Here is a 144,179-nt window from a genome sequence, read left to right as displayed (position 1 = left end):
ACCGAACCGGGGGGTGTTCGGCTCATCCCTAATTAGGACATTGAGTAGAGGGCGCAATGCTCTCCTGTGTTGCAGCATGATGGCCGAGAGATCATGAAAAACCTGGACAGGATGGCCATCATGCTGTAGCTGCCCGTGATTGCGCACCTGACGCAGAATGTCCTCTTTTTGTGTAAAGCTGACCAGGCAGCACACCACATCCCTGGGGGGTCTGTGTCCCATCCCCTAGGTCTTAGAGCTCTGTGACAGCGCTCCATTTCAACCGGAGCGTTGGGAGGCCTGCCCAACAAGTTATTGCAGAGAGCCCATATTACCTGTTGCAATTGAGGACCTTCCACCGATTCTGGGATTCCTCTGAATCACAGGTTCCTCCTCCTTCCTCTGTTGTCTAAATCTTCAATATGTCGGTGCATATCTATCAAGTGCTGGTTATGGATGCTGGAAACCTGTTGGACTTGTTCTATTGCTGCACTGTGTGTCATGGCTGTTGCTTCCACGTGGTCTAGGTGGGATGCTACTGCCTTAATGTCTGTTCTGATATCCGCAATTTCCGCTGCCAGTGTATTCTTTATGTCCATGGCCTTCGCATGTAAGTCTGCCAGGCTAAGAAATGGGGGAGTTTGGGTGCCTGGGGCTGCCACGCTCGGCTGTTCCATCGGCTCTACTTGCCTTGCCTGGCCTCCTGTAGCACTGCTGTGTAGGTGCCTGGAGGCCTGTATGTCAGCTTGCTGTGATCGGAACAGCTCTGGGATGGTACGGCTGAGCTGTGTCGCTGGCTCCGCTTGTGTGCGGGTAAGTGAGGAACTTCTGGATGCCATCCCCACCATTTTCAGCTCTGTCTGTCCATCGATGATAGCTAGATTGCCGCCCTGAACCCAGGAGCGCTCTGTCTAAGCATCTTATTCCGCCGCTAGGCCATGCCCCATTATCAGAGAATTTATGAGCAACCTTAGTTTTTTTGATTTTTGGCAGCCCTGCACTGAGATTGGAACCTGGAGGGAAAATGGGAGGAACCAAGTGTGCAAACTGCACAGGCACTGGGGTTGATTTACTAGAACTGGAGAGTGCAAAATCTGGTACAGCTGTGCATGGTAGCCAATCACCTTCTAACTTCAGCTTTTTCAATTAAGCTTTGACAAAAATAAAATAAAAAATGGAAGCTGATTGGTTTCTATGCAGAGCTGCACCAGATTTTACACGCCCTAGTTTTAGTAAATCAACCCCATTGTGTGCTATCATATGTCAAAAGCTGAACTCTTGCATTGCATACTTACATTGGTCCAGCTTAGCACAATGCACTGTATATCTCATACCTGATGGGCCATTGGAGAAGTAGTTGGCACTGCTATAGGCAGTGGCGGATGGTGCTCCATTTTCTAGGGGGTCACACACAAAACCCCAACCAACAGCCCCCCTCCACTCGCCCGTGATGGGGCCTATAGCCTGAGGGACAGATTGGATAGGATAGAAAGAGAGACAGAGATATATGCAGATAGATATAGACAGATAGATAGACAGACAGATAGATAGACAGACAGATAGATAGACAGACAGATAGATAGATAGATAGATAGATAGATAGATAGATAGATAGATAGATGCAGATGGATAGATAGATAGATATGAAGTTAGATAGATGCAGATAGATAGATGCTGATAGATAGATAGATAGATAGATAGATAGATAGATAGATAGATAGATAGATAGATAGAAGTATATGCAGATAAATAAAGATAGATAGATAGATAGATAGATATATGCAGATAAATAGATAGACACATATAGATAGATATATATGCAGATAGATAGATAGATAGATAGATAGATATAGATATATATGCAGTTATACAGATATGTAATTAGATGAATAGATAGATATAGATATAGATATATATGCAGATAAATAGATAGATAGATATAGATAGATAGGTATATATGCAGATAGATTGATATATATGTAGATAGATAGATAGATAGATAGATAGATAGATATGCAGTTAGATAGACAGATATATAGATATATATTAGGGGTGCGCATCTTCACTGACCTCGCGATTCGATTCGATTACTATTATCCTGTCCACGATTCGATTCGATTCCGCGATGCATCACGATTACTGCGCACGGTTTTCATCCAAAAAATTCAAGCAGTTCTTAAAAAAAACACTCCCTGCATGTAGCAAAGTGTAAATTACAGCAGACAACTTAAAGAGGAGCTCCAGACTGCCACCAAAATACTACAAGAGAGGGTCAGAAACTGCAGACATGATACAGGAGATGGTCACAGACTGCAGACATGATACAGGAGAGGGTCAGAGACTGCGGACATGATACAAGAGAGGGTCACAGACTGCGGACATGATACAAGAGAGGGTCACAGACTGTGGACAATGTCCCCATAATGTCCCCCCAAGCGATAATGTATGCCATTTCATTAATTATGGTTTATGTATGTCTTATTGTCTTAGTGATTGATTTACATTACAACTTCATTGATACCTCCTTTATTTTTATTTTTTTGTATGATTTATGGTTTCGCTCATCATTGACCCCACACATGCAGCATTGCATGTGTGAGATCTGTGATGAGGGAAACCATAAATCATACAAAAAAAAAGGGTATTAATGAAGTTGTGATGTGAATCACTAAGATAATAAGACATACATAAACCATAATTAACGAAATGGCATTGTCACTTGTTAGATCCACCATCAAGTTTGTTTCTTTTAAAGTAACTTACTTGTGCATACATACAGTAACTAACGATTGCTGCAGGAGCCAGAGAGGAGACTACCTGCCTCCAATGGGCAAAAAATAATGCCAGTGGAGTGGCAGAACCTGGGGGTGCTCAGGAAAGTAGCACTGGATCAGTGTCGGAGGGGGGGGGGACTGCGGTGTCCACCAGCCCCCAGCCTCACAGCACAGAATGTCAGGGGATGGAACATGTAGCCTTGATGCTATCCTGGGGAGAGCGGCAGCACAGGCAGTCAGGCACCACTGCAGTTGGCCGGGGAGAGTGGAGGAAACCTCTTGTGGCTCGACTTCCGGGTTCCGGGAGCTACTATCACCTGACCAGCCGCGTCACACCTCACATAGGCTCCAGCGAACACAGCGATTCCCGAAGTGGCTGGGGATGACCTCAGCGGTGGGAGGGCACGGCTCTGTGGAGAGGCAGGGCACAGCGTTTTCAGCTCCGTTCGGAGTGACAGGCCAACGCGCATAAAGATGATGTCATTGTCATCCCAAAATTGTTTTTTAGCGGTTGCAGCATCGATGCCGAATTGCGATGCATCAATGCTGCGATTAAATTCAACACCCCTAATATATATATGCAGTTAGATGGGTAGATAGATAGATAGATAGATAGATAGATAGATAGATAGATAGATACAGTGCCTTGCGAATGTATTCGGCCCCCTTGAACTTTTCAACCTTTTGCCACATTTCAGGCTTCAAACATAAAGATATAAAATTTTAATTTTTTGTGAAGAATCACCAACAAGTGGGACACAATTGTGAAGTGGAACGAAATCTATTGGATATTTTAAACTTTTTTAGCAAATAAAAAACTGAAAAGTGGTGCGTGCAAAATTATTCGGCCCCTTTACTTTCAGTGCAGCAAACTTACTCCAGAAGTTCAGCGAGGATCTCTGAATGATCCAATGTTGTCCTAAATGACTGATGGTGATAAATAAAATCCACCTGTTTGTAATCAAGTCTCTGTATAAATGCACCTGCTCTGTGATAGTCTCAGGGTTCTGTTGAAAGCGCAGAGAGCCTCATGAAGACCAAGAAACACACCAGGCAGGTCCGTAATACTGTTGTGGAGAAGTTTAAAGCCAGATTTGGATACAAAAAGATTTCCCAAGCTTTAAACATTCCAAGGAGCACTGTGCAAGCGATCATTTTGAAATGGAAGGAGTATCAGACCACTGTAAATCTACCAAGACCTGGCCGTCCCTCTAAACTTTCAGCTCAGACAAGGAGAAGACTGATCAGAGATGCAGCCAAGAGGCCCATGATCACTCTGGATGAACTGACGAGAACTACAGCTGAGGTGGGAGAGTCTGTCCATAGGACAACAATCAGTCATACACTGCACAAATCTGGCCTTTATGGAAGAGTGGCAAGAAGAAAGCCATTTCTCAAAGATATCCATAAAAAGTGTTGTCTAAAGTTTGCCACAAGCCACCTGGGAGACACACCAAACATGTGGAAGAAGGTGCTCTGGTCAGATGAAACCAAAATCGAACTTTTTGCCCACAATGCAAAACGATATGTTTGGCGTAAAAGCAACACAGCTCATCACCCTCAACACACCATCCCCACTGTCAAACATGGTGGTGGCAGCATCATGGTTTGGGCCTGCTTTTCTTCAGCAGGGACAGGGAAGATGGTTAAAATTGAGGGGAAGATGGATGCAGCCAAATACAGGACCATTCTGGATGAAAACCTGTTGGAGTCTGCAAAAGACCTGAAACTGGGACGGAGATTTATCTTCCAACAAGACAATGATCCCAAACATACAGCAAAATCTACAAAGGAATGGTTCACAAATAAATGTATCCAGGTGTTAGAATGGCCAAGTCAAAGTCCAGACCTGAATCCAATCGAGAATCTGTGGAAAGAGCTGAAAACTGCTGTTCACAAACGCTCTCCATCCAACCTCACTGAGCTCGAGCTGTTTTGCAAGGAAGAATGGGCAAGAATTTCAGTCTCTCGATGTGCAAAACTGATAGAGACATACCCCAAGCGACTTGCAGCTGTAATCGCAGCAAAAGGTGGCTCTACAAAGTATTAACGCAAGGGGGCCGAATAATTTTGCATGCCCCACTTTTCATTTTTTTATTAGTTAAAAAAGTTTCAAAAATCCAATAGATTTCGTTCCACTTCACAATTGTGTCCCACTTGTTGTTGATTCTGCACAAAAAATAAAAAATTTATATCTTTATGTTTGAAGCCTGAAATGTGGCAAAAGGTTGAAAAGTTCAAGGGGGCCGAATACTTTCGCAAGGCACTGTACCTGCTAGCACCTGCCTTTTGCCCATCCGCCCAGCCCACCCAAGTGTAGTATTGATCGATCACTGTCACTTACAAAACACTAAACACATAACTGCAGCGATCGCAGAGTCAGGTCTGATCCCTGCGATCGCTAACAGTTTTTTTTGGTATCGTTTTATATTTAAATCCGGAAGGCAGTGCTTGGTTTTCGGGGTCCTGTACGTGGCTAGGCTCCCAAAAAGTCCCCGACATGTGGTATCCCCGTACTCGGGAGAAGCAGCAGAATTTATTTTGGGGTGTAATTTGACTTATGTCTATAGCATGTGTGAGCAATATATCGTTTAGTGACAACTTTGTGTAAAAAAAATTTATAAATTGTAATATTCCTGCAACTTGTGGCAAAATATAAAATATTTCATGGACTCAACATGCCTCTCAGTAAATAGCTTGGGGTGTCTACTTTCCAAAATGGGGTTTGTGCTATTTTGGCATTTTATGGCCTTCGAAACTGTGATAGGTAGTGAGGAGTGAAATCAAAAATTTGCACCCTTAGAAACCCTGAAGGCAGTGATTGGTTTTCGGGGTGCCGTGCGCAGCTAGACTCCCAAAAAGTACCACATATGTGGTATCCTCGTACTCAGGAGAAACAGCAGAATATATTTTGGGGTGCAATTCCACATATAACTATGGCATGTGTGAGCAATATATCATTTAGTGACAACTTTTTGTAAACTTTTTTTTTTTTTTTTGTGTCATTATTCAATCACTTGGGACAAAAAAAAATATTCAATGGGCTCAACATGCCCCTCAGCAATTTCCTTGGGGTGTCTACTTTCCAAAATGGGGTCATTTGGGGGGGTTTTGTGTTCTTTTGGCATTTTATGGCCTTTGAAACTGTGATAGGTAGTGAGGAGTGAAATCTAAAATTTGCACCCTTAGAAATCCTGAAGGCAGTGATTGGTTTTCGGGGTGCCGTACGCGGCTAGACTCCCAATAAATCCCACATATGTGGTATCCCCGTACTCAGGAGAAGCAGCAGAATATATTTTGGGGTGCAATTTCACATATAACTATGGCATGTGTGAGCAATATATCATTTAGTAACAACTTTTTGTAAACTTTTTTTTTCTGTCATTATTCAATCACTTGGGACAAAAAAAAATATTCAATGGGCTCAACATGCCCCTCAGCAATTTCCTTGGGGTGTCTACTTTCCAAAATGGGGTCATTTGGGGGGGTTTGTACTGCCCTGCCATTTTAGCACCTCAAGAAATGAGATAGGCAGTCATAAATTAAAAGCTGTGTAAATTCCAGAAAATATACTCTAGTTTGTAGACGCTATAACTTTTGCGCAAACCAATAAATATACGCTTATTGAAATTTTTTTTACTAAAGACATGTGGCTGAATAAATTTTGCCCCAAATGTATTACTAAAATTGAGTTTATTCGATTTTTCTTATAACAAAAAGTAGGAAATATCTTTTTTTCTCAAAATTTTCGGTCTTTTTCCATTTATATCGCAAAAAATAAAAATCGCAGAGGCAATCAAATACCATCAAAAGAAAGCTCTATTTGTGGGAAGAAAAGGACGCAAATTTCCTTTGGGTACAACATTGCATGACCGCGCAATTACCAGTTAAAGCAGTGCAGTGCAAAACTGTAAAAAGGTCCTTAGGCTGAAAATTGGTCCGGGGCTGAAGTGGTTAAAGTATTTTTTTTTTTAGTTTCGGTTAGGGTGGAGAGGTGATAGAACACCTATTAGGTTTTTATTGCTGTCTGTGCCACCATTGGAGAGATTCATCCTCTCTATTTGTCCTGTTTACCATAATCAATGAAATCTAAGAAAATTCCAAAGTCGGGATTGTTCTCAGAAAAGTAATAGCAGGGAAATCTAATGGCTAAAAAAAAACTATCAGGGGTTCTAACCCTTCCTTACTCTATCCAAAATGAAAAAAAAGTGTTAACTATAGTTACACTTTTAAGCACCCTTGCTCAACCTTTCCAATGCAGAGGAACCCTTGACATATATTTCCAGTCTCAGGAAACCCTACTTCAAATTACTATGTCTACAACTCATGGTACATTATTGTGATGGTCACTGGGAAAAATGACCCCCTTATAGATAGCTAAAAAGATCAATGATGTCAGTGGGAACTTGCCAGTGGGAAGATATCTCTAATAATAATAATAAAAAAAAGTAAAGTATAGTGGTCTAGTGGGGGCAACACTTCACATTTGATGGACCTGTCCTCAAGTCAGGCACTTCTGGATAGGGGTCCATTCCTTTGTTTATTCTGTCATGATGGTCAATATTACTAAAGATACTTGGATAGCATTGTTAAATGAACCAACTGAAAATATCCCTAGACAAATACAAACTTTAATTAATTTTATCTTTTTAGTGGCCAAAATCGTAATAGCCACTGCGTGGAAAAGTCCGGTGGTAGATATTGCTTTGCTGAAGCACAAGCTGAACTGGATTATGTTCCCTGAAAAGATGGTGAGTGTCTTAAGGGATAAACAATTGCTATTTGAAAACATTTGGAACCCCTGGCTCTCTTATTTACAGGTCCTAGAGGTGGTCTCCTTGGCGAGATAACGTTGGACTCCTAAATCTTTGGACAGACATTCCTTGTGTCCCTTCTTTAACTTCTTTTCTCTTCCCGCTTTTACTCTTTTGAGATTTTCTTTCTAAGTTGAATATGATAATGTTGGGTTTTGTACCCTGACTCCTGATCCTATCAAAGGTTTATCTCAGTATGGAACCTGTCATATCTTCAAATTTAGAAAAGAGAAATTTTGGGAGGAAAAAAAGGGGTCAAAACATGGAACACCATAGCCATGAATTACCTCAGTATCCCCCAGTAAAGTGACGGACTATCTTGATACCAAGTTATATAAAAACGTATACATTTTTTATTAAATACAATTAAAAAAATTATTTAAAGAAAAAAAACAAAACATATACATAAAGGGTTTCAATTAATACATAGTATGATTATAACATAGATATGCGTGTTACGGCGATATTATGTGTCCAATTCAGTCTTTATTTTCTACTAGTTTTGCGACTTTTCTGTCGCTTCTTCAGGAGACCTTGTTTGTCTAAAATTGAACATACCATGTCAGAGAATTTATTATTATACATCAATTAACATAATTCAAAAAACATTTGGTGTATTGCTTTACAAAAAATGTGTTGGAGAGTAGGCAGCTCACCACTATGGACACATCAAGTCGCAGAAAGCACTTGGAGTTAGGGCAGTCCCCGCCAACCAGGCTTTGACCACCCTTGGGGCGGACACGGGAGGTATTAAGAGTCAGCTAGAAAATAATCAAAAATGAAGGATATTTCATTAGTAAGTTACCGAAAAGGTAATTAAATGTGTAATTTCTTTTTTAGCTGGAAAAATATCCAGTATGCATGTGCGGAGAGATAGTATTTGTATCCCAATATCCAGTACCCAAGGTCAACATACCGGTACATCCAAAAGTTTTTCAAGCAACGCTGCATAGGTGAAGGTACCCCGGATCAGCAGGAATGGAGATGGAATAAGGGTAGTAAGATACAAGGGGGAATCCTGTCCTCCGATCGGTTCAAGATGAAACCAAAACATACAAATATTTCCTTAAGTGAAAATAAATTATATCTGGGCCCTTACGAAATAGAAAAATGTTCCTCCCTCTCCTGATATTTTTTTTTTTCCCCCTCCCTCATTTTCTCCCTCCCCCTCCCCTTTTTCTTTCACACTCCCTTTTTTCCCTCCCCTTCTTCCTTTTACTTCCCTTCCCTCTTTTGTCCTTTATTCTGCTGGTCTAAATGGAAGGTTTTATTCCCCAATTTCAATGTTATTGCTGCGATTTCCCTATGATACGAGTTATGACTCCAATATATGGACAACCGTCCAGTTTGTCATAACTACTTTGCTACATTTTGATTATAATTTAACTTAGTCCTAACTTGTCTACATATCTTCTTTCAGACAAGTTCGTCAATATGGTGAGAACAACAACAATATTTAAAACATTTGTCAATTGATCAAATTAAATGTCTATTTTTGTCTATTATTTTCTTTTATCTCTTGTATTTGACTTTTGTCTTGTATAATTGAGTAATCAGCACATAGGACTGTGGAACACTTGCGCAGACGATGGAGTGTGGGAGGAAACTCCTAGGGGCGGGCACGCGCCTCTCCAGCGGCCCTGGACGGCTCCCACTTGTGGGAGGTGCCGGGTCCGTGAGCAATGAGTCACGAAATGGTTTCCATAGTGACTCGAAGCTGGTGCGCGTCGTGACGAATGCGCATTTGGAGCGGCGGACCCTGTGACGTCAGAGTCTGGCGCCCGCGCCGATCCTCTGACGCCGCAGGGTTGGAGGTAAAAGGTGCGCCATAACGGCGTCCCAATTGAGCGGCAGAACGAAGGACCAGCGGCTTCCCCGCCGGAATCGTCCATTCAACAACACTTACGAAATATGCATAGGAGAGATCCGGAACGAAGGGAGTAGATCAACCGGTAACGTCCTTTACTTAATTTCTCTGGCCATTTTTTTCTTATATAGTCTGACTCAAATCACTTCTATATAGTGATATGCAACATTACCTATATATATATTTCTGTCAGGATTAACTTGGGTGACATTAACGCAGTCTCAATCTTGAACCGATCGGAGGACAGGATTCCCCCTTGTATCTTACTACCCTTATTCCATCTCCATTCCTGCTGATCCGGGGTACCTTCACCTATGCAGCGTTGCTTGAAAAACTTTTGGATGTACCAGTATGTTGACCTTGGGTACTGGATATTGGGATACAAATACTATCTCTCCGCACATGCATACTGGATATTTTTCCAGCTAAAAAAGAAATTACACATTTAATTACCTTTTCGGTAACTTACTAATGAAATATCCTTCATTTTTGATTATTTTCTAGCTGACTCTTAATACCTCCCGTGTCCGCCCCAAGGGTGGTCAAAGCCTGGTTGGCGGGGACTGCCCTAACTCCAAGTGCTTTCTGCGACTTGATGTGTCCATAGTGGTGAGCTGCCTACTCTCCAACACATTTTTTGTAAAGCAATACACCAAATGTTTTTTGAATTATGTTAATTGATGTATAATAATAAATTCTCTGACATGGTATGTTCAATTTTAGACAAACAAGGTCTCCTGAAGAAGCGACAGAAAAGTTGCGAAACTAGTAGAAAATAAAGACCGAATTGGACACATAATATCGCCGTGCAAACAAATAAATACATTTAAACACTCTATGCTGTATATGATAATTGAAGCTAGAATGTCCAAACAAATATATGAAAAAAATATAAAAAAATGGGAAAACAACGTGAAAACAAGTGAAAAGTTCTCCAAATTTTCCAAATTTTCTGTGTATGATACGATGAAGTGAAAACAGTCCTACACCTTCTCCAAGGAATGATCGTACAATCACCGCGTGAACCCTCCACCACAAAAAATGGGGGCTTACCAGATTTAATGGATCCTACTCAAAATTATATTTGGAGGATCATATAGGCTTGTAGATATACATAGGCTTTTTTGGTGTTGTCCTTTTCTGGAAGACTTTCAAGTGTGGCTATTTCCTCTACAGTATGTCTCCATCCACATAAATCATCATAGGTAGTGGGATAGATATAAAAGAAGAAAGCAGGGACCACAATAGTGTAACTCCGTTTTTCGTTTCAAATAATTTAATAAAAAATCATCAAACTCACGTGTACAAAGAACATAAGCGCTTTTTCAATAAAATCTCAGGCTGCAGTGAAGTCCCGACGCGTTTCGTCTTAAGCAGACATCATCTGGGGTACAACTTCAAGGCAGCCCTCCAGTTTATATAGCCAGACCCCCAATCAGGCCTAGATTTCGTCCATCAGTGTCACCACACATCACTTCCGGTATCCAATATGGCCGCCGGCGTGCGTTCCACGCCTCTTTATAATAATGGGAAGGGTCTAGTCAGATAACTGGTACGTCCCATACTCGTATATGTATTGGACGAATCACTTCCGTGTATCTCAACAACGAAAGCGAACGTCCTAACGTACGCCATCAACGTCCAAATGGAACGCAGGCGTAAACACTAGAATGTTCAGCCGATCTTTTAACCTCAGCGGAAGAAAAATAAACGTGACCCCCGCGTATCTCACGAACGGAAGTGGGCAGCCTGGAACGCACCATCTTTATCCAATGGAGTGCGGACGTATGTCAACATCCCGGCGCCATAACGTCACTTCCCTGTCCCCGTACTCAAAAAGTAAGTAAATAGACGTGTAAAAAAACACCATCTCCAGGGTGAAATGCAGATCGGTACAAGGTAGAACAAATCTCCTATATATATTAAATGAGGAAAATATAGAGTATATACTCTGAGCTGAGGGATATATCTAATAGAAAGAATTGATAAAAAATATATAAATAAAAAACATTAAATATTCGGACGCTGCATCCAATAGGAACACAGTGCCTATAATCGCATATTAGCTTTTCTAGCCATATTTCACAGGAATAGTAAATTAAGAAGGCAAATTTCGAAAATGTTTTTTCAGTAATTATTATAATCTACCTAGAGATATTAACTGAAAAATGAATAGGAAAATAAATATGACCGAATCTAATCGGGGCGATTATTACATCGTGACACCCTATATAGATAATGACCTACGCAACATCAATCCAAAAAGATTTTTAATCTAATTTAAAAATTTAAAAAAATTTAAAAAATATAAAACTTATAAAAATCAAATGTAGTCATAAGTTTTGAGATATATATAAAAAGACTTAACCAAAAGAATATATATATATACTCAAGAATGGCACTCTATTGATATTATGGCCCAATCGAAAAGAGACCGAAAGTCATATGTGTTGACATATTAGGTGGACCAAACCCAAATCGCCTTTAACCATCTACTAATACTCACAAAGTACATTTTCCCCACATATTCCTACAATGTATAACCAAAAGAGAGGAAAAGAGAAGAATAAAATAAAATAAAGATATAGATGTAAGAGATGGACAGACCTCAACTATCATCAATAGATACATCCATATCACACACCCAAGCCAAACGGGGAGTGGGACCCAACGCCATGTGTCAACCGTCGTTGATGAATGCATTGATGTCCCACTCCACGTTTAGACCAAACGGGAAATAGGATTTGATGGTGTATATCCAATAGGTCTCTAACCTGGATACACCCCTGGTCATGGCGCCCCCCCTCCAGGGTGGCGTGTACTTATCAATAATCAAAAACTCTGTTCCGGTAGGATCACTGTTGTGACACTGCTTGTAGTGTCTAGGAACAGTGTGTTTTGAATCTTTACTCTTGATAAGAGATATATGTTCGCCTACCCTAAATTGCAAATGTCCTGATTGTCCTTCCTACATATTGCTTGCCACATGGGCAGGTGATTAAATATACCACATACTTGGTATCACAAGTGCAAAAAGGCTTAATAATATGTGTCTTGTTAGTAGTTGTAGATGTAAATTCAGTAGCCTTACGTCTCCCCAAGATATTATATCTACATACACTGCACTTTTTACAGGGGTAAAAACCCGTCATGTTGTGGAAAAAGGATGGACGATTAGGTGGATCTAGGATATTGGGGGCTATACTACTCTGTAGGGATGGGACTCCCCTAAAAAGTATTTTAGCTTGTTCGGGTAGCTTGGGGCCTAACACAGAATCATTTTTTAATATACTCCAATGTTTGTTTATAATAGATTTGATCTGTCTATGCTGTGATGAAAACGTTGTTAACATAGACCATCTATAAGTATCATCAGGTACATTTTGAGTTTTCTCAACAATGAGGTCCTCTCTATTAGTTTCCGCAACTTTACATATTTCCCTATCCAAAATTGCACTATCATACCCCTTATCTTCAAATTTCTGTCTAAGATTTTTGGCTTGTATTCTGAATGTGTCTAGATCTGTACAGTTCCTCCGAAGACGTAGAAACTGGCTTCGTGGGACCGAATTGAGCCAAGCTCTATGGTGGCAGCTATCTAGGGGAATGAAGCTATTCCGATCTGTTTCTTTGAAATGTGTTTTAAATACAAATTTATTGTTTGCTATTTCAATTTCTAGATCCAAAAAATTGATCTTAGAGGTACTCATCTCAAGTGATAATGAAATACCCCTATCATTGTGGTTCAAGATATCAAAAAATTCTCTTAGCGATTCAGGTGTGCCATTCCATAGGAGGAGGATGTCGTCTATATATCTTGCCCACAAAACCAACGAAGGGCTTTGGTGGGCATAGACGACATTCTCCTCCGACTTTGCCATAAATAAATTGGCAAGACTGGGGGCAAATTTAGCCCCCATTGCAACACCTCTCTGCTGTGAGTAGTAATTCCCATTGAACCAAAAATAGTTATGCTCGGTTGCAAACTCGAGCAGTTCAATGAGATAGTCACGTTGAAATGACGCTAGAGAATCTTCTTGATCCAAAAAATAGAGGACAGCTTCTATACCCCTTCTGTGTGGAATACAAGTGTATAAAGAGGCCACATCTACTGTGGCGATAATGCATTCTTCCTGGGGAATTATGTTTTCCAATCTCCTGATTGTTGCTCCTGTATCCTTAAGATACGAAGGAGTTTTTTTCACTAAAGGTTGCAGGTAAAAATCTATATACCGACCTATACGTGAGGTAATAGAATTGATACCACTCACTATAGGCCTGCCGGGAGGGTTAATCGCATCTTTATGAATCTTTGGCAGATAATATATAGTAGGAATTCTTGGGGCAATAGGGATCAAAAACAATTTTTCTTTCTTATTCAAAATTTTCGAGTCGTATCCCTTCTCGACAAGACTCTTAAGTTGTCTTTTATAAAGACTTGTGGGATTGTTAGGAAGTAATTTATATGTCCCCGGTTCTTCTAGTATCCTGCACATTTCAGCTTTATACTGTTCTTTGTCCAGAATAACAATCCCACCCCCTTTGTCAGCAGGGCGCACGACTACCTCCTTTTGTTCACATAAAGAGTTAAGGCCGGTCTCTGAGAGGGTGGACCTATTCGCATGTTTAATAGGAAGTTTCTCCAGGTCATCTAATACAAGGTCTTTAAAAAATTTTACCGCCGGAGCTTTAGGTACAGGGGGTACAAATAAAGACGGGTTAGATAACCCTGAATGTACAGTGCCAAACGTGGCTGCTGTATACCCTGTTCTAAATGGATTAGTTGTCAGATATCTTTGAACATTAATTTTCCTAACAAATTTATGTACGTCTATGAAGGTATTAAATTTATTAAGACGTTTGGGGGGTGCATATTTTAATCCCTTATCCAATACAGATAGCTCTGCTTGAGAAAAAGTTTTTTTACTTAGATTAAAAACACCCTTTCCTATCAAACTCGCCTTCTTTTTCCTCCGTTGTAATCGTTTCCCCCCTCTGCACCCTCTCTTAGATCCTGGCCTCTTTTTTTGATATATGGATCCTCGCAAAAATCCTGATTTCTAAAATTACTATTGGGTGGATTGTATGTAGATGGTGCATAGGCGTTATTTCTAATTTCATTGTCTCTCTGATCCCTTAATGGAGAAAACCTGTTGTATGTAGAAATTGGAGCTACATTATGATTTTGAGACCCCACATAATACGAATTCGGGGGGACACGTCTAGGTGACGGAGAGTAATATGATGTCTCATTATAATCTCTAAGATAGTAATCATCGCGGTTGAAGGGACGTCCTCGGTTGGACCCCCTTCCACCTCTTTTCCCCCGATGATTACCTCTCCCCCTCTGTGGTTTATTGGGAGTATGAGGATTAAAATGTTGTACTGTGTACTGAGAGGGTGGTAAACCCTCGTCAGGGTGTCTCTGTACAGCGTCACTATAGGGCATAGGGGGTCTGACTTCCCTAGGCCCCATAGTAGAACCAACATCTTGAGGTCCACTTGGGGGTTGTGTATCCATCGTAGATGTGGTTTGTAATGATTTTTTCCAACTGAACACATTTCCTGTCTTATAATCGTTAATGTCTCTAGAATATTTTTTCTGTTTTTTGTACTTCTGTTCCCTGTCTTCCTTCTCTAAATGATTCAATAAGTTAGCTGAAAGAGAGTTATATTCTGGGGTATTTTTAAAACCTCCAAGTTTGTCTCTAAGTTCCTTAATTTCTTTATCTAAAAGTCCCAACCTATTATTCTTTCTAGTAATCAAGAAGCCTAGAAGGTTGATTCCAGCTTCATTGAAATACTTGAACCAGGACTCGAGGTCTTGCTCGCCTTGTTGAGGGTATATATCCCATCTCAGGCTTCTGGGGACCATGTGTTCCGCAGTGTATTGTTGCAGGAACGCTAGATCCCACTGTAGGTGGAGCTCTGATGTCATGATATTTTTTAGTCTCATAAACATCCCTCCAATCTCCGTATTACTGCCCGTGGCTACAAACACACCATCGGTATTAACCTTATGTGAAGCCCGATATTCAAAAATATCCATTTAAATAATGGGGAAAAGAAGTGCTTCTATATGAAAAGAAAGCAAAAGAATTGCAGCAATGTGAAAACCAACCTATTAATCGAATTTTTTCAAAAAGAACCAAAAACACTGCGCTATTCAAATGTGTAGACGGTATACAAACAGCAGCTAACACAACATCTAGGTGTACAAATGTGGCATAATAAATTTTGTGAAAAACAGTGTAGCGCTTATTTGTTTTTACCACATTACAATGTGACCAATATAATCAGTGCATACATTAGACTGTGCAAACAAATAAATACATTTAAACACTCTATGCTGTATATGATAATTGAAGCTAGAATGTCCAAACAAATATATGAAAAAATATAAAAAAATGGGAAAACAACGTGAAAACAAGTGAAAAGTTCTCCAAATTTTCCAAATTTTCTGTGTATGATACGATGAAGTGAAAACAGTCCTACACCTTCTCCAAGGAATGATCGTACAATCACAGCGTGAACCCTCCACCACAAAAAATGGGGGCTTACCAGATTTAATGGATCCTACTCAAAATTATATTTGGAGGATCATATAGGCTTGTAGATATACATAGGCTTTTTTGGTGTTGTCCTTTTCTGGAAGACTTTCAAGTGTGGCTATTTCCTCTACAGTATGTCTCCATCCACATAAATCATCATAGGTAGTGGGATAGATATAAAAGAAGAAAGCAGGGACCACAATAGTGTAACTCCGTTTTTCGTTTCAAATAATTTAATAAAAAATCATCAAACTCACGTGTACAAAGAACATAAGCGCTTTTTCAATAAAATCTCAGGCTGCAGTGAAGTCCCGACGCGTTTCGTCTTAAGCAGACATCATCTGGGGTACAACTTCAAGGCAGCCCTCCAGTTTATATAGCCAGACCCCCAATCAGGCCTAGATTTCGTCCATCAGTGTCACCACACATCACTTCCGGTATCCAATATGGCCGCCGGCGTGCGTTCCACGCCTCTTTATAATAATGGGAAGGGTCTAGTCAGATAACTGGTACGTCCCATACTCTTATATGTATTGGACGAATCACTTCCGTGTATCTCAACAACGAAAGCGAACGTCCTAACGTACGCCATCAACGTCCAAATGGAACGCAGGCGTAAACACTAGAATGTTCAGCCGATCTTTTAACCTCAGCGGAAGAAAAATAAACGTGACCCCCGCGTATCTCACGAACGGAAGTGGGCAGCCTGGAACGCACCATCTTTATCCAATGGAGTCGGGACTTCACTGCAGCCTGAGATTTTATTGAAAAAGCGCTTATGTTCTTTGTACACGTGAGTTTGATGATTTTTTATTAAATTATTTGAAACGAAAAACGGAGTTACACTATTGTGGTCCCTGCTTTCTTCTTTTATATCTATCCCACTACCTATGATGATTTATGTGGATGGAGACATACTGTAGAGGAAATAGCCACACTTGAAAGTCTTCCAGAAAAGGACAACACCAAAAAAGCCTATGTATATCTACAAGCCTATATGATCCTCCAAATATAATTTTGAGTAGGATCCATTAAATCTGGTAAGCCCCCATTTTTTGTGGTGGAGGGTTCACGCGGTGATTGTACGATCATTCCTTGGAGAAGGTGTAGGACTGTTTTCACTTCATCGTATCATACACAGAAAATTTGGAAAATTTGGAGAACTTTTCACTTGTTTTCATGTTGTTTTCCCATTTTTTTATATTTTTTCATATATTTGTTTGGACATTCTAGCTTCAATTTTCATATACAGCATAGAGTGTTTAAATGTATTTATTTGTTTGCACAGTCTAATGTATGCACTGATTATATTGGTCACATTGTAATGTGGTAAAAACAAATAAGCGCTACACTGTTTTTCACAAAATTTATTATGCCACATTTGTACACCTAGATGTTGTGTTAGCTGCTGTTTGTATACCGTCTACACATTTGAATAGCGCAGTGTTTTTGGTTCTTTTTGAAAAAATTCGATTAATAGGTTGGTTTTCACATTGCTGCAATTCTTTTGCTTTCTTTTCATATAGAAGCACTTCTTTTCCCCATTATTTAAATGGATATTTTTGAATATCGGGCTTCACATAAGGTTAATACCGATGGTGTGTTTGTAGGGGCAGTAATACGGAGATTGGAGGGATGTTTATGAGACAAAAAAATATCATGACATCAGAGCTCCACCTACAGTGGGATCTAGTGTTCCTGCAACAATACACTGCGGAACACATGGTCCCCAGAAGCCTGAGATGGGATATATACCCTCAACAAGGCGAGCAAGACCTCGAGTCCTGGTTCAAGTATTTCAATGAAGCTGGAATCAACCTTCTAGGCTTCTTGATTACTAGAAAGAATAATAGGTTGGGACTTTTAGATAAAGAAATTAAGGAACTTAGAGACAAACTTGGAGGTTTTAAAAATACCCCAGAATATAACTCTCTTTCAGCTAACTTATTGAATCATTTAGAGAAGGAAGACAGGGAACAGAAGTACAAAAAACAGAAAAAATATTCTAGAGACATTAACGATTATAAGACAGGAAATGTGTTCAGTTGGAAAAAATCATTACAAACCACATCTACGATGGATACACAACCCCCAAGTGGACCTCAAGATGTTGGTTCTACTATGGGGCCTAGGGAAGTCAGACCCCCTATGCCCTATAGTGACGCTGTACAGAGACACCCTGACGAGGGTTTACCACCCTCTCAGTACACAGTACAACATTTTAATCCTCATACTCCCAATAAACCACAGAGGGGGAGAGGTAATCATCGGGGGAAAAGAGGTGGAAGGGGGTCCAACCGAGGACGTCCCTTCAACCGCGATGATTACTACATACAATCCACCCAATAGTAATTTTAGAAATCAGAAATCAGGATTTTTGCGAGGATCCATATACCAAAAAAAGAGGCCAGGATCTAAGAGAGGGTGCAGAGGGGGGAAAACGATTACAACGGAGGAAAAAGAAGGCGAGTTTGATAGGAAAGGGTGTTTTTAATCTAAGTAAAAAAACTTTTTCTCAAGCAGAGCTATCTGTATTGGATAAGGGATTAAAATATGCACCCCCAAACGTCTTAATAAATGTAATACCTTCATAGACGTACATAAATTTATTAGGAAAATTAATGTTCAAAGATATCTGACAACTAATCCATTTAGAACAGGGTATACAGCAGCCACGTTTGGCACTGTACATTCAGGGTTATCTAACCCGTCTTTATTTGTACCCCCTGTACCTATAGCTCCGGCGGTAAAAATTTTTAAAGACCTTGTATTAGATGACCTGGAGAAACTTCCTATTAAACATGCGAATAGGTCCACCCTCTCACAGACCGGCCTTAACTCTTTATGTGAACAAAAGGAGGTAGTCGTGCGCCCTGCTGACAAAGGGGGTGGGATTGTTATTCTGGACAAAGAACAGTATAAAGCTGAAATGTGCAGGATACTAGAAGAACCGGGGACATATAAATTACTTCCTAACAATCCCACAAGTCTTTATAAAAGACAACTTAAGAGTCTTGTCGAGAAGGGATACGACTCGAAAATTTTGAATAAGAAAGAAAAATCGTTTTTGATCCCTATTGCCCCAAGAATTCCTACTATATATTATCTGCCAAAGATTCATAAAGATGCGATTAACCCTCCCGGCAGGCCTATAGTGAGTGGTATCAATTCTATTACCTCACGTATAGGTCGGTATATAGATTTTTACCTGCAACCTTTAGTGAAAAAAACTCCTTCGTATCTTAAGGATACAGGAGCAACAATCAGGAGATTGGAAAACATAATTCCCCAGGAAGAATGCATTATCGCCACAGCAGATGTGGCCTCTTTATACACTTGTATTCCACACAGAAGGGGTATAGAAGCTGTCCGCTATTTTTTGGATCAAGAAGATTCTCTAGCGTCATTTCAACGTGACTATCTCATTGAACTGCTCGAGTTTGCAACCGAGCATAACTATTTTTGGTTCAATGGGAATTACTACTCACAGCAGAGAGGTGTTGCAATGGGGGCTAAATTTGCCCCCAGTCTTGCCAATTTATTTATGGCAAAGTGGGAGGAGGATGTCGTCTATGCCCACCAAAGCCCTTCGTTGGTTTTGTGGGCAAGATATATAGACGACATCCTCCTCCTATGGAATGGCACACCTGAATCGCTAAGAGAATTTTTTGATATCTTGAACCACAATGATAGGGGTATTTCATTATCACTTGAGATGAGTACCTCTAAGATCAATTTTTTGGATCTAGAAATTGAAATAGCAAACAATAAATTTGTATTTAAAACACATTTCAAAGAAACAGATCGGAATAGCTTCATTCCCCTAGATAGCTGCCACCATAGAGCTTGGCTCAATTCGGTCCCACGAAGCCAGTTTCTACGTCTTCGGAGGAACTGTACAGATCTAGACACATTCAGAATACAAGCCAAAAATCTTAGACAGAAATTTGAAGATAAGGGGTATGATAGTGCAATTTTGGATAGGGAAATATGTAAAGTTGCGGAAACTAATAGAGAGGACCTCATTGTTGAGAAAACTCAAAATGTACCTGATGATACTTATAGATGGTCTATGTTAACAACGTTTTCATCACAGCATAGACAGATCAAATCTATTATAAACAAACATTGGAGTATATTAAAAAATGATTCTGTGTTAGGCCCCAAGCTACCCGAACAAGCTAAAATACTTTTTAGGGGAGTTCCATCCCTACAGAGTAGTATAGCCCCCAATATCCTAGATCCACCTAATCGTCCATCCTTTTTCCACAACATGACGGGTTTTTACCCCTGTAAAAAGTGCAGTGTATGTAGATATAATATCTTGGGGAGACGTAAGGCTACTGAATTTACATCTACAACTACTAACAAGACACATATTATTAAGCCTTTTTGCACTTGTGATACCAAGTATGTGGTATATTTAATCACCTGCCCATGTGGCAAGCAATATGTAGGAAGGACAATCAGGACATTTGCAATTTAGGGTAGGCGAACATATATCTCTTATCAAGAGTAAAGATTCAAAACACACTGTTCCTAGACACTACAAGCAGTGTCACAACAGTGATCCTACCGGAACAGAGTTTTTGATTATTGATAAGTACACGCCACCCTGGAGGGGGGGCGCCATGACCAGGGGCGTATCCAGGTTAGAGACCTATTGGATATACACCATCAAATCCTATTTCCCGTTTGGTCTAAACATGGAGTGGGACATCAATGCATTCATCAACGACGGTTGACACATGGCGTTGGGTCCCACTCCCCGTTTGGCTTGGGTGTGTGATATGGATGTATCTATTGATGATAGTTGAGGTCTGTCCATCTCTTACATCTATATCTTTATTTTATTTTATTCTTCTCTTTTCCTCTCTTTTGGTTATACATTGTAGGAATATGTGGGGAAAATGTACTTTGTGAGTATTAGTAGATGGTTAAAGGCGATTTGGGTTTGGTCCACCTAATATGTCAACACATATGACTTTCGGTCTCTTTTCGATTGGGCCATAATATCAATAGAGCGCCATTCTTGAGTATATATATATATTCTTTTGGTTAAGTCTTTTTATATATATCTCAAAACTTATGACTGCATTTGATTTTTATAAGTTTTATATTTTTTAAATTTTTTTCAATTTTTAAATTAGATTAAAAATCTTTTTGGATTGATGTTGCGTAGGTCATTATCTATATAGGGTGTCACGATGTAATAATCGCCCCGATTAGATTCGGTCATATTTATTTTCCTATTCATTTTTCAGTTAATATCTCTAGGTAGATTATAATAATTACTGAAAAAACATTTTCGAAATTTGCCTTCTTAATTTACTATTCCTATGAAATATGGCTAGAAAAGCTAATATGTGATTATAGGCACTGTGTTCCTATTGGATGCAGCGTCCGAATATTTAATGTTTTTTATTTATATATTTTTTATCAATTCTTTCTATTAGATATATCCCTCAGCTCAGAGTATATACTCTATATTTTCCTCATTTAATATATATAGAAGATTTGTTCTACCTTGTACCGATCTGCATTTCACCCTGGAGATGGTGTTTTTTTACACGTCTATTTACTTATTTTTTGAGTACGGGGACACGGAAGTGACGTTATGGCGCCGGGATGTTGACATACGTCCGCACTCCATTGGATAAAGATGGTGCGTTCCAGGCTGCCCACTTCCGTTCGTGAGATACGCGGGGGTCACGTTTATTTTTCTTCCGCTGAGGTTAAAAGATCGGCTGAACATTCTAGTGTTTACGCCTACGTTCCATTTGGACGTTGATGGCGTACGTTAGGACGTTCGCTTTCGTTGTTGAGATACACGGAAGTGATTCGTCCAATACATATAAGAGTATGGGACGTACCAGTTATCTGACTAGACCCTTCCCATTATTATAAAGAGGCGTGGAATGCACGCCGGCGGCCATATTGGATACCGGAAGTGATGTGTGGTGACACTGATGGACGAAATCTAGGCCTGATTGGGGGTCTGGCTATATAAACTGGAGGGCTGCCTTGAAGTTGTACCCTAGATGATGTCTGCTTAAGACTAAACGCGTCGGGACTTCACTGCAGCCTGGGATTTTATTGAAAAAGCACTTATGTTCTTTGTACACGTGAGTTTGATGATTTTTTATTAAATTATTTGAAACGAAAAACGGAGTTACACTATTGTGGTCCCTGCTTTCTTCTTTTATATCTATCCCACTACCTATGATGATTTATGTGGATGGAGACATACTGTAGAGGAAATAGCCACACTTGAAAGTCTTCCAGAAAAGGACAACACCAAAAAAGCCTATGTATATCTACAAGCCTATATGATCCTCCAAATATAATTTTGAGTAGGATCCATTAAATCTGGTAAGCCCCCATTTTTTGTGGTGGAGGGTTCACGCGGTGATTGTACGATCATTCCTTGGAGAAGGTGTAGGACTGTTTTCACTTCATCGTATCATACACAGAAAATTTGGAAAATTTGGAGAACTTTTCACTTGTTTTCACGTTGTTTTCCCATTTTTTTTTATATTTTTTCATATATTTGTTTGGACATTCTAGCTTCAATTATCATATACAGCATAGAGTGTTTAAATGTATTTATTTGTTTGCACAGTCTAATGTATGCACTGATTACATTGGTCACATTGTAATGTGGTAAAAACAAATAAGCGCTACACTGTTTTTCACAAAATTTATTATGCCACATTTGTACACCTAGATGTTGTGTTAGCTGCTGTTTGTATACCGTCTACACATTTGAATAGCGCAGTGTTTTTGGTTCTATTTGACATAATATCGCCGTAACACGCATATCTATGTTATAATCATACTATGTATTAATTGAAACCCTTTATGTATATGTTTTGTTTTTTTTCTTTAAATAATTTTTTAAATTGTATTTAATAATAAATTTATAAGTTTTTATATAACTTAGTATCAAGATAGTCCGTCACTTTACTGGGGGATACTGAGGTAATTCATGGCTATGGTGTTCCATGTTTTGACCCCTTTTTTTCCTCCCAAAATTTCTCTTTTCTGTATTTAATGTATAAGGATGAGGATACCACATATCTGGATATACTCCTCTTATAATACTTAAGGCACAACAATACAATCACTATTGTGGGGTGGATAATACACCCAGGACCTTTTTTGGTCCGATTTTTGCCCGGTAAATCTTTTTTACGTTTTTTTTTAGTGCCTTTGACATGTTTTATGATACTATGATAATTGGCATCTAATGAGCTAGAAATTTCTATGTATATTTATTCTCACCAAAGGTGATATTCTTTGACTTTTTTCGCAGCCGCGGTTGAAATTGGGAGTTCAGGCCTGAATCCATAAAACCAGCAAAGTGATGGACATGCTTGGCTCAGACTGGCCTGAATTTATGTTATCTATTAAAACAGGTTGTTTAACGAACTACAAAATTGAGAATGAAACTAAAATGTTCTTGGAAAGGATGTTTGGTCTACTCAAAAAGAAGTCACATCTGCATTGGCATACGCAGTATTTCGAACAATATATTAGGGAAGAAATTTGCCCATTAGGTCTTCGAATTCAAGTTTTTCCTACTATCAAGGACCCTTCCCTTGAGTTCAAAAAGGACTGGGAAAATACTTTAACTAAATGTAGTGTGGAATTAATGACTAAATTGACGCTACAATACCATGCAGATATGACCTCTTTAGATGGTGAGATCGAACGACTTAACGAACAATTCCCTAAGATCATGGAATCACCCATGCTCAAGGAAAAATGGAAAGATGTCAGGGAACGTATAGAAGTTTTAAATAAAGAGATCATTGTCAAAAAACAAGGCAAATTTGTTCAGGACAAGCTTGCCTTTTCTGAGGGTTATGCCTACAAATGGGGCAACAAATTGGTAAGAAGAACATTTTCACGGATTCGAGCACCTAAAGAAACAACTACAGCTATAGACTGTACTGAATCTGATTCCTCAATCTCATCTTTCTCCTCACAGGTCACTTCACTGAGCACGAATCCACGCGCACCGGGTCCCCAACGAAAGAGGTCACTTACTGGTGGAGACCATCCAATGAAGGACTCCAAAAATGGCAAGAAAACGGGTAAAACCGTTAAAACACCTTTACCAGCGCACTCGGACTCACACGGCCCTAGCACCAATACACAAATATCGACTTTACACAATATCATTCCGAAAATATTACACACCAATACGCAGGCTTCACTCCCAAATTCTGGTGGTTTTTTTCCACTGGCCACACCCGACTCACATCGACGAGGGAGTCTAGACGCATATATACAAAAAACCCCTCTACCTCATTAAGTGAAAGTCATTCACAGATTAAATCTCAGATAAACACTGATAATCTGAATATTGTAAACCTCACTTCATATCCTTTGACCCAGGATGAGAAATCAGTCCTTCAATTGGGACTTGGCTTCAGTCCCTCTGAATCTATAAACATCTATGAGACTATCAAAGATTTATACCTATTTGCCTGAAATTTAACCTATAAATTCATGTATGATAAGGACAGACGAAACTTAAATTTGGAAAAAGAACTAGCTGAAAGAACAAAGCATTACTCTATGCAAGAATTTAGAGCTCTACGAGATCTTATGTTATTATATGACGAGGGACAGGTAGAAGATGAGTCAACTCTGGAGACTTCATCAATCCCTGCACCCACATCTCAATCCCTATCAGAACATATTCAGTCACAGAGAAATACATTCAAACTTGGGTCACGAGCATTCCCTGACCTTATGACATGCCCCACAATTTGGGCCTTTCTGACTGGAGCAATAAAATCTCTAAAAAAACAGAAATGGCCTGATACTCAAATTAATTTAAATTCCAAGCAGAAACAAGCGCTACGAAAGCTGCAGAAAAAAACTGATATCATTATCAAAAAATCAGACAAAGGGGGTAATTTAGTCTTAATGACTCACCATAAATACCAGTCAATGTGCCTAAAGATTTTATGTAATCGGGCCTGGTATATTCCCATAGATTATTCAAAGGTTGAGATATTTACAGCCGAGTTCAGGGCCCTGGTTGTAAAGGCACATGGGCAAGGTCTGATAGATGCCGAAACCCTGAAATACATAAATACAGCTAAACCTCGCACTCCTACATTTTACGCGCTCCCAAAAATACATAAAAATAGAGATAATCCTCCGGGACGTCCCATAGTTTCGGGAATGGGCTCGTTGACCGAGAATGCAAGTAGGCTAGTTGATTCCTATTTGATACCTCATGTGACAAGTCTACCCTCATATATAAAAGACACTACTGATCTTCTACGACATCTTGAGGGGGTGCAGATCCCTCCGGACGCCCTCCTCGTGGCATTGGATGTGGAGGCATTATACTCCAGCATCCCCCACGAGCAGGGCGTCCGGATGGTAAGCACCTTCCTCAAGAAACAAGACCACACCACCTGGCCGCTCAATGAGTTTATATTGCACCTCTTAGACTTCATCCTTAACAAAAACGTCTTCACATTCATGGACCAAATCTATTTACAAATTCAGGGCGTTGCGATGGGGACGGCCTGCGCACCATCCTACGCAAACCTATATTTGGGAGGATGGGAACGATCAGTGTTTGCCGATGAATCCCTACAACTTTACCTTGATTGCATCCTTTGCTGGCATAGGTTCATCGACGACCTCCTAATTATTTGGACTGGCACTACCCAGGCCTTGGAGGATTTCGTCAGAATACTAAATATTAATACATTCAATCTAACGTTCACATATACATATCACTTAAGCAATATTGCCTTTCTGGACCTCAACATCAGTAAGGATGATTCTGGCAAACTAATTACTGATCTATACCGAAAACCGTCAGCTGGCAATACCCTACTACATGCCGCAAGCTCGCATCCCCGCCCCCTTATACGCAGCATACCCTATGCTCAATATTTACGATTGAGAAGAAACTGCACTACAGATCAGGATTTCTTTTTCCAAGCCAAGGGTCTACAAGAAGGCCTCTTAAATAGAGGATATACACGATCTAACTTAAGAAAAGCATTTAACAAAGCGCATGGGCGCACACAAGAATCCTTATTGTATGGTCCCCCCAGACCACCCCATCCCTCCACAGTTAAGATCATCACCAAATACTCTACGCATCACAATATTCTTAGAAACATTTTATCGCAACATTGGCATCTACTAACGGACCATCATACTTTAAGTAAATATTTTAGACAGACTCCTGAGTTGGTTTTCAAAAGGGCTGCAACCCTTGGGGACAAACTCACTAAAAGCCACTATCAAATGACCATACAAAATCGGCAGGGCCCCCGAGGCACCCACCCTTGTGGTGGCTGCCCACGCTGTCCCTGGATTTTAGAGGGAACAACATTTAACCTCCCAAATGGGGAAATTCTTACCCCATCCTTCCACGCTAGTTGCAATACGAGAGGCGTTGTCTACCCGATGGTCTGTGCCTGCGGGGCATTCTACGTGGGCAAGACCATCAGGGAGCTGCGCCAAGGTATAGGGGAACACCTCTATTACTCATCGGGTGGCAAACTCACTGCGGTGGGCCGCCACATCGGTATTCATCATCGATATCAGCCACAAGTGGTTACGTTTTTTGTTCTCGAGGTGATCCACGAGGACACTCGTGGTGGGGACTGGGATAGGGAAATCTTAAAAAGAGAAACCCTATGGATAGAACGTTTAGATGCTTTAATCCCTCCTGGATTGAATGAAACCAAAACATACAAATATTTCCTTAAGTGAAAATAAATTATATCTGGGCCCTTACGAAATAGAAAAATGTTCCTCCCTCTCCTGATATTTTTTTTTTTCCCCTCCCTCATTTTCTCCCTCCCCCTCCCCTTTTTCTTTCACACTCCCTTTTTTTCCCTCCCCTTCTTCCTTTTTCTTCCCTTCCCTCTTTTTTCCTTTATTCTGCTGGTCTAAATGGAAGGTTTGATTCCCCAATTTCAATGTTATTGCTGCGATTTCCCTATGATACGAGTTATGTCTCCAATATATGGACAACCGTCCAGTTTGTCATAACTACTTTGCTACATTTTGATTATAATTTAACTTAGTCCTAACTTGTCTACATATCTTCTTTCAGACAAGTTCGTCAATATGGTGAGAACAACAACAATATTTAAAACATTTGCCAATTGATCAACTTAAATGTCTATTTTTGTCTATTATTTTCTTTTATCTCTTGTATTTGACTTTTGTCTTGTATAATTGAGTAATCAGCACATAGGACTGTGGAACACTTGCGCAGACGATGGAGTGTGGGAGGAAACTCCTAGGGGCGGGCACGCGCCTCTCCAGCGGCCCTGGATGGCTCCCACTTGTGGGAGGTGCCGGGTCCGTGAGCAATGAGTCACGAAATGGTTTCCATAGTGACTCGAAGCTGGTGCGCGTCGTCACGTCGTGACGCATGCGCATTTGGAGCGGCGGACCCTGTGACGTCAGAGTCTGGCGCCCGCGCCGATCCTCTGACGCCGCAGGGTTGGAGGTAAAAGGTGCGCCATAACGGCGTCCCAATTGAGAGGCAGAACGAAGGACCAGCGGCTTCCCCGCCGGAATCGTCCATTCAACAACACTTACGAAATATGCATAGGAGAGATCCGGAACGAAGGGAGTAGATCAACCGGTAACGTCCTTTACTCAATTTCTCTGGCCATTTTTTTCTTATATAGTCTGACTCAAATCACTTCTATATAGTGATATACAACATTACCTATATATATATTTCTGTCAGGATTAACTTGGGTGACATTAACGCAGTCTCCATCTTGAACCGATCGGAGGACAGGATTCCCCCTTGTATCTTACTACCCTTATTCCATCTCCATTCCTGCTGATCCGGGGTACCTTCACCTATGCAGCGTTGCTTGAAAAACTTTTGGATGTACCGGTATGTTGACCTTGGGTACTGGATATTGGGATACAAATACTATCTCTCCGCACATGCATACTGGATATTTTTCCAGCTAAAAAAGAAATTACACATTTAATTACCTTTTCGGTAACTTACTAATGAAATATCCTTCATTTTTGATTATTTTCTAGCTGACTCTTAATACCTCCCGTGTCCGCCCCAAGGGTGGTCAAAGCCTGGTTGGCGGGGACTGCCCTAACTCCAAGTGCTTTCTGCGACTTGATGTGTCCATAGTGGTGAGCTGCCTACTCTCCAATACATTTTTTGTAAAGCAATACACCAAATGTTTTTTGAATTATGTTAATTGATGTATAATAATAAATTCTCTGACATGGTATGTTCAATTTTAGACAAACAAGGTCTCCTGAAGAAGCGACAGAAAAGTCGCGAAACTAGTAGAAAATAAAGACCGAATTGGACACATAATATCGCCGTAACACGCATATCTATGTTATAATCATACTATGTATTAATTGAAACCCTTTATGTATATGTTTTGTTTTTTTTCTTTAAATAATTTTTTAAATTGTATTTAATAATAAATTTATACGTTTTTATATAACTTGGTATCAAGATAGTCCGTCACTTTACTGAGGGATACTTAGGTAATTCATGGCTATGGTGTTCCATGTTTTGACCCCTTTTTTTCCTCCCAAAATTTCTCTTTTCTGTATTTAATGTATAAGGATGAGGATACCGCATATCTGGATATACTCCTCTTATAATACTTAAGGCACAACAATACAATCAATATCTTCAAATTTATATTGTTGACATTTTTGATGGGTTCACTTTGGGTTTATACCCTTGAGCTAGTCCATTACATTTAGTAGCCTAAAGGTAGCGAATATTACCTGCTTGAAACATGGGACTATAACCATGTTCTTTGACTTGATACTGCTGTATGCCTTTACTGTTCTTGATAGCCTCAGTAATGTAAAAATGCCTACTAAATTGTATTACTCTTTTATGTAAAACTAATAAAATTATTGAAACAGAAAAGCGAAAAATATATCCCCATTACATATATGACATATGTTTTAAAGCCTAGTATACACGGGCTGAATGTTGGGCAACATTTGCCGGTTCAATAAAAATGTTTGGTTGGTTGGTTTGGACAGCCATACTGGAAACCCAGCAGCCAACAGAGCCCCAATTATCCCCCTGTCCGAACACAATAGAACGGCAGGGGAGATCGCTGTACTAACATCGATCTTTAGTTCAGCAGCTTCACCTGAAGCGGTCAGTTTTTTTCATTCAACCCACTGTGTTGGACAAGTGGTGTTTACTAGGCTTTACGAGGGACTAGACCATTGTGATATGCACGTACAGTACATTGTATTATGCTTGGAGTGATTGGGAGGTTTACAGTAAATAATGGATATATTTGTATATACACAGTCTCTAAAAATCTGGCAAAATGCCCAGAGAAAATAGGTATATTTTACTACATGTAATGGGGTGGATTTACTAAACGAATGGGGTTGATTTAATAAAGTTATTCCAAACTGTCTCGCCTATGTTGCTTGCCAGTTCCACCAACATTTGCCATAACAGTTCTATGGCTATACTCTTTTCTATTTGTACTTACAGAGAAGCCAGACATAAATGATTTGAATCTTGGCTGGCTCAGCAGGGACCAGCCGAGATTCGAACCACTTATGGGCAGGATGATTGTGCCCATCAATCGACTTGGGTACAACCATAATGTCAAATTTTTCATGCAAATATTGCCAGTGGTTATAGCTGCTAGCAATAATTACTGTGAGTTCTTCCAGTAGCAATGGCTCCCCCCCCCCCCCCCCCACATCAGGAGAACACAATAGCTGCGGGGGAGAGATTCCCCTATCAACACTGACTGTGTTGATGGGGAAATCGAGCAAAAGAAAATTGCACAATCTATGACCGGATTAGACCTTTGAAACAGAAAATTGAAAGGTCCTAGGTTATAAAAGGAGTATACCGTATATACTCGAGTATAGGCCGACCCGAGTATAAGCCGAGGCCCCCAATTTACCCCCAAAAAACTGGGAAACGTATTGACTCGTGTATAAGCCGAGGGTGAGACATCCCTGTGTCCCGTCCATCCCTGTGTCCATTCCTGTGTCCCGTCCGTCCCTGTGTCCATCCCTGTGTCCCGTCCGTCCCTGTGTCCATCCCTGTGTCCCGTCCGTCCCTGTGTCCCATCCGTCCCTGTGTCCCGTCCGTCCCTGTGTCCCGTCCGTCGCTGTGTCCCTGTGTCCCGTCCGTCGCTGTGTCCCTGTGTCCCGTCCGTCGCTGTGCTGTGCTGTCCGTCCATCCCTGCCTACCTGTGCCAATCTGCAGCCTCTGTGTGCCACGCTCTCCTCCTGGCAGACGGCGGCCATTCCTCTGTTCAAAAGCCGCGCCCCCCTATCTGTGATAGGCGGAACACTCAATTGCCCAGCAGTCAGTGTTCCGCCTATCACGGACATCCTCTCATCCTCGTCCATAGTATGAGAATGAGCGGATGTCCGTGATAGGCGGAACACTGACTGCTGGGAAATTGAGTGTTCCGCCTATCACAGAGAGGGAGGCGCGGCTTTTGAATAGTAGAATGGCCGCCGTCTGTCTGCTCGACACGCTGATCGAGCAGGCAGACGGCGATGACTCGAGTATAAGCCGAGGGGGGCACTTTCAGCCTCAAAAAAGAGGCTGAAAATCTCGGCTTATACTCGAGTATATACGGTATGTTGATCTGAACACAAATTATGCTAAAATTATTCATTTCTGCACACCCCCCCCCCCAAAGCATTCCACTAACAACCCCCCTCCACATCTGACGCCGTGCCTGGCCATCTTCCATCTTTGCACTGTACAGTGCCTTGAAAAAGTATTCATACCCCTTTAAAGTTTCCACATTTTGTCATGTTACAACCAAAAACATAAATGTATTTTATTGGGATTTTATGTGATAGACCAATACAAAGCGGCACATAATTGTGACGTGGAAGGAAAATGATAAATAGTTTTCACATTTTTTTTTTACAAATAAATATCTGAAAAGTGTGGCGTGCATTTGTATTCAGCCCCCTGTTTCAATACTTTGTAGAACCACCTTTCGGTGCAATTACAGCTACAAGTATTTTTGGGGATGTCTCTACCAGCTTTGCACATCTAGAGAGTGAATGTTTTTCCCATTCTTCTTTGCAAAATAGCTCAATCTGTCAGATTGGATGGAGAGTGTCTGTGAACAGCAATTTTCAAGTCTTGCCACAGATTCTCGATTGGATTTGACAGGGCCATTCTTAGCCCACGTACACACGGTCGGAGATTTTGCCAACCAAATCCTTCGGATTTTGCCCGTCGGATTTAGTCCGACGGATTGTGTCTGAAACTGTTGCATACACACGGTCGGGCCAAGTTGGCGAAAAATCCGATCTTTCGTTACGATGGGACTACATTCAGGCTAGTAGCCAATAGCTTTGATGTAGGAATTTGATCTGAGCATGCGTGGCACTTGGTCCGATGAAAATGCGCTACACATGATCGGATTAGGTCCGTCCGGCCCAGTTGGTCGGGAAATCTTTCCAACATGTTGGAAAATTGGGTCGGACAGAGATTCGGACAGAATCAGTCCGATGCATACCACACACAGTCGGATTATCTGATGACACGGTCCGATAAGACTCATTCCGACAGATTCTCCGACCGTGTGTGCAAGGGCTAACACATGACTATGCTTTGATCTAAACCATATCATTATAGCTCTGGCTGTATGTTCATGGTCGTTGTCCTGCTGGAAGGTTAACCTCCACCCCAGTATCAAGTCTTTTCAGGCTCTAACAGGTTTTCTTCTAAGATTGTTCTGTATTTGGCTCCATCCATCTTCCCATCAACTCTGACCAGCTTTCCTGTCTCTGCTGAAGGAAAGCATCCCCAAAACATCATGCTGCCACCACCATGTTTCACGGTGGGAATGGTGTTTTCAGGGTGATAAGCAATGTTAGTTTTCTGCCCCACATAGCGTTTTGCTTTTAGGCAAAAAAGTAAAATTTTGGTCTCATCTGACCAGAGCACCTTCTTCCATATGTTTGCTGTGTCTCCCACACATGGGTTCTCGCAAATTACAAAAGAGACTTGTTATGGGTTTCTTTCTTTTTTGCCAATCTTCCATAAAGGCCAGATTTGTGGAGTGCATGACTAATAGTTGTCTGTGGACAGATTCACCTACCTGAGCTGTGGATCTCTGCAGCTCCTCCAGAGTTACCATGAGCCTCTTCCTGGCTGCTTCTCCAATTAATGCTCTCCTTGCCCGGCCTGTCAGTTCAGGTGGACGGCCATGTCTTGGTAGGTTTGCAGTTGTGCCATACTCTTTCCATTTTCAGATGATGGATGGAACAGTGCTTCGTGAGATGTTCAAAGCTTTGGTTATTTTTTTAAAACCTAACCCTGCTTTAAACTTCTCCACAACTTTATCCCTGCCTTGTCAGGTGTGTTACTTGGCCTTCATGATGCTGTTTGTTCACTAGGGTTCTCCAACAAACCACGGAGGGCTTTACAGAGCAGTTATATTTATATTGAGATTAAACACAGGTGGACCCTATTTACTAATGTACTTAGGTGACGTCTGAAGGCAATTGGTTCCACTAGATTTTAGTTAGGGGGATCAGATTAAAGGGGGCTGAATACAAATGCACGCCACACTTTTCAGATAAATATTTGTAAAAAAAAAAAGTGAAAACCATTTGTCATTTTCCTTCCACTTCCAAATTATGTGCCACTTTGTGTTGGTTTATCACATAAAACCCCAATAAAATACATTTCCGTTTTTTGGTTGTAACATGACAAAATGTGGAAAATTTCAAGGGGTATGAATACTTTTTCAGGGCACTGTACATACACAGCCTGAGCACAGGCAGCAAGATCTTCTCCTAAAAACACATAGCTGAAAGCTGGTTCTCTTTCACACAGTTACGTGCACTGCACTGTGTGTAGCTGTTTAGTTCAGCCACACTGCCATTCTGAATTTCACAGGTCATAAGTGCAACATAGCCACCAGCTACACACAGTACAGATTGTAGCTGTGTGAAAGAGAATCAGATTTCAGCTCTGTGTTGTGTGTGTATAAGAGCTGGGGAGGAGATCTTGCTCCCTGTGCTTGGGCTGTGTATGTACAGTGAAGTGCAGGAATGGGAGCTATGCTAAGCTGTCACCTGTCCTCTGTCCTTCCAGAGGTGACCCCTGTCTTCTCTCCTTCCAGCAGTGACCCCTGTCTTCTCTCCTTCCAGAGGTGACCCAGGTCTTCTTTCCTTCCAGCGGTGACCCCTGTCTTCTCTCCTTCCAGCGGTGACCCTTGTCTTCTCTCCTTCCAGCGGTGACTCCTGTCTTCTCTCCTTCCAGCAGTGACCCCTGTCTTCTCTCCTTCCAGCGGTGACTCCTGTCTTTAATTAAGTACAGCTATCTGCCCGTGTTTTCTACTGTTTGTAGATGCATAGTTTGTAAAATAAACAACAATATTCCATAGATTTTTGCTCTTCTAACTCCCTGGTTCAGTAAAATCTGGACAGCAGCTAGTCATTTCACACAATGCCAATCCATCAAACAATAACCTCTCCCTGTTCAGAAATGTTGTAACTGTAAACGTGTATACACATATTGTTGTTGCAGCTTATAAAAAAAAAAAAGAAATCATCACCAAGGGCTGATTTAAAAAAATCTGAAAAGTCTGGGATGAATTTATAAAGGCTAACAGCATATGATATAGGGCGTATGCAAATGAAGCAATTACATGGTGAATGCACGTGTACCACAGGCCATCCTTGGCTGATGTTTAGATTAACGGACAAATATTCCAGCATTTCTAGTAGCATTTTATGAATTACAAATATTGCAAATGCTACATCATAGCAGCACTATATAAAATCCTGATTTTTAGTGAATCATTGATGAACAGGTGAATGTTTGTTATAAATTAGATGACTGATCTGTCGTTGATCTAGGGTGAATTTTGGATGGCACTGGATACATGGCTGTACACCTCCTTTACTTCAACAACAAATTAGAGTAATACTGATTTTTGAAAAATCGGAAAGTTTTATCCATACACCAACTTCAGAAAAAAGTTGAATATCTCATTAAGTTTTGACCAAGTTTTTTGGTACTGGACTGGGATAATTGCTAACAACCCTTTGGTCATAGAGGTTCCCCTCTGAGTTTTATAAATAATGCATCTTGCATTCCATCTGACATTGATGTGCTGCAGTAAAGGAGGCCAAACAGAATATCTACCTGCAAAAAACAAGCTTTTTAATGTCTTATCAGACATGAGACTAAATATTCCATGTATATCCTATAACATTCTCTGTGATTTAAACTTACTGGAGTCATTACAACAGGTTAGAACTTTAAAAAAATAATCTTTATGTGTTATAATATCAATACTGTGCTCTACACACATTATTGTGTTATAATAATATATAATTAATAATAAAAATACATGTCAAATGCATAAATAAATTAAAATATATATATAAATTGTATTAACATTTCCCGATAACTTATTCCTTTACAAATGCTGCAATTACCCTGTTGATCCTGTAAAATCCGGTAAACTCCTAAATTCCTGTAGTGAGCTTAAAACGCTGCTTCTAAAGTTACCTCTTGAAAAAAAAAAAAAAAAGCAAAAAAATGTTATAAGATAAAATATAAAAATAAAAATGCTGAAATCACTAAATACTGATACCCAGGTTACCATTTTTAAGTTTAAGGGGTTGTAAAGGCTGAAGGTTTTTTACCTGAATGCATTCTCTACGATCCAGCGATGTGCACAAGAGTAGCAGCTCTCATCCTCCTTATTGGCTCAGAGGCAGCAACAGGAGCCATTGGATCTCACTGTTGTCAATCACAGCCAGTAAGGAAGGAGTGAGTGCGAGCCTGTCAGAATGCCCCCATAGCAAGTGCAGCCGATTAAAGTGGCTGTAAACCCTTAAAATCCACTTTTTACTACAGGTAAGCCTATAATAAGGCTTATCTTTAGCTACCCTGGATATCTCCTAAACCTGCACGGTTTAGGAGATATCCCCTGTATCAGCACCGACATCATTGGCACATGCGCACTGAAGCAATGGCTTGTTCGTGCAGTTGCTTCAGATAGTGTGCCATTACCGGCGGCTCCCACGCGCATGTGCAGGAGTGATATCATCACGGCTTCAGCCAATCACAGCGCTGAAGCCCGCAATACCCATAAGTAACTCCAGGAGCGATGTCGCTGGCTGGAGCAGTGTACATGGACTGCTGCAGGGGCTTTGATCTAAGGTGAGAATTTCATAACGAGCTAGTATGCTATGCATACTAGCTCATTATGCCTTTGTCTTGCAGGGTTTTTTTATTTTTTAGTGGGTTTATAACCACTTTGAAGCTGTTTACATGCTGCAATGATTTGCTTTACAGTTGTGGCAAAAATAAAACCACATTAATACTGCATTCAAAGCCACTTAGGTGTATGGGGCTGCGCTGCAAATGCCCTACAACCACGTGCAATGCACATGATTGCAGTGCAGAGGTTAAGCCTTTTTGGGGTTAAAACTGGATATTTTGCCTCCTCATCCCCAGTCAAACATCCTTTGAAAAGCAATCTATGGTGGCGGCAAGGGCTGCTCCATGTGATAACAAGCCTATAAGGAGGAGGGTGAATCTCCCCAGAGGGGGACATAGACAACAACACACACCTGACATTTTCTAACACTTGTGTATACTATCCAAATCGCAAATGGTGTTTTGCTTTTAGATACACTTGAATGTACTGCCAACCCCTTTTTTTACTTTTCAAAAGGACAATGAAGGATTATTGTTAGCACTTATGTATTATTTTATTGTTTTCTGGGTTACTATTTGAGAGCTGCCCCTCGCTTTTCACCAGTGTCACAGGAAATTAGGGGAAATCTACCAGGGACACCTTTAAAAATTAACAATATGTCTAGAGTTGTACTTTAACTGCTTGCTGCCCACCCACCATCAAACAACGGAGGGACGGTGCGGCTCATATGACGTTGTCCCAGAACGCCCGCTCTTGCGCGCCCGTGGGGATAAGCAGTGTGACGATCATGGCCTCACCATGTTGCTAGGACATGGCGCAGTTTCAATCTCTGTACGAAGCCTTGGCTCTTTGACCATGTGATCGACTGTGTCCAATCACAGCCAGTCACATGTAATCACGGAAATGCCGGTAATCGCTTCTCATCGCCTCACACTGACAGAGAGCTGATCAGTGGCATTTCCTCGCAGAGCACATCAAGACATGTAATCAGGGCACTGATCATCAGTGCCCTGATTACAATAAAGCGCCATCAGTGCCCACCAGTGCCAGCAATCAGTGTCCATTAATGATGCCAGTCAGTGCTGGCTATCAGTGCTGTCCATTGATGCCCATCAGTGCTGCCTATCCATGCTGCCTATCAAAGCCCACCAGTCCCGCCTATCAGTGCCCACCAGAGCCACCTATCAGTGTCCATAAGTATGGCATATTAGTGCCACCTAATAAGTGCCCATAAGTGCGGCCACATCAGTGCCCATAAGTGGCACCTCATCAGTGCAGCCTATCAGTGCCGCCTCATCAGCGCAAATCAGTGAAGGAGAAAAATTACTTATTTACATTTACATTATTAAATTATTAGATTTACCGACAGAAACTAAGAAAAACTTCATTTTTTCCCCCAAAATTTTGGCGTTTTTCATTTTCTAAAAAATAAAAAACTTTAATTAACCACTTGCTTACTGGGCACCTAAACCCCCCTCCTTCCCTGACCAATTTTCAGCTTTTAGCGCTGATGCACTTTGAATGACAAATGCGCGGTCATACAACACCATATCTAAATTACATTTTTATCATTTTTTTCCCACAAATAGAGCTTTCTTTTTGGTGGTATTTGATCACCGATTTAAAAAAAATACAAAACCGTTTTATAATTTGTTAATAAATTTTGCAAACAGGTAATTTTCTTCTTCATTGATGTATGCTGATGAAGTTACACGGATGGGCACTGATTGGCTGCACTGATGGGCACTGATAAGGCAGGAATGATGGGCCCTAATAAGTGGCACAGGTGGGCACTGATGAGGTGGCACTGGTGGGCACTGATAGGCTCCACTGATGGGCACTAATAAGGTGGCACTGATGGGCACTAATAAGTGGCACTGGTGGGCACTGATGAGGTGGCACTGAAGGGCATTTGATAGTTGGCATTAAAGGGCCCTAATAGGTGGCACTGATAGCTGGCATTGATGGGCACTGATGGGTGGCAGTGATGGACACTGATGGGTTGCAGTGGTGAGCACTGATCGACACTGGTAGGTGACACTGATAGGCAGCACTGCTAGGTGGCACTGATTGGCACCACTAGTGGGCATTGTTAGGTGGCACTTGTGGGCACTAATAGGTGGCACTGATTGCTGGCACTTACTACTGTGGGCACGGATTAGTGGCAATGTGGGCACTGATTTTTTGCACTGGCAGGTGGCACTGGCAGGTGCTACTTGTGGACACATATGAGGCAGCTTCACCTCTTCCTCTTCGGGGCTGACGTCCCTTCAAACAGAAGCCGGCAATCAGCTTTTTTCTTCTCACACTGTCAAAAAAAAAACGATTACCGATCCTTGGTTTACATCATGTAATCAGCTGTCATTGGTAGACAGCTGATCACGTAGTAAAGGGCTGGGGTCGGCCTCTTACTTGGATCTGTGATCACCCGAGTCTCATTGACATCATCAGGGGGGTGTGGCTAGCTTTGAAAGGGGAGACCGTCAGTAGACGAACTCCCAGCAAAGCAGATCCGCACTGTAGTCATCATTCGGCTATAGTGCAGATCTGAACAAGTTAAATACCACCAACAAAAAGCTCTATGTGTGTGAAGATTATAAAAATTTAACAAGGTTACAGTGTAGCAGGACTACACAATTGTCATTCAAAGTGTGACAGCTCTGGAAGCTGAAAATTGGCCTGGGCAGGAAGGGGTAAAAGTGCCCTGTAGGCAAGTAGTTAAACAGACAGCTCTGTATCCCATATGCTGTATACAGTGGGTATAGAATATATGTCTGACCATTACACCTCTTTTTGATGTGGCCTCAGAACCTTTAAGGTGGTCAGATGAGACTAAAATTTAATTATTTGGCCTCAACACCAAACGATATGTCTGGTGGAAATCCGATACAGTTCACCATCCAAATAACACCAGCATGGAGGTGGTAGTATCCTGTTATGGGAGTGTTTCTCTGCAGCAGGGACTGGAGCACTTGTCAGGATAGAAGAAAATGGATGGAGCAAAATGCCATCAAATTCTTGAGGAAAATCTGCTGCCCTCTGCCAGACAGTTGTCAATGGGAAGAAGATTTAACTTCCAACATGACAGTGACCCAAAACACATAGCAAAAATGACCACACAGTGGATGAAGAAGATTGGATGAAGAAGAAAAAAAGCGACTGTTCTTGCATGGCTTAGTCCAGGGGTGCCCAACCTCTGGTCTGCGGGCCACATGTAGCCGTGTTGGCCCTCCGATGTGGTCTGCCATGTCTTGCTTTGAGATGGCGGGTCGGCAAGCCCAGATTGCGGCTTCCCGATGCGTCATCTCTGAGCATTAGTGTGAAGAGCAGAGCCGATGCTTCCTGTATAGCACTGGCTCCTTCACAGGTGGAGTGCTACCAAATGTACTCGCCTGTGACAGGAAGCATCGGCTCTGCTCTCTATTGCAGCTGCATGCTTCTGTCACAATTATGCTCGGGGATGGCGGGTCGGGACACAGGAACCCACGATCTGGGACAGTAGCCACCAGTATCAGTACCAGCCACCAGTATTAGTACCAGCCAGCAGTACCAGTACCAGCCAGCAGTTCCAGTACCAACCAACAGTACCAGTACCAACAGTACCAGTACCAACCAGAAGTGCCAGTAGTACCAGTCATCAGTATCCGCCAGAAGTAACCACCAGCAGTACCAGTACCCACCATCCGTACCAGTCATCAGTACCAGCCAGCAGTATAAACCAGCTGTACCAGCCAGAAGTACCCGCCAGCAGTACCAGTACCCACCATCCGTACCAGTCATCAGTAGCAGCCAGTAGTATAAACCAGCAGTACCAGTACCAGCCAGCAGTACCCGTCAGCAGTACCAGTACCAGCCAGCAGTATCAGTACCAGCCCGCAGTACCAGTACCCGCCAGCATACTAGTCATCAGTACCAGCAGTACCAGTATCCACCAGCAGTACTAGCCAGCAGTACCCACCAGAAGTACCAGCCAGTAGTACCAGTACCCACCAGCAGTACCAGTCAACAGTAACAGTACCAGCCAGCAGTACTAGTACCAGCCAACAGCACCCACCAGCAGTACCAGCACCTGTCAGCAGTACCCTCCAGCTGCAAGAATCCTGAGGAAGAAGTGAAGATTGAGGTCAGTTGAGGAGCAGGTAAACTGCTGTGCATCAGTGTGAAAGCAGCCTTAGGCCCCTTTCACATGATCTGTCCGATCGGGTCCATCTGTCTGTTTTTCAGGTAGATTCAAACGTACACTCCATTCACCTCTATAGAACAGCAGATGTAAACAGACTCATGTCCGTTTACACCCACCTATCTGCAATCCGATCTCCTTAATAAAAAACAGAAGGGGATCTGTCCCCTTCTGTCTAAGCGAATCGGAGGGCCCTTAGGGTAGAGCGGGTGCATCCGTGTCTTCTCTTCATATGCAGAGTTGACACAAACCTGCCATCCCCCCTTTACACTCATTGTGGCCCGCGACTGATTACCAAGTCAATAAAGTGGCCCTCACTCCTCAAAAGGTTGGGCACCCCTGGCTTAGTGAGAGCCCAGACGTAAACCCCATTGAAAAATGGAATGACTCGAAGACTGCAGGCCACAAACAGTCACCATCAAATTTAACTGAACGTGATCAGTTCTGCAAAGAACAGTGGGCAAATATTGCAAAGTCTAGATGTGCAAAGTTAGTAGAGACATATCCCAACAGACTAAAGGCTGTAATTAAAGCAAAAGGTGGTTCAACAAAATACTGACATAAGGGGTGATCCTTTTTCCAACTCAGTGAATCATTTTTTTTTTCCTGACATGTGGATGCTAGAAATTGCACTAGCAAATACAGCTGGATAAAACAAAAACTGTGTCTGTCTTCATTTAAGGCTAAATGTGATTATTTAAAGTGGGGGGGGGGTGATTCTTTTCTACACCCACTGTATGTACCTGAGGATATTCTGCAGAGAAAGAAATGCAGTGATATTGTAAGTAATTCTTGTGTGCCTATCACTTTAAAACATTTAGATGATTTGGTTTAATTTAAGTAATTGAATGGATCAGCTCCTCCTCTCCCCTGTACTTTGGATGAACCTATTTCACTGTTCTTCGCCCTAACAGGAATATTGTCCTCAAAATCATCTTTTCCATTCCAGCAAGAACATGCCCTTAGTCTCTTTAGTCGTGTACATTTATTGAACAATTTCCTGCTTTCATAAGGACATTGCTAATGATGCAGGCAGTAAGTGGTTCATCAATCTACATTTTCTGAGCAACCAGCGCTGCTGTAGTTTTCTCATTGTATGTCTGTGAAGAGGCGGTATTCAAGGAGACCTCTCTCCTGTATCTATCTGTGTGCCTCTTTCTGTAATACAGCTCTTCAGCAGTCTCCTACACTTAAGGGTCGTAGTGTTGGTGAAGTGGCAATTACCAAATATGCTTAGAGATAATTAGACTTCCTGTGCTTCATTCTAAATTTCCAAATTAGTAGATTTGTATATTTATTCTGTGGTGCTGTCAGGGCTTTAATAATATAAAAATTATATATATATATATATATATATATATATATATATATATATAGTCCCATGTCTCTTGAGGCCTAATGGTGACCCCCACAGTTAGGGACAGCTGACATGCTGTGTAGAGTGGGTTACAAGGCATGGTGGGTGTAATGCAAGATGAAATGGTGGGCACCAGACACTTTCTGAATGCAAAGAGATATATTGTCTCTTGAACAGAACTGGGGGAGAGACGATTAAGACTTTAGACCCAATAGCAACTGGATCCCCTGAGCTCTTCCACTTTTAGCACTCAGTATCTTCCTCAAGCATCACACACGCTGCTTCCCTGCTGGGTCCCTGGCTTGGCACTCACAGATACTCTTCAAGCATCACCCCTCATGACCCACTAAGTCCCTGGCTTGGCACCCACTGATGCTCTGCAAGCATCACCTCTGCTGTCCTGATGGGTCCCTGGCTTGGCACTCACTGAAGTTTTCCCACTTCTTCACCGTCCCTTGCTGATGAGAAGACTGCTCAGGTACTTGCTTCGGCTTACTCACAGTGGCCTCCGGTAACAAGGTGGATGGTCCCTTAGTGGAAACAGCTTCCCCTTCTACCTCTGACCGCAGCTGGTTCTGCATCCAGCTGAACTGCTACTTCTGGTTGGACTACAAATCAGCAGTCCCAACCTTACACTGTTCTCCTGCTCTTGGAAAGGCCCTCAGGCAGCCTAGCAGCCAAATGTCCCCGGGATAGGCCTCAGGCTTCCGGCCTAGCAGCCTGAGGCAGCATAACACACCCCGATCACCTGACTCCACCCAAATAAGTAGGCTCTCCCAGCAGGTCAAGGGACCAAAGAAAATCCATGCCCATTGGCTGAGACACCCCATCCATTCATGTCTGAGCTTGAAAAGCCCCTGTCTTATCTAATGTCACTAGCATAGTGCCACCCAGTGACAGAATAGAAAGGGTGCAACAAGTCCAGATTTAGGGAGGAATCAACTGATCTCCTAACATTTTGCCTGGCAACTATCGCCAGGCAACTAAATTGATAGTGGTCATTGCTAAAAATGCAGCCTTTAATTGAGTGGGATGTGTGTAAAAAAAAAAGAGTATAAAGAGATGATCGCTTCTGACCCCTCCCATCCTTGAGAAAACCCTTGTGATAGGGTGAAATATGTCAGTAATGACACCATAGGAATGAGGCCTTATACATCATGGATGACGTACTGCGTCATGCCAGCGCAAACGCACGACACACTTTGAGGCCAGTGGGAGCCATCTTTAGCCTATGCATCCAAACCATGTTCCTGCATTGGGATAATGCCATACTGACATCAGCAGACTACTCAGGGAAGCTTGCAGAATTTCTGTGACATGGTGGAGTGCTTCAGCTGATTAGACTGCCGCGGTGTGAGGGACTTCATCCCGGCGGCGGAGTTCAGTGGACACACTTGGGACACCTGTCAGTGACCAGATATTCCTAATATCTGCAGTTGGGTGAGCGGACCTGATAGAGACATACCCCAAGCGACTTGCAGCTGTAATCGCAGCAAAAGGTGGCTCTACAAAGTATTAACGCAAGGGGGCTGAATAATTTTGCACGCCCCACTTTTCATTTTTTTATTAGTTAAAAAAGTTTCAAAAATCCAATAGATTTCGTTCCACTTCACAATTGTGTCCCACTTGTTGGTGATTCTTCACAAAAAAAATAAAAATGTTATATCTTTATGTTTGAAGCCTGAAATGTGGCAAAGGGTTGAAAAGTTCAAGGGGGCCGAATACTTTTGCAAGGCACTGTATCATCAAGCCAAAAAACAGTAATTCAGCTTATCCCAGTGTTGGGTTTGCTGTGGGGTTTTCTCTTCATATGTGTGGACTCTACAATCTATATCCTGGTATCCCCTGGGGTTAGTCTATGGTGATATGCACTAGGATCTACAGTATCTCACAAAAGTGAGTACGCCCCTCACATTTTTGTAAATATTTTATTATCTTTTCATGTGACAACACTGAAGAAATTACATTTTGCTACAATGTAAAGTAGTGAGTGTACAGCTTGTATAACAGTGTACATTTTCTGTTTACTCAAAGTATCTCAACTGCTGGCAACAAAAGTGAATACACCCCTAAGTGAAAATGTCCAAATTGGGCCCAATTAGCCATGTTCCCTCCCTGCTGTCATGTGACTCATTACTGTTACAAGGTCTCAGGTGTGAATGGGGAGCAGGTGTGTTAAATTTGATGTTATCGCTCTCACTCTCTCATACTGGTCACTTGAAGTTCAACATGGCACCTCATGGCAAAAAACTCTGAGGATCTGAAAAAAAGAATTGTTGCTCTACATAAAGATGGTGTTAGAAACCATGAAATCAGGCTGAGACAGAAGTACAATTAAATCACACTTGTTTAATAATAAAAGTAAAAAGAACAAATTTCGTCAAAACATAGCCAAAGTTCAATAACCGGAATGGATAGTCAGCCAAGCCAGAAGTCAGGGATCAATGTAGTGGAACAGCAAGCAGGATCTGGAGCCAGAAGGGATGTCAGCAAAGCAAGTCTTGAACAGGATCACAGGAGATAGTTTCAGTGAAGGCAGAGCTCCTCTGGACTGGATGGATTAAGTAGACAGGGCTGATGAGCAGGATCAACTTCAGCTGGGTAACTGTGGAGAGAGATGGGAGATGGCAATTAGCCGACAGCTGAGTGGCCAGCTCAGAGAGGGAAGGGCTGAGCCCAGCCCTGACAGTACCTCCTCCTCAAGGACCACTCCCCCTTGATTTTCCCACCAGGCTTGATGGGAAAACATATGGAAATCACGGAGGTGGACAGTGGCATTTATGTCTGAGGATGAGACTCAAGAGCATTCCTCCGGACCGTACCCTTTCCAATGCACCAGGTACTGTATGCGCCCACGGAAACCTACTGGAATCAACAATGGACTGTACTTCATACTCCTCATGGTTCTCAACCTGTACAGGGTGAGGACGTGGCACCGAGGTGATAAAGTGGTTGCAGACCAAAGGTTTTAATAAGGAGACATGAAATACATTCGAAATACACATATTAGAAGGAAGGTCTAATGCGTAAGCCACTGGGTTAATCCTGCAAAAATATGGAAAGGCCCAATAAACCAAGGTAATAAATCAAGGTGCGAACTTCAGTGAGGGAACACGAAGTCGGAAGTTGCAAGATGACAGCCAGACCCTTTCCCCAACCTAGTAGGAAGGTTCAAGCAGGCGTCTGCGGTCAGCATGGAGTCTGTACCTTGCCTCCTGGACTTATGCCCAAGTAGAATCAAGTTTACCAATACCCAAAGCCGTGCTTAGGTCAACAATCGCAGTGGTTGCCTCCCCAAAAATAAAACTCCCCTAGAGGAGCTCTAGATATAAAAAACTGTACAAAAAGTGGGGTCAGTGGCACTACCTATGATATGGGTATATATATTAGTTCCCACCGAGCTTACCATATATGTATACCCTAGGATTTTCATGCAACACACCTATATATACTCTTTTTATTTTTTGTGACGAATCACCAACAAGTGGGACACAATTGTGAAGTGGAACGAAATCTATTGGATTTTTGAAACTTTTTTAACTAATAAAAAAATTAAAAACAGCTCGAGCTCAGTGAGGTTGGATGGAGAGCGTTTGTGAACAGCAGTTTTCAGCTCTTTCCACAGATTCTCGATTGGATTCAGGTCTGGACTTTGACTTGGCCATTCTAACACCTGGATACGTTTATTTGTGAACCATTCCTTTGTAGATTTTGCTGTATGTTTGGGATCATTGTCTTGTTGGAAGATAAATCTCCGTCCCAGTTTCAGGTCTTTTGCAGACTCCAACAGGTTTTCATCCAGAATGGTCCTGTATTTGGCTGCATCGATCTTCCCCTCAATTTTAACCATCTTCCCTGTCCCTGCTGAAGAAAAGCAGGCCCAAACCATGATGCTGCCACCACCATGTTTGACAGTGGGGATGGTGTGTTGAAGGTGATGAGCTGTGTTGCTTTTACGCCAAACATATAGTTTTGCATTGTGGGCAAAAAGTTCGATTTTGGTTTCATCTGACCAGAGCACCTTCTTCCACATGTTTGGTGTGTCTCCCAGGTGGCTTGTGGCAAACTTTAGACGAAACTTTTTATGGATATCTTTGAGAAATGGCTTTCTTCTTGGCACTCTTCCATAAAGGCCAGATTTGTGCAGTGTACGACTGATTGTTGTCCTATGAACAGACTCTCCCACCTCAGCTGTAGTTCTCTGCAGTTCATCCAGAGTGATCATGGGCCTCTTGGCTGCATCTCTGATCAGTCTTCTCCTTGTCTGAGCTGAAAGTTTAGAGGGACGGCCAGGTCTTGGTAGATTTGCAGTGGTCTGATACTCCTTTCATTTCAAAATGATCGCTTGCACAGTGCTCCTTGGGATGTTTAAAGCTTGGGAAATCTTTTTGTATCCAAATCCGGCTTTAAACTTCTCCACAACAGTATTACGGACCTGCCTGGTGTGTTCCTTGGTCTTCATGATGCTCTCTGCGCTTTCAACAGAACCCTGAGACTATCACAGAGCAGGTGCATTTATACAGAGACTTGATTACACACAGGTGGATTCTATTTATCACCATCAGTCATTTAGGACAACATTGGATCATTCAGAGATCCTCGCTGAACTTCTGGAGTGAGTTTGCTGCACTGAGGCCGCGTACACACGCGGGGACTGTTCGCCCAACTTTGTCCGCTGAACAGTGTTTCGGCAAACAGTCCGCTCGTGTGTGGGCTTTCAGCGGACAGTTTCAGCGAACAGTCCGCTGAACAAGGTTTTTCAGAAATTCCGAAAAACTGTCCGCTGAAACTTTGTTTCAGCGAACAGTCCCCTCGTGTGTAGGCTTGTTCGTCAAACTAAGTTCCGCGCATGCTCAGAAAGGATTTACACGCCGAAAGTTATAATGCAGTGTATAGGACGTCGTATTTTTCGTCCCGTCGTACGTGCCGTTCACGTCATCGCGCACGGTTTCAGCAAACTGTTCGTTCGTCGTGTGTGGCCATGTCCGTCCATGCTAATTTTGAGCGGACTGTTTGCCGAAACTGTTTGACGGACAAAGTTGGGCGAACAGTCCCCGCGTGTGTACGCGGCCTGAAAGTAAAGGGGCCGAATAATTTTGCACGCACCACTTTTCAGTTTTTTATTTGCTAAAAAAGTTTAAATTATCCAATAGATTTCGTTCCACTTCACAATTGTGTCCCACTTGGTGATTTTTCACAAAAAATTTAAATTTTATATCTTTATGTTTGAAGCCTGAAATGTGGCAAAAGGTTGAAAAGTTCAAGGGGGCCGAATACTTTCGCAAGGCACTGTATATAGGTGTGCTGCATGAAAATCCTAGGGTATACATATATGGTATTATTATTATTATTATACGCGATTTATATAGCGCCAACAGTTTACGCAGCGCTTAACAATGTATAGGGGGGAAAACACAATTACAGTACAATACAAAAGGTACAGGAGGGCCCTGCTCGTAGAGCTTACATTCTAAAGGGAGGGGGTGGTGGTACAAAAGGTAAAAGCTGCAGAGAATGATTTGATGGGGGTGGCTCAGTCACAGTTAGGTGGGTGTGGGATAGGCTTCCCTGAACAAATGAGTTTTCAGGGAACTCCTAAAGGTGGACAGGGTAGGGGCTGATCGGACAGACTGAGGCAGAGAGTTCCAGAGGATGGGAGAGGCTCTGGAGAAGTCTTGAAGGCAAGCATGAGAGGAGGTAACAAGGGAGATAGAAAGCAGGAGGTCCTGGGAGGAGCGGAGGGGACGATTTGGGCAATATCTGCAGATGAGGTTGGTGATGTAGATGGGGGGGGATGTTGTAGATGGCTTTTTATTTTATGGTTAGCATTTTGAATTTTACACGGTGGGGTAGGGGAAGCCAGTGAAGGGATTGGCAAAGAGGGGCAGCAGTCACGGAATGATTAGTGAGATGTATTAGTCTAGCAGCAGCATTCATTATAGACTGAAGGGGGATAGCCTGATTAAGGGTAGGCCTTTAAGGAGAGAGTTTCAGTAGTCAAGGTGGGAAATAATCAAGGAGTGAACGAGTTGCTTTGTGGTGTCATTAGTCAGGAAGGGTCAAATTCTGGAGATGTTGCAGAGGTGAAGGCGGCAGGATTTAGCCAGTGATTGGATATGGGGGCTGAAGGAGAGGTCAGAGTCAAGGATTACACCCAGGACATTGGCATGTGTGGAGGGACCAATGGTTGTGTTGTTGATATTATGCTCGGTGGACACTAAAATATATGCCCATATCATAGTTAGCGCCACTGACCCCACTTTTTGTACAACCATGTAGAATGAAGACCACGGAGATGCTCCTCTAATGCAGGAATTCAAGGCACTGTTGTGAGCAAACTCTGCCCATGGTAATAGGTCTGACCAATTGTTATGATGGTCAGAAATATAGCAACTGAGGAATTGCTCCAAGGACTGATTGGCTCATTCTGTGGCCCCATTAGATTGTGAATGATATGCAGAGGAGAAAGCAAGCTGAACTCCCAACTGTGCACAAAAGGCTCACCAGAACCGGGACACAAACTGACTACCCCTGTCTGAGACAATCACCTTGGGTAGCCCATGTAAGTGAAAGATCTCCTGAGCAAAAATGGAAGCCAGTTCCTTAGACGTGGGCAACTTCTTAATACAATGAGAACTGGTCAACTACCATAAGGATAACTGTGTTGCCCAGGGAGTTGGGTAACACCACAATGAAATCCATAGACAGGTGGGTCCAGAGCCTCTGTCCATTGGGTATGGGTTGTAGGAGGCCCACTGGAAGGTGTCGTGGAGTCTGAGCACACATGGAACAGGCAGCTACGAAGGTGGTTACATCAGCACATAGATTAAACCACCAGAATTGTTGGTGAAATGGACCAAAAGAGTTGATTCTTCCCAGGGTGGCCAGCAGCCTTGGGAGAATGGTAAGTCTGGAGCATGGCAGTACGGAGACTCTCTGGGACAAAGCAGCGGTTACAAGGTTACTCAGGAGGAGCATGGACCTGAGCAGCAAGAATTTTGTCACCCAAAGTAGAATTGAGACTGGTGCGAAACGTAGCCAAATTACGATCAGGAGGGATCATAGGAACCGATTCCAACTTGGAAGTGGAGGAAAATTGTTGACAAGGCATCAGCCCTTACATTCTTAGTACCGGGTAAGAATTAGACAATGTAATTGAAACAAGAAAAGAGCCCATCACACCCTTCTGGGAGAGAGGCGTTTAGTCTCAGACAAGAATGTGAGATTCTTATGGTCAGTAAGAATGAGAATCGGCACAGTGGTACCTTCGAGGAGATGTCTCCATTCTTTCAGGGCTAAAATGTTTGCCAACAGCTCTTTGTCACCAATCTCGTAATTGTACTCCACAGGTGACAATTTCTTGGAAAAGTAGCCACAAGTTTGCAAAGCACTCTCAGAGGTAGGACATTCAGACAGAAAGGTGTCAACACCAGTCTTAGAAGCATCAACCACAAGGTAAAAATATGACATAGGATCAGGGTGTGCCAACAGAGGGGCAGCATTGAGACTCTCAAAGGCCTTAACGGACTCCGGAGACCAACTCTGTGGGTTACCGCCCTTCCTAGTCATATAAGTCAGGGGCTTGACCAGAGATGAGAAGTTACGAATAAACTTCCAATAATAGTTGGCAAAGCCCAGGCCAAGGCTCTCTCAGAAAGCAAAGATATTGCGAAACCTACTTTGCTTCTGTCCATGGGAAACGCCTGGTGCAGCATCTTAAAGTGTATCTCAACCTGGTTGAGAAACCCTCTGCATTGGAATGGATTGCCCCCAAATCGATGGGGAATCAGAGCCAAACCAGACATAACTCTTATAGAGGTAATACTCGAGGCAGGTGCCTGCACAGAGACTGGCACAGCAACAGGGACAGCCTGCAACACAGGTTGTACCGGAGCAGCCACAGTGTAAGCCAGGTAAGCCATGCAACTCAGGAGCATTTGTAACGCCATGGCAAACTGATCCATGCAGTGATCTTGCTCATCCAATCTGGAAAAGATATTACCAACAAGTGGATTGACTGTATCTTCTGAATTCATGAAATCAGACCGAGACAGAAGTACAGTTAAATCACACTTGGTTATAATAAAAGTTAATAGAACAAATGTAGTCAAAACATACCCAGAGTTCAGGAACCGGAATGGATAGTCAGACAAGCCAAACGTCAGGGAGCCAGAGATGAGCGTAGTAAAACAGCAAGCAGGATCTGGAGCCAGAAGGGATGTCAGCCAAGCAAATCTTTTAACCCTCGTGATAGGGTGTAACATGTCAGTAACAACACCACCGAAGTGAGGCCTTATACATCATGGATGACGTACTGCGTCAGGGATGTCTCTCTGGGTGAGTTTATCAAGGGAGACAAAATTAGCTTTGATCAGCTGTTCCTAATAGTAACCCGGAAGCGATGACATGACATCACTTTTGGTTTACTCTAAACCATCAGTGCCATTTTTTTTAAGATTGAAAACATTCAGAAACACTGATCTTGGTGTTTTTTAATGCTTTTAAGTGCAGAGGAGGAATCTGGGGTCTTACAGACCCCAGATCTCTTCATAAAGAGGACCTGCCACATGCCTATTTCTGTCACAAGGATGTATACATTCGTTGTGACAGCAATAAAAGTGATCAAATAAAAAAAATTACAGCAGAAGTGTAAAAAAATAAAATAAAATAAATTAATATAAAAAAAGTGCCCCCCCTCCGTCCTCCCGTGCTTGTGCGCAAAGGTGAACACAGGCTTTGGTCCCGTGTGCACACAAACAACAATCATCCCATATATGTGAGGTATCACCGTGAATGTCAGATCATGGGCAGAAATTCTAGCACCAGACCCCCTCTTTAAATATAAAGTGTTAACCTGTAAAGGCTTTTAAAGCATCACCTAGTAGAAGTCTTCCCTAAGGCCCTGTTCACACTTGAGTAGCACTCCTGCATCACATTTTTTACACTTTTTTTTGCATTTTTCAGTGCGCTTTTGGAGTAGCACTACATTAAATGGGGCCCCTTCACTCTAAAAATGCGCATAAGAAGCTCATGTTCCAAATTTTGGTACTGGGCCAAGCCTGGCTTGCGTTGCACATTTTTTGTGCAAAAAACACGAGTGCTACCCATGTTTGGGTGCCATTAAAAAATAATACGAGTAGAAATTGAAGCGCCACACCACTGCTTAGAGGTCTGGATACAACTTTATTCCATTAGCGATCAGGCGTGCAATTAAAAAAGTAGCCAACATGTTTCAGAGGTTTGTCTGTGCTTTGAATTCACACTGGAAAAAGGGTCCAGTAGGTCCAGTTCACTTCTGGCTTGTTCATTTGTTGCCAGTCAAGCCCTGATGAAAACACTTTGGCTACTTTTTGAATTGCAACCCTGATCTTTAATGGAATAAAGTTGTATCTGGACCTCTTAGCAGTGGTATGGCGCTTCAACTCTTTTTACATCACACTACAAGCCAGAGAAGCTGTGGAGATCCTCTGGGGTGTAGAAGCCACCTGTCCAGGAACCAGATTATTTACACCATCAGTATTAACTCAAGATAACAATACCAGTAAAACAAACCTACGAGTCCAGCGCTATCTTTACACTTTCTTCAACATTAAGAAATAATGGCATTGCACAATGGCATTGCAACATTACCACGTTTTTCATGCGTTTGCAGAAACAGGCGCAGGAGTGCTCGTTTCTGCCCATGTTTTGGCTATGCCAGGCCTGATGCCTTAGCTATCACTTCAAAATATGCAGGGCTTTCAGATATGGGGGAACATATGACTTCCTCCCATGATGCAGTGCATTGATCTAGTGGTTAGGGGTGGGCTTATTTTCTCTGAATGGACAAGGTGACAGGGTATTTTTAAACATAACCTGTAAACAGGTGGAGATGAGCTTAGAGCACAACCTGTTGGCTGGAAATGTATATATAATATACATAGACAATAGCTCACATTTACCTGACTAAAAACAGTAAAATATGTTTAAACCCTTTATTTATTTATTTATTTTTTTCAAATATAAAAGTTTATTAAACCCCAGTTCGGGGAAAGAAACCCAGCAATACAGTGATTCTGAGGATACTATACACCTTACAGACATCTGTGTACACAGCAGTGTTGAAAACCATCAGACATCAACCTGTAACAGATACAACTGTCATACCCATAGTAACCAGAGCTGTGCATGTATGGTTATCGATCGCCGGCATCTCCCCCCGATTTTTCCACTTTTCTCTTAATTCTATATTGGCATGGGTAAAAGTAAGCAAGATGACAGGGATAGAAGGGTGGGGAGGGGAATCGGGGCAAAAGGTAAGGGAAAGCGGAATGTGGAACAGAAAGGATGGAAAGGGGGAGGGGGGGTGCGATGGGTGGGGTGCAGCAGCGGCAGCCAGGGCGATGGTGGGTTCATCCTGACCGTCCCGGGGTCGGATCGGCATGCATGTTCAAGTTGCCATTCAGGGATTTAAGAGAGAGGTGCCCTCCGCCGAGTAGATAAAAATATTCCAGCTGGCCCAAGTTGCCAAGTACTTCTCACGTTTGTGTTGCGCCATGAGAACCAAGTCTTATAATTTACGTATTTCTTCCACTTTACGAAGCCAGTCTGCCACTGTCGGTGGACACTGCTGCTTCCAGCAGGTTGGGATACACGCTTTAGCCGCATTTAAAAGATGTCGAGTCAACTATTTTTTGTATCTTTTCATCGGGATCGTCGATAAATGAAGGAGAAAAAAGGCTGCTTCGTCCGGGATCTCAAAATTTGTAAACATCTGTGTGATACGTCGAACCTCCTTCCAAAAATTTACCAGGTTAGGACAAGACCAAAAGATGTGTAACATTGAGCCTTCCCCCTCTCCGCAGCGCCAACAGCGATCAGAGGTGTCGGGAAAACATCTATGTAATCTGGATGGAGTGAGGTACCAGCGGGACATGATTTTGTAGTTGTTTTCCTGTGTTTTAGTGCAGATGGAAGATTTGACCGTGCAGTCTACAATTGTTTGCTGTTGCGACTCCGAGAATTTACAATCAAGTTCCCTTTCCCATTTCTCTAGATAAGGCAGCGTTGGTCGTGTGGGAGATGTGGAAAGTAGGGCGTACATTCTGGAAAGGGATTTTGTGACCGTATCAGTACCCGAGCAGAGGTCCTCAAAGGGCCGCAATTGTCCGACAAAGTTACTGGGATGTGGTAATGAGTGCAGGAAATGGTGCAATTGTGCCGACGACCAAAAGGGGAGTCAAAATTCACCTGTGGGGGCTGTCAATTCCGTTATTGATGGCCATCGTCCATTTTGTATAAATTTGGCGACATGGTCGCATTTTGACCTCCTCAGGTTGTCAAACCCTGTGGGGGCGAAGCCAGGTGCAAAGTCCGGGTTGCCTAAAATTGAGTAGAGAGGGGAGTCGTCAGATGTGAGGGAGAATTGTGTAGACGCCCGCTTACTCTGGAGTATCGTGACTTCTAAGAGGGGGTGAGCTTTTAGCTCTTTGGGTAGAGAGTCAAAGCACCACAGAGCACCTTTCAGTGCTACCGCCGTTTGGGCTTGTTCCACTTGTACCCATAGCTTCGCCGCTGCGTTGCGCCTCCAGTCTAAGATGCGGCCCAAATGTACGGCCAAGTAGTACTTTTGAACATCTGGCAGCGCTAGACCACCATGTTGCTTTGGTAGTGAGATGAGAGTTCTTTTTATGCGTGGTGGCTTATTGGCCCAAACAAATCTAGTAAACAAAGCATGCACTTGTTTAAAAAAGGAGGGTGGGATATGAATGGGAAGCGCCTGGAGTAAGTATAGGAATTTAGGCAATATGCACATTTTGAGGAGGTTACACTTGCCACCCAAGAGTGTAAGCCAGTCCTCCATCTTTCCAGAATGGTCCGGACCTTAAGCAGGGCTGGTGGGAAGTTCATCTCAAAGGTGTGTTTGATGTCGGCAGGGATCTGGGTATCTAAGTATGGAAGTGCTACACTAGTCCACTTAAAGTGAAAACTCAGTTGCAGGGACTGTTCGACGAGTGATCAAGGCCAGCCCCATGGCTGTTGATTTGGAGAAATTAATCTTCAAGTTCGATAGTGCGCCATACATATCAAATTCTTTAAGAAGGTTTGGCAGGGAGATTTGTGGGTTTGTCAGAGTGAATAGCAGGTCATCCGCATATGCTGTGATCTTACCCTCAATGCCGTCTACTGTAATTCCCTGAACGTCTGGATTCCGTCATATGGTGCACAAGAAGGGCTTCAGGGAGAGTGCAAAGAGGAGGGGTGACAGGGGTCACCCCTGTCTGGTGCCATTAAAAATGAGGAAGGGAGACGAGAGGAGACCGTTCGCTTTTACTTCCCACACCGTTCCTCGCTAGGACCTTCCCACATTTATCCCCTGACTCATACGTGATCTGCCGGCATCTCTGGATGGCTGCCTTAGCTCTATAGTGCAGTAGGACTGATATTTGCCTACGTCCCCGATCTAGGTCTGACTCGAGTGGCTGTGATGGAGCATGTTTGCGGCGGGCCTCTAAAGAGGACAGGGCAGAAAGAAGTTTGACTAGCTGTTCCGAGCGCTCCCTCTTCACCCGAGCTCCATGTCTGATAAGCAGCCCTCTGATCACTGTTTTGTGGGCTTCCCACAAGCAGCCAGGATCACAGTCCGGAGTGTCGTTTTCCTGGAAGTAAAGTGGCAAAGCCGCTGCCACTTCTGCTAGAATTTCTGGGGTTTGGAGGAGGCTCTTGTTCAAGCGCCAAAACTGCGAGCGGGGCGTAGATTGCTCTGAAAGTGCGTATTTGAAAGTGACAGGGGCGTGATCTGACCATGTGATAGTCCCTATTGAGGTGCCTAGCACCGAATGTAGTTGAATGTGTGGTATCAGGAAGTAATCTATTCTGGAGTAAAGTTTGTGTGTGTGGGAATAAAAAGTGTAATCGCGTTCTCTCGAGTGCATTAGACGCCATACATCTATTAGTTGCGCCTTGTGGAGAGAAGTAGCAACTCGTTTTCCATGTGATGAAGGGAGAGAGGAGCGTCCTGAGGATGTGTCCGAGGATGGGATGAGGGGGACATTAAAATCTCCCTCTAAGATCACTTGGCCGGATGTGAATGTGGTCAGTTTGTCCATTACTCGCTCGATAAAATAGCACTTCTGGTCATTAGGGGCATAAACTGAGGCAAGTGTAATAGGTGTCTTGCCCACCGTTCCCTTCACAAACATGTAACGGCCCTCCGGATCTCCCATCACTGCCTGGCACTGCCAATGTATCCTGCCCGAAAGCAAAATGGACACTCCCTTGGTCTTTGCTTCCGGATTGGTGGAGTGGTAAACCAACGGGTAGTATCTGTTTTTAAGGAGGGGGTATTTGTCATGTTTGAAATGAGTTTCCTGGATAAAGGCAACATCAATGTGATCTTTTCTAAGGTCATGCAACAACATTTGTCGCTTTTCCGTCGTGTTCAGGCCCTTGGCGTTAAGAGTCAAAACTTTTAATGTGTCCATCGCCCTGGCTGCCAAAGGAGTAGGAAGGGGAGAAATGTGGGGGGGGGGGGGGACGAGGGAGAGAGGGGAATAGGGGTGGAGAAGACGGGGGGTAGAGATGTAATTAAGGTGTAGTCTACCTAAAGGTAGGCTGACTGGTCACGTTGCTTAGTGGGGTGGGAGTTTTCGTGGAGGTCTCAACTATAGGACCTATTCGCTAAGGGTGTAAGTGTATACTTGTACAAAACCCCCTTAAATCCGGGGGTTGTGCCGGCCTAAGTGGGGGTGGATCTGACTAAAGCTGACCAAGAAAGGAAGTCACAGCCAACCCCCCCACCCGACCATATATCTAGAGCAATAGAAGCGCTGTCCAATACCTGCAACAAAATGTGTCAAACATGGCTAAGATAGCAGCAATACAGTGATCAAGCAGGATTAAACCAAACAAAAAAGAAAAAAACTAAAACAAAAAAAAAGGCATCATATAGAACTGTAGCCTAATTTTCAGGCAAACCAAAACTGTGGCAGAGGCCACACACGGACAGAGAAAAGAAAAAAAAATTGAAGAAAGAGCAGTCCCCCCGCCCCCCTAAACCAGCCACATTCATGTCCTGTTTGATCATCAGTCGCCCCATAAGAGGTTACAAACTGGAGAAAAGGGGATATGTGCAGCATCTGGCATTCAGTTCCTTCATAGGGCTGGTGGGAGACCCATGTATATCCCCCGAAGGGTCCCGGGGTCACCCACAGAGCAATCTCATCTCCCCCACACATCACACAGTGTCCCGGACAGGGGTGCTCTTCCCCCCCGAGAGGGCACAGTACAATCTCTAGAATCCCCTCTCCAGTCCCGAGCTGCACCAGTGGAAGCACCGGGGCCCCCATCCCATCACCACTTCTAGGGCCAGAATAGTCAGTAGCGCCCAGCGCCATACCGCACAGTATGGGGGGTGGCAAGGCGGCATGGACGATCGGACAGTAATCACTTAGGGCCTTTCCCACACACAGAGCAGGATCGGGGGTACCCCATCAGCCGGGGCGTCCGAACTGCTCCTGCCTAGGCTGCGGGTCCGTACGGCACCTAACAGTCAGTCAAGACCAGGAGACAGGCGCCCCACGAGGGGGGAGGGTGAGAAGGTGAGAAGGTGCTCAGAGAGATACCCGACCCAAGAGTGTGGGTTCGGTGCAAAATGTCCCCCAACCCCCATGTTCTCCTGCAGGGGAGAGCCCCCCCCCAGCCCCATCAGGAACACACCACCTCCCGATTGTGGTGTGCGAGAAAGTTGAAGTCCTCTGCAGAAGCGGTTCCATGCGGCACAATCCCCGTCCAAGGCCGGGACAGGCCAGTGGGCGATTTGGTTAAATTGCCGAGGGATGAGGCTCTGTCGCAGTTAGGTCTCTTTCCAGATAGGAGAGCGGCCGTCTGTGTTCTCCCGGCAGCTGTGCATCAGGGGCAAATCAGTACGAGCATGGCAAAGGACGGCTTGGCTGGTCGTTCAGCGGGGGTGGTCAGGTGCGCGTCTATGCCTCACGACCTTCTCCCAGTGATTCTTCCCAGGAGCGTCTCCTGCCCCGTGGCAGCCTGGGGGGCAGGCTCCCTCTGGAAATTGTGGCGTGTCGACAGCCCTGAGGCCTCGGGAGATAGTCCAGCCAATTCGGCAGTGAGATTGGCGCAGTGCCCAGGAAGGTGAAGAGGGCTGGCAATGACTCTGGGGAGCGGAGCACGAAAGGAGCGTTGGTCCTTTTTAAAAGTGACCGATAGGGGAAACCCCCATTGGTATGTAATATTTTGTCGCCTTGCTAAGTCCAGGAGGGATTTCAGGAGCGCGCGCCTCTGTAGAGTAGCCCTCGAGATGTCCAGAAGAATGGTAAGTGGGGCTCCGTCAAACTCCAGGTCTCGCATGTCCCAGGCCTTACGAGCTATAATGTCTTTATGGGTGTAGTGATGTAAACAGCAGATTTAGTCCCGCGGGTGAAGCAGGTCATCCGATCTGGGGCCCAACGCCCGGTGGACTCGATCGAACTCCAGTCGGCCCTGCAGTTGATCTCCAGCCACCCTGCGGAAGATGTCCGCCACAGTATCCGCCAGGTCCGCCGGGCTCGTCGCTTCTGGGAGGCCCCCGGAGCCGCAGGTTGTTCCTGCGGCTCCTGTCCTCCATCTCCTCCATGTGAAGCTGTAGTTCCACTGCCCTTCCTGCTTGCGATTCTCGATGTGCCTCCAGAGCCGCCACTCTACTGTCTAGGGTCATCAGGGACGTTTCTCCCACCGTGAGTCTGCAGGAGAGGGACTGTACTTCTTGCTTGACCGCCAGCAGTTCCTTATGGTGTGCCGCCTCCACCCGGCCCATCAAGTCCTCAATGTCCGCTTTCGTAGGCAGGGCTTTAAGAATAGATTTCAGTTCATCATCCGCTGGGTAGGGCAGCGTGGCATGTGCCGATCCTTCCGGGCCTGCGGACAGAGCAGTCGGGAGGCTGGGGAAGATCTCCGAGCCCTGTGATCCTGCCGAGGAGGGCGGTCTGGAGTCGCAGTCTGGGTCTGCCATGTGCGAGGCATGGGCCTCCGCCATCTTGGGATCAGGGGAGCCCGACTGACGCCGCTGAAACAAGCGTTGTATCTCTCCGGACCGAGTGGTTTTAGGGTTCGGCGTATGGGTCCCTCTGTGCCTTCTAGATGAGCGCTTCTTGCTAGAGAGCATTGTTTGGGCAAAGGAGCAATAATTGCCGGATGGGGTAGGATTTGGCCGGGAGCTCAGTTCACACACAACCTTCCTCAGCCATGTCCAGGCCACGCCCCCAAACCCTTTATTTTTTCCTAAACCGAATAAAGAAAGTACAGGGTTTGGACAAAAATATGGAAACACTACATGATTTGCAGGTGTGACAGTGACATCTTGTTTCGTGTTGAAAGCGGAAGTGATGTAACATACTTTTGCTTCTGCTGTGTGATGAGACACTTAGCTAACAGGTGAGAAGCCTCACTTTTGCATTCAATGCATGCACTGCTAATATTATGGAATTATGTCAGAGCTTACTGAGTTTCAAAGAGGGCAAATTATTGGTGCTCACTTAGCTGGTGCCTCTGTGGTTAAAGTTGCTTATTTTATTTTTGGTGTCGCGAAGTATAGTATCAAAGGTCATGACGGCATATACAGTTTCTTGGGAAAATGTCATCTGAAAAGCATAAGCGCAGTCACCATGGTCAATTGACCAAAAGAGACAAAAGGGCATTGCGCAAGATTGTGACTCAGATTTTTGCATGAAGAGTGGTATCAGAATCCATTATCCACCACCCAATACTAATTTGTCAATTCCCAGGAGAATTCAGGCTGTCTTGGATTGCAAAGGCGGTCCAACACCATATTAGGTAACAATTTTGTTCTTTTACCATACTTGTTTCCATAAATATATCGAACCCCTATGTATACAAAAATATTGTTTATTATCTTAAAGTACAACATAAATGTGAACTATAGTAATTGGAAGCTATGCTGTTGTTTCTGAGAGCTACAAGGTTGATTCTGATTAGCTGGTATGAGTTTCTGAACTTAAAAGAGAAGTCCACAAAAGAGGTCAGCCATATACAGTGGTGTGAAAAAGTGTTTGCCCCCTTCCTCATTTCCTGTTCCTTTGCATGTTTGTCACACTTAAGTGTTTCGGAACATCAAACCAATTTAAACAATAGTCAAGGACAACACAAGTAAACACAAAATGCAATTTGTAAATGAAGGTGTTTATTATTAAAGGTGAAAAAAAAATCCAAACCATCATGGCCCTGTGTGAAAAAGTGATTGCCCCCTAAACCTAATAACTGGTTGGGCCACCCTTAGCAGCAACAACTGCAAGCAAGCGTTTGCGATAACGTGCAATGAGGCTTTTACAGCGTCCTGGAGGAATTTTGGCCCACTCATCTTTGCAGAATTGTCCTAATTCAGTTACATTAGAGGGTTTTCGAGCATGAACGGCCTTTTTAAGGTCATACCACAACATCTCAATAGGATTCAGGTCAGGACTTTGGCTAGGCCACTCCAAAGTCTTCATTTTGTTTTTCTTCAGCCATTCGGTGGTGGACTTGCTGGTGTGTTTAGGATCATTGTCCTGCTGCAGAACCCAAGTTTGTTTCAGCTTGAGTACACGAACAGATGGTCGGACATTCTCCTTCAGGATCTCTTGGTAGACAGCAGAATTCATAGTTCCTTTTATCACGGCAAGTCTTCCAGGTCCTGAAGCAGCAAAACAGCCCCAGACCATCACACTACCACCACCATATTGTACTGTTGGTATAATGTTCTTTTTATGAAATGCAGTGTTCCTTCTACGCCAGATATACTTGGACACACACCTTCCAAAGAGTTCCACTTTTGTCTCATCGGTCCACAGAATGTTGTCCCAAAAGTCTTGGGGATCATCAAGATGTGTTGTGGAGAAATTGAGACGAGCTTTGATGTTCTTTTTGCTCAGCAGTGGTTTTCTCCTTGGAACTCTGCCATGCAGGCCATTTTTGCCCAGTCTTTTCCTGATGGTGGAGGCATGAACGCTGACCTTAACTGAGGCAAGTGAGGCCTGCAGTTCCTTGGACGTTGTTGTGGGGTCTTTTGTGACCACTTGGATGAGTCGTCGCTGCGCTCTTGGGGTAATTTTGGGCGGTCAGCCACTCCTGGGAAGGTTCACCACTGTTCCATGTCTTCGCCATTTGTGGATAATGGCTCTCACTGTGGTTCGCTGGATTCCCAAAGCTTTGGAAATGGCTTTATAACCCTTTCCAGACTGATAGATCTCAATTACTTTCTTTCTCAATTGTTCCTGAATTTCTTTGGGTCTCGGCATGATGTGTAGCTTTTAAGGATCTTCTGGTGGACCTTACTGTGTCAAGCAGCTCCTATTTAAGTGATGCCTTGATTGTGAACAGGTGTGGCAATAATCAGGCCTGGGTGTGGCTAGAGAAATTGAACTCAGGTGTGGACAACCACAGTTATAGTATGTTTTAACAAGGGGGGCAATCACTTTTTCACACAGGGCCATGATGGTTTGGATTTTTTTTCACCTTTAATAATAAACACCTTCATTTACAAATTGCATTTTGTGTTTACTTGTGTTGTCCTTGACTATTGTTTAAATTGGTTTGATGTTCCGAAACACTTAAGTGTGACAAACATGCAAAGGAACAGGAAATGAGGAAGGGGGCAAACACTTTTTCACACCACTGTATAAGGTGCAACATGAAACATATAACAGCCTGCAGCCCCCACCCCTAAACTGCCACCTCCTTTTTACAGAATATAAGAGTTCTTAGCCACCTCCTGTCATTATTTGAATTCAGCGTGACTTTGTATGGTTCCATCCATTCAGCTACATCATTCTTTCATTCACAGGAATCTATGAATAAATCTTCAGGCTGCAAAAAAATGAAATTTTTTTAAAATTTTATTATTATAGAGACATTTATTATTTTTATTTTTTTAAGGTGGAGTTAGCCTTTATTCATAAGAACTTATTCAGTAATGTTGTAAGTTTTTTTTTTTTTTGTAGTACACAGACTTGTTACTGCTCAAGCAGAATTTACAGTATGTCTGCAGTTATCATCAAGAACACGACACTCGGTATTCAATTTATTTTACAATAATTTAGATAAATTTAGATAAACCCTGAAAGCCAAACCCTAATTTCAAAGATATTGCAAAGACTTGATACAATTTACTTTTTGAGGAAAATGTAGTATAAATCATTGCTAGAATGAAAGTTGAAATATTGTATCCAATAACTTCAAAACCTAGTTTAACAAACAATTTAATTTCCCTGGAGTAGCTGGAAGACAAAGCTCCCAAATGTATGGCAAGTTGAAATATTTAACTTCTTTAACCATCATTTAGAAAAAAAGCTACAAAGGGAAATACATGTGATATATTAGGATATATCAAAACACTCCTATGTCAGCCCCAGGGATTTCACAATTAGCAACCTGTCTCTAGTTGTAGTGAGGTATGATGTGCCTTACAATGTGACTTTATCTGTTTGTTGTATGAAAAAATATTTAAAGCAGAATTAAACCTCTACAAAAATGTTTGTTTAAATGGGCCCCAGGAGCTTTTAACCCTAATGTTCTAGTATAAACAGCATATTAGCACATTATTGCAGACTTATTTAGCAACCGGTCTCTTCCAGCATTGTCAGTCATCACGAGTGCTGCCATCTGCTCCCAGTCTTCCTTCCAGATTTTGCCTCTACGGCAACTTGGTTGGCCAAGCCATGATGATCTCACCTCCAGACATGCAGCAGGGAGTCATATCATGATGGCACAGTGCCTGTAAATGTACCCTGAACCTCTGCATGGCTTAGTGTATACAAACGCTGACAGGCAGGGATAAAGGTTTTGACAGAGGAGCTGGATTAAGAATTGCTCACATTAGGACTTGTGAGCACCGCACAGTTTGTTAAATTGGCTTAACAGACAAGTCTTTTTTTTTGTATAACCAGTAGGCTGAACAAAATGTATAGATTCATGTAAACAAGGTGGCTGGAGGATACCCCCCTGCAGAGGCATTGTATTCTGACACCGACACCTGCCACTGCCAGAATACAATGATCAGCAGCTGTAGCTTGTCCTTTCGACACGGCCACACACTGATTCAAATTCGCCCAGTCCCTGCTGAAGTGAAGCTAAACTTTGATCAGTCTATGGCCAGCTTAAATGCAGCCTGCCTGATTACACATCCCTTGGGGGGGGTGAATGACAGGATGGGCTCACAGGTAATTGGCAGAATGCTGTTGAGTGTAGTTCTGCTTGGGAAGAATTGGGGGCGCTAGATTGAGGAAGCTGGGGGCAGCCCATAGAAACATAGAAAGTTGACAGCAGAAAAAGACTTAGTAGTCTATTGAGTCTGCCCATTTTATTATTTGTTTATTATTTATTTTGTTTTTTTGGGTGTTTTTTTTCATTGACCTTGTTATCTGACTATAGATCTATGTTTATCCCAAGCATGTTTGAAACCATATACTGTTGACTGTCTCACTAACTCTGTTGGTAGTTTATTCCAATCATCAACTACCCTTTCAGTAAAATAATACTTTCTAAGATACTTTTTGCAATCTTGGAACCCCCAATAAGAGGATACCTGGAGAACACCCAATGAACACCCAATAAGAGGATAATGCGATAATATGCGACCGGTCTAAACTACTTGACATGTTCACCAATGCCAGGAGCCTGGCGAACAAGATGGGTGAACTAAAGATACTGTTGTATGAGGAGGATTTGGATTTTGTGGGAATTTCAGAGACCTGGTTCAACAGCTCTCATGATTGGCTGGCAACCATTCAAGGGTATACCCTTTATCGCAAGGATAGAGAGGGTAAAAAAGGGGGAGGGGTATGCCTATATATTAAGAATAATGTACAACTGAATGTGAGAGATGACATCACTAAGGGAGCTAGGGAGCAGGTGGAATCCTTATGGGTAGAGCTCCAAAGGGATGAAGTTAAGGGGAAAATAATACTGGGAGTATGCTATAGGCCCCTCAACCTGAGAGAGGAGGGGGAGATGGATCTCCTATCACAATTTGGATTAGCAGCAAGGATTGGAAGTGTCATCATAATGGGGGATTTTAACTATCCAGACATAGACTGGGCGGAGGGAACCGCACATTTATCTAAGGCTCGCCAGTTCCTAAACATCTTGCAGGACAATTTTATGGGTCAGATGGTAGACGCAACAACTAGAAATAAAGCATTACTGGATCTACTGATTACCAACAATAAAGACCTGATCATGGATGTGGTAATATGGGGCAATTAAGTAACAGCGATCACAGGTCAATTGGCTTCAGTATAAATCACACAAATAGGAAACATAAGGGCAATACAAAGACACTGAAATTCAAGAGAGCCAACTTCCCTAAACTACAAGCCTTGCTAGAAGGCATAAATTGGGATAAAATCTTAGGAACAAAGAACACGGAAGAGAGATGGGTTTGCTTTAAGAGCATATTAAATAAGGGCATTAGCCAATGCATCCCATTGGGTAATAAATTTAAAAGAGCGAACAAAAGTCCTGGATGGCTTAACTCCAATGTAAAAATGCATATAAAAGCCTTTCTGACTGCCACTTTCCATGGCCACCTCCTGGTTGCCACTTTCCAAAGCCTCCTCCTGGCTGAGATTTTCCACGCCCTCCTCCTGGCTGAGACTTTCCTGTGTATGAAAATGGGAGGTTTTTGGTCATCAATTACACATAAGATGAACGGCTGCCGCGGCAGTAAGTAAAAAAATAAATAAAAAATAAAAATAAAGTACACAATACATGTCACTGCTATCTGTCCCCACTGCCATCTGTCCCCACTGCCATCTGTCCCCATTGCCACCTGTTATCGGTGCCACCTGTCTCTAGTGCCACCTGTCATCAGTGCCATCTGTCTCCAGTGCCACCTGCCAGTGTCATCTGTACCCAGTGCGACCTGTCAGTGCCATCTCTCCCCAGTGCCACGTATAAGTGCCATCTGTCATCAGTGCTACGTATAAGTGCCATCTGTCATCAGTGCCACGTGTCATCAGTGCCACATCGTGCCATCTGTCATCACTGCCATATCAGTGTCACGTGTCATCAGTGTCACATATTAGTGCCATCTGTCATCAGTGCCACCTGTCAGTGTCACGTGCCATATGTTATCAGTGTCACGTGTCATCCGTGCTACATATTAGTGCCATCTGTCATCAGTGCCACGTATTAGTGCCACTTGTCATCAGTGCCATGTATAGGTGCCACATGTCATCAGTGTCATGTGCCATATGTTATCAGTGTCACGTGTCACCAGTGCCACATATTAGTGCCATCTGTGATCAGTGTCACGTGTCATCAGTGCCACATATTAGTGCCATCTGTCATCAGTGTCACGTGTCATCAGTGCCATGTATCAGTGCCATCTGTCATCAGTGTCACATGTCATTGTCCTGGTGCTCCAGGGCCTTCAAAAGTGTAATAGGTAGTCAACAAGTTAGATGTGTAATTTATGCTCCTAGAACACGTGATGGCACTCCCTGCATGTTGGGCTAGGCTGTGAAAAATTCCCACACATGTGGTATTGTAATACCCAGGAGGAGTAGCAGAATTTATTCTGGGGTGTCATTTGTGGTATACACATGCCATGTGAGAGAAATAACCTATTACAATGACAATTTTGTGGGAAAAAAATATCTTCATTTTGCAAAGAATTGTGGGAAAAAATTACATAAAAAACCTTACCATGCATCTTACTAAATACCTTGGAATATCTACTTAAAAAAAGGGGGTCATTTGGGGGGTATTTGTACTTTCCTGGCTTGTTCGGGTCGCAAGAAATGAGATAGACCACCAGTACATCAGGTGTGATCAATTTTTTATGATTTGCACCACAGCTTGTGGACTCTCTAACTTTCACACAGACCAAATAATATCCACTAATTTGGGTTATTTATAGCAAAGATATGTAGCAGTATAAATTGTGGCCAAGATTTCTGAAGAAAAATTTATAATTTGCAAAATTGTATCACAGAAACAAAGAAATTTTTCAAAATTTTCGGTCTTTTTTTATTTATAGCTCAAAAAATAAAAAACCCAGAAGTGATCAAATACCGCCAAAAGAAATCTCTATTTGTATGAAAAAAAGGACAAGAAATTCATTTGGGTACAGTGTTGCATGACTGAGTAATTGTCATTCAAAGTGTGAGAGCACCGAAAGCTGAAAATTGGTCTGGTCACGAGGGGGGTTTAAGTGCCCAATTGTCAAGTGGTTAACAAATAGAAAACACTATACTTCTGACCCCAGCATTTTTCATTCTTGTCCCAATAATTTTTGGCTACTACTGTCTATTGATATGTAAACCACTTTGTTAATTCTGAAATTAGTGCTTGGTAATATAGGGGGACAGCAAAGCCAACAGATGGTGAAAAACGGGGTCCTTCATCCAGAGATAATTCCTGAATTCATCAGGATTATTCTCTTGGATTTTCCACAACAAAGGCATGTGCGAGAATTGGTCACACTGGAGCAACCAATTCTTGGTCCATGAACTCCTCCTCGCCATGTTCGTGGACTGGGCTTGGGTCAAAGTAAGAACCCCAACACCAAACCCCCCTGCATAGCAGGAACTCTATGATGAGTACGAACCCGCAACATGGCTTCAAAACGGTCAGCTAGTCAGAACGAACTAACAGAACGCACTGAAAAGCAGAAAGGCTTGAGAAGAGCGAGATGAAAATCAGAAACGAGCGGACAAGAACGCACTGAAAAAACTGATACGAACAAACTGAAGAGGAGTAACAAACTGAAAAGCATGAGGCTGAAAATCGCCTCTCACCAAACCTCTACTAACACGAGATTAGCAGAAGGAGCCAAAGGGTGGCATCCTATGCATTAAGGTGGAAAAACACCTGGAAGTGACTGACTCCCCAGCCCCTCCATTTTACCTACCTGAGCCCCATATTTCCCTCGGCGGGGATGTGCTCTTCCCCTCTGCATCGGGTTCCGGCTCTTGATTGGACAGATAGCAGCGCAGCCATTGGCTCCCGCTTCTGTCAATCAAATCCAATGACATCTGTCTATGGACACCGAAAAAAGCAAGCAAAGCAAGTCCAGAAGATAGGCCAAGGTCGGTAAAAGCCAGGCAATGTGGTACCAAGTCAGCAGGCAGCTCAGATCCAGTAAACAAGCCACGGAAAGGATACCAGGTAACAGAACTAGAGCACAAGCAGAGGCAAAGTCCAAAGGCAAGCTGGGTCATACACAAGCAAACAGGAACAGAATATCAGGTTTTGGGAAATCAGGAACAAGCTGAAGATCATCCAGCGACTGTTCACAGTGATAGAGCAGTTTAAATAGGCCGCTGGGCGCCAAGTGCTAATTGGTATGTGCATGTGTGTGTGCCTGTGTTCGCATGCTCGCACAGATTCACGCACATGCACAAATCTGTGTGCAATGAACTGGCACTGCAGAAATTACATTGGTCTTTCGCATATAAATATTAGCACGTGTGCAATGTGTTGGAGATCCAGTTTACCTTACACATGCATATGCATTCAGCCCCCTTTACTCTGGTAACCCTAAATAAAATCGAGTGGATCCAAATGCGTTCAGAAGTCACCTAATTAGTAAATAGAGACTACCTGTGTGTAATTTAATCTCAGTATAAATAAAGCTGTTCTGTGAAGCCCGCCGAGGTTTGTTTGAGAACCTAAATTAACAAACAGCATCATGAAGGCCAAGAGACACACCAGATAGATCACAGATAAAGTTGTGGAGAAGTTTAAAACAGGGGTAGGTTATAAAAAATATCCCAGGCATTGAACATCTCTTGGAGCACTACTCAATCCATCATCTGAAAATGGAAAGAGTGTGGCACAACTGTAAACCTACCAAGACATGGCCATCCACCTAAACTGACAGGCTGGGCAAGATGAGCATTAATCAGAGAAACAGCCAAGAGGCCCATGGTAACTCTGTAGGAGCTGCAGAGATTCACAGCTCAGGTGGGAGAAGAAAACCATTGTTGAAAGAAATCCATAAGAAGTCCCATTTGCAGTTTGCGAGAAGCCATGTGGGGGACACAGCAAACATGTGGAAGAAGGTGATCTGGTCAGATGAGACCAAAATTTTACTTTTTGGCCTAAAAGCAAAACACTATGTGTGGCAGAAAACTAACACTGCACATCACCCTGAACACACCATCCCCACCGTGAAACATGGTGGTGGCAGCATCATGTTGTGGGGATGCTTTTCTTCAGCAGGGACAGGAAAGCTGATCAGAGTTGATGGAAAGATGAATGGAGTCAGAGTCTGCAAAAGACTTGAGATTGGGATGGAGGTTCACCTTCCAGCAGGACAACAGCCCTAAACATTCAGCCATAGCTACAATGGAATGGTTTAGATCAAAGCATATTCATGTGTTAGAATGGCCCAGTCAAAGTCCAGACCTAAATCCAATTGAGAATCTGTGGCAAGAAAATTGCTGTTCACAGATGCTCTCCATCCAATCTGAATGAATGAATGACTTGTATAGTGCTGCAAATGCGAACTGAATCACCTCAAGGCACTTAGATCCGACCTGCGTTGATCCTTCTTAAAAGAGGTGGGCCATGAGTTTTTTCCTGAAGGCCCGGTGGTTTCCTTCCAAGCGGATGTTGGTGGGTAGAGTGTTCCATAGCCGTGGTCCTTGGACTGCAAATCTTCGTTCTATCCTTGATTTGTACTGGGACTTGGGGATGATGAGGAGGTTTTGGTTGGTTGAACGAAGGTTGTGATTGGGAGAGTAGGGTTTTATTTTTTCGCATAAGCATTGAGGAGCGTTTCCTTGTGAGCATTTGTGGGTCAGGCAGAGGGTCTTGAATGTGATCCGATCCTTTACGGTTAGCCAGTGTAGGGTCCTCAGGGAGGGGGAAATGGATTCCCAGGTTTTTTTTCCCGTGACTAGTTTTGCTGCCGTGTTTTGGACGACTTGTAGGCATGCAATCTGGAATTTAGGTAGTCCTATGTAGAGGGAGTTTGCGTAGTCGAGTCGAGAGTTGATGATTGTTCCTACTACTTTACTTTCTCCTCTTCTGGAATGAAGGGGATGAGTCTATGTAGCAGGCGTAGGAGATGGTAAGATCCGCTGACTACTGATCCTATCTGTGCATCCATTGACATTTCTGAATTGAAGATGACTCCGAGACTTTTGGCTTTTGTGCTTAGGTAGATGGTCTGTCCAAGGATGGTGGGTGGAGTCCATGGGGTCGTAAAATTTAGTATTTCGGTTTGCGTTTAGGAGAAGAAGTTCTGTTTTCGATCCATTGAGTTTGAGGGAGCTCATGGACATCTAGTCATCTATTGATGTGAGACACTTGTCTAATTCCTGATATTGGTCTTTTTGTCTGGTGATCCTAAAGTAGAGTTGAGTATCATCCGTGTAAGAGTGGAAGCATAGGTCTGATTTGCTGATGATTTTGAGGAGTGGATGGATGTAAATGTTGAAGAGAATGGGTGACAAAGGTGATCCTTGAGGGACTCCATAGTCAACTGTGCAAGATTCAGAGGTGAAGGCTCCAAGTTTCACTGTCTGTGACCAATTTCCTAAGAAGGAAAGCGAACCATAGTAGGTCTGAATTTGTGACTCCTGCTACTTCTTTGAGGCAAATGAGAAGAGTGTTGTGATCCAGTGTGTCGAAGGCTGCACTGAGGTCCAGGAGTACCAGGAGACATGATTCTCCGTCATCTGCTGCTTCCAAGGCATCGTCCCATATTTTGAGGAGTGCTGTTTCTGTGCCATGGCCCGGGCGGAAGCCTGATTGCAGTGGGTCCAGGAGGTCCATATGGAGTTGTAGCTGTTGTACTGCTGCTTTCTCCATAATCTTGGAGATGGTGTTCAGGCTTGTTATCGGTCTTCAGTGGTTAGGGTCTTTGGGGTCCAGGTTGGGTTTCTCCAGTAGGGTTTTGACTATGCCTTGTTTGAGGGAGTTCGGAACAATTCCTTCTTTGAATGACTGATTTATGAGTAGCGTTAAGGTAGGCGCCAGGATGTCGGAACATTTTTTCATGTTTTGTGGGGATGATATCATTGGGTGATGTGCTGTCTTGGAGGCTTCTGATGATGTTTTTGGTGGTATCTGTGACGATCGGGGTCAGTGAAAAATGTGGTGGTTGTGTGATGTTTGAATCGATTTCCTCTTTTTGGATAGGGTTGATTGTTTTTTTCTGTTGAATTTTTTCCCGAATGTTGTTGATTTTGTCGATAAAAAAAACGATAGCTCCTTGCAAAATTCTTGAGTTTCGTTTGTTGGGGGCTCTAGGCAGGTATGGTTCATAGTCTGGGCGACTAGTTTGAATAGTTCACGAGGGCAGTTTAGGGCTTTTGTGATGGTGTTTGAGAAGCGTTCTTTTTTTTTCTTTGAAGATTGCTTTGTGATATTTCATTGTGAGTGCATTGTAGTTTGTGAGGTTTTCCTTTGTAGAGTTTCTTCTCCAGGCTCTTTCAGCTTTTCTACGTTCCTGCTTCAGTAGAGTAAGCCCCTGTACACACTGTCGGACATTCTGCCAACCAAATGCGTTGGATTTTGTCCGACGGATTGTGTCCGAAACTGTTGCATACACACGGTCGGACCAAGTTGTCGGAAAATCCGATCATTCAGAACGTGATTATTTCGTTACGACGGCACTACGTTCAGGCTAGTAGCCAATAGTTTTGGTGTAGGAATTTGATTTGAGCATGTGTGGCACTTTGTCCGATCGGAATTCTCTACACATGATCGGAGTATGTCCGATCAGATCAATTTGTCGGAAAATATTTTCAACAAGTTGGAAAATTGGGTCTGACGGATATTCTGACGGAATCAGTCTGATGCATACCACACACAGTCGGATTATCCGACAACACGGTCCGATAGGACACATTCCGACGGATTCTCCGTTTGTATAAGGGCTTACAGTGCCATTGAACCATACAGAAGTTTTGTTGCGGATGAGTGTTCTACGTTTCGCAGTGACTGCGTCTGCTGTTTGTTGTAATGCTTTGTTTAAGGAGTGTTTTTTCTGTCGAGTGGTTTAAATTTAGGATTGCTATTTTGTTTAATAATGTGGTTTTGAAGAGTTCCGAGTGTTTTTTTTTCTGAGATCTGGTCCAGCGTGTTGTTAAGTGGTTCGGTTTCTGGAGGGTGGTGTTAGGGGTGATTTTGAATTTGATAGTGTGATGGTCAGTCCATGGCAGTGGTAAGTTGTTGAGTATGTTGATGTCGATATTTTGTTTGAAGATCAGGTCCAGAGTGTGCCCTGAACCATGCGTAGGAGCATTTATCAGTTGCTGATAGGGGTGCAACAGATCAAAAAACTCACGGATCGGATCGTTCCTCAGATCAGAGTCACAGATCGGATCATAGCAAATAATAATTTAATTTGCAAAAACCTGTGAAAATTCCACCACCATATAGTCCCCATGGTAATATCCACAATCTCCTCCACTGTAATATTGGCTGAGTATGGCTGGGTACAGCTGAGCATGGCTGAGTATGGCTGGGTACGGCTGAGCATGGCTGGGTATGGCAGAGTATGGCTGGGTATGGCAGAGTATTGCAGAGTATGGCAGAGTATGGCTGAGTATTGGCAGGGTATGGCAGAGTATTGACAGGGTATGGCAGAGTATTGGCGGATATTGCAGAGTATTGCTGGGTATTGCAGAGTATTGGTAGGGTATTGCAGAGTATTGCATGGTGTTGCAGAGTATTGGCAGGGTATTGCTGGGTATTGCAGAGTATTGGCAGGGTATTGCTGGGTATTGCAGAGTATTGGCAGAGTATTGCATGGTATTGCAGAGTATTGGCAGGGTATTGCTGGGTATTGCAGAGTATTGGCAGGGTATTTCTGGGTATTGCAGGGTATTGGCAGGGTATGGAGGGATGGCTGCTTCCATCCGATCTCTCCCCTCCACTGTACAGATTAATACAGAGAGGGGAGAGAGGAACCGGCGTCATGACATGACACGGGTTTGTTTACAAGTGATCACTTCGTCGGAGTGATCACATTGTAAACGGCCTAGGTGTAGAAAGATGGCCGCCGCTTCGGAGCTAGGCCGAAGCCGTGGCCTTTCCTAAGGCCGAGACTGCGGAGCGCTCCGCGGATCACGGCATGTGCCGATCCGAGCAGGGTGACCCGTTCGGATCACGGATCGGTGACGATCCGTTGCACCCCTGGTTGCTGAAGACCTAGTTCTTCCAGTTGGTTAATGCAGGCAGAGGCGATGGGATCTTCGGAGTTGTTTGCCCAGAGATTGAAGTCCCCAAGTACCAGAACGTTTTTGGTTTTCAGGGTGTGTATTGAAATGAATTCTGTGAAGGGTATCAGAAGATTTGTCTTTGGTCCTGGTGGTCTGTAGCATAGCAGTATGTGAATGGTGTCTTGGGGTGTTGTTTTCAGCTGTAGAGAAAGTGTCTCCATAAAAGGCACTGGGTTCTGTAGCGTAGGTTTGCCGAGCGCAAGGTGAGATTTGAAGATCACTGCTGGGCCTCCTCCTTTTTTTCCTATTCTATGTTCTGTTAGGATCCTGTATTTTTCAGGGACCAATTCAGTTAGGATGGTGTTGCAGTTGGGTGTTAGCCAGCTTTCCGTGATGAAGAGGCAATCTATGTTGTTTTGGGTGATGAAGTTGTGGACTTCTTGTTGGTGCTTGACTGCCGATCTGGTGTTAATTCAGGACGCATGTTAAGTGTTGTGGTTGAATTGGGGTCTTCCTTTGATTGGTGGTTGATTGTGGGTTGATCCTTAGTAATTGCTCTTTTTGTAGTATTTTTTGAATGCCCGTTGGTAATGTAGAGGTGGTGTTTCTTAGCCTGTGAAGGGTGTGCGCTGAGTATTTGAAGTTGCACATGCTGATAAAAAATAAAACAATTTGACGGTGATGATGTTGATGTGGCAATGATGTGGTTGCTGAGGAGATGATGGTCCTGCAAGATGTGGCTGACAAAGGGGGTGGTGATCCCGATGGTCCAGATGCAGGTGCGATTGTTCAGGTGGTGGAGAAGGAGCTAAACCCTGCTGACCTGCCCTCCCTCCCCATTGATCCAGAGGAAGACGAAAAACCCCTGGCTGAGCTGGCCAATTACTGCAGCTGAGGAAAAAAATTCCTTCTTGACCCCCGGAGGCGATCAGCGGACCCTGGATCAACTGCTAGTGTGTGGTGCCCTGAGGTACTTACCTGTCCGTGGGGTGTGCTTATTTGTCCTGGGGTGGTCCAGGTATGGGGGGAAGGGGGGTCGAGATGGGCGCCAGGGCTAGGCCTGAGCCATGGTTAGTCTGGCGCTTGAATCTCCTGATGCCTTTACCGGTGTGATCCGGTGCTGACGGTGGAGGTGTTCCGGGGATGGAAATGGCCTGCTGACCCGCTGCACCGGATGGCGGGGGGAGCTGTGGAGGTTGGTCGGCGAGAGCCTGGAGCAAGGCCGCGCCACGGTCTGTCCTATGTGATGAGTAGGCTAAAGAGGAAGCGAAAGACCAGCCGGCTGCTGTGGATGATATCCAGATGGCTGCTGCTGAGTAGGGGCTGGGAAGGATGTGAGGATCACGGTTCCTCTATGCTGGGGGGTACTGTATGGCAGGTGATGTGCTGTGGCCGTGTCTGGGTATACCAAGATGGCCGACGGCTAGGCCGGACCACGGGCTGTCCAGATGAGCGGCTGCTCCCGATTCGGCTATGGTTCGTCGAGGCTGTGGTTAGATCGAGTTTTGAGGGAGAACGCGGATCTGCCGAGCTCCAGATGGAGGGGAGAGAAGAGGCGTCTGGCAGGCACGGGCCGGAACTAGGCCAGAGTCATTGTCTGTCCTATGCGGCTGGCAAGCTGTGAGGCGCGGCGCCTGGATGGTGTCCACGGACGGCACGATGGAGAGCTGTGAACTAGCTAAGGTGAGTGGGTTGGTCCCGTTCCCGATCCTAGTACCGTTGCTGGGGGTCCGAGGATGAGTCTTGGATGGCTGGGAGGCTGTGGTACCGTAGCTGGGGGTCCAGGGATGAGTCCTGGATGGCTGGGAGGCTGTGTGTCTGGATAACCGAAGCTTCTTGAAAACATGTCTGCACTTGGTCAAGGTTTTGCTTGCCAAGTGACAGAGCTTGAGCTATTTTGCAAAGAAGAATGGGCAAAAATTTCACTCTCTAGATGTGCAAAGCTAGTAGAGACATCCCCAAAGAGACTTGCAACTGTAATTGCAGTGAAAGATGGTTCTACAAAGTATTGACTCAGGGGGCTGAATACAAATGCACGCCACACTTTTCACATATTTATTTATAAAAAAATGTTGAAAACCATTTATCATTTTCCTTCCACTTCACAATTATGTACCACTTTATCTTGGTCTATCACATAAAATCCCAATAAAATGCATTTACGTTTTTGGTTGTAACATGACAAAATGTGGAAAATTTCAAAGGGTATAAATACTTTTTTAAGGCACTGTAACTATAGAACTGTAACTATACAAATGTATCTATAGAAAAAAAAATTATGATCCTCAAAAGCTTATAAGCAGAACAGTATGTGTTCACTGACCTTTAAGGCACAGCTAGGCAATGACAAACTGACTTTTTTTTTGTACCGAATATATGAAAAGACATCTTAAACAGCAGCCAATGAAGCATTGAGAGGAATGAAATTGAATGGCCAGAGTAACCTCATTCTCCTCCCAAATGTTCTATTATGATGAAAAATGGGCATTTATCTGCACAGCATCCAGGGGAGATGGGACAAAATGGACAGAAAAAAACATCAAGATTTTGTATTTTAAAACAAGCAGAAAGAGAACACACAATGTTTACCAGTTTTTGGGCTGGGAATGAGGGGGGCTCAGATTAACCACTTGCTTACTGGGCACTTAAACCCCCCTCAGTCCCAGACCAATTTTCAGCTTTCAGCGCTGATGCACTTTGAATGACAATTGCGCGGGCATACAACACTGTACCCAAATGAAATTGTTATAATTTTTTTCCTACAAATAGAGCTTTCTTTTGGTGGTATTTAATCACAGCTGGGAGTTTTATTTTTTGCTAAACAAACAAAAAAAGATGCAAAAAAAAAAAAATCATGTTTAATAGTTTGTTATAAAATTTTGCAAACAGGTCATTTTTCTCCTTCATTGGAGTGCGCTGATGAGGCGGCACTGATAGGCTGCACTGGTGGGCACTGATAGGCTGCACTGGTGGGCACTGATAGGCTGCACTGGTGGGCACTGATAGGCTGCACTGGTGGGCACTGATAGGCATAGTTAAGGCGGCACTAATAGGCACAGATAAGGCGGCACCGATGGGCACAGATAAGGCGGCACTGATGGGCAAAGACGGGCACAGATAAGATGGCACGGATGGGTGGCACAGATGGGTGGCACGGATGGGTGGCACTAAGGGGCACTGATAGGTACCACTGATAGATGGGACTGCTGGGCACTGATAGGTGGCACTGATAGGTGGCTCTGATAGGTGGCACTGCTGGGCACTGATGGGCGGCACTGCTGGGCACGGATATGTGGCACTGGGGTGCAGCACCTTTGTTTAGGCAGACTGTGGGCACTGCTGGGTGGCACTGTGGGCACTGCTGGGTGGCACTGCTGGGTGGCACTGTGGGCACTGCTGGGTGGCACTGACAGGGGGGACACATTTTTTATTTAGGCAGGCAAAGCAGGGGGCAGGTGGGCACTGGCAGGGGGCAGGTGGGCACTGGCAGGGCTGGCCATGATCGGGACTGATGTCCCGATCACGGCCGCCGGTGATCGGCTTTTTTTTTTTTTCCTCGCGCTGTTAGCGTGAGGAGGAATAATAGCCGGTTACCAGCTCCATTATATCACATGATCAGCTGTCATTGGCTGACAGCTGATCACGTGATAAGGGGTCGGGATCGACCCCTTGCACGGATCGGTAATCAGGCGAGTCTCGTAGACTCGCCGATCACAGAGCGTGCCGCGCGCGCCCCTCAGGGGGCGCGCAGGCCGCTTGTGCACGGGACTACGTCAATAGACGTAGTCCCGGAAAAGGAGATCCGCGCTGTAGCCGTCATTCGGCTATAGCGCGGGTCTCAAGTGGTTAAAAGTAAAATTCCAAAACCAATAAAATCAAACAAGATAAAATAAAAGGCAAAGATTAAAGTGGTTGTAAAGGCTGAAGGATTGTTACCTTCAAGTATTCTATGATTAAAGGTAAAAATATCTTCTGTGTGCAGCAACCCTCCCCAGGCCCCCCCATCTGGATACAGTGATGTGCGCAAGAGCTTCGGCTCTCCCATGTCTCTCCCTCCTCATTGGCTGAGACAGCAGCGGTAGCCATTGGCTCCTGCTATTGTCAATTACAGCTAGTGAGCCAATGAGGAGAGAGTATGGATGGGGCTGAGTCACACTCTGTGTATAAATGGACACACAGAGCAGTGGGTCACTAGGCAGGAGGGAGGGGCCAGGAGCGCCAGCAGATGACTCGAGAAGAAGAGCGGCTGGGCTGCTCTGTGTAAAACCATTGCACAGAGCAGGTAAACATGACATATTTGTTATTTTTATACAAAAAAGAATCTGCCTTTAATATCACTTTAAAATAACATTACACCCTCAGTATTTTTTTACCTTAAAAACATTCTCTACTTAAAGTGGTTGTAAAGATAGAAGTTATATTACCTTAATGCATTCACTGTATTAAGATAAAAAACCTTCTGTGTGCAGTTTCCCCCCATCCACCTTACACTTACCCAAGACCAATCTCGACCCAGCGCTGTGCTTTATCAGTCCCAATGTCCAATAGTCTACAAAGATGTTATATGCTCTCACCATAAAGTTTTGTTGTGAACACACCACGTGTGTAGTGTCTTTATTTCATCAAATCCACGCTTTCCACAGAACATGTGTTGTATCTAAAAGACCAAATAAACTAAAAGAAAATCAATCATGTAGTGTGGTATAAAAATTTCAGTAGCACTAAAGTGACACTGATCCCAGCACTCAAATGGAAAAAATCTAATCAATGCACTTCAAGCTGCTATTATATGATTAAAAGAAATAATAAAATTATGCAAAAGATAAAACAAAGAAGAAAACGATCCCAGCATTAATAGCGCTAAGCAATATACCTGAAGATAAGCAGTGCAATTTAAATACAGGATAGATGAATCATACACAAAACATAAGTCCATGTGTGAAAATATTCATAAACAGACTTTAATGATCTTAAATGTTGAATGTTGAAATTTAATGTTGAAAAGTTGCTTTATGAGCCATCAGAACCAAGAGAAATCCTTCAGAGCCTGAATACCATCACCGAAAAAAACACCTTGTATACCAAACAGTTGGTAATGCACTCACCGAAAAACGGCAATAAATGAGCCTTATATCTCCATACGTGATTCAATAGATTCCTAAGCTGGAATCTGATCCTTCATAGGTCAGCACAGGTGAAAAAACACTAAAGCCTGGTGTTTCCTAAGCCCACGTACACACGGTCGGAGATTTTGCCAACCAAATCCGTCGGATTTTGTCCGTCGGATCTTGTCCGAAACTGTTGCATACACACGGTCGGACAAAGTTGGCGAAAAATCCGATCTTTCAGAACGTGATGACGTAATTTCGTTACGATGGGACTACATTCAGGCCAGTAGCCAATAGCTTTGATGTAGGAATTTGATCTGGCACTTGGTCCGATCAAAATGCTCTACACATGATCGGATTAGGTCCGACCGGCCCAGTTGGTCCGGAAATATTTCCAGCATGTTGGAAAATTGGGTCCGACGGAGATTCGGACGGAAACAGTCTGATGCATACCACACACAGTCGGATTATCCGACGACACGGTCCGATAGGACACATTCCGACGGATTCTCCAACCGTGTGTACAAGGCTTTAGACTGAGGGAAGGACTCCCATGCTTGGATTATAGAGGTTCAACATGCAAAAAACAAGGGGAACTTGCATAGTGTAATACTGTTTTATTTGGGATTAACCCCACACACCATATAAAATATGCTTACAAGCAAAAGGAGTAAAATCAGCAATACAAGTATTCAGCCTGTACAGCACAGCGCTTGTCACTCTCACCACTCCTGATGTTACTGGCCACGATGAGACCCTAGATGACCGGCGCTGACACTGACAGACAGGGGAGCTGTGTGGTCACGCACTAACCCATTTCGTTATCACGTCCTCTTCATTATATGTGCCAAGAGTCAGTCAGATTAACCCTTTAAACAACCTAATAGGAAACGCCAATCCCGGATATCATCACAGACAGCAACTGACTGCATCGCTCTGCGACTCACAAACACTAGCAAGTCAGCAAAAGTGTACCAAAGTAACACACACTCACAGCATGCCATACTCCGCAAGATAAACACGACCTATACCACACCGAATCCTACAGAGAAAGTATGCGACGCCGATAGCCCCAATAAAACCTAGGAAATTTATTTTGTTAAAAAGGCAATTCAAAATAAAAAATAAAAATGTAAAATATAAAAAAATTATAAAAAAAAATGTATAAAAGATCTTACTCATATACAAATAACCTATCAGAACAGATAGGTTATTTGTATTTGAGTAAGATCTTTTACATACATTATATGGTGATCTTTTCTTATCATCATTTGTTTGCGTCTTTTTTATTTGTAGACTAGAATAGAATAAAATAGAAGCCTATTCTGATTCCAACAACAATTCCTTTATTTTTTCCATCAGCTCATCCCCCACAGTAATTACCTTTTGTATCACCTGCCCCCCTTTCAGATCGTAAGCTCTAATGAGCAGGGTCCTCTGGTTCCTCCTGTATTGAATTATATTGTAACTGTACTGTCTAGCCGCGTATTTTAAAGCGCTGCATAAAATGTTGCCACTAGATAAATCCTGTATATTGATAATTTTAAAATCAAATCTGATCCATGGAGGCCCCTCCTAACAACGTATAGGACTTAAAGGATCTGCTACTGATTAATGCTACTCAATATTAGGTGGACGGTCATACAGTTATGGATGATTGATGTATCTATACAGTATACATAGGATGCAGGTGAATCTGTTGTTCGTGCAGAAGAATGCATGTAGAACACTGAAAGGCACAAAACCTGTCTGAATAGAAATACTTTATAAGTATATCATATCTTAAACTATGACAATTTTTTACTGTAACAAAAAATGATAATTTATTTAATTTTATTACACAAATAGACTTTGAACAATCTGTCACCCAAAAGAAGATCTTTGGTAGACAACAGTTCACCAATAACCTAAAGTAGCCATTCAATGTCTAGGTTAAGGTAGCAATAGGAAGTGGTTAAGATAGCAAATCTGTTACACACAAGGTTCCCATCCATTGCTTACCTAGCCCAGCTCAGAGAGGCACCTCTGCAACTCAGAAATGTGTGTCCTCAGAAACTAGCATTTCACTGAGGATGGCAGCCCCAAGCATTGAGTGGCTGTTCTTGATGGTTAAATAAGTGTCTGTAAGTATTTGCAGGGTCTATGCACAGAGAAATTAGTCTTGGCAATGGTTTCCTGAATCTATAATGTAATTTCTACCATCTGTTTTGCCACCAGGACTAGACTTTGATACTTGTGGGCTGTAGGCAAGCAGACAAAAATGGCTAGCTTAAAATATAGCTACCGTATACTTTTAATACAGTTTTCTTTTAAATGTCCTCTCCCTTTTAGTTTTATACTTACATGTCCTTGAAAACTTTCCTGACCTACTGTGGCCCACTGAGTCCCCTAAAGCCTCTTCATTGAAAATCTCCTGCCCAAGCTCTACTTTTTTGCCACAGGCCCAGAATAATCTCTACTCATTCCTAAAGAATGACTATCCGTTGGAAGAAATGATGGAATAAAGGCAGTTTCCAGGCATGCAAGGATGAAGCAAAACCCAACTGTTGGACCTCTGTTGAAGAAGCTGTGTGATAGCCAGAGGAGCACACATCAAATATCTTAAAAAACTGCTATCCTTTAACAGTAGAAGTCTCAACTGTGAAAATATTCTCTTTTTTGGTCAGCAAATACAATCCATTATTCTATTACCTTGCTGATTAGCAGTTTATTTCACTTCTGAATATTCAAGCAATAAAACATTAGAATGTATCCAGCTGTACAAAAAAGTTACTGACCTTACATAATGAAAGTCATAAACTGCAGAAATTATTTTATAATTGTTATGCAGTTTATTGTGGAATACAATGTGATTTAAATGTCAAAGATAAACCCGATAAGTGTTTCAAATTACTGAAGCATGTTCATAAGCAGATCGGGTCAAAGCTAAATCTGTACTATTTCCTACTTATTACAATTTCAAACACAATACAATGTCAATGCTCTTGTAACTCTAAAGCCGCATACACTCGATCGGACTTTCTGTCGGGAAATGTTGGATGTGAGCTTATTGACCGACTGTGTGTATGCTCCATCGAACATTTGTTGTCGGACTTTCTGCCAACAAATGTTGGCTAGCAGGTTCTCAAATTTTCCACCAACAAAACTTTGTTGTCTGACTTTCTGATCGTGTGTACACAAGTCCGTCGCACAAAAGTTCATGCATGCTTGAAATCAAGTATGAGCCAGAAGCGATTGGTCTTGTAAAACTAGCGTTCGTAGTGGAGATATCACATCCGTGATGCGGCAAATTATGATATCTCTCAATGCATCGCATTCTCTTCTTCTTTATAATGCTATAATAATGAAGTTGCTTTGCTGCTGTTATTCACTGACAAACTTATTTTTTTATTATTTCTAGTGATTTCCAGAATAATATTTTTTTTGGTTGTTTTTTTTTTTTTCTCTTGATCACCAGAATAAACATTTTTTCTAGTGATCTCCATAAATTTAATTTTTTTTTCACGTGATCTCCATAATAATTTTTTTTTTCTAGTGATCTCCATAATATTTTTTTTTTGTTTTTGTATGTCAAGTTACCACAACATCATTATTATCTTGTATTTTTTAACCTCAAAGATACAACTATGTTAGGGTCCCTTGTTAATTTGACATTGTATTTTTGAAATGTACCTGCCTACTCACAAACAAACTGTCTTTTTTGAAGTAAAACACACAGCCAAGTATTTGTCCAAACAAAAATTTAGAATTTAACCGCTTCCCACCCGCCCTATAGCCGAATGACGGCCTTAGAGCGGGCGGCTTCCTTCGCCTGGCCGTCCCTGGAGCGCGCATCGCGGAAGTATTGTATTTGCCGTGTCTCCCGGAGACAGGCAAATACAGATCGCCGTGAACGGCCAATCAAAGCGGCCGTTCACAGCGCGATCGCAGCTGCCAATGGGAGATGATCTCATATGTAAACATATGAGATCATCTCCCATTGCCGTGTCTCTCCCTCCTCACACAGAGACATCGTGTGAGGAGGGAGAGCGATCTAAGTGTCAGCCCCAGTGCAGCCCCAGTGCCAGTCTCAGCCCCATTCCCTGTCTCAGCCCCAGTGCCAGTCTCAGCCCCAGTGCCAGTCTCAGCCCCAGTGCCTGTGTCAGCCCAGTGCCTGTGTCAGCCCCAGTGCCAGTGTCAGCCCCAGTGCCATCTGTCAGCCCCAGTGCCAGTGCCATCTGTCAGACCAGTGCCATCTGTCAGCCCAGTGCCATCTGCCAGTAGTGCCAGTGCCACCAGTGCCACCTGCCAGCGCCTGCCGTCAGCCCCAGTGGCGTCAGCCCCAGTGCCGTCAGCCCGTGCCGCCAGCGCCAGTGCCGCCCTTCAGCCCCAGTGCCGCCCATCAGCCCCAGTGCCGCCCGTCAGCCCCAGTGCCGTCCGTCAGCCCCAGTGCCGTCAGTGCCGTCAGCCCCAGTGCCGTCAGTGCCGTCAGCCCCAGTGCCGTCAGTGGCATCAGCCCCAGTGCCGCCAGTGCCGTCAGCCCCAGTGCCACCTGCCAGTGCCACCTGCCAGCACCAGTGCCACCTGCCAGTGCCACCTGCCAGTGCCATCCATCAGCCCCAGTGCCGTCAGCCCCAGTGCCGTCAGCCCCAGTGCCGTCAGTGCCGCCAGTGCCACCTGCCAGTGCCACCTGCCAGTGCCAGTGCCACCTGCCAGCGCCAGTGCCACCTGCCAGCACCAGTGCCATCCGTCAGTGCCATCCGTCAGCCCCAGTGCCGCCAGTGCCACCTGCCAGTGCCACCACCAGTGCCGCCAGTGCCAGTGCCGCCAGTGCCACTTGCTAGTGCCACCTGCCACCTGCCAGTGCCACCTGCCAGCGCCAGTGCCCCCTGCCAGCGCCAGCCGTCATCCCCAGTGCCGTCAGCCCCAGTGCCGCCAGCCCCAGTGCCAGTGCCACGTGCCAGTGCCACCTGCCAGTGCCACCTGCCAGCGCCAGTGCCACCTGCCAGTGCCACCTGCCAGCGCCAGTGCCACCTGCCAGTGCCACCTGCCAGCGCCAGTGCCACCTGCCAGCACTAGTGCCATCCGTCAGCCCCAGTGCCATCTGTCAGCCTCAGTGCCGCCAGCCCCAGTGCCACCTGCCAGCGCCACCTGCCAGCGCCATCTGCCAGCCGCAGTGCCATCTGCCAGCCCCATTTGCCAGAGCAATTAGCCAGAGCAAATAGCCAGCACCATCTGCCAGTGCCAGCCCCAGTGCCAGCCCCAGCCCCATCTGCCAGCGACATCTGCCAACCCCATCTGCCAGCCCCATCTGCCAGCCCCATCTGCCAGCCCCATCTGCCAGCCCCATCTGTCAGCCCCATCTGTCAGCCCCATCTGCCAGCCCCATCTGCCTCCAGTGCCATCTGCCTCCAGTGCCATCTGCCTCCAGTGCCATCTGTCAGTGCCACGTGTCGTCAGTGCCACGTGGGGTCACTTTGTGGGCATTTCCATTGTCCTGGTGCTCCAGGGCCTTCAAAACTGTAATAGGTGGTTGAGAAATAAGATGTGTAATTTATGCTCCTAGAACGCCTGATGGTGCTATTTCAATATTGGGCCTCTGTATGTGGTCAGGCTGTGTAAAAGTCTCACACATTTGGTATCGTTATACTCAGGAGGAGTAGTAGAACGTATTTTGGGGTGTCATTTTTGCTATGTACATGCTATGTGTTGGAAATATCTTATAAATGGACAACTTTGCGTAAAAAAAATGCGTTTTCATTTTTTTCCACATTTTCCCAAAACTTCCGGAAAAAAATGAACCATTCAAACGACTCATTATGCCTCATAGATTATACGTTGGGGTGTTAGCTTTCCAAAATGGGGTCACTTTGTGGGCATTTCCATTGTTCTGGTGCTCCAGGGCCTTCAAAACTGTAATAGGTGGTTGAGAAATAAGATGTGTAATTTATGCTCCTAGAACGCCTGATGGTGCTATTTCAATATTGGGCCTCTGTATGTGGTCAGGCTGTGTAAAAGTCTCACACATTTGGTATCGTAATACTCAGAAGGAGTAGCAGAACGTATTTTGGGGTGTCATTTGTGGTATACACATGCCATGTGAGAGAAATAACCTATTACATTGAAAATTTTGTGAGAAAAAAAAAAAAAAAAATCTTCATTTTGCAAAGAATTGTGGGAAAAAGATGACAACATCAAAAACCTCACCATGCATCTTAGTAAATACCTTGAAATATCTACTTTCAAAAAAGGGGTCATTTGGGGGGTATTTGTACTTTCCTGACTTGTTCGGGTCGCAAGAAATGAGATAGGCCACCAGTACATCAGGTGTGATCAATTTTGTGCGATTCGCACCACAGCTTGTAGACTCTCTAACTTTCACAAAGACCAAATAATATCCACTAATTTGGGTTATTTTTACCAAAGACATGTAGCAGTATAAATTGTGGCCAAAATTTATGAAAAGAAAATTATAATTTGCAAAATTTGATCACAGAAACAAAGAAATATGCGTTTTTTTTCAAAATTTTCGGTCTTTTTTCATTTATAGCGCAAAAAATAAAAACCCCAGAGGTGATCAAATACCACCAAAAGAAAGCTCTATTTGTGGGAAAAAAAGGACACAAAATTCATTTGGGTACAGTGTTGCATGACTGAGTAATTGTCATTCAAAGTGTGAGAGCACCAAAAGCTGAAAATTGGTCTGGTCAGGAAGGGTGTTTAAGTGTCCAGTAAGCAAGTGGTTAATAGGGAGCACAGGGTCATAACACAATAAAGAGGATGGCAACACTGGAGAAACAGTTTGAATTGGTGAAACCTTTGTACCCCAGGGCAGACATCAATTATTTGAATGTCAAAATTGGTAACCTGAGGAGTCCATTTAATAGGAAGCACAATATGGTCCAGGGCTCCGAGAGATCGGGAGCAGCAGAAGGTGACATATATGGCCCAAGGCTGTGGTCTTACAACAGCCTGCGTTTTTTGTCAGATCATACCAAACCCAGGCCATTACTCTCAACACTTCCTTCCACGCTTCCTTCTATGCTGCTGTGGTGGGTGGGGTGGCTGTGGTGTTGGTGGTGTTGTTGGAGGTGGTGGAGGAGCATGCTCCAACTCACAGAGGTATGTTTGAGGTGCGAGTTCGCCCCCTTGTCCCCTTGTTTAGGGACTTGAGAATAATCTCTTTGCATATAGTGCGTTGTGCCTCCTCCATGCATTCAAATTTGCTGGTAGTTACGCATTCAAATACCTAGTGTACACCAGGGGTCGTGGTAATTGCCACAGTAGCCTATTTTAGGAAAGCAGCCGCAGACTCCTGCAGATTCCTTGCCTTCCTGGTCCTTTTGGTTAGAAGGCAGAGGGGAGAAACCTGGGAATCGGTCGGGCTGCTTGCCACGGCCTCCTCCTGGATGAGAGTTTCCTGTGTATGAAAATGGTACATAGTTTTAGATTTTTGGTCATCAATCATACACAATTTTGAGCTCATGACTGTTGCAAGTTGAATGTTAACAAATATAAAAGACTATCATTCTGACCCCAGCATTTTTCATTCTTGTCCCAGTCATTTTTGGCTACTACTGTCTATTGATATGTAAACCACTTTGTTAAGTCAGAAATTTGTGATCAATAACATCTAGTTAATATCATTCAATTTTTTACAAGCAATATCTTCAACAATGCTATACCAGGGTCAAGCTGGCTCCTCCACATCTTTTTCCAGGGTGGGAGGCCCAGGTTAGACCTTAGGAGCATCATCTGATGTGGAAGGAAGTGTTCATAACGATGGCACGGGTTCCGTCTGGTCAGACAAAAAACACAGACTGTTGTAGTACCACAGCCTGGGGACATATACATCATCTGCTGCTGCTCCGGATCTCAGGGAGTCCTGGACCTTCTTGCGCTCCCTATTATATTTGCTCCTCAGGCTACCAATTTTGGCCTTCAAATAGTTGATGTCTGCCGTGGGATACGCAGACTTCACCAATTCCAACAGTTTATCCAGCACTGCCTTCCTCTTTTGCTTGTTCAAATAGTCTCTGCATTGGACTTTCCAGAGACATGGCAGCTCCCTGTACTTGTCTATGAAGTTGGGCAGGAAGTCAGGGGCTGTAAATTTGTCAACCATTTTATCTGCAAGAAACAACACAATACAAACCCTAATGTCAGACTCTCCTAATCTTGTCCCAATATAGGCCGATCTATAAGCATCGATCTATAAGCAGTATAGGCCACTAACCACTGATGCGCCAAGTTAAAATTGTACCTTTGTTTGAACAATTGGCGCTAATGATCCTCTGTCCTCCACTCACGGATCGTACGTATGTCGCCCGCGGGTTATGCTTTATATACACTGCGCATATGTGAAACTCCACTCCTGTCCTGTCCTTCTTTCTAGTGTATTCCCTGCCCCTTCTCTTTCGAACAGTGGGAGCAGGGCCGGTGATAGCACTAGGCTGACTAGGCAGCCTCCTAGGGTGCACTACCACCTAGGGCGCCCAGCCGCCGGTGACCCTCTTCCCTCTCTCTGCAGCCAGTAACTAAGTCAGTCTCAACACAGTAGGCAGCTGCTCCCGAGTCCTCTGTACAGTGTCAGAGGCGCAGTGGCAGCGGATAACTGTGTCTGTGTCCGGACAGAATAGAGAAAGGAAAGGAAAGATCCACTGCGCCTCTGATCATCACAGTGCCAGACTGCTAGTGACCTGTCTGTCTGTGTTTCACCGTCACCACCAGTCTCTGATCATATTCCACTACAGCCAGCTCTGCCTCTGTTTCTGCCCAGTTCCCATACGCTGCACACTCCCCCCCATATGCTGCACACGCTGCACGCTCCCGCTACATCTCCACCTCTTCCCCTCCGCCTTTCCAGCGATGTCCAGGGCTCGGTGCTTTTAGCCTCCGCTGTGTGGGCACTCTACAGGATCAGAGCTATCTCCCGCCGTCACAACACTACCAACAACCCCTCTGCTGGTAAGCGACTTCATCCCCAGCCCAGCCTGCCTTTAGTATGTGTCTTCAGACAACTGTACAGCCCCTGCGGTAGTGAGAACAGGAAAGAAGAGAGAGCTGGGACAAAACCCCTCCTCCTTCCCCCGGGTAGTCTAAGATCTATGCTGTTTCTCCTCAGCTCTGTTCTCCTCCCAATGAGGCTGTGGTCACCTGTAGTGGAGCCTGGAGAACAGGCACATGTCCCGCATGATGCTGCAGCCCAGTCAGAAGAAGGTAGCTGAAAAACATGTCACCAGGCAAACCATGTGTATTGTACAGGGTCTGAGTCAGGAAACAGGACACCAGGGGTGGCCGGGGAACTGCATATACAAAATCCTGACAGTTTGTGTAGTGGGACTGAGCAGCAGACTATAGCTATGTGAAGGATGTCCTGTCACTGCTTCAGAGCCCCGACAGGCATGCAGATGCACACAGGTTGGGTAAGACACAACCAGAGTGATGGTAGTATTGCTCATAGCATCATGTAATACTGACTGAACTTCACTCTACACATGTGTCAAATATAGTATTAATGCCCTGCAATGGTTGACAGACCTATGCTGCTGGATGCCCCCTGTTCTAATATTGAAGGATTTATGTGCTCTTTACACTGCTTGCAACTTTGCATTGTCCGTTTTGCTGCCAAACACAGACAGATCATGAATCTACTGAATCCACTTAAAATTCCTTCCAGAAATTATAAATAAAATTGTACATCTCAGTGATTGTAAGGTTAGGTCGGTAGTCTATACAGATGTGACTCCCCCAGCCTACATACAATAAGTGTGTTTTTTAGTGGCTCATTGTGTGTTAAAACAACAGTGTCTTGAGTGACAGTGTAGAATATTTGATATTTAATATTTATTCTTTTTAGTCATTGTGACACATTACCAATGTGACACATTGTTTTTTAGATGGATTTTAATAAATGTATTATATTTTTATATTGTGGTCCATTCATGCTACATCTCACAAGGTAACTTATTTTATTAGCAGCAGCTATTCTTTATTGCTGCTACTTTTTTTTGTATTTTGGAGGGGGAAATCCTCCCGTCGTACGTGTTGTACGTCACCGCGTTATAAACGATCGGAATTTGGTGTGATCATGTGTAGGCAAGACAGCTTTTTCCGACGAGAATTTTGATCATGTGTATGCGGCATAATTATACCTGTCACATCTGTGTAGCGATGGCTGTCTTGGATCTGGAAGTGCCAGCGATGACAGGAGACTGCACTGCACAATCAGAAATCTGAACTGGGGGGGGGGGGGGGGGGGAGGGGGGGAGGCAAAATGAGGTTTTGCCTAGGGTGTCAATTATCCTAACACCAGCCCCGAGTGGGAGTGTCCTGGAGACGTCTCCCCTTCGCCAAGTACTGCAAGGTGGTGACGATCCTTTGCTCGGGTGTGATGGCTTGCCACATGCAGGTGTCCTGCTTTTGTAATATAAGGAGTCAGAAAAGCCAAGAGACGGTGAAAGACATGGTCCGTCATCCGGAGATAATTCCTGAAATCATCAGGATTTTTCTCCTGGAGCTCCCGCAACAAAGGCATATAACAGAATTGGTCATGATTAACCACTTACAGACCGGACCATTTTGCTGGTCAAAGACCAGACCACTTTTTGCGATTCGGTACTGTGTCGTTTTAACTGAGAATTGTGCGGTCGTGCGACGTGGCTCCCAAACAAAATTGTTTTCCCACAAATAGAGCTTTCTTTTGGTGGTATTTGATCACCCCTGTGGTTTTTATTTTTTGCGCTATAAACAAAAATAGAGCGACAATATTGAAAAAAACGCATTATTTTTTACTTTTTGTTTTAATAAATTTCCCCCAAAAATATATAAAAAAACATTTTTTTCCCTCAGTTTAGGCCGATATGTATTCTTCTACATATTTTTGGTAAATAAAATCGCAATAAGCGATTATTGATTGGTTTGCGCAAAAGTTATAGCATTTACAAAATAGGGATAGTTTTATAGCATTTTTATTAATAATTTTTTTTTTTTTTTTTACTAGTAATGGCGGCGATCAGCGATTTTTATTGTGACTGCGACATTGTGGGGGACCCATCGGACATTTTTGACACATTTTTGGGACCATTGTCATTTATACAGTAATCATAAGTGGGTGGCAGTGTAGGGGTTAAGTGTTCCTAGGGGTGTGTTACTAACTGTGGGGGGGTTGGGCTTTCATTTAGTGAACACTGATTTCTGCTCCAATCACATGGAGCAGAGATCAGCGTCACTAGTTGCTAGGCAGAATGGAGAAATGCTGTTTACACGGCATTTCCTCCATTCAGCTGTCCCGTGAGACGATCGCGGGGATGCCCGCGGCGATCGAGTCCGCGGGTCCCGCGACCGGACTCACGGGGGTCCCGACCAGCGCGGGAGCGCAGCGCCGGCGTCGCGCTCCCGATGGCAGGGCGCATTGAAGATTGGACGTACCTGTACGCCAATATGCCTGCCCGTGCCATTCTGTCGACGTACATCGTCGTGCACTGGTCAGGAACCGGTTAAGTAACAAATTCGTGGTCCAAGAACTCCTCCTTCCCCTGTTCATGGGCAAGACATGGGTTAAAGCAATAACTCCAACACCAAGCCCAGCAACAGCACAAACTATACGATGAGTACCTAACCGCAACATGGTTAATAAACGAATGGCTGCTCAGAACAAACTGACAGAACGCACGGAAAATCAGAAAGAACCTGACAAGAACGAGCTGAAAATCAGAAATGACCAGATAAGAACGCACTGAAAATCAGAAGCGAACTATAAATAGAACTCACTGAAAGACAGAAGCAAACTGACAAGCACGCATGGAAGAGCAAATATGAACCGACAAACACAACCTGAAAATCAGAAACGAACTGAAAAGCATAGGGCTGAAAAAGGTGAATCGTCTCTCACCAAACTTCTACTAGCACAAGATAAACACAAGATTAGCAGAAGGAGCCCAAAGAGTGGCGCACTGGCTATTGAACTTCCTTTATATCAACCCTCATATATCTTGTACATCACTACATTCGTAATTGTTGGCCAACATTTGTGTGACCGTGTGTATGCAAGACAAACAAAAACCCCTGTGTGTATGGGGCATAAGTGTCAATTTAACATAAAACATATTTAGTTACTAACTACATACTGTATGCACATGGTATATAATGACTGTACTGCCCATTACAACCAATCCGATGTAAACATTTTAATATCTGTGTTAATATAATAAACTTGACCATTTATAAATGAGCAACTAGAATGAGAAAACAATCATATAAACTTCATTTTATTCCAACTGTTAAGATATCAGCCTCACAGGAAGTGAATTGTTTTCAATGAGTCGGCTGAACTACTGTGCTGCCTGAATATGTAATGCGCAAATATGGCTGCCTCCATGCACATACATATATATGCAAATTTACATATTTGCAAACTATACATAGAAGCAAGGCTTGCTTCCAAAAGTACCAATACCTGGTTTAATGATCATGGTATCACTGTGCTTGATTGGCCAGCACACTCGTCTGACCTAAACCCCATAGAGAATCTGTATGGTATTGTCAAGAAGATATTGTGAAGATAATGGTGCGTACACATGATCAGACTTTCCGGCATACTTGGTCCAGCAGACAACCCGCCGCACTTTGCAGGTCCGCTGGACTTTCCAAACGAGTGGACTTGCACACACACACGACCACACACGAACGGACTTTCCAGCGGACTAGGTCCGACGGACTTCCCGCTGGACTTTTGGTGGAGGTCCGACGGACTTTCTAAATGAACGCTCTTGCCCACACATGGACTAAAGTCCGTTCATTTTGAACGTGACTTCAGGTACGACGGGACTAGAGAAGGAAGTCAATGTCGCTGATTTCATCAGCGAGATTCACACCGTGCGAGCCCCCATCGCCTGGTATGGGTTTTAAGGGTAACCCCCTACGCCGAAAAAACGGCATGGGGGTCCCCCCAAAGTCCATGCCAGACCCTTATCCAAGCACGCAGCCTGGCCGATCAGGAAAGGGGGTGGGGACGAGTGAGCGCCCCCCCCCTCCTGAACCGTACTAGGCTGCATGCCCTCAACATGGGGGTGTGGGTGCTTTGGGGAAGGGGGCGCCCTGCGCTCCCCCAGCCCAAAGCACCTTGTCCCCATGTTGATGAGGACAAGGGCCTCTTCTTGACAACCCTGGCCACTGGTTCTGGATCTGGGGTCTGCGAGCGGGGGGCTTATCGGAATCTGGGAGCCCCATTTAATAAGGGGGCCCCCAGATCCCGGCCCCCAACCCTATGTGAATGAGTATGGGGTACATCGTACCCCTACCTATTCACCTGGGGGAAAAGTGTAAATAAAAAAACACACTACACGGGTTTTAAAAGTAATTTATTAGGCAGCTCCGAGGGTCTTCTCCCGACTCCAGGGGTCTTCTCCCAACTTCTCTGCGCTTTCCGATTCTTCTCCCCGGCTTTCTCCTTTCTCGTCACCTTTGCCATCATCTTCTTCTTTTTCTGCTTTCTTCTGTTCTTCCGATGTTGACACAACGCTCTCTCCCGCTGTAATGCCATGGACACGGTGCTTGGCGACTTATATAGGCATAAGGGGTGGGGTCACCAGGTGATGTCACAAGGTGACCCCCCCCCCCCCCCCGTGACGTCACAGTCCCGGGGCATGCTGAGACTGTGACAACAGAGTTTTAAATCTAGGTCTGCCGGACTTTGGGGAAGAAAAAGTCTGCTGGAGCCCGCAAACAATCGAAATGTCCGACGGACTCTGGTCCGCCGGAAAGTCCGATCGAGTGTACGGGGCATAGGGGACACCAGACCCAACAATGCAGGCAAGCTGGGCTTCCATAACACCTCAGCAGTGCCACAGGCTGATCGCCTCCATGCCATGCCGCACTGATGCAGTAATTCATGCAAAAGGAGCCCCGACCAAGTATTGAGTGCATACGTAACTGTACATGGACATACTTTTCAGTAAGCCAACATGTCTGTATTGTTGGTCTTATGTAATATTCAAATTTTCTGAGATACTGAATTTGGGATTTTCACTAGCTGTAAGCCATAATCATCAAAATTAAAAGAAATGTTTGAAATATGTGAGTTTCACTTTTTGAATAGAATTACTGAAATAAATTAACTTTTTGATGATATTCTAATTTGAGATGTACCTGTATATACAATACCCCTCACATTTTTGTAAATATTTTATTATATCTTTTTATGTGACAACACTAAAGAAATGACACTTTGCTACAATGTAAAGTAGTGAGTGTACAGCTTGTATAACAGTGTAAATTTGCTGTCCCCTCAAAATAACTCAACACACAGCCATTAATGTCTAAGCCTCTGGCAACAATATTGAGTACACCCCTAAGTGAAAATGTCCAAATTGGGCCCAATTAGCCATTTTCCCTCCCATGTGACTCATTAGTGTTACATTAGTGTTACAAGGTCTCAGGTGTGAATGGGGAGCAGGTGTGTTAAATTTTGTGTTATCACTCTCACTCTCATACTGGTCACTGGAAGTTCAATATGGCACCTCATGGCAAAGAACTCTCTGAGGATCTGAAAAAGTGGTTACTCTACATAAAGATGGCCTAGGCTACAAGACCCTGAAACTGAGCTGCAGCACGATGGCCAAGACCATACAGCAGTTTAACAGGACAGGTTCCACTCAGAACAGGCCTCGCCATGGTCGACCAAAGAAGTTGAGTGCACATGCTCAGCATCATATCCGCAGGTTGTCTCTGGGAAATAGACGTATGAGTGCTGCCAGCATTGCTGCAGAGATTGAAGGGGTGGGGGGTCAGCTTGTCAGTGCTCAGACCATACGCCACACGCTGCATCAAATTGTTCAGCATGGCTGTCATCCCAGAATGAAGCCTTTTCTAAAGATGATGCACCTTAAAGCCCGCAAACAGTTTGCAGAAGACAAGCAGACTAAGGACATGGATTATTTGAACCATGTTCTGTGGTCTGATGGGACCAAGATAAACTTTTTTGGTTCAGATGGTGTCAAGTGTGTGTGGTGGCAACCAGGTGAGGAGTACAAAGACAACTGTGTCTTGCCTACAGTCAAGCATGGTGGTGGGAGTGTCATGGTCTGGGGCTGCTTGAGTGCTGCAGTTCTAAGGAGCTACAGTTCTAAGACTACCACTGCCTTGGTAAAGAAGCTGAGGGTAAGGGTGATGGACTGGCCAAGCATGCCTCCAGACCTAAACCCTATTGAGCATCTGTGGGGCATCCTCCAGCAGAAGATGGAGGAGCACAAGGTCTCTAACATCCACCAGCTCGTGATGTTGTCATGGAGGAGTGGAAGAGGACTCCAGTGGCAACCTGTGAAGCTCTGGTGAACTCCATGTCCAAGATGGTTAAGGCAGTGCTGGTAGTGGCCACACAACATTTTGACACTTTGAGCCCAATTTGGACATTTTTACTTAGGAGTGTACTCATTTTTGTTGCCAGCAGTTTAGACATGAATGGCTGTGTGTTGAGATATTTTGAGGGGACAGCAAATTTACACTGTAATACAAGCTGTACACTCACTACTTTACATTGTAGCAAACTGTAAGTGTACAACAAAGTGTAGCAGCGATAAGCCCTTCGCTGCTTATTGGAGCCGACGGCACCGATGATCGGATGTTGTTTCTTCCTGTATATGGAGACGAGTGAGGGGAAGATGGACCCCACCTGTCTCCATACCATTGCAGGGCGGAAGCGACGTCAAAACGTCACTTCCACCCATAGCTCTTAAAGGGACATTTTTTTTTTTTTTATTGCATTTTAGTGTAAATATGAGATCCTGATCTATGAGTCTTTTTGACCCCAGATCTCATATTTAAGAGGTCCTGTCATGCTTTTTTTTTCTATTACTAGTAATGTTAACATTCCTTGTAATAGGAATAAAAGTGAAACCATTTTTTGTTTTTCAAGAACAGTTTAAAAATATAATGTAAAATAAATAATATATATATTTTTTAAATGCGCTCTGCCTGCCGAGCTCGCATGCAGAAGCGAACGCATATGTGAGTAGCGCCTGCATATGAAAATGGTGTAACCCTAGACCTCCTCTGTAACTCAAAACTTGCAACCTGTAGAATTTTTATAAAGATCGCCTATGGAGATTTTTAAGGGTAAAAGTTTGTCGCCATCCCACGAGCAGGCACAATTTTGAAGCGTGACATTGTGCGAATCAATTTACTCAGCATAACATTATCTTTCACAATATAAAAAAAAATTGGGCTAACTTTACTGTTGTCCTGTATTATGTTTGGGGTTCTAAGTAATTTTCTAGCAAAAAAAACTGTTGTAAACAACAAATCTCAAAAAGAGGCTTGGTCCTTAAAGCGGTAGTAAACTCGCTGACTTTTTTTTTTCTACACTTGTAAGGGAAAAGACATAATGAGCTAGTATGCACCGCATACTCGCTCATTATGAAATACTTACCTTAGAACGAGACGTCGGGTATCTCACCCGGTCCACTCCAAGGGAGCTGATATTTGTCGTCACTCCCGTGCATGTGTGTGGGAGACTTCTCTCCGGCAAGGTCCGGCGTCTGCCGGACTTTCAGCCGAGAATCCCTGCAGCACATGCACCGCTGAAGTCAGCGGCTCATTGCAAGGGGAATATTCTTTTTACCTAGAGGTAAGCGTTATTATAGGCTTACCTGTAGGTAAAAGTAAAAAAAAAATGACTATACAACCACTTTAAGTGGTTAAAATTTCAGCTCCCTCTATACATTTTATATAAGGTTAAGATCTGGAGACTGACTAGACCACTCCACGACCTTAACATGCTTCTTCTTGAGCCACTCCTTTGTTGCCTTGGCGGTATGTGTTATGTTATTGTTATGCTAGAAGACCCATCCATGATCCATCTTCAGTGTTCTGGCTGTGGAAAGAAGGTTCTCCTCCAAGGTTTTACAATAGATGGCCCCGTCCATTGGCCCCTCAATGCGGTAAAGTCGGCCTGTACCTTTAGCAGAGGAAACAGCCCCAAAGCATAATGTTTTCTCCTCCTGTGCTTGACTGTAGGGATGGTGTTCTCCAAACACTGTGAGCCAAGATAATGTCAAGAGCTCAATTTTGGTCTCATCTGACCACAGCACTTTCAATTCTTCTCTGAAACATTTAGATGTTCATGGCAAACTTCAGATGGACCTGTACATGTGCCTTTGTGAAGATGGGAGACCTTCTGGGTGTTGCAGGATGTCATTCTATGGTGGCATATTGTGTTACCAATGGTTTGTTTGGTGACTGTGGTCCCAACTGCCTTGAGATTATTCACACGCTCCACCTGTGTAGTTCTCGACTGATCCCTCACTTTTCTCATGATCATCCTTACCCCATGAGGTGAAACCATGCATGGAGTTTCACGCTGAGGGCGATTGATGGTTATTTTGTATTTCTTCCATTTGCAAATCATCGCTCTAACAATTGTTTTCTTCTTACCAAGCTTCTTTCTCATGGTGTTGTAGCCCATGTCAGCCTTGTGCAGGTCTACAATCCTGTCCCTGATTTCCTTTGATAGCTCTTTGGTCTTGCCCATGATGGTGGGTTTGAATGGAAGAAAGAGATTCTGTAGACAGGTGTCTTTTATATATTTAAGTTGTCGTTAAGAGCCCCTTCTTAAATTGACAGGACTAATCTGTGCACATACTAAAACCAGTCTGTGGAAGCCAGAATTATTGTTGTTTGGTAGGGAATCAAACATCTATTTTACTCACTGAACTGTAACATTTATAGCATGTGTTTTTTTCTGGATTTTTGGTTGATATTCTGTCTCTAAAATGTAAAATACACCTGTGATAATAACTATAGACCCTTTATTTTTTTGTAAGTGGGTAAACTTACACAATCTTCAGGGGACCAAATAATTATTTTCCCCACTCTCTATTTTAAAATTGATCAGTCCTGATGTGCTGACTACCATTTTTGGAGGCCCTGGAGCACACAGACAGTGGAAACATCCATAAAATTACCACTTTTTGGAAAGCCTTTTGAAGACTTTTTTGCCACAAGTTTTTGGAAAATTAGAAATTAAAATGAAAGTTATTTTTTTACACAATGTTTTCAATTTACTAAGATATTTTTCACATACACCATGGGCATGCTAGAATTACAAAACACATTATGCTACTCCACCTGAGTATGACAAGACTTTTACAGTGCCTGGACTGATTATGTACTAGACATTGGGGGTTATTTACGAAAGGCAAATCCACTTTGCATTGCAAGTGCACTTGGAAGTGCAGTCGCTCTAAATCTAAGGGGTAGATCTGAAATGAGGGGGAGCTCTGCTGATTTTATCATCCAATCATGTGCAAGCTAAAATGCTGTTCTTTATTTTCCTTGCATGTCCTCCTCGGATCTACAGCGATCTTTCAAGTGCACTTGCAGTGCAAAGTGGATTTTCCTTTAGTAAATAACCTCCATTGTGCATTGTGTACCACACAAATCAACCAATAGTATCAAAACCAATCTACCGTAATAGTCACCTCTTTAGTTTAGTGTAGCGTCACCTATAGCAGTCCCTGTTCCAATAAGTCTTGCAAACCTAGCCTACAGGTATGCGGTTGCCCTCAGGAATGCCATATTTGCTGGCCAGGCAGTGCAGGAGGCTAAAGAAAGGAAGAAAGAAAGAGTTCCTGTGGTTCCAGGAGTGCAGCTGTCCACAGGGGATGGCTGGCACTATTGTTTTGCGGGAGCAAGCCAGTCAGACACACTGATGGGTCAGTTCACGTGCAGGCAGAGAGATGGTCAGCATATGGGCAAAAAATCATTCCAAGCAACAGCTGAAATGTGGTCAATAAACAGGCAAATTAGGAACACTGATTCTAGCTACACTGGTTTGATGACACTGTGGTTGGCTGCACTATTAGGGCTTGTTCGCACATGAGGTTGGGGGGGGTGGGGTGGTAAAACGGTTTTAACACCCCTTGACTGCTATCCCCTTTAGTTGCAGAGGCAGTAGCTGGGGGTGTACACCTGCCGTTGTTGCATTGCTTTGCTTTGCAGGTGTTGAAGGAATTATAACTCTGTACATCTGCCGAATGTGACCCATTCAAGTAAACAGGGCTGGTTGTGTGGGGTCCAAGGGGTTAAAACAGGTGGTGAGAAGGGATGAGCTAAACACCCCCTGGTTCGGTTCACAGCAGAACATACGAACAGGCAAAAGATTGATTTGAACACGTGAACACTGTTAATTTCTATGGGGCCCGAATGCAAAAAATGAAAAGTTCTAATTTTAAAGGCTTATATGCAAGTTATTACCATAAAAAGTGTTTGGGGACCCGGATCCTGCCCCAGGGGACATGTATCAATGCAAAAAAAAATTAAAAACGGTTGTTTTTTCAGGAACAGTGATTTTAATAATGCTTAAAGTGAAACAATAAAAATGAAATATTCCTAAATATCGTGCCTGGTGGCTGTCCTTAGTATGCCTGTAAAGTAGCGCATCTTTCCCAAGTTTATAACAGTGCCACAGTAAAATGTCATATCTAAAGGAAAGTATTTAATTTAAAACTGCTCACAGCTCTAATGTATTGTCGGATCCCGGCAATATAGAGAAAAATACCAAAATAAAATGGCGTGGATGCCCTTCAGGTCTAGTATGGATATTAAGGGGAACTCCGCAATCAAATTTTTAAAAAAATGGCATGGGGGGCACCCCAGGCACTATTTACTCTGAACAGCAGTATATATACTATACAGTCTGCCTTATATAATCTGCAGAAAATTGGGCCTTAGGTGATGGTGGTAAGAGAAGACTGTAACCCCTCACAGGTATTCTTGTTGGGCGCAGGAATGGGCCCTGTTGTGAAATATGACTGCCGGTTTCATGTCCTTCTGTGGCACCCCCTCTGTCTATGCACAGGTTACTCCCTTCCTCAACCTGGGAACCAACATCAAAGCCTTCAAATCGCTGCACATCCTCCAGCAGAATATAACCAACACTGTGGTCGAACAATTCTGGGGACACCTCTGTGCATGATGATGGGGCTACGGTGGACAAGGAGCTGGTGGAATAGGCAGCTTTGGCAGCTGCATTGGAAGGCAAACTACTCTGAGCCTGGGTGACAAAGGATGAGGGCGGCTTTGTTATCCACTCCACCAACTTTTCTGCATGTTGTTGCTAAATAACACAGCCAGCAGCAGCAAAAAAGGACAAGCGTGTTCCACAGCCACCTGCAGAGGATGCACCATGTCCACGACCACCACTGTTGACTGTAGACACGGAGGCTGCTTGCCTTCTTTTTGTGGCCTGTGAGCGCCTGCCTCTCCTTGTTGGCCTTCCAGACATGATGTATTTTTTGTTTTGCAACACCACACTACAGTATTAGATACTGTGTACATCACCAGAAGTGTAGTAGAAACTGTACACACTGTATTAGATACTGTGTACACCAGAGAAAGCACTGTAGATATACAGTAGGTGCCGCCGATATTGTGTTTCCAGCGCGATACTGTCGCGCTGATTTCCGGCGACAGGCTTCTCTAACCAGCGCGATACCATTGCGCTGGTTCTCGCGCTGGCTGCAATAGGAAAATGTCATTTTCCTATAGTAGCGAGAGAGCGGCGATAATGTCGCCTTATTCATGAAGCTTGCATGCCTTCTTGGGGGCATACCAGGCCCTTAGGTCCAGTAGGGATTTTAAGGGGAATCCCCTACGCTGAAAAAAACGGCATGGGGTCCCCCCAAAATCCATACCAGACCCCTATCCGAGCACGCAGCCCGGCCGGCCAGGAAAGTGGGTGGGGACGAGCGAGCGTAGGTTTTTTTCGGCGTAGGGGATTCCCCTTAAAATCCCTACCGGACCTAAGGGCCTGGTATGCCTCCCAAGGGGGAACCCATGCCGTTTTTTTTTTAAATTTGGCGTGGAGTTCTCCCTTAGGATTCATACCAAACACAGTGCCTGGTATTGGCGGGAATCCAATTCGGATCCCTGCACCAGTGTCAACCCGGCCAGCGATGCTTGTCACTTATCGGGAAAGGAAAAGAAACATTTTTCCTTTCCCGATGCGAGCCAGCTCGGCGCTGGCTCCCACGATGGACCTCGTAGGGTGTCAATCTCGCCGAATAGAAGTGGCGAGATTGACACGATATCGCGGTCACCTACTGTAGGCTACACTGAATGCAGAATATATATATATATATATATATATATATATATATATATATATATATATATACTGTATATTCTAGACTATATATATATATATATATATTAATACACAACCTGAAGTGTATCAGAAACAGTACACCACCAAATTCACTGTAGATATAGGCTACACTGGATGCAGAATATATATATATATATATATATATATATATATATATATATATATATATATATATATATACACACTGCCTGCACTGACTGAATATCGAGTAAATACTGAATATGTAGTCTATGCTAAATGCAGAGTATATATATATATATATATATATATATATAGATATATATATATATATATATATATATATGTACACAGTATCTTACAAATGTGAGTACACCCCTCACATTTTTGTAAATATTTTATTATATCTTTTCATGTGAAAAACACTGAAGAAATTACACTTTGCTACAATTTAAAGTAGTGAGTGTACAGCTTGTATTACAGTGTAAATTTGCTGTCCTCTCAATATAACTCAACACAGCCATTAATGCCTAAACCACTGGCAACAAAAATGAGTACATCCCTCAGTGAAAATGTCCACATTGGGCCCAATTAGCCATTTTCCCTCCCCGGTGTAATGTAACTCATTAGTGTTATCTGGTGTGAATGGGGAGCAGGTGTGTTCAATTTGGTGTTATCGTCCTCAATCTCTCATACTGGTTACTGGAAGTTTAATATGGCACCTCATGGCTAGAGATGAGCTTCGTGTTCGAGCCGAACTCATGTTCGACTCGAACATTGTCTGTTTGCCTGTTTGCCGAACAGCGAACAATTTGGGGTGTTCGCGGAAAATTCGAAAAGCCACGGAACACCCTGTAAAAGTCTATGTAAAAGTGCTAATTTTAAAGGCTAATATGCAAGTTATTGTCCTAAAAAGTGTTTGGGGACCTGGGTCCTGCCCCAGGGAACATGTATCAATGCTAAAAAACTTTTAAAAAGCTGTACACTTCTTTACATTGTAGCATAGCGTCGTTTCTTCAGTGTTGTCACATGAAAAGATATAATAAAATATTTAAATATTTACAAAAATGTGAGGGGTGAGATACTGTGTATGTGTGTGTATATATATATATATATATATATATATATATATATATATATATATATATATATATATATATATATATATATATATATATATATATATACTAGACTGACTGTATATATATATATATATATATATATATATATATATATATATATATATATCAAATACACTGCCACTAACTGAATAACCGGCCTGCTGAAATCTAACTTAAGCTACTGTATCTCTCTGTCCACTCCAACAACGTTACACACGGCTGCTATGGAAGCAGCCATATATAGTGTAGGGCGTGGACTTAGTCCCCCTGACCCATGATTGGCCAAAGGCACCCTGCCATTGGCCAATTTTGTCTCTCTCAGCAGAGCGTGCTGTGATTGGCCAAAGCATGCAGGTCAGGTGCATGCTTTAGCCAATCATCATACAGCAATGCATTGCGATCTCACAATGCATTATGGGGCATTCCTCTCCACTCAAATTTTCCAGGAATGCCCCATATGTTCCATTCATTTTAGAATAAACAAACACCCAATGTTCGAGTATATATATATATATATATATATATATATATATATTTGTAAATAATATATAGCACCTCATACAATAGGACTGTAATTATCAAAATTATAGATTTTATTAAGGTAACAACATTCATTTAATTAATTTAAAAATAAGTTATTTAACTCTTTATTCCCTACATTTTAAATTACAAGGTATAGAAATATAGTTTCAGAACACTAGCTTCATTAAAGCGGAGGTCCACCCTAAAATGGACCTCCGCTCATCGGAATCCCCCCCCCTCCGGCGCCACAATTGGCACCTTTCAGGGGGGAGGGGGGTGCAGTTACCTGGATAATCCAGGTAACTGCACCCACTTCCGGGATAGCTGTCTGCGGAAAGGGGCGTAGATTACGCCCCTTTCCGCAACTGCCCGCCCCTTTGCGCAAGTGCCCCGCTGCCTGCTGGGAAACACACAGTTCCCAGAGGCAGCGGGGACCGTCCGGATTGCGCCGCGCAGCTCGCGCATGCGCAGTAGGGAACCGGGAAATGAAGCTGAAAGGCTCCATTTCCTGATTCCCATACCTAAGATGGCGGCGGCAGGACCCGACAGACGACCTAGCGATCGGCTTCGGGTGCCGACATCGCGGGCGCGCTGGACAGGTAAGTGTCACTATTTTAAAAGTCAGCAGCTGCAGTATTTGTAGCTGCTGGCTTTTAAAAAAAAAAAAAACGCGGAGTCCCGGTGGACTCCCGCTTTAAGACAATTTTTTTCAGTATTAAAATAATTGAAGTAAGGAAAGAGAAAGATATTGAATATTTTCTGCAATTATTAGTAGAATACCCTCAGGATAAGTTCTGTCCCTCAGATGAGAAAAGGTTGAGCTGTAACAGTAAAAAAGTTGTTAAATCTTCATTTTAATAGTTATTAATTTGTTGATGTTAATAGCTTTATATTTCCCAAGGTAGAACTCTACTTAACATTGTTTGCATCTAAATTGGCCACAAAATCTAACCCTGGTTTACAAAAAAAAAAATAAATTTTTTTCTATAAAGAAAGATTCACTTTGTCCTCAAACAGTCAGGCATGTGGACATATAAAAAAATAGTTTTTCCTCCTTAATATTTAGTGCTATCAGCAGTTTCTCATTTGAAAACAATACAGTTCTTGTTGTGAAGTTGTTGTTAAGAAAAAACTTTGCAGCATTGGCGGCCTGTCCATAATCCATGTGCCCGGCCCCTAATCTTTTTTTAGAAGCACATGATTTGAGCCCGAGGCTCTAATTGGCTTAAAAAAGGGTGGGTGTCAGAAACCATGAAATGAGACAGACGTACAGTTAAATCACACTTGTTTAATAATAAAAGTAGAAAGAACAAACGTAGTCAAAACATAGAAAAAGTTCAGTACCCGGAATGGATTGTCAGCCAAGCCAGGAGTAGGTGATCATATTAGTGGAACAGCAAGCAGGATCTGTAGCCTGAAGGGATGTCAGCAAACCCGGTATTTAAACCATGAACGCAGGAGATAGTTTCTTGTGATGTGACCAATCCTGTGAAGAATACGGAAAGGCCCAATAAACCGAGGTGCGAACTTCAGTGAGGAAACACGAAGTTGGAGGTTGCGAGATGACAGCCAACCATTAATGTCTAAACCGATGGCAACAAAAGCGAATACACACCGCAAATAGTTTGCTGATGACAATCAGACTAAGGACATGGATTACTGGAACCATGTCCTGTGGTCCGATGAGACCAAGATAAACTTTTGGTTCAGATGGTGTCAAGCGTGTGTGGCGACAACCAGGTGAGGAGCACAAAGACAAGTGTGTCTTGCCTACAGTCAAGCATAGTGGTGGTAGTGTCATGGTCTGGGGCTGCATGAGTGCTGCTGGCACTCGGGAGCTACAGTTCATTGAGGGAACCATGAATGCCAACATGTACTGTGACATACTGAAGCAGAGCATGATCCCCTCTCTTCGGAGACTGGGCCGCAGGGCAGTATTCCAACATGGTAACAACCTCAAACACCTCCAAGACAACTACTGTCTTGCTAAAGAAGCTGAGGGTAAAGGTGATAGACTGGCCAAGCATGTCTCCAGACCTAAACCCTATTGAGCATCTGTGGGGCATCCTCAAACGGAAGGTGGAGGAGCGCAAGGTCTCTAACATCCACCAGCTCTGTGATGTCATCATGGGAGGAGTGGGAGAGGACTCCAGTGGCTACCTGTGAAGCTCTGGTGAACTCCATGCCCAAGATTTAACCCAGGGTTAAGGCAGTGCTGAAAAATAATGGTGGGCCACACAAAATATTGACACTTTGGGCCCAATTTGGACACTTTCACTTAGAGGTGTACTCACTTTTGTTGCCAGCGGTTTAGCCATTAATGGCTGTGTGTTGAGTTATTTTGATCGGACAGCAAACTTTCACTGTTATACAACCTGTACACTCACTATTTTTGTAGCAAAGTGTAATTTCTTCAGTGTTGTCACATGAAAAGATATAATAAAATATTTACAAAAATATGGGGGGTGTACTCACTTTTGTGAGATACTGTCCTGTAGTTGCTTTCTTATACTGCATTTTGTAAGTGTTGGAAACTTTTACCTGCCACCTCTTTCTGAGACATTCTTTTTTGCCTGATTTGCAGATTGTCATCTCTTTTGGTCTCATTAATGTTGTGCAGATAATATTGTATTACCACTGATTTTTATAAGTCTTTCAATTCATTTTTATGCACTATTTTTGCACGTTTGGAAATGCAACTTTTTGTTAAACAAAGGAATTACCAAAAAAATGCTAGGACGGCGCAAACACCCCCAGAATCACCCCTTTTTGTAGACAGTCTGAGATATTTAGTAAGAGCCATGGCAAATTTTTTTGAAGTTTTAATTTTTTTGTCACAGTTTTTGGAAAATAAAGAAATTAAATACATTAATTAAATATATATATATTTTTTCTTTATACTTTCTCCTGCACTTTTCACCTTTTCCCTTTTTCCCTTTCTCAGCATTACACTTCACTTTAACATTCACGTGTTACACTTAGAATTTTTGATCGTTTCATTTTTTAGATGTCCCCTCATTGCTAGCCACTCCATCTTCAACACTGAATTTGTGTCACATTCTACACTTGGACCTGCTTGGGGTGTCATTTGTGCTTTTCGGGTGTGGCTTGGTTTTTGCCCCCTCAAGCCCGGTCTGTGGCATTTTTGGCCGGCCTGACTATCAATGTGCCGCACCGCCTTTGCACAGGTATATAGGTAAGTATATGGGCCAAGTGTACATATGGGTTTCTTCATACTGTATATTTGTCTACTTTTTCCCAGACCACCCCAAATATGGTTCTTCTCTCTATTCATAGGTTACCACCACGGTCTTGCTCCTGATGAGTGACAAAAAGGTCACGAAATGCGTAGAGCTGTCAACTTCTGTGTTGCGTACAGAATTTTTAACAAAGAATGGACGTTCCTTTTTGATTTATCCCTTTTTTTTGTTTTTATTTCTTCTCAAGTGATACTTCAGTGTGTCACATACCCATAGATAATTGGTGCTTATTGAATGTGAAGTTTCTCATGTATTTACTATCAAGTCCTTGTTGGAATGTATATTTTGATGAAATTGAAAACATTAATGTATGGTTATGTGCAATAATATGTAAATATATGACTATTTGAATTTATTAAAACCTGTTTTTTACCTAAATGAATTTTTCTGCTTCCGTGTGCCTCAGACAAAGTCCCGCCCGTTGCTCCCCCTTTTTTTTTCTAAATAAAGAAATTAAATACAATTTGTATTTTTTTCACAAGTTTTTTTTAAAGAATAGCTCAACCCTAAAGGGGAAGCCCTGGTTGTTTTCATTCTCCACTGCCACATTTGGCGAACTGAGATAAAAGTTCACCCCCCCTCCTTCTCTTGTAGTCTACAGGCAGCGAGACTGGTGAATGCGCAGTAGGAAACAGGCTGTGAAGCCACAAGGCTTCAGTTTCTGTTTGCCTTACTACAGATGCCAGCACCTACACCCGAAACCAGTTGAAGAATCAGCTCGGGTGAGGACACTGCAGGATCCCTGGACAGTTAAGTGTCCTTATACTAAAAGTCAGCAGCTACAATATTTGTGGCCTGGAACTCTTCTTTAACCACTTACAGACCGGACCATTTTGCTGGTCAAAGACCAGACCACTTTTTGCGATTCAGCACTGCGTTGCTTTAACTGCGACAATTGCGCGGTCGTGCGACGTAGCTCCCAAACAAAATTGACGTCCTTTTTTCCCACAAATAGAGCTTTCTTTTGGTGGTATTTGATCACCCCTGCGGTTTTTATTTTTTGCGCTATAAACAAAAATAGAGCGACGATTTTGAAAAAAAAAACGTATTATTTTTTACTTTTTGTTATAATAAATATCCCCCAAAAATATATATAAAATTTTTTTTAACCTCAGTTTAGGCCGATACGTATTCTTCTACATATTTTTGGTAAAAAAAACGCAATAAGCGATTATTGATTGGTTTGCGCAAAAGTTATAGCGTTTACAAAATAGGGGATAGTTTTATGGCATTTTTATTAATAATTTTTTTTTTTACTAGTAATGGCGGCGATCAGCAATTTTTATTGTGACTGCGACATTATGGCGATCACATCGGACATTTTTGACACATTTTTGGGACCATTGTCATTTATACAGCAATCACTGCTATATAAATGCAGTGATTCCTGTGTAAATGACACTGGCAGTGAAGGGGTTAACCAGTGGGTGGCAGTGTAGGGGTTAACTGTTCCTAGGGGTGTGTTACTAACTGTGGGGGGCTGGGCTTTCATTTAGTGAACACTGATCTCTGCTCCAATCACATGGAGCAGAGATCAGCGTCACTAGTTGCTAGGCAGAATGGGGAAATGCTGTTTACAATGGCATTTCTCCATTCAGCCGCCCCGTGAGATGATCGCGGGTAAGCCCGCGGCGATCAAGTCCGCGGGACCCGCGACTGGACTCACGAGGGTCCCGACTGGCACAGGCAGGGCGGCATTAAAGATTGGACGTACCTGTACACCAATATGCCTGCCCGTGCCATTCTGCTGATGTACATCGGTGTGCGCCGGTCGGGAACCGGTTAACATACTGTCAGCAGTGCATTACAGCGTCGTCATATGACTGGTGTGGCAATGATCAGGGGTTCTGGTGACAGTATGAAAAAAAGAGATACTTTTTTTAAACATTTAAAAAAAAAATACTTTCTTTAGAGTAGTTCAGTGTCACCATAGTAACACTGAACTAATCTGGGGAGTGATCGGGGATATTTTTTTTTGATTGCTGTAACAGCAATGTTTTCAACTGTCATGAATGGGTTTAATTTATAATAGCTGTGATTACTAGTGATCTGTAATTGGCTACAGCTAATCACATGGTAAAGGGTGCTGTGATTGGCCCAGGAACCATGTGATAGCTGTGGGTCAATCACAGCATGACAATACTAAGCACAGCTGTTATGAATGAAACCCATCGTGATCACGAGATCCCCTGGCCACTAGGCATGAGCCAAACACTCCCCGGTTTAGTTCGCAGCAGAACATGTGAACAGGCAAAAAATGTGTTCAAACTCGCAGACACTGTTAAAGCCTATGGGACAAGAACAAAGGACAGGAGCCTTCCATGGAGGCGGGTCAGTCGCGGCTTTTTTTCTCTTTTTCGGTCCGTCAGAGTGAGAGAAGCAGAAGATGAATGGACTTTGTGGGACATTTTTATTTTTTAATGTTTTAATAAAGGACTTGTCCCAAGCTGTGTCTTGTCATTTTTACCACTTTGACACTTTTTTGTTGAAATGGTAGGGGTACATTTGTACCCCGGTACCATTTCACATGGGGGCTGGGATCTGGGGGTCCCCTTGTTAAAGGGGGCTTTCAGATTTTGATAAGCCCCTTGCCCTCAGACCTCCACAACCACCAGGCAAGGGTTGTGGGGATGAGGCCCTTGTCCCCATCAACATGGGGACAAGGTGCTTTGGGGGGCTACCCCAATGCACCCTCCCCATGTTGAGGGCATGTGGCCTGGTACGGTTCAGGAGGCGGGGCGCTCTTTCGCCCCCCCCACTTTTCCTGTGGCCTGCCAGGTTGCGTGCTCGAATAAGGGTCTTGTGTGGATTTTTGGGGGGACCCCACGCCATTTTTTTATTTTGGTTTAGGGTTCCCCTTAATATTTATACCAGACCCAAAGGACCTGGTAATGGAATTTGGGGGGACCCCCACGCCATTTTTTAAACAATTTTGGTTCAGGGTTCCCCTTAATATTTATACCAGACCCAAAGGGCCTGGAATTTGAATTTTGGGGGACCCCCCCACAATTTTTTTTTTTAATTTGGTTTAGGTTTCCCCTTAATATTTATACCAGACCCAAAGGGCCTGGTAATGGACTGTGGGGGAATCCCATGCCATTTTTTTCAATGACTTTTTTGTGTATTGCCGGGACCAACAATTCATTATAGCCGTGAGTACTTTTAAATTTTCCTTTAGAAATGTAATTTTGTGCAGGGACTGTTGTAAACACAGGAGACATGCGCCACTTTACAGGCATACTATAGACACCCCCCAGGTACGAAATTTAAAGGAATATTTCACTTTTATTGTTTCACTTTAAGCATTATTAAAATCACTGCTCCAGAAAAAAATGCCCGTTTTTAAAACTTTTTTTTTGCATTGATACGTGTCCCCTGGGGTAGGACCCAGGTCCCCAAACACTTTTTAGGACAATATTATGCATATAAGCCTTTAAAATTAGCACTTTTGATTTCTCCCATAGACTTTTTAAAGGGTGTTCCGCTTTCGAATTTGCCGCGAACACCCCAAATTGTTTGCTATTCAGCGAACACCCGATGTTCGAGTTGAACTTATGCTTGACTCGAACATCAGGCTCATGTCTACTGGCCACTCAAAGCCACAACATTCTGTGTCCAGTGGACACAATGGTCCTGAAAGTGTCACGCTGTGCACATGTGCCTGGTGATGAACAGGTATGTCACTTGGCCTGCAGCTGCCACCCACCTGCAGTAAAACTAATGTGGGTGGGCAGAGAGTGGTTAAATTGGATAAATACATTCCAGGTGCATCAAATCCAAACTTGTCTAATGATTTACCATTTGTTTTCTTTCTAAGCCCATGTACACACGGTCGGAGATTTTGGCAACCAAATCCGTCGGATTTTGCCCGTCGGATTTAGTCTGACCGATTGTGTCTGAAACTGTTGCATACACACGGTCGGGCCAAGTTGTCTGATTTCGCGGTTGCCAAGAACGCGGTGATGTAAGCTGTGTACGGGGGGACTAGAGAAAGGAAGTTCAGCACCACGTCCGGCACCCTTTGGGCTCCTTCTGCTGATCTCGTGTTTTAGTAGAAGTTTGGTGAAAGACGATTCGCGCTTTTCAGATTAGTGATTCAGATCGCTACTGCTCTTCAGTTTGTGCTTGTCTTTGCGTATCTGATAATCAGTGCGTGCAGTCATTAAGTATTTGCTTCTCATTCTGGACTCTATCTTGGTATAGTACGCTTTGAAAGGCATTTTTTATTGTCTGCTTGCTTCTGCTATTCAGGTCGTCCTTTCAGGTCTTGCTGTTTAGCGTTGCTTTCTGGTGTCCGTTCTGACCAGCCGACCGTTTTCCAAACATGTTTCGTCTACGTACTCATCGTACAGTTTGTGCTTTGGCTTGTGTCAAAGTCAAAGTAAGAACCCCTGCACAGCACAAACTGTACGATGAGTACGTAGACTAAACATGTTTGGACGACCAAGAATTGGTTGCGCCAGCGTCACCAGTTCTCCCACATGCCTTTGCTCCGTGAGATCCGCGAGAATAATCCTGATCATTTCTGGATTATTCTCAGGATGACGGACCCCGTTTTTCACTGTCTGCTTGCTTTGCTGTCCCCTTATATCACCAAGCAGGATACCTGCATGCGGCAAGCCATCACTCCGGAGCAGAGGCTCATCGCCACGTTGCACTACTTGGCGACAGGGAGAAGCCTTCAGGACCTCAAGTTCTCTACAGGCATCTCCCCCCAGGCTCTGGGGATCATTATTCCAGAGACCTGTTCTGCCATCATTCAGCTCCTGCAGAAGGTCTATATTATGCTAAGTTTTATCCTTAAACATCACATTCTATGTATTTCATGATTGCTAATGTCTTGCATTTCTTTCCTCATTCCCTAATTACCATCATTGCAATATGCTCTAATTCATATGCTCTGCCCCTTTGTCCTCATGCAGATTTGCCTCACTAACTTCCCCACCATGCTCTTCTTGGCCCATAAAACTATAGTCTAGTCACTTGACAATGTCTTTTGTCAGCTCCATAGTATTGCTTTCCCCTAAACACCCCCTAAAATCTCAAATGTGATGTGTGTGCTTCAATTCATGCAAAGTGACCTTTTTAGTGTTTTTTGGAGTTGTGCCAAACTCATTAGGAATCCCCTCTCCCCAACTGCTACCTCAGCTGATAGCAATCTTCTATCTGATGACTTGACCCAACCCAATACACACTCTAAATACCTTTTTCATGATAACATTTATGGACAAATTCACCAAAGCATGTAGTGTAAGGGCCCACCTCAATACTTTCAAATGATATTTTGATTTTTTTAACACATTAATTTTCTTGCTATGTAATAGCAGAATGTTAAAATGTGCTTCCATTTTGTTATTCTGACACTTCTTACCTGTCCGGTGGGCTGCCAATAGTGTAACTAAGGAGGGGCTTCACAAAGTATCACACATTATTTAGGCATTCAGCTCTCAATCAAGTGGAGAGGGTTACCTCTCCTAAACATCCCCCCTAATTTTTTATCAAGGGCCCATCAGATGGGGGGGGGTTAGGACTCTCATAAGGGGACCTTATACTTTAGGCTTTAAATACTCAGTTAAAAAAATGTTATACTCATTTTGTCAAAAAATGTGGGTGTCTAATCTGCATGCAATGTTGATTTGTAAAATTACTAGTTTTTTTTCTTGTGTCACTACACAGTGTCCTTCAACGCAACAGGAATGGCAGACTGTGGCCTCCCACTTTGCCTTTTTTATTTAAGTTGTGCCTTTTTCACCAACAGTGCAAACCCAAGTTCAGAGTGAGATGAGGGGACAGTCTCTTCTTCAGATAATCTTATAATGTTATGGGTCTGCTACACACACACCTTCTTTTTGTTAACTAATGTGTAGTGCATTATTGATCAAAATCATGCTCATTTTCAGCACCATGGCAGGAAAATGGCATGATTGTCCAAATTTACACCTCACTGTGGGTGCTTTTTACTAAAGGCACATCCACTATGCACTACAAGTGCACTGCAAGAGTACACCTGAAACTGCACTTGGAGTGCAAAGTGGAGTTGCCTTTATTAAATCACACTCCTTCTCAGCACAAACTCAAATTTCACTACAAATACATTTTAAGCCCAATGAAAAAGGAAGCCACACATTGTTGAGAATTCAACTTTTTAATACAAGCACATTCATATGTGCGTTTAGTAAAGGTTTTTACAACAAACCAAGATATTTTGGGTATCCAAAACCGAGTTTAATCATATTTATTTTTTACTTGTTTTTTTTTGCAAACAGGCATGTATCAAAGCGTAAAATACAGAACACAGGAACTTACAAAGTTCAACTTGGAAAAGTGAAGACAATATCAGACATGAGTATGTACAAACTGGGCTGATATTGCCTTCATCACATGGGGTGTGACCCCTGAAAAATACAAATTTGGAAGATGCACACAGTGTGTCAACATGTGCTAACTCCCATCATGGGGGATCAATGTACATGCTTTGGGGCTGCAACCCCTTCATCTCAGACACTTTACACAAAACATGTACATTGATCCCCCACGATGGGAGATAGCGCATGTTCACACACTCTGTGCATCTTCCAAATTTGAAATTATGCAAAATACAACATTTTTTAAAAAAAATGCAAAAATAAAACCCTATCTAGTTTTTTCGTTTTCACACTCTCCCCAAAACATCAATGATGTTCTTCATTTTATTTTTAACATCATTGATGTTTTGTTGTACAATTTCCAAATCCCTATTGCACCCCATTATCTCCCCGATCAAGATCTGGGCACTTTCACTGGTAAAACGGGAATCTTCCTCCACATCACCTAGAAAAAAACAAAACAAACAAACCATGTAATCCAAATATGGTGATATACATTGATGAGCTTACCGGAAGCTGTGTTCTCCGACACTCACCTGTTGTGGTGACAATTTGGCCAACCTCCACAATCTCTCCTTCTTCCTCCTCCTCCTCCTGCTCCTGCTCCTCTGTTTCTTCTTTTGGAAGTTGCCCTTCTTTGGGAGGGGTGTGGTCCCTGGTGTCCTCATGGTCCCTGGTGTCCTCATACTTGCCGAGTCTTCTCTCCCCTATGAGAATGTAAACAAAGATTAATTAGCACACAGAGGGCAGAAATAGGTATCTGAAACATTGCTTGGAAGTGTTGTACAATTGTGTTTTTGGGCCGAGTTACAAGGTGAGAACATTATTGGGGCCACTTTGTTAAGCTGGAATACTTCCCTGCAGAACGATGTTTCATACGAACGAACGAAACCATGACCTTAGAAAGTGGCCATTTTAAAATGCACAACATGAAATCAAAGCACATGGAGCATGTATGCAAGCAAGAATAATCATATGAACACAAGACAACTACTTACTTTTTTTAAGAACACGCTTGATCCTTAGGTACTGCTCGTGCTCCCTCAGTTTCAGGTCTGACCAGCGTTTTCTCAGTTGATCCTTGGATCGGCGTACCCCAAAATTCTTCAGAAGACTCTTCACAACTTTATTCATGATCTTGGCCTTTCTGATATTTGGGTTTGGGTAAGGTCCATACTTCCCATCATAGTCGGTCCTGTTCAATATGTCCACCATCTCCAACATCTCTCCAAAAGACATATTTGAGGCCTTAAATCTTGGAAAGGGACGTTTCAGGCTCCGGGCTTTCCTCACCCTCCTCCTCGTTAGTGGAACTATTATTGCGCACCTGCGTTCTCTCCGCCATGTGCTCTCCCCACTGCGTGGGAAGCGAAGCGGCGGGGAATAGTCTGGAAAGAACGTCAGGGGCAGACGGAGTTTCACGCATGCGCACTGTATATAAAACGCCACACATGTGTATTGTCCGTACGATCTGGGAGGAGAGTGTGAGTCACGGACGCGGCGAACGTGGAAACGAAGGTAACATTTTTAACTTTGTGCTTCACTAGACTAGACTGCTTGTATCTAGGCCGCTGTTGGGACAAGATTAGGAGGGATTTTAATTGCATTATTAGTATTTGAGGGTTTGTCTTGTGTCGTGTCTTGCAGACAAAATGGACCCATTCAACAATGCCAACTTTATTGGGCTATTCCTTGAGCTCTACATGGAGATGCCCTGCCTGTGGCAGTTCCACAACAAGTTTTATTATGACAGATCAAAGAGGAACGCAGCACTGGAGAAACTGCTTGCTTTGGTGCAGATCAGGGTCCCCACGGCAGACATGACATATCTGAATCGCAAAACTGTGGCCATGAAGCTTACATATTTCAGGGAGAGAAAGAAGCACCTGGAGTACTTGAGAGCAGTAGATCCAGATGCTGTTTATTACCCCAGGATGGTGCACTTTGACAGGCTGCATTTTCTGGTAGACCAGGGGGTACCCAGGCCACCACTCAGGCCACCACTCTCCAGGCTTCCTCCAAGGCATCCTTCACCCCCAGCTGAGGCTTCTGATGTACAACCTGGGCCTTCCAGGCAGCACCATGTGGTGGGGCCATTGTTGAACATATTTCTTGTGTTACATTTAATGATGTTAACTAGATGTTCTTGATCAGTAAGTTGAGATTTCTCCAAGTGGTTTACATCTCAATAGACAGTAGTGACCAAAAATGATTGGGACGGGAAAGAAAAATGCTGGTGTCAGAATGATAGTCTGTTCTATTTGGTAACAGTCAAATAGCAAAAGCCAGGAGCACAAAATGTTGTGATTGATGATCAAAAAACTAAAACTATGTTTTATACACAGGAAGACCTCAGTCGGGGGAGGCTGTGGCAAGTGGCAGCCAGGAGGTCCACCAACGCCCTCCTTCTCCTCCTGCCCCAGCTACAGGAGCCCAGCCACAGCCTGGGAGGATGCCTGGTGGGAAGTCACAAAGGAAGACCAGAGAGTGATGGCCTGGGTTGAGTCTGGTGTGCCAGAAGATGCAGCCTCTTGAAGATCACCATCCTGGGGACAGAAATGGCATCTGAATTTCCTGCTCTCTAGGACTTCAGGAGCAGACTTCTCTCCCTGAGATATCTACTCCTCAGGCCACCAATCTCATTTAGTCATGTCTGCCCTGGGGGCCAAAGGCTGCACCAAAGTTAAGAAGTTTCTCCAGTGCTGCGTTCCTAGTTTTATTTTCGAGCAAACAAAATAAATTTTATTTTTGTTTGATGAAATACTTGTGTAATGTGTTTTCCTTCAAAAAGTAGAGTTTATTTGTGAGCAGGCAGGTACATTTCCAAAATACAAAGTGAACTAAAGAACAAGGGGTACCAACACTAAACAACCTCCTGTAGATTAAAAAAGAAAAAGAAAATCTAAAAAATACAATAATGTTGTTGTTGTAAGTTTACACCCAAAAATAAAAAGTAAAAAAAAAAGAGAAATGAGCAGTGTCTTTAAAGGAGATGTTTAGGGAATCCCCCCCCCAAAAAACATCCCAAAAATAAAAAAAATAAAAAAACATTGTGTAGATGTGACGCAAACTAAAATTGTATTGCTGAAATGGTTAAAAAAGAGTAATGAAATCCGTTCGGGAGAAGTGTGTGTGACTATGAGCATCAAAAGAAGTTGGTTCTTGCAGCATTGTAAAGAAAAAGAGAATGCGCTTGATGAATGATTTTTTAACATTGCAGCGTGACGAATGTGCTATAACGCTTACGAGCAGTAGTTTTACCTGAACGAGCGCTTCCGTGTCGGAATTTGAATGTGAGCATGCGTGGCACTTGGTCCGATGAAAATGCTCTACACATGATCTGATTAGGTCCATCCGGCCCAGTTGTTCGGGAAATCTTTCCAACATGTTGGAAAATTGGGTCGGACGGAGATTCGGACGGAATCAGTCCGATGCATACCACACACAGTCGGATTATCTGACGACACGGTCCGATAAGACGCATTCTGACAGATTATCCGACCGTGTGTACAAGGGCTAAGGCAGTCACAGCATGTGAAGGAAAACCAGTCCACTGTTGGATGTAGAAGATGTCTAGTTTGACCATTGCTCCTTGTGGGGATGTAGCGGTCTCATTGCAGAGGTCAAACATGCACCCCACTGAGACAGACCTCTGTTGGACCTCTGCAATGGGACCACTGCTTTCCCACAGCAAGGCAGTGTCCTACTCTGAACAAGTTTTGTTTTAATGCACCTAGAATGTATTTAGCTGATTTAAACTGAAGGTTATTATGAAAGTTGTTGTATAATTCACAGTGTGGACTATTAGGGTTACTAGGCAGGAGCGTACTTCCTGGAGTTTGTGTTTTGTCACATTCAAAATTCCAAGGCAGATTTACATGTGATTTGTGACTATAAGAAATTCATTGGTGCTGGCATTTTTTGCATCTGTGAGAGTCACAAGTTAGTGTTTCAACATCACCATCAAGAATCCCCAGATTACCAACATAAGGGAGTGAGGTTTGCTGATGCACTACAGTGATGTTTGGATGGAAACCTGGAAGACCGGACAGGTAGAGTGTATGCATCCTCCCAATGCTTAATTTTGCCTGCAGTGTACCTTTAAGCCATCTATGAGAAATCTATATAGATATAAGTTATGGTTTGAATACTGCAGTAGTTTATATTCATTCCACCTGCAATAACTCAATGCAGAAGATAAACAGAGAATCCACATTCATATGACCTAAACGTTTAAGGTCAAACTTTCTTATAATCTGGTATTCTGAAACCAGAGGGACATTTATTCCCAACGCTAATTAAAGCACAATCCTCTCCTGATTACATTTCACTAATGTCATAAGCAACAGTCAGCAAAGTATTAAAGAATTCTAAAGTGCAAACTACCTATTCACTGCAGTTATTTTATGTGCTGACTACTGAGAATGTACAGTTAAAGGGACACTATCTGTAGGATATACAGTATGTACTTTGCTCTCCTGTGCAGCTATAAGTACCACTGGGATATTTAGCATCTAGTGTGTTGAATGCCTGTGGGAGCTGCAGTGAGACAGTTAGAATCATAGAGGGCAATATTTCAAGCCACAGAATGCATTAGGGAAATGTATGCTTTGGAAAAAATAGAAATATATTTTGTTAAAGATAAGAATCAATAAACCCAGCATAATTGGAATTCAAAGACAGAGATTCATTCACAATTACATTTTTTAAAACTAGGTAAATAAAGATAATTTGGGGTACATCAGGTAAAAACCTTGTACAGTAAAACCTTGGTTTGAGAGTAACTTGGTTTAAGAGTTGGTTTTGCAAGACAAGCAACATTTTTAAATAAATGTTAACTTCCTATACAAGCGATGTCTTGATATACAAGCCGCGTCATGTCACAACTGAGTATAAAAGAGAAGAGCAATGCCTCTAAGTGTAGCAATACAGTTACATTTAATGAAGGTACAACATTTAGAAATTCACATGGTTGATGATTAAAACAGGCACATCTAAGTATGCAAGCATCTGGGGGTAAAGATGTCCACATAGACCATCCTCCTTAACGCCATGGAGGTTGTCCCTTCCATGCTGCGCTCCACGAGTGGTTCAAGCCTCACTTTCAGATCACTCTACTGTAGGGTAGACTTTAGGGATGGGTGAATAGTTGGGCCCGAGCATAAGTTCGGGAAAACTTTTGTTGTGCGTTCGTTCGGTGAACAGCCGTGCAAACGGGTCGTCCAACCGTTTGTTCGGCCCCCAAACCGACCACAATGCATTGCTAAACTGAACAGTGCATTGCAAGCCCTGATTGGCTGAAGCAGTGAAAGCTTTAGCCAATCAGGGTTCATTCCCACCCCACAGTATACAAGTATTCTTTCAATAGCAACCATTTTCAGTGTGATTAAGGCGTGGAGAGATATAGAACAGGGCTCTTTTCAGTGCTATTAGTTAGTTAGTGTGCTATACCGTGCTATTTTGCTTGAATTGTCAGTGTAGAATATTAGTTTAGTATCAGTCTAGGGATAGTCTGAGTGTAGTGAGCAGGACCATCATTTAGCTTTGCATAGTGTGCCGCTAGAGTAGGAACAGCTAAGATAGTCTCACTGTAGTGTAGTGAGACCATGTCAGTAATCTTTACATGTGTGTAATAGTGTATAGCTAGAATAGGGACAGTTCAGTAGCGTAAGTGTAGTGACGGTTGAACACTGTCTATTTGATTTAGTTACTACCAGTTTAACACCATTTACTTCTGTGTGCATTACTGCTAGTTTAACACCATATAGTTTTGTGCGTTACTGCCAGTTTAACGCCATTTACTTCTGTGTGCATTACTGCCAGTTTAAAGCCACATCGTTTTTTGTGTGTTCCTGCCAGTTTAACGCCATATAGTTCTGTGTGCATTGCTGCCAGTGTAACGCCATATAGTTCTGTGTGCGTTACTGCCAGTTTAATGCCATATCATTTTGTGTGTGTTGCTGCCAGTTTAACGCCATATAGTTTTGTGTGCATTACTGCCAGTTTAATGCCATATTGTTTTGTGTGCATTACTGCCAGTTTATCGCCATTTACTTCTGTGTGCATTCCTGCCAGTTTAACGCCATATAGTTCTGCGTGTGTTACTGCCAGTTTAACGCCATATAGTTTTGTGCACGTTACTGCTAGTTTAATGTCATATCGTTTTGTGTGCGTTACTGCCAGTTTAATGCCATATCGTTTTGTGTGCATTACTGCCAGTTTAACGGCATATTGTTTTGCGTGCATTACTGCGAGTTTAACACCATATAGTTCTGTGTGCGTTACTGCCAGTTTAACGTCATATTGTTTTGTGTGCATTACTGCAAGTTTAACACCATATCTTTTTGAGTGCATTACTGACAGTTTAATGCCATATAGTTCTGTGTGCGTTACTGCCAGTTTAACTCCATATAGTTCTGTGTGCGTTACTGATAGTTTAATGCCATATAATTTTGTGTACGTTACTGCCAGTTTAGTTCTGTGCGTCACTGTACGTTTGGTGCATTATATTGCAGTATATTATAGTGTATCCATGGGATGTGTCTGCGTAGGGTGAGTACTCAAATTAACGTGCACCAAACACCTCTTTACATTAAAGTGCATGTGCATACAAATTTCAACTTCTTCTTTACATTTGCTAATAAGTACCGCCCCCTCCTTCCCAATAATGTCTGAGGGGACAACAAGAAGAGGCAGATGTTTCCTTGGCACTGTAAGGGGGCCAGCAACAAATGTGTCCACAAGCAAAGGTGGACGTGGTGGTCCATCCTCAGGCAGGGCATAATTTCCTCTCTTTAGTGAGTTTTCCCGTGCTATCCAGCCACAGCATGCAGAAGAGGTGGTGGACTGGCTTACTAAACCTTCCTCATCCTCCTCATCCTCTGTCACACAAGCAGAGACACGTATGCAGTCCCCTGCAGTTGCAGTGGATAAACCTTCCTTATTGTCCACATCTATTCCTGCCATAGCCCCAACATCAGCCATTGAGGAGTCAACTGAATTATATGACCACAGCGTCAGCTATTTGCTCCTTGATGATGCCCAGCCATTACTGGAATCAGATGTTGGTTCTGAGGTAAGGATAACGGGAACATGAGCCTAGAGAGCGGGAGGAACACTGATAGATAAATTGGCATTCATGCTCCCCAAGCGGCAGCGTATTGCCAAGTTGTCTCCAGTGGTAATGATGAAGATGGAGGAGATGGAGATGATAATGATGATGATGATGAGGTCACTGATGCAACTTGAGTGCCAGATAGAGCACAGGAGGAAACTGAAGGTGAGGCGGCACAAATCCCAAGGTGGCCGACATCAAGAAAGAGTAGAGAGCAGCCACCCTATTCCATCACATTCTGCAGCTGTTATCTCCAGCCCCACTCCCCAAAGCTCAGATGTCTGGGCCTTTTTCAGCACATCTGCAGCAGATTGCACTGTTGCTATTTGCAAACTGTGTCTCAGGCACTTCAAACATGGCAAAAACACCAACCATTTGGGTACCACATGCTTAAAAAGGCATTTAACATCCAACCAGTTAGCCTGTTGGCAAGAGTACCCAAAAGCCACACAAAAGGTGCACAAATCTGTCCCTCCTCCTCCTTACCCACTTCAGTCTGCCCCTGTGATACTGAGTTATTACCTCTCAGCAGCCTCCACTGACAGGGATGATGGTATAGCACAGGCTGTCCTAGCAGCACATCTGCCAACAGAAAACCACCAGCTGTAAACTGAAAATTTCTCTGCCCCATTTGCTTCAGCGGAAAACAAAATACAGTCCCTGCCACCCACATGCCCAGAATCTGAATGCAAGCTTGTCAAAGCTGTTGGCTATCCAATGTCTGCCTTTCAGCCTGGTGGATTCTGCCCCTACTGTGAATTTGCACAATGTGCTGTACCAGAATGGCAGGTTCCCAGTCGCTACTACTTTTCACGTAAGGCCATTCCATCTCTCTACCATCACGTGGAAAGGAATGTTCTGGCATCCTTGGGCAAGGCAGTCAGCCATAAACACCACCTTACTGCTGACATGTGGTCCAGCAAGCATTGGCAACACTGCTTGCAACTCGAAAGGATGCAAGACAGTGCTCGGCTTGTTGTGCCCCCATGTCTCCGTACAGCTGTGGTCCTCTGGTGATGATATCAGACCTGTGAGCTCTACCCCCTCCTATTCCTCCTCCGCCATATCCTTGCCCTCCTCTGCAGAATTGTCCTATTAACATCAGGTACCCCCTAAGCATTCAAAGGGCTATTCCCAGAGTCAGGCTAAAAGGTGCCATACAGTGCTTCAGCTGGTGTGTTTAGGGGACAGGAACCACACCGGAGCAGAGATTCTTGCAGCTCTGCAGGGACAGTCCCAGAGGTGGTTCACACCACGCCTGCTGGAGCCAGGAATGGTGGTGTCCAACAATGGCTCAAACATCCTGTCAGCCCTTAGACAGGGAAAGTTGACACATGTGCCATGCCTGGCACATGTCCTCAATTTGATAGTGTAGCATTTCCTAAGTACGTACCCAGGGTTGCAAATGTACTAAAGCAGGCCAGAAGAGTCTGCAGCCATTTCAGGCGGTCATATACAGCCAGTGCTTGGTTGGCTGAAATTCAGCGGGAATTCCACCTGTCCATAAACCGCCTCATTGGTGACATGCCCACCAGGTGGCACTCAACTTTGGGAATGCTGCAGTGGCTATAAATGTAGAAGAGGGCTGTCAAGGAGTATCTGTTGCAGTATGGCATAACGACAGGCTCAGGCCGCCTCAGCTTTTTTTTCCCCTGGTCAATGGCTGATCATTAATGATGCATGAATTGTATTGTCATCATTTGAGGAGGCCACAAGGATGGTGAGCAGTGACAGTGCATGCATCAGTGACACAATCCCTGTTGTGTTCCTGCTGGAGCAGACTCTGCATGGCATTATGGACAGGGAACTGGTAGCAGAGCAGCAGGGGAAAGAGGAGGACTTCCTTTCCTCTCAAGGCCCACTTTATCCAGACACCATCATTCCTATGTCACAGAACACACAGGAGGAGAGGAGGAGGAGAATGAGGAGGAGGAAACTGGCACTTTCATAGGCTTCAAAGAAGAAGACATGCATCAATCTGTAAGTGATGGCTTTGCAACCCCAGGACCCTTGGGGGTAGTATGTGGCAGGGAGGAGGAAGTTCTAGATGCTGTCATCCTCAGTTACCCCGAGGAGTATGCTTCTCAAGCCTCGGCAAATTTGAGGTGCATGGACAACCTAATGCTTCAAAGCATGTGAAAGGACCCAAGAATACGTGGCATAAAGGAGAAGGATGATTACTGGTTGGCAACCCTCCTTGACCACCGTTATAAGGGGAAGGTCTCAGAACTCATCCTGTCCTCACAGAGAGTGCAGAAGATAAAATATTTTGAGGACACGTTAAAGAGGATTTTATTTAACATTTTTCCTGACTCCAGTAGGTTACAGTGTTGTGGAAAACATAGTTTTTAGTCTTCTGCTGGTCTAGAGAGGAGCACTAGAGAAGGCTTCCGCCTAAGTGAGGAATTTTTTAATTTTTTTAGTCCTCGCTGTCCAGGGCTGTCAGCTTCCAAATTCCAATGTCAGCGTCTGCATCACATGGTGGATGATTACCTCGGGGCCAAAACAGATGGAGAGCTTTCCAGCTGACGATCCACTGACTTACTGGGTCATTAGAATAGACCATGGGCCAGAACTTGCCCAATATGCTATTGAGTTGTTGAGCTGCCCTGCATCCAGAGTGCCTTCAGAATGGGCATTCAGTGCTGCAGGAGGTTTTGTTACTGATCATAGAATGCATGTGTCCACAGACTCCATGGACTGTTTGACTTTTATTAAAATGAACCAGTCCTGGATTACTATCTATGAATTAACCTCCTTGGCGGTATTCCCGAGTGTGGCTCGAAGTGAGATTTCAGTACCATTAGCGGTAACCCCGAGGTACACTTGGGATTGGATCGCTGGATCCTGGAAGAGGTTACTTAACTGCCGCTGTGTACAGCGGCCGGATCCTCCGCCTGATCCTCTGTGTGTTACGGCTTCCCTTCCCTGCGAGTGGTGCGATGCAGGGGGGTGAAACCGGTGGCAGATTTAAAAAGTATGAAACACAGCACACTCAATACATTGTAATCTTATTGAATTACATTACTGTATCAAATAAACAGTTTGCCCCCCAGTGCCTTGTCCAGTGCCCTTGCCTGCAGTTTTACTGAACTTTCTGCTGGAAAAACTGTAGAACGACCATGGCATCAAAAAAGCGCACCTCTACCTTAAAAGTGGTTTATGACGTGCTGAAAAACAGCGATGACGATACAGAATCACTTACAGAATTGAGTGATACTGATTCGTGGGGAAGTTTGTCATCAGACACAAAAAGTGATTTCTGCGACGATCCTGCGACTGACCTCAGTGATGTGCAGACTTGGTGCTCTATTGACTGTGGTACTGATCACGCAGCGCCCCCAAGATTCCCATTTAATGGAGCACATGGTATCAAAGTCGATGTTGAAGATGATAACCCCTTGGCATACCTCCAACTATTTTTGACTGATGAGGTTATTGAAAATCGTTACGGAGATAAACCGGTACCAGGAGCAACAAGCTGCTACGCACCAGAGGTTTTTAAGGAGCAGAAAGTGGGAACCAGTGACCAAAGATGACCTTTAGAAATTTCTGGGCCTAATAATTCTTCAGGGAGTGGTGCAGAAACCCCTGCAAAAGTGGTATTGGACTTCCAATAAATTACTAGCCACTCCATTCTTTGGCACGGTCATGTCGGAGTACAATTTTTCCCTGATAATGAAGTATTTAAATTACTTTGAAAATAATGAAGCATTTGACCCAACTACCCACCCAGCACCCAAACTCAAGAAGATTTGGGAGGTATATCAGATGATTATGAAAAATTTCCAACAGAGCTATGTGCCAAATAAAGACATCAGCATAGACCAAAGTCAATCACATTTTATCCAGCCATGAGAAAACAACAAAAAAAGTATTACAAGAAACTCTTCGGGCATCTTCTTGAGCAATGCTTATGGAATGCCTTCATCCTACTAAAAAAAAAAAGAGTGACAAGCCTGTGGTTCATGCTGACTTTGTTTGGAAAGTTGCAGAACATATCTTTCTGAACCACCAAACACCAACGGCTGTAAACAGAGCTGGATGTCGTGCTGCTGGTGTTGTCAACCTGGAACGCCTGACTGGTCGTCACTTCATGGACCACATCCCACCAACTGAAATAAAGTCAGCACCCACAAGGATGTGCATAGTTTGTTGCTCAAAGCGTGATGACACTGGAAAGAAAATCCAAAAGGAAAATAGGTTCTATTGTCCTGAATGCGACGTCGGACGTTGTACAGTCCCATGTTTCAAAATGTACCATACCCAGGATATTTACTGAAGCAATATGACTAGTAATATTGAATCCTTGTTTGGCCCAAAAAAATTTCAGTGTTTTTGATTTGATTATATTATTAACTAAAATGTATTGAATAAAATGTATTATTATTATATATTATTTGTTGTTATTATTATATAGTTATTTATTATATTATAATTTATGATTTTGTGTTTCAAACTTTATTACCCGAGATGTCTACTAGACTCTGGTTTGGACAGATTTAAGTGAGTTATTCCTAAGAATTACAGGCCCTCAATATAAAACACCAAATTTCCATGCAAAATAATTTACCGCTTTCAGCACCAAAAATCTGACATAATCATACGGCCAGGGAGGTTAAGTCTTTTTGGGATGTGGGGTTTCTGCAGGACTTTGAGGCTGCCTAGCTTTGAGGGTGTTCATTAATTTCATCTGTAAGAATGTTTTTGGTATAGGTTTGGTATAGGTTATGGGCACAATTAACGCCAAAATAGCAATTTTTCAGCACCTGTTTGAAAGGTTCATATCATTGTAATTGTTTACAGCAAGGCCAATTCTTGCTTTCATCAAGATAGGGTTACGATGAGAAGGCGCCCCCGACACCCAAATAGTCATTTTTCTGCACCTGTTTGACAAGTTAATATCATTGCAATTTTTTACAGCAAGGACAATTCTTGCTTTCATTGAGTACCTCTATAGGATTACAGTGGGAAGGTGCCACCGACACCCAAAGACCAATTTTTACGTGCCCATTACTTTATCCAAAGTCAAAGTGACACCAAAATGTATCCAAAAAATCTCTAATCTTGGTCCCAGCGCACTACATTGTGGCCTCATCATACATACTGGCTCCCCAGCTGTTGCTGGGCAAAATAAAATCAGCTTGCAGGGAAAATTGTCATTTTTTTGGCTTTATAAATGCAGTTATTGTTGCAGCAGATTCTAGACATGGTACAGATCTGCCACTTTACAGAAAGACTAAGGGGGTCCCCAGGTACTATATTGGAAGGAATTTTAAATTTTTATGCTTTCACTTACAATCAATCAAAGACAGAGCTTCTTATCTTACACCCAAATCATAAGCCCGCAACCAAAACCTCCTGGTCTCCACCAACCGTCTTTGGGCAGACTATCTCCCCAAAGACCAAAGCCAAGAGTCTCGGGGTTATTTTAGACGCACAAATGTCAATGGATGCGCAAATAGGAGCAGTAGTCAGTCGATCTCACCATCTGCTGCGCATGCTTCGCAGACTCATCCCTTTTATCCCAAAGAATGACAAAGCAGTGGTAGTTGGAACAATCATTAATTCACGACTGGACTACGCAAACTCGCTTTACATAGGATTACCACAATATCAACTTGCGCGATTACAACTGATCCAAAACACGGCGGCAAGGCTGATAACAGGAAAAAAACCCTGGGAATCCATTTCTCCTTCACTGAGGAGCTTACATTGGCTAACCGTAAAAAATCGGATCACGTTCAAGACCCTTTGCCTCACCCACAAATGCGTGCATAGAGAAGCTCCGCAATACCTAATGGAGAAAATAAATCATTACACACCAAACCGCAGTCTTCGATCAGCCAACAAAAACCTCCTCCTCGTGCCCAAAGCCCGGTATAAATCCAAGGGGGATCGGAGATTCGCTGTCCAAGGGCCTCGGCTATGGAATGCTCTACCAATAAACATCCGCCTGGAAGAAAATCACCTGGCTTTTAGGAAAAAACTCAAGACCTTCCTCTTTTAGCAGATGATCAAAGTTTGCCACAGCGCCTAGAGGCGATTCAGTTCGCATTGTGCGCTATATAAGTATTTCATTCATTCATTCATTCATTACAAAATTTAAAAATCACTTCATATAAAAATAATGTTTTCCACAAACTTTTTTTTTTATTGATACATGTCCCCCTGGGCAGGTCCCAGACCCCTATAACCATTGCATGCCCAATTACTTGCATATAAGCCTTCAAAATGGGCACTTTAGATTTTTGACGTTCGGGTCCCATTGACTTTATTGGGGTTTGTTATTCAGGTCCAAACTTTGGTGGTGTTCAAAAGTTCTAGTGCGAACCATACTGGGGTTCGTTCAGCCCATCTCTAGTAGTCTTCCCAGTCACTAGTGCAGACAACTTTACCCCGGATGCCTGCATACTTAAGAGGCCCAGATGTGCCTCTTTTAGTCATCAACCATGTGAGTTGCTAAATTATGTACCTTCATTAAATGTAACCATATTGCTACACTTAGAGGCACCCCTCTTCTCCTTTATACTCTGTAGCTCCTGCTGGATTTTGCGTCTAGTCCCCTTCTGGAGGCTTCCATTTGTGGATGGACATTTTATGGTTACACAACCTATCACATTGCTATAATCTTTTTATATGGACTATAAACTGAAGGACTTATGAATAAATGGTTGTGGAATGAATCATTTGAATTTCCATTATTTCTTATGGGGAAATTTGCTTTAAAATACAAATGCTTTGGATTATAAGCATGCTTCCAGAACAAAATATGCAATCCAAGGTTTTACTGTATTACATAGTCAGGCAATGCATCTGACATATTACAGAATCAATCAACTGATGTTTTTTTGGAAATTTGGAGGAGTAAAAGAATAAATTTGTCTTTGACAAATTTCGTGTCAGGTTCCTGAAACCTGGCTGGGAAAACTCACAACAGAAGATATATTTTCTTTATAGTACATCCTGGGACACAGAGCCTTAAATAATTACTTAATGGGTTATAGTCAACCTTTAGGTGATGGACACTGGTTATACCCAATCCAGGAAGTTCACTCCCTATATAACCCTTCCTCCTTCCAGGAGCACATCAGTTTTTTCACCAGTGTCTAAGGTGTTGGTCACGAGTGACCCAGGAGGGATCCATGCTGGATTTAAATAGCCTCCATAAACACCAGATCCATCCAAAGTGCCACTAAGGCCTAAAAGGATGGTACCTGGAGTCCCGTATCCAAAGCATGAGGTTTTGCCTGTAATACCTCTCTTTGTAGGGCTGGACCCCAGGAACCCAGGGCTTTGGTCTTGCTACATTACCTAGCTTTCAAGGTGGGGTGCTTTACAGGTCCAAGGGAGTTGGAACCCCGATATTTAGGGACCTTGAAGGTTTGCTAAACGCAGCACGCCATGATGGGTGAAGGTTGGCTTGTCTGTTAATTCAGCAAATCCTGCAATGGGGATAAGGTAAGGGAAAAAACTTAGCTTTTAAAAACACCTATGTATTCTTCCATTAGGGAAAACGTGCTGTCATGCCTTCATTCTCCACTAGAGGGAGTCTATGCATATGAAATGGATATTTTGATGATAGGCAACTCCTATCCTCATATTGATTAGTGGTTCCAAATTAATAACTACTGCGGTAGGGAACAGACACAAAAGATACGCTCAGCATCTTTCCAAATAACCGTTCTCCTTTATTATGACGCATTTGAAGGTTTTTATACACATGATTACGTAGGTATCACATTAATATTACAATTGTACGTTTATGGTAACAAGGGGCGTTACATAGACAGGCTAATTCTAATCAGGACTTGAAAGAATGCAAAACATGTACTGAAAACATTGTTAGTGCCGTGTGCACAGTGAGGGTATTGTGCAATACATATAAAATAGAATACAATTATATACAGAACCTACAAATTTCCATTACACATATAACTTACTCTGTTGTCTTCACTGTAAAGCTCAGTCTGCATGTGGGAGATTTTTTATCAAGGTAAAAGAAATCTGCAAAATGTTTTCTTTTCCCCCCCTGAAGGGACCAGAGGGTTAGGGGGCCATCAGAGCTGTGCCCCCCTTACATTACCCCCGCCCGCCATTGGGAGGGTGCGGAGGCCCCGCTGGTACTGCTAGTTTTATTACTGTTGGCTTATTTTACTGTGGTTGGTGCTTGCTACTGGATGGGTCTCTGCCCCCCCCCCCCCCCCCCCCATGTGAATCTATGATATGTAAGTACATGTAGCTCTGTTTATATATTACTTTCTTTATATCCAAAAATCCTCTGACAACAGATGCATATTTTGTTTGATGTTGTCAGATGAACTTTATTATGTATCTTTATATTTTTCACAGATCTATAATTACCTAAACTCCATATCACCCCTGAAGAAGGAATGTATCGATGTAAAATTGGTTTCTGAAACATGTTGGGTCCATGCCGTCTGAATAAGCCTGCCAGCCTTTGTATGGTTTGGTTGATGCTTTTTCTTGACAACGAGCTTGGGTCATTGTATTTTATCCTCCTATATATATTTACAATATTCATCGAAGTACGATTTTAGGCTTTTTTATTCATTGTGCATTATGCAACATACATTCTTTTCCTTTTGATTGCTATAATAAAGTTGGCACTTTTCTGTCTTTTTTATATATATTTGCTAATTGAGTTTTGACTTTGACACTATATTACTGCCATATAAAGTCCACGGGGGCATCCCTTAATGCACTATTGTGCATGTTTCTCTATACGATTTTATAGGTAAGCTGTTAGTTAGTTAGTTAGATAGTAAGCTGTTCAGCGTGAGCCTAGGTTTGGACTCAATTTCGGCTTCTCAGGCATTCGGAAAAGGCCTGAATGTATGCATATTGGGCTACCTATTTGGTGGGAGCAAAACATAATGTACATAATGTACATCTCTCTACAGCATACATATACATATATATATATATAGTGCCTTGCGAAAGTATTCAGCCCCCTTGAACTTTTCAACCTTTTGCCACATTTCAGGCTTCAAGCATAAAGATATAAAATTTTTATTTTTTGTGAAGAATCACCAACAAGTGGGACACAATTGTGAAGTGGAACGAAATCTATTGGATTTTTGAAACTTTTTTAACTAATAAAAAAATAAAAAAGTGGGGCGTGCAAAATTATTCGACCCCCTTGTGCTAATACTTTGTAGAGCCACTTTTTGCTGTGATTACAGCTGCAAGTCGCTTGGGGTATGTCTCTATCAGTTTTGCACATCGAGAGACTGAAATTCTTGCCCATTCCTTCCTTGCAAAACAGCTCAAGCCCAGTGAGGTTGGATGGAGAGCGTTTGTGAACAGCAGTTTCTGTACATCACAGAGATGTGTCTCTTCTCTGAAAGGATTGGGCACTCCCAGGTATGTTTTTTTTATAAGGAAGTAGTCATTTTTAATGTTTCACTTTAAGCATTGGCTATTAGCCCAGAAAATTGGCATGTTGATTTGACAGATTTGGCTCCCTATTGATTTCAATAGGGTTCGGTTCAGCATCTGAATTTCTTTGAAGTTTGCTGAACCCTCTGCAAACTGAACTCAGAGCAGTTCAGCTCATCCTTAATAATGAGTGGACCCGTGGCTTTTAGTTCCTTTTGTTCCACCTTACCTTAATCTTCTGGTTAGCTTTTTTGTTGGTCCCCAAGCCATTGTTTCCATGCACTGCAATTATGATTTCCCATAAGCCTAAAACAGCTGTATGCAGTTTTAGAATAAATGGCTCTACAATATTAGTCTGTATCTGTTTTTTAACCAGAAGTTCTGGGTGTATAGTTGGCAAAGAGGTATAGAGAATTTATTTGTATGTCTCTACCAACCAACTACAGTATCCTAAAATAAAGAAGAAGAATTGTATTGGGAATTGTGATGACAGTGAGAAATGTAGATACCTTTGGCTTTATCAAAGCTCCATTGAGCTTTGCACAGATTTGAAAATCGAAATGAATGAGCAAACCGTCCCTTATCTCCCCTCTGCTATGTAGCATACAAGTAGAGACATTAACCACTTCCAGACCGCCCGCTGTCTTTATACATGGGTACTTTGATGTGGACTACTGCTGTTACAGCAGCAGATAGCTGTCATAACCCTGGTATATTCTTAAATGGCGGGCGGTCCGCTTTCAGATGAAATTTGTCTCTGCGGTGGATTTGTGGTGGAGTGAAGCTGAAAGTCTTCACTGCCTGGTGCCCTTACCAGGAATGGCGGCGGCAGCACCGATCTGAAGATCGGCTGGGGTGCTGACATTATGGACTTCCTGGACAGGTAAGTGTCCTAATATTAAAAGTCAATAGCTGCAGTATTTGTAGCTGCTGACTTTTATTTTTTTTTCAACCAGCGGAACTAATTGGGCGACTATGTTGCAGATGAGGTTTAGGCTGGGTTCACACTGCTGCGGGGGGAGATCCGGATGTGTTTCGCACCGCACTGCAGTGCAAATCACATCCGATCTCCGTAGCGATGCGAGTTCAGCCATACAGATAGTATGGCTGAATTCGCATCGCTCCCGCAGCAAACTCGCACGGGACCCTTTTTTTGGTCCGCAACAGAATCGGATCGCATGGGTGTTCACACCATGCGATCCGATTCCTGTGCGAGTCTGCAGATCGCACTGCGATATGCGGACGGATCTGGGGGTGTCATTAACATTTCATTGACACTCCCAGCCGTTCGCATAGGGCACTGTGAACTGCCGGCGGGAGTCATGCGATGCGGAAAAACGCCGCGGATTCGCGGCGTTCCCGCATCGCTGTGGTGTGAACCCAGCCTTAATGTTGATAAATGTAAAGTTATGCACTTGGGGGCTAAGAATATGCATGCATTATACATATTAGGGGGAGTACAACTGGGGGGATCCATAGTGGAGACGAATCTGGGGGTTTTGGTAGATCATACGCTCATTAATAGCATGCAATGCCAAGCTGCAGTTTCCAAAGATAGCAAAGTCCTTTCTTGTATTAAGACCCCTTTCACACCACACTGCCCATAGCGTCGGCAGTAAAATGCCGCTATGTTTAGCGTCTTTTTATCGCCGTATTTGCGGCGGATTTTGGCCGCTAGCGGGGAGCTTTTACCCCCCGCTAGTGGCCAGGAAAGGGTTAAAACCGCCGGCAATACGCCGCAATAGCGGCGTTTTGCCGGTGGTATTACAGCGCTGCCCCATTGATTTCAATGGGGAGCAGCGGTGGAGGAGCGGTAAACACACAGCTCCTTCACCGCTCCAAAGAAGCTGCTGGCAGGACTTTTCCCTGATGTCCTGCCAGCGCACCGCTGTAGTGTGAAAGCCCTCGGGCTTTCACACTACAGACAATGGTGCAGCTTTTTTAGGGCGGATTGCAGACGCTATTTCTAACGCTATAGCGCCTTCAAAACGCCCTGGTGTGAAAGGGGTCTTAGAGAGGTATGGACTCCAGAGAGAGAGATATAATTTTGCCCCTGTTAAAATCATTAGTAAGACCTCATCTGGAATATGCAGTTCAGTTTTGGGCACCAGTTCTCAAAAAGGATATCGGGGAACTGGAGAAAGTGCAGAGAAGGGCAACCAAACTGATAAGAGGCATGGAGGAGCTCAGCTATGAGGAAAGATTAGAGGAACTGAATTTATTCACTCTTGATAAGAGGAGATTAAGGGGGGATATGATCAACATGTACAGCTATAAAAGGGGTCCATATAGTGAACTTGGTGTTGAGTTATTCACTTTACAGTCAACAAAGAGGACAAGGGGGCACTCTTTACGTCTAGAGGAAAAGAGATTTCATCTCCAAATACGGAAAGGTTTCTTCAGGAGCTTTGAAAATGTAGAATAGACTCCCTGCAGAGGTGGTTCTGGCCAGCTCAGTAGATTGCTTTAAGGAAGGCCTGGATTATTTCCTAAATGTACATAATATAAATGGGTACTAACATTTATAGGTAAAGTTGATCCGGGGAAAATTTGATTGGGGATCATGAAGGAATTTTTTCCCCTGCTTTAGCGAATTGGATCATGCTCTGCTGGGGTTTTTTCGCCTTCCTCTGGATCAACTGTGGGTATAGAATTGGGTATATGGGATTGTATGATACTATTATTTATTTATTTATTTATTTATTTTTGTGGTAGAACTGGATGGAATTGTGTGTTTTTTCATCCTGACTAACTGTGTAACTATGTAACTATGTAACGTTAAGCTGAATATTTGAATAGAAACACTTTTGGGAGGAAAATGTCTTCCAAATCTATAAAGCATATGTTAATTATTGCTCAATAAAACCTAGTGACTTATCTATTTTATTTTTAATTGACCGCCCACCATAGATTTACTGCAGCAGGGCAGCGGCTCTGCACCAGATCATATACCTAGTACATTTTTTGCCACTTCTGGGTCTGAGGGGCGCGTGTGTGCCGCCGCCGCCAACCTGCTCCCACTGTGTCCAAGCACAGCGGAAGCAGGTTGCCGACGGCACCAATCAGCAGTCCTGATAGACGCAATGTCTGCCGGGACCCACTGATTGTTCAGGAGAAAGGCAGAATAGAGGTCTGCCTATGAAAACAAGGCAGATTGCCGTTCTGTAAGAGGGGAATGTGCTGATGCTAAGCAGGAACACAGATCTTTACATTCCCCCAGTCAAAGCACTTCCCCCACAGTTAGCAAGCACTCCTAGGGAACACAGTTAACCCTTTGATCACCCCTGGTGTTAACCCCTTCCCTGCCAGTGTCATTAGTACAGTGACAGTGCATATTTTTTAGATCTTATCACTGTATTAGTGTCACTGGTCCCCAAAAAGTGTCAAAAGTTTCAGGTGTCCGATTTGTCCGCCTCAATATTGCAGTCCCGCTATAAGACCGATGATCACCGCCATTACTAGTAAAAATAAAATAAATAAATAAGAATATACCATAGTTTGTAGCTACTATAACTTTTGCGCAATCCAATCAATATACATATATTGGGATTTTTTTTTACCAAAAACATGTAGCAGAATACATATTGGCCTAAAATGATGAAGAAATTCGATATTTTTACATTTTTTTATTGGGAATGTTTTATAGCAGAAAGTAAAAAAATATTGTTTTTTTTTTCAGAATTGTCGGTTTTTTTGTATATAGCGCAAAAAAATAAAAACGCAGAGGTGATCAATTACCACCAAAAGAAAGCTCTTTTTTGTGAGGAAAAAAAAGGACACAAATTTTATTTGAGTACAGTGTTGCACACCCATGCAATTGTCACTTAAACTAAAGCAGTGCCGTATTGCAAATAATGGCCTGGTCATGAAGGGGGTAAACATTCCAGAGCTGAAGTGGTTAAAGCATGCTAATCTCCAAAGATATGTAAAGTGTAGGATCTATCTATCTAGCAAAAGCTTTAATTTAATAGGTTTGAGTGGGATTAGGTTAGAACCTCTTTTAGGCTGCTCAGTAGATTCCGCATTTTTTTCTTTGTTGATATTTGTATCATGGACAGAAAGTAAAAACCCACCTTTTTTGGTTGTTACAAGAACAGAAAGAGATGGAAAAAGCTTCCAATTTGGATGCTTCTTCCATCGACAAAAGCTGATTTTCCCTTTCTGTGAAATATTTCTTCTAACCTCCTGTTGTGTCTCCAGAACGAGAAGCAATAATGTTTCTTAATGTGACAGAGGCACGTAAAGAGAGAGCAAAGAAACACTTTAATAATGTAATTATGGGACTTTTAAGACATAGCATTTAGTAGAAAAATAGCATTTATTTCATTCGGTTGAATTTAGACAATATTAGTCCATACAGTAGCAGATTATACTAACATATACTAGAATTGTAAAACAATCTATCCCAAATACTGTGATAATTACATTTAACCACTTCCCGACCGGAGCACGCCGATGTACGTCGGCAGAATGGCACTGGCAGGCATATTGGCGTACAGGTTCGTCCATTTCTATATGCCGCCCTGCCATCAGGACCCCCATGAGTCCGGTCGTGGGTCCCGCGGACTCGATTGCCGCGGGGATACCCACAATCGTCTCACGGGGAGGCTGAACGGGGAGATGCCGTTGTAAACAGCATCTCCCCGTTCTGCCTAGCAACAAGTGACACTGATCTCTGCTCCATGTGATTGGAGCAGAGGTCAGTGTTCACTAACACAAAGCCCAGCCCCCCACAGTTAGTAACACGCTCCTAGGAACACTTAACCCCTACACTGCCACCCCCTGGTTAACCCCTTCACTGTCAGTGCCATTTACACAGAAATCAGTGCATTTGTTTAGCACTGATTGCTGTATAAAGGACAATGGTCCCAAAAATGTGTCAAAAATGTCCGATGTGTCCGTCATAATGTCGCAGTCACAATAAAAATAAAAAACGCTGATCGCCGCCATTACTATTAAAAAAAAATATTATTAGTAAAAATGCCATAAAATTATCCCCTATTTTGTAAACGCTATAACTTTTGTGCAAACCAATCAATAATTGCTTATTGCGTTTTTTTTACCAAAAATATGTAGAAGAATACGTATTGGCCTAAACTGAGGAAAAAAAACGTTTTTTAATATATTTTTGGGGATACTTATTATAACAAAAAGTTAAGAATAATGCGTTTTTTTCCAAATTGTCGCTCTATTTTTGTTTATAGCGCAAAAAATAAAAACCGCAAAGGTGATCAAATACCACCAAAAGAAAGCTCTATTTGTGGGAAAAAAAGGACGTCAATTTTGTTTTGGGAGCCACATCTTGGACATGGCCCTCTTCATCGGGAGCTATCAGTGTAGACTTTATTTGTGCCTTCTAAATGGAATGACAAGTTTTAATGATATATAAAGAAAATATAACAAAATTTCACACACTGAGTAATAGCATTTTCTGCATTTCTGCATGTGGGCCTGGACAATTGCTATTCATGGACTCATATATATTTTTTTCATATATACATTCTTTTGATCTAAATGGAATATTAAAGCAAAAGGTAAATTATATAATAATAAATAATAAATTATATAAATTAAATATTATTATAAACTACTCAAGAGATCGAAGTGAAACTATATGGGAGGCTGGTGGTTATAGGAGGAGGATAAGGGGAAAGAAGGGCTTGTGGGACCCCTGGGAGATGTATGTGAGTCCATGAATAGGAATTTCCAGGCCAACATGTGGAAATTCCCTTGGAAATGCTATTACACAGTGTGTGAAATGTTAGGTTTATATATCATTAAAACTTGTCATTCCATTTAGACGGCACAAATAAAGTCTACATTGATATCTCCTGATGAAGAGGACCATGTCCACGAAACGCGTTGAGCTTGAATGACAATTATATGCAATTATCACAGTATTTGGGATCAATTGTTTTACAATTGTAGTATATTTTAGTCTGCTACTGTATGGACTAATATTGTCTAAATTCAACTGAATAAAATATGTTTTATTCTTCTACTAAATGATATGCCTTAAAAGTCCCATAATTATACTATAAATGTAGTTTCGATACGTCAAATTTAGCCATGCGGCATAGAAATACATTTTTTATTTTTGGATTACTTTAATAATGTATTGAATAGCTGGACAAAGCCTTATCTAAATCTATTTGAACATATAAAGGACAGGATAACAGGAAACTGAAAAAAATCTAGAATTTGATACCGATGTGGCTTTGCTCATGACCTTTTGTGAGAACACTTGTGTTCAGAGATATCGAAAATGGTGTAGGCAATATAATTAAGGGATTTGAAGGGTGAATGGAACATGTAATCTTTCCAATGCATTCCCCATTTAATATCCACACTGAATTTTTTTTTTAGAGGAGTATCAAATATCCTCAAGTTGATGAATTAAACATTTTTCATGTTATCAAAATCACATTAGACTACAGGAACAATTTGAATTACCACACAAATTAATGGCGGCAGGGCAAAGAAGATCAGTAATTTCACCCTGAAAAAATGATGGTTTTATAACTTTGGGAGAAGCTTGTCTTCATTTAAAGAGCTATTAATTATAAAAACTTCCTAGATCTGTATTTTCTAAATGTTGTCTCAATTGTATTGCAAACCAAATGAAGAAAAAAAAGTTTGCTGGCCCACATTGTGTTGATTGGGAAGTTACAGTATAAAACCGTTTTTTGCTGAGATGTTGTCTGGTTCTCACCTTGCAGGCAGTGAAGGACTGCAGCTGGTCCCTGAGCACATACGTGATTTGCTGCATCAAACTCTGACCATTTTGAGGGTTGATTTTTAAATTTGTGAAGAGAAAATTCCACCTAACTTTGTTATTTGAGTAATCAGATGACATATAAAGTAGCCCAAAATGTGTTTACTTTTCAAGCCGGCCATACATGGATTATAATTTGACTGTGTTTATGGGAGAATCAGGCTATTTTCTTTTCTTACACCCGTGGAAGGGGAAAAAAAAAAATCAAATAATCTATGGACTGCTTTAACCACTTCAATACAGGGCATTTTCACCACCTTCCTGCATAAGCCAATTTACAGTTTTCAGAGCTGTCACAATTTGAATGACAATTACGCGGTCATACTACACTGTACCCAAAATTGTTATCATTTTTTTCCCCCACAAATAGAGCTGCGTTTTTTATTTTTTTTGTGCTATAAACAAAAGAAGAGAGACAAGTTTGAAAAAAAAAACACAATATTTTTTACTTTAGGCTATAATAAATATCCCATTTAAAAAAAAAATTATAATTTCCTCAGTTTAGGCCAATATGTATTCTTCTACATATTTTTGGTAATAAAAAATCACAATAAGTGTATATTGATTGGTTTGCACAAAAGTTATAGTGTCTACAAAATAGGGGATAGTTTTAAGGCATTTCTATTATTTATTTATTTTTTTACTAGTAATGGCGGCGAGCTGTGATTTTTATGACTGCGACATTGCGGCAGACATATCGGACACTTTTGACACCATTTTGGGACCATTCACATTTATACAGCGATCAGTGCTATACAAATGCATTGATTACTGTATAAATGTCACTGGCAGGGAAGGGGTTAACACAGGAGATCCCTCCTGTGGACATCATACTTTGACGCAGTAAGAAAGCTTAGCACTATATACCCATATAATGTGACCAAACCCCCCGTAATTTTTTTATATATTCAGGTGTTTTTAACTAGCCTGCTGGAAATGTAATTCTTGAATGTGTGCGGTGTAATATGTTCTGTATCATATGATAATGGGCGAGATGTGAAGTGGTTAATGATGGCAAGCAATGATAACAATTGTCTGCTTTTATGACATTTTCATTTTATTTTTTTAATTTTTTATCATTTCTTTGCACATGGAATATTATATATATTCAATCATTACCTTTTTTATTGAACACTGAATTAATTATGCGTTATTGTTGCGCTTCTGTGAATGTTGCTATATATTGACTTTGGTATATATATTTAATTTTCACTGATATGATATTTATGGTTGTAAGTAGCAGCATTGGTTGTCATTTTTCTTTGTTATTTGGAGTGCTGGAGAGCACTATTACATAATTAGAAATGTATTGCTTCAGCACCGAGAAAAAACAATAGTGGGAAAGATATTAGATTGCTTTTATTGCTACTTTCTTTACCCAATTGTATAAAATTTTAATTATTCTCAAGAAATATTGGGCAATCCTGAAAAGGGATAGTTTTCTTCCTACAATTTTACCAGTTAACCATTCTGTTTTATATAGAAAGGTCCCATGTTGAACAAAATGACAGGGAAAGAGGTAAAACCTGTTTCAAGGCCCCTGTTTCAAGTGGCAGCTTCACTGCACCTGTGGCATGTGAAGTGACGTCTAGAAGGTCAGCTGACACCCAGGAATCGTCCAGTAGGTTTCTGGTGGGCTATATAAAGGGTCTCTCCTCACTGGAGGCTGAATCACCTTATAAGGCATCTCCTGTGGAGCCCCCCAACACACTTTGTTGCGGCCTTACTATGTAGTGGTCTCACATTTTTTTAAAGGGGGACAGATTTGGTTTAATACAGCTTGAGAAGTGGTAACTGAGCTGGTTTATGTTGTTTTAATTGAAGCTAAAGTGATTTTATTAATATTGACATATTTGCTTTGCTAATAAAGTTTTATGTACCATATTTATTGGCGTATAACACGTGCCGACGTAAAACACGCACCCCAAGTTTAGGAGGCAATTTTAAGGAAAAAAAACTTTTAGGAGGGAAGTTTAAGGAAAAAAAATTACATTTTAAATGCCCATCAAATGCAGCCTTGTCAGTGTCCATCTGCAGCTTTCCCCAGTGTCCATCTTCAGCCTTGCAATGTGCATCTGTAGACTGCCCCAGTATCCGTCTACAGCCTTGCAATGTGCATCTGTAGCCTTCCGCATTGTCAGCATTGGCAGCCTTGCCCAAAATTGCAGCATGTTTGAGTTTTGAATTTTCCGCCGCCGAGATATTTGGCTCCTCTCGCTACTGACATAGATCGAGCCAAGCCGAGTGTACTGTGTACTCGGCTGCTCGGCTCCACTCGCAGTCACACCCCTGTCCCGCCCCTTGGCCCGGCTCTTATGATGGACACAATACCGGGCCAATGGCGGAACGTAAAGGCTAGGAGGTGGGACTGGGCATCACTGCGAGTGGAGCCGAGTCAAGCTGAGTACACAGTAGACTCGTTTCGGCTCAGAAAATCTCGGGGCGCTCTTGTTGCCCCCACAGACAGCGGGGATCGGCGTATAACACGCACCCGTGATTTTCCCCAGATTTTAGTGGGGAAAAGTGCATGTTATACGCCGATAAATACGGTAATTTAGAAACCAATAATAAACGGCCTAGGAAAACATTTCATCTAAATTTTGTGTGTTTCACTGTGCTTAGGATTCCAAAAATCACCTATAGTGTTATATATTTCAGTGCTAAATAAAATAAGCCTGTGTCGCGCTGTGTATACCTTTGTGCAAATATTAATATCCAATGTACCAATACATAAAGTGCAAATGCCAGATAAAAAAAATATATAAGTGACTGTGAATATACCGTCTGTATTATATATAGTTCTCGCTATGGCAACCTATATGTTATCAAAAGTGCAAATGCTAAATCAGACAAGTGGCTCTGCACACATATATAAATGATTAAATATACTGCAAATATTGAAAAAATAATACACATCAAATGATCTTATACATTGTGCTATGCACTCAACCGCAATACACAATCTACAATATAAGTGCTATTAGAAGACACTTATGTAGTGTTATATAAACCATAAATAAATAATTGATATGATTGGTGCTAATATCATAGGTATAAATAAAGTCCATATAGGTATAATATATATCCAGGGCCATTTTTAAGGCAGGGCATAAGGGGCAGCTGCCCTGAGCCCTGTCATTGTTGTGGGGCCCAAAGTAGCTGCCTCATACTTGGCAACAATCCCAGTTTAAATTCCGTTGTCTCTTAAGGTTTTAGCCCTGTGCTGTGCCCTGATATCTCAGTGTGAAGTTCTGTTACTAATGATGCCCAGCTCTGCCCTATTGTTGTGTACAGATAACTCACCTGCAGACCCTGTTTTTATATGTAAATACCGACACTGATATGTAAATATTGGCAGCATTCATATGTAAATAAGGCAGACTGGCATGATTCATATGTAAATAGAGGTGGTATTCATATGTATATCATGCCCACCTGAGGTCATATCCACCATCACCTATACTGAATGCTGCCCACTGGGGAGATAAAGGGGCATACTTGAAAGTCCTGCCTGCAACTGTGGTCATTAAGCCTATCTCCAGCCTGTTCTGCAAAGGTAAGCAAATTAGTGGGGGATGTGCAGAGGTAGGCACAGACGGAATTAGGGGTGAACAGGTGAGTAAAGAGGGGATGTATGGAGGTAAGGAAGGTAGGTGCAAAGATGAGCAGAGGAGGCAGGTAGAGTTAAAGAGGAGGGGGATTGGAGTGGAGAGGATGGGGGAGGTTTGGGGTGCAGAGTTTAGCATGTGTTTATGGATGCAAAGCTGTACTGACAGGATGGATAATAAAGATGTAGGTCACATATAGGGCAGCCCATTCATTTCAGTGGGCTGCTCTATGCACTACAAATGTGGAAGAAACTTTTAAACCCTTTTCTAAAATCACGCGGTGCCAAAGCACATGTCAGCAGATGCGCAAGGGTGTCATTGACAATGGCACTGCTGTGTATCTGCTAAAGGACAGCACATTTCTGTATTGTCAGGAAAGCCATTTTGCATGCTTTCCCAACACACACAAATGTGAACGCAGGCTAAATGTCTCAGTTAAATTGGTGGTCAGTGTAAATCTTCTCATTACATTGGGACTTGTGTAGAATCCTTTCATTCACACTAGTGGCCAGTGTGAATGTTCCCCTTTCATTGGTGGTCCGTGTAAATCCCTCCTTCGATTGGTGGTTATTGTGGATGCTTCTATTATATTAGTGGTCAGTGTAAACCCCGGCCTATTACATTAGTGGCCTATGTAGAGACTCCTCTTTATATTGGTAGTCAGTATAACAAAAAAAAATCTGCATTGCCATTGATCACACCCTCCCTTCCCCCAGCACTGCCAGTGAGCCCAGGAGTCCTAGGATCCTTAGGAGTTTTCTGTCTATTAATGGACCCCCTCACCACCCCAGTCCATGGTGTGCAGGCAGTGAGGAGATCATGTGCTGTGACCTCTAGCAAGCAATCAGTGAGAAGTAATGATGTGCAGTAACCTATAGCAACCAATCAGTGAGCAGTATTGATGTAGTATTGATGTACAGTAATCTCTAGCAACCAATCAACAAACAGAAATTATGTGCTGTAACCTCTAGCAACCAGTCAGTGAGTGGTACTGATACATTGTAACCTCTGGTTACCAATCACAATCACTGTCGAATCTGATTCAATAAACTGATTTTGAGTCTAGCTTCTTTTTATTGTAGGTGGAGAGCAGGTGGAGAGTGAAACTGAATAGGGGGGGGGGGGCCCAAATTTTTTTTTCCCCAGGGTCTAATCAATATTAAAGATGGCCCTGTATATATCCAGTGCTCCAAAGCAGAATCCGCAGTGATATGTGACTTTACTTCACAGTTGAAAATTTTCAGTGTTTTCCAGTGATTCCACACACGTGCTACCCCCCGTGTGTCTGTGCTCACCTCAGAATTTTTGACCGCGCACCTAAGTTTGGTCAAAAATATGCACTAGAACCAACACTGGGTTCAGGGTTAGTGGACTCTGTGGAACACCAATCCCTTCACTGTGGATGTTTTATATATATATATATATGTGTGTGTGTGTGTAGCACTGACCCCCGAAGGAGCTGCTGGTTTTATTTGGCTTACCGTTACCTTTTTGACCTTGTGTGTGTCTAGGGGTTTCCCGTGGTAGATGGCCCAAAGAATTGCAGAAACTGACACTGGGTCCTCTTTTTGGGATATTTATTTAAAAGATAACACAGTTTCTCAATGAAAGGTAGAGGGTTAGGAAGAAAGTTCAGGTACTTTTGGAACTGCAGAAATAGGAAGTTTCTCACAATAGAAATCCAGAGAATTACCGTTTCACAACTGGATTCTCACAACTACCGGATAGACCTTCTCTCACTAAGCCTAGCAGCCGATAGGGTGTTAAGTAAAGCAAAGTTTCTGCCACAGACTTGGATGTAGAACACTTGTGAAAAGTCTCTGCCACAGACTTGGATGTAACTGAGGGACGTAGGTAAATTTAAAGAGCTATCATACGGTACCAGTATCTTGCAGCCGGTCCGGCGATACCGTATGAGTGTAGATCCATTTTGTGTCCTTCAACTGAGCCTCCAGGCTCCTTCGAAGGAGCCAGCCTTGTGCATGGCCTCCTCCCGAAGAGTGCTCCCCTGGGTGCTTTTCCAGTTGCTGGGCCTCTCCTCAGATGAGATGCACCGGACCACCTTTGAATCCTCCTCTCAGTTACTTCGACTTGGGCTATCCAGCCCTGAGACTCGGAATTGGATAGATCCCCAACCCAGGTCATGAGGGCCATGGGGGCTGGTCAGGAGGACCAGGACCAAACAGACAGAAAGATCTTCTGGACAGAAACCCAGAAGCACATGCTGTCAGTACCTTAAATACCACCTTCCAGAATGCACAGCAGGATGACACTCCCACTGGGCTGGTTCCAAGAAAGGATGGCACTCAATACAGCCAGCTAAACTGCGTTCTCACACTTTCCAGTGGTGACAGCGACACCTGTGGCCAAGGAGAACCCAGTGCAATCCAGCTAGACTGGTACTGAAACCATAATTTAGTATAATTAACCCTAAAACCCAACTGTGGTTTTAGGAATATTAATTTGAAAAAAAAACATATATCGTCAGGAGCCAGCGCTACATATATATATATATATATATATATATATATATATATATATATATATATATATATATTTAAATTTCAATTTATTTTAAATAATTTATCAATCCTACTCACATCTTAGAGGTGCTACCAGCGCATCACTCTATGCATAACATGGTGTGTTGTTTATGCCACAAATTGCCTCGCCGAGAGAGCAGCGTCTCTGCAGGCTTCTCCTCCATCCTGGCCCCTCCCCTGCGCATATTCGACACAGGGCTTGTCATGTGTTTTCATCAGGGGTATTCTATTGGATGGCTGAATTTACTAGAATATATAGTGGCTCAGCGGCCATTTTCACCACGTTCGCCTGCTGCGGAGTGCCATATAATGCACTGCAAGATTGCATTGCATTGAAGGCTGCTGTTGTCTAAAGCATGCACCTGACCTGTATGCTTTGGCCAATCACAGCATGATATACAGTGAGAGCCGTGATTGGCCAAAGGCAGGGTGCCTTAGCCAATTATGGCTATGGGGTTAAGTCCACGCCCCACACTATATAAGGCTGCTTCCAACGACGGCCATGTATAGTGTGAATTAATAGGAAGAAAGGTTAGGCAGGGTAGTTAGTGGATTGAGCGTGTAGTCAGTGTAGTGTATATAATACAGTGCAGAGTATATAGTGTAGTAAGTGTAGTGTATATAACGCAGTGCCGAGTATATAGTGCAGTCAGTGTACTGTATATACCACAGTGCAGAGTATATAATGCAGTCAGTGTATATAACGCAGTACAGAGTATATAGTGCAGTGCAGGGTATATAGTGCAGTCAGTGTAGTGTATAAATGCAGTGCAGAGTATATAGTGCACTGTAGTGCAGAATATATAACACAGTGCAGTGCAGAGTATACCGTGTAGTGCAGAGCATACAGTGCAGTGCAGAGTATATAATACAGTGCAGTGCAGAGTATATAATACAGTGTATTGAAGTAGTTAAGGGGAACCCTATGACAAAATTAAGAAAAAAAACGGCATGGGCCTTTCGGGTCTGGTATAGATTTTAGGGGAACTCCATGTCAAAATTAAAAAAATAGTGACATCACATAATGTCAGAAGGGGGCGGGCTCATCCGTTTAAGTCACCGGGTGGCCCTGCCCTTGCCTATATAAGAACTGTCAAAGTGAAGAGAGAGCAGTCGGTGGGAGGCCTCCCATGGAGGCGGAGCGTTTTCCATTTTTGCTATTTTCCGGGTCCGTCGGTGAAATTACACCGCAGAGCACTTTTTAACATTTTTTAATAAAGGATTTGCCAAAAGCGGTCTCTTGTGGTTTTTACTTTTTGACATTTTTTTGGTGAATGGGTAGGATAACGATGTACCCAATACCCATTCAAATAGGGGAGGCGGGATCTGGGGGCCGAAAAATAGGAAGAGAAACTGCGCTACGGTACAACTCAAATTATATAATAGATGGTCACTAGGGGGACCTATTTCAGCTGCAGCTTGACTGTATTACATAATTACAGGAAAATCAAAAGTAAAAAATAAATAAGCTGCGCTATACCCAAACCACACCGTGAAAAATCACTCACGTGTATATATTTACGAGCTTGAGTCAAATGAAAGGATCTGGGGGCCCCGTGGTGAACTGGTGGGCATTGATGAGGTGGCATTTATGGGCACTGATGAAGCGGCACTTATGGGCACTGATTAGATTAATATATGGCACTGATGAGCACTGATAGGTGGCACTGATGGGCACTGTTAGGTGGCACTGATTGGCACTAATAGGCAGCACTGGTGGGCACTGATAGGTGGCACTGGCGGGCACTGATATGCGGCACAGATAGGCGGTACTGATGGGCATTGATGGGTGGCACTGATGGACATTGATGGATAGCAGTGATGGGCATTGATGGGCAGCACTAAAAGGTGGGACTGATAGTCAGCACGGGCTGGCATCATTATTGGGCACTGATTGGTGGATTGAACAAGAGCCACAACACCCCGCCACGCTGTCATTTGATGGTAATAATAAGCCCCCACCTGCTGACTCTGACAACCAAAGCCCAGGGTTGTCGGGTAGAGGCCCTTGTCCTCATCAACATGGGGACAAGGTACTTTGGGGTGGAAGGAGCTCTCCCTGCCCCAAAGCACCCACTCCCCCATATTGAGGGCATGTGGCCTGGTATGGTTCAGGAGGGGGGATCCCCCCTTTTCCTGTCCTGCCAGGCTGCATGCTCGGATAAGGGTCTGATATGGATTTTGGGGGTGACCCCATGCCATTTTTTTTTACATTTTGCTGTGGGGTTCACCTTAAAATTCATACTAGACCTGAGGGGGCATGGTATGGATTGGAGAGGGAGGGAATCCACGCCATTTTTTTCAATCTGTATTGCCTGGAGCTGGGAATACATTACAGCCATGGGCACATTTAAATGACATTTTTTCCTTTAGAAATGCCATTATTGCTGCGGCATTTCTATACATTGCACAGAGGTGCCACTTTACTGGCAGACTAAGGGAACCCCCAAGGCACGATATTTAAAGGAATATTTAATTTTTATTGTTTCACTTTAAGCACCATTAAAATCATTGCTCCTTTAAAAACGATTGTTTTAAAAAGCTTTTTTTTTGCATTGATACATGTCCCCTAGGGAAGTGCCCGAGTCCCCATACACTTTTTATGGCAATAACTTGCATATAATGTTTTACAACTGGCTTGAACAGATTGCAGTGCAAGAGGGGGCAACAGAATAAGGTTAAATGTTTGATCTTGTTCAGGGAAGCATAATACAAAATAGTGACACTTTCAAAAACAAACAAGTATAGACTGTAGTTTCAAATTCTTAGTAAGGCAGAATTAAAGTTCAGTTAGGCAATGTAGTCCAGTGTTTAAGAGAAGAGTGGAGTCTTTGAAGTTACCAGAGGGTATGAAGAGTCAGGTGGGAACAACTACAACTTCCAGGACCAGCTAGCACTGACAGTTTGATCCAACACAAACTCAGTCAGATCCAGGTAAAAGCCCTTTGCAGGCAGGGACCGCAGGCCCCGTTAGTAGTGTAGCAAAAAGAGAGGTTTTTGGTGCTAGCTGTCCTATTCCTGTGGCTACTGCTCCCAGTACCACCTCTTCAGGCACTGCCTGCCCACTTGGCTGCAGCTGCCCCTTTCACTATCCCTCCTGGCTACTTTTCCACAGTCCTCCCAGACTGAATCTGCATCCATCCCAGACTGCTTGCACCCAATCCCTTCAGGCATGCCTTTCAGTCCACAGACTTTAACACTCACCAGCTTTCCTGTCTGTCTTCTTCCCTGGAGATTTGCCCAGCAATGTTCTCCTGCTGTCCTCTCCTTACTCCCGTACCTCTGTGTGTCATGAGAAGGGGTCTCTTTCTGCACCCTAGCCCAGGCCTGAGTTCATCACCACCCCCCCCCCACCCCCTCGGCTGGAGAGTTACTCTCAAATGCCTCCGACCGCCTTACACTCCATCTCCATTTTCCACCTGAACTCCACGACCCCAGCTAGTCTGACCCTGCGTATTTGAGGGGGCCTGCCCCCTGCCAACCTATCTGTTGGGGATTGGTCAGAGCCCTCAGAATACTCCAGCCAGCTCCTCCTAGACTCCTCCCAAATGCTTCTCTCACTAAAATCCCTGACCCAGAAAAACACACAGGCCTGGCTGCCAACAAAGCCTGACTTTACCTACACTAACAAAATCCTAACATTAGCACTCTAGCCACACTAGGGGGTGCTACATACAGTATACTGTTTAGTGACCCCCTTTCAATTTCAACATATTTAAGAACTTTGTGAATGATAACCACCCACATTTTTGAGATGGGAATGAGGGACACCTATCAGCAAAAGTATGCAGGCATAGGACCCCTTGCCACGCCCCTTAAAGGAGAATTGTACAAACCCACAAGTGCTTTTTTTACCACTATCATTCCTTTATATTGGCTTTTGGAATTTACAAATGCAGCAATTTAGAAATCAGATGTAATTTTTAGCGCTGGAAAACACTTTTTGATAGCTAAAAAGTGCATTTTATATACAGATCTATAGATTAGACCAAAAGGAGGGACAAATAAGGAGGAATGAGGGACATTGCTCGAAATCAGGGACAGTCCCTCGAAATCAGGGACAGTTGGGAGCTATGTGATAACTGATGCTTTAGGCTTATGGTCCCTTTAAATATCACTGATGCTGATGTCTACATTAGTGTGATTTGTTTAGCAGACTAATAATGGAAGGAATATGATGACACATGCCCAAGGTCATTACCCACACTCAGGGATGTGGTACTTTTAACCGACAATGTATTTCATTTTATTGTTGTGTCTACATGACTTTCTGCAAAGGAGGAAGAAGAATCATGTGTTAACCCAGGGATTTATGAAGCAATATTTCTAATTACAGTGTGTGTTTTCTATAGTGCTGCCAAACTAATTGGATGTTAATGGGGATATATTTTCCCTCAATCTATGTATGCGATAGAAGGGAGGATTGCAAGGTCATGGAGACAGAACTGCAAAGAACAAAATATATTTTCATTAAGGCACGTATAACATATTCATCCTTGTAAAGTATATTTTCTTACATCTAATATTACCTTGGTAAGTTAAAGGGTTTGCACTGTCAAAATATTATACCATTCTAGGTCTAACATTGTGGCTTGAGATGTGTTTCACTTTTGAGTATTTTATCACTGCTTAGACAACTCCCCACACTTGTCAATCACTAGCGGTACTGTATATCCTGCTAGCCTTGTTGTAATAGACATATTGTAACACAGTTACATAAAAAGGGGGTTACGTGTAGACATTAGTTACATAAAGTTCATCACTGAGAAGTTCAACTATCAGATTACATACAGCAAGTTAATTTTGATGTGATCTCTCATTCAGACCAACTCAGCTAAATGTAACAAATGCCATTAAGAAAACACAGGGTACCTAAGTTGGTTTCCTTCATTTTTCTCAGGCAATTTGCTGATATGTGTTGGGTAATTAATTGTTGAGTATTCCATATGTAAAAAAAAAATTACAAAAGTGTAAAAGAACAGTAGATGTACAACGCTCAGAAATACTGCCTACAAGTCTTATGCCCCTTTCACACGGGGCAGATCTGCTTAGACGGACTCTTCTAGCACAGCGGGGGATCTCTCCGCTGATCCCCACTGAGCAGGCGGATGACTGGTCCATCTCTGATGATTGTGTGAAAGGGGCCTTTTTTCTATTAAAGTAACAAACTTTTTATTAGACATGACAAATTTGTTAATTCGGAAACATCTGAATTTACGAAAAGCCATTTAACTAATTTTCCAGAATATTTGCAAATTCGAATATTCGACAAACTCGTAAATTCTAAAATTCGTAAATACGTAGATTTGAAAATTTACGAATTCGTAAATTCGTAACTTCGAAATTCGGAAATTCAGACATTTGTGAGTTCTAGAGTTGAAGATCCGGAAATTCGAAAATCTGAAAGAATAACTAACTATTAAATTATAGGTTAGCTGTTAGTGAGAATGTAACAAATACGAATGTATCCGAAGTTACGAATTATCCGAAATAACGAATGCCATATCTAAACGAATGGAACGTAACAAATTACCGTAACCACTTTCTGACTGCTGTCGGCAAATATATATACATCAGCAGAATGGCACTGCTAAGCAAAGTAACGCCTGCTGCAAGCTCTGTGCATCCATTCAGACACTGAGCCGCTGTTCGGCCTGCCCCCTATCCCTCCTGATTGGCTAACTGAGTTTTATTGACAGCAGTGGGAGCCAATTGTACTGCTGCTGTGTCTCAGCCAATCAGGAGTGAGAGTCCTGGATGGCCAAGGTACTCGTGGAGATCGCTGGATAAAGATTGGGATCAGGTAAGTATTAGGGGAGCTGGGGGGCCTGCTGCACACATAAGGTTTTTTTTTTATTTTAATGCATAGAATGCATTATGATTAAAAAAAAACCTTCTGCCTTTACAACTTCTGTAAACACATAACAAAGTTCACTTTCTGAGTGCTTAGACCCCTTTTTCCTACATATGCAGTCGGTTTCCAATTAGTATTCATTCCTAATTCCCTCTTAATATCTTTAACCCTGGATCTACATTATTCGGTCCATCCTATGTTGTAAATTCTGTTTTTTTTAGGCTAGGTTCACATATGTGTGAAGTGGCAGTGCACATGCATTGTCACATATTTTGTTAAGCTGACTACTGCATACGATTTGCTCCAAAGAAGTGCATGACCATTTTTTTATCATGCCACTCCAAAATGCATGGTACTAGGGGTTAGCAAGTCCATTGGGGTTCCATTAAGAATTAATGGTACTGCCATGTGCCTACAAAGGAATGCATGTTTTTGTGTGCTGCGAGAACACAAGTGATTTTAAGTGGATTCCTGCACTGCACAAATGTAAACCTAGCCTTACAGTGTGTTTTGTTGAATTGTTCCGTGATATCACTCTATTCATGTTTGCTATCATTCTTTTAATAATATACTGGTTTACAACGTTCCTTTGCATACAATTGTCAGAATGAATTCAATTTTGCTTTGATTTTGTTAATTCATTGCGGGAACTGACCAGTTCCCTTCATTCTTTAACCACTTTGCCTCCGGAAGGTTTTACCCTCTTCATGACCAGAGCATTTTTTGTTGTTCAGTACTGTGCTATTTTAACTGGTAATTGCTCGGTCGTGCAACACTGTACACAAATTAAATCATATTTTCTTTCTTACAAATACTGCTTTCTTTTGGTGGTATTTGATCACAACTGTTTTTTTAATTTTGTATGATATAAACAAAAAAAGACAGGAAAGTTTGAAAAAAAAAACAATATTTTTTTCTACTTCTTGTTATAAAAGTATCCAATAAGAAAAAAAATCAAATTTCTTCATAAATTTAGGCCACAATGTATTCTGCTACATGTCTTTGGTAAAAAAATAAAATGCCAATAAATGTATATATATATATATATATATATATATATATATATATATATATATATATATATATATATATATATATATATATATATACAGTGGTGTGAAAAAGTGTTTGCCCCCTTCCTCATTTCCTGTTCCTTTGCATGTTTGTCACACTTAAGTGTTTCGGAACATCAAACCAATTTAAACAATAGTCAAGGACAACACAAGTAAACACAAAATGCAATTTGTAAATGAAGGTGTTTATTATTAAAGGTGAAAAAAAATCCAAACCATCATGGCCCTGTGTGAAAAAGTGATTGCCCCCCTTGTTAAAACATACTATAACTGTGGTTGTCCACATCTGAGTTCAATTTCTCTAGCCACACCCAGGCCTGATTATTGCCACACCTGTTCACAATCAAGGCATCACTTAAATAGGGAGCTGCTTGACACAGTAAGGTCCACCAGAAGATCCTTAAAAGCTACACATCATGCCGAGACCCAAAGAAATTCAGGAACAATTGAGAAA

The sequence above is a fragment of the Lithobates pipiens genome, unplaced genomic scaffold (assembly GCF_037356315.1).
Source record: "Lithobates pipiens isolate NorthernLeopardFrog02 unplaced genomic scaffold, aLitPip1_a1.2 Scaffold_19, whole genome shotgun sequence".
NCBI classification, from domain to species: domain Eukaryota; kingdom Metazoa; phylum Chordata; class Amphibia; order Anura; family Ranidae; genus Lithobates; species Lithobates pipiens.
This window is presented reverse-complemented; position numbering follows the sequence as displayed.